The sequence below is a fragment of the Convolutriloba macropyga genome, chromosome 1 (genome assembly GCF_964194025.1).
Source record: "Convolutriloba macropyga chromosome 1, txConMacr16.3, whole genome shotgun sequence".
NCBI lineage: Eukaryota > Metazoa > Xenacoelomorpha > Acoela > Convolutidae > Convolutriloba > Convolutriloba macropyga.
In genome coordinates this window covers 64,592,042-64,736,220 of record NC_134468.1, presented here as the reverse complement: position 1 = coordinate 64,736,220, position 144,179 = coordinate 64,592,042, and the positions used below count along the sequence as shown (strand labels likewise).

General features: G+C 34.8%; 2 protein-coding genes and 1 long non-coding RNA gene across 3 annotated transcripts in view; all 3 read left to right on the top strand.

Moving 5' to 3' along the window:
- LOC142350648 (uncharacterized) overlaps nucleotides 1-24,762 on the top strand; it is a 626,363-nt gene extending 601,601 nt beyond the window's left edge. The window contains exons 4-7 of the mRNA XM_075402562.1: nucleotides 4,747-5,049; nucleotides 14,258-14,342; nucleotides 14,421-14,559; nucleotides 24,399-24,762. Coding sequence (XP_075258677.1) covers nucleotides 4,747-5,049; nucleotides 14,258-14,342; nucleotides 14,421-14,559; nucleotides 24,399-24,600 — 729 coding nt within the window. The 3' untranslated portion in view covers nucleotides 24,601-24,762. The remainder of the gene's footprint in view (nucleotides 1-4,746; nucleotides 5,050-14,257; nucleotides 14,343-14,420; nucleotides 14,560-24,398) is intronic.
- Nucleotides 24,763-37,752: 12,990 nt separating this feature from the next.
- On the top strand, nucleotides 37,753-125,310 carry LOC142345898 (uncharacterized). The gene is made up of 13 exons (XM_075398384.1): nucleotides 37,753-37,816; nucleotides 43,999-44,125; nucleotides 50,179-50,261; nucleotides 50,638-50,687; nucleotides 60,955-61,152; nucleotides 88,747-88,913; nucleotides 89,070-89,168; nucleotides 102,124-102,505; nucleotides 106,871-107,046; nucleotides 107,507-107,650; nucleotides 109,620-109,790; nucleotides 123,934-124,317; nucleotides 125,292-125,310. Exons 1-13 carry the CDS (start codon nucleotides 37,777-37,779, stop codon nucleotides 125,308-125,310), a joined length of 2,040 nt encoding a protein of 679 aa, XP_075254499.1. The 5' UTR covers nucleotides 37,753-37,776.
- Nucleotides 125,311-125,351: 41 nt separating this feature from the next.
- LOC142350618 (uncharacterized) lies at nucleotides 125,352-128,412 on the top strand. The gene is made up of 2 exons (XR_012760887.1): nucleotides 125,352-125,800; nucleotides 127,927-128,412. It is a non-coding gene; the product is annotated as an uncharacterized LOC142350618 (long non-coding RNA).
- Nucleotides 128,413-144,179: the final 15,767 nt, after the last annotated feature.

The window sequence follows — 144,179 nt, the reverse complement described above, 5'->3', positions numbered from 1 at the left end:
ATGGCACATATAGACAACCGTCTTCAGCCGTTTTTTCGTCTAAGTGGCACATTATTTTTGCTTGTAATGTTTTTGTAGAAATGATTTTTATTCGATGCTATATTGAAATGTAAACCTTGGAATATAATAGCACAGCGTTTTGCAGATCCTGAAAACGCGTTTCAGGTTCAAAATTGGTACATTTTTGTTGATTTTTTAATTAATTTTCGGCTTTTTTTCTATTAATTTCTTCATTTTGGATATTTTAGCCGTGTTTTTTTCAAAAATCAGTTAATATGACAACTTCCCGTTGATACTTCATATACACAATGCCTCTTTTTACCTCCATGTAATTTTGTTTTATAAAATTGTACGTATGCTAATCCGATTTTGGTAGTTTTTTCCAATTTTTCTGTTTTTTGTCTATATTTTGGTTTTAATTACTAGAAAGTCTTTTTTGTGCGACATAAGGGGCTTTAATTTCGTTTCAATAAAAATGTCAATAATTTTTTAGTGTTAAATTTTCGAAAACAGTTAGTGTTTTTATGAACGCAGTCTTAAAAATTTTTTGGCCTTTTTTGTGCAAAATGTTTCAATGTTTCGTATGTGTCTGATTTCTGCTTTTTCTTTTTTTGATCTGTTTAGGAGGATGGATCTTTGTCTCGGATGACTCGTTGTCTTTTCTATTGTTTTTTTATATTTGATATCAAAATTTTCCAAACTTTTAAACTTTGATTTGAACTTTCAAAAATCAAGAATTAGTCTTTGTTGCGGTGTTACTTACACTGTGTCCATAATGTTAACATTCTAGCAGGTATCATTCTAGTTCTGTCCTGACACCTACATTTATACTGATTATATTGATTTTTTCAGTTATTAAAAAATTGATTGATTTCTGCTTTGTCTTAGATTTTTGTCATTTCATTGGTTTGCAATTGATTTCATTCAACATAAGGCAGTACTGACAGTTTGCTAAAAACCTTCTCCAGAATTTCCAGTTATAACTTTTTTTTGTATTTTTTCTGGCCTTGGTATTGTTCTTAAACGGTTTATGCCTTTAAATATTACTTGCTTTGCTATGATTATTTTAATTTTTGAATTAGTTTGAAATCATGTTGTCTAGCATATATACAACACGAAAGAAGTGTATTTTGTTTTTGTCTTAACTGCAGTGCTGAAAAATCTAACTGTACTGGTTTTCTGATTCTTAACTTTGAGCATTATTTTTTGAAAAATTTAACTTAGTTTCTAAGTTATTTTTATTATCTGACGTTTACTTTCGCGATCTTTTTGAGATTAGAATCCTGAATTTTGAGGGCAATTGATAGCCCTGTCAGCTTTTCAGCCTATCAGTGTTTTGACTATCCTTATTATTTTGCACTTAACGTTACCAAAAGTTTTCAATAATAAATATTTTTACGGCATTTTGATTCGCTCTGTGACAGTGGTTTAAATTTCACCAATTTTTAGATCAGACCGGGGGGGGGGGGGGGGGGGCTAATGAGTTAATGGTTTAATAAAAAAGGTAATGGCTTCAGCTGCAGTCTGGATTTTTTGTCAAGTTTTTACGCTTCGAGTTGCTTCCGGAATTCTTCCGGCTATTACGACTCGAAGAGTAGTATTGGTTTTCTTAAGGTTTTTTTTTACCGTAAGTACTATTCATTCAGACGCTGTTTTGACCTAAAAGCGAAAGTGAGAAAAATTTCCGTGTGAACTAATTTTTTCTAAGCGAGAGGAGTTTTTTTATCATGCGCTGCGTTTACTGAATGACTTTTTGACTTTGAAAAGTAGTTTTTGACTGAATGGCACATATAGACAACCGTTTTTAGCCGTTTTTTCGTCTAAGTGGCACATTATTTTTGCTTGTAATTTTTTTTTAGAAATGAGTTTTATTCGATGCTATATTGAAATGTAAACCTTGGAATTTAATAGCACAGCGTTTTGCAGATCCTGAAAACGCGTTTCAGGTTCAAAATTGGTACATTTTTGTTGATTTTTTAATTAATTTTCGGCTTTTTTTCTATTAATTTCTTCATTTTGGATATTTTAGCCGTGTTTTTTTCAAAAATCAGTTAATATGACAACTTCCCGTTGATACTTCATATACACAATGCCTCTTTTTACCTCCATGTAATTTTGTTTTATAAAATTGTACGTATGCTAATCCGATTTTGGTAGTTTTTTCCAATTTTTCTGTTTTTTGTCTATATTTTGGTTTTAATTACTAGAAAGTCTTTTTTGTGCGACATAAGGGGCTTTAATTTTGTTTCAATAAAAATGTCAATAATTTTTTAGCGTTAGCTTTTCGAATACAGTTAAAGTGTTTTTATGAACGCAGTCTTAAAAATTTTTTGGCCTTTTTTGTGCAAAATGTTTCAAGGTTTCGTATGTTTGATTTCTGCTATTTCTTTTTTGATCTGTTCAGGAGGATGGATCTTCCCCTCGGATGACTCGTCGTCTTTTCTATGTTTCGAATGCTCAAAAATTGAAATGGTGTTAGTTTTTCTTTTTTTTTATATTTGATATTAAAATTTTCAATACTTTTAAACTTTGATTTGAACTTTCAAAAATCAAGAATTAGTCTCTGTTACGGTGTTCCTTACACTGTGTCCATAATGTTAAAATTCTAGCTTGTATCATTCTAGCTCTGTCCTGGCACCTACATATATACTGGTTATATTGATTTTTTCAGTTATTAAAAAATTGAATGATTTCTGCTTTTTCTTAGATTTTTGTCATTTCATTGGTTTGCAATTGATTTCACTCAACATATGGCAGTACTGAGAGTTTGCTAAAAAGCCTTTTCCAGAATTTCCACTTATTACTTTTTATTGTATTTTCTTCCGGCCTTGGTATTGTTCTTAAACGGTTTTTGGCCTTCAAATATTACTCTGTTGCCTTTCTATGATTTTAATATTTGAAATAGTTTGAAATCATGTTGTCTAGCATATATACAATAAGAAATAAGTATATGTTGTTTTTGTGTTAACTGCAGTGATGAAAAATCTAACTGTAGTAGTTTTCTGATTCTTAACTTTGACCATTATTTTTTGAAAAACTTAACTTAAAGTTATTTTTTTTATCTGCCGTTTACTTTCGCGATGTTTTTGAGATTAGAATCATGAATAATTTGAGGGCAATTGATAGCCCTGTCAGCTTTTTCAGCCTATCAGTGTTTTGACTATCCTAATTATTTTGCGGTTAACGTTACCAAACGTTTTCATTAATAAATATTTTTGCGGCATTTTGTTTCGCTTAGTGGTTTAAGTTTCACCAATTTTTAGATCAGATCCGGGGGGAGCTAATGAGTTAATAGTTTAATAAAAAAGGTAATGGTTTCAGCTGCAATTAGGATTTTTTGTCAAGTTTTTACGCTTCGAGTCGCTTCCAGAATTCTTCCGGCTATGTTTTTATGATCTGTTCACACTTTTTCATTATTTTTGAAGTCAAATTGAAGCTGCGATTTTGGTCACGCCGAAACAGGAAGTTGAGCGAAAAAGGGAGTGGTTTTGCGGTGTGAAATTTTTTCGCTCAAATATTAAAGCAGAACTGAGATAACGGTGTTTGAACAAGAATTCGTTTTCTCGCTAGTGGTATTTTATTCACATGCGGCAACGTCACTTTGATTTTTACTGTTTTTTTGGATAGGATTGTTTTCTAACTGGCCTTCCCAATCTATTTATAGTTCTTTCTACGCCTAATTTTTTGTTTGAACCAAGTTTGGATTTATCGCTAATGGTTTTTTGTACATATGTGGCATTTTCATTATGATTTTCTGTTTTTTCAGTCTGATTTTTTTAAATGGTTTTCCCAATCCACTCATAGTCCGTTTTAGGTCTAGCTTTTTGTTTATTCAATGAAAATTCTTTGAATTGTACGTCAGGATTTGTCCTGTTATGTTTTTTGTTTCGCCGTCTGACGCTCTTTTTCGTTTTACATTTGTTCACACAGCAAAGCTGAATGTCAAATTTTCTGAATGACTTCTCTCACTAACGGCGTTTGCGCGCGTGACGTCATTTCTCATTCTCTCTCTAGCAAAGGTTTTAATATCATATGCGTGATTAGATTTTGATCATACGTGACTTACCTCACTCAATAAAATGACTTTTGCACTTTAAAACTTAAGTTTAATTTGAATTATTTCAAGGTCAAAGGAGCTCATATGTGCAGTAAAGGTCCCTAATAAAAGCCTTTTGCGGAATTAAATTTAATAAGCTTTAAATTATCTCTATTATACGGCACGCAATTCTATTCTTTCGCCGTTCTTCCGACAATATGCCGGCTATGTTTGTTGTACTTTTTGGCCGATTACTCAATCTGTTTCCCAATCGAATGTTTGCCTATCAGCCTACCCCGTCATCCGAGAAAAAACGATCTTCTTAGTGCTTCTTAGTTAATTCAAAAGTATGTTCTTCAGCGCAATAAAAATGGGTCTTCGCAGTAATCGCATATACAGTGAATATTTAATGTTTATTTAAATTTTTCCTCTAACCACAATACTGAAGTATTCACTACTTAATACTACGTTTTTGGTATCAAATGCAATTACTTTCAAATTTTACAAAAAAAACTTGAATCGATTTGCTCTCCAATTTTTTGAGTTTCGTCAAATGATATTATTCATTTCACTTGTGAATTCGATCTTTTACGCTGTTTGAGTAGAAGTGAAATGTAACCAACAATGAGATTCATATTGCCAATTATATTCATTGAGTAACTGGTAGATTGTTGAAATCTTGACAGGATGTGAAATGTTTCTGTTTGCAGAAAATGAAACCCAAGAAGTTGATACGAGTATCTAGCAAATCATATGGAAATTCTTGTGGAAGATGTCTGTTTTCACCTAATGCCAGCAAACATAGCCGGCCGCTTAGTGCGACTCCAAACTCGTGTGGCTTTGGTGGGCGGCACTCAGTGATCGGATTTCCAATTGGTTCACCGCTGCAAACCTGTCAAAATCCGGCAGTCACGTTTAGCTCAGGAAGTTCGCCTATCAATATTACAAGACAGAGGAGTAGCATAGACAGTGCAATCGAGTTGGAGTGCATTCCCTCCTTCACTTATGACAATGTTAGAATCCTTCAAGCTGTTCTGAATCATTCCTATTCTAATGGATTTTCTCTTCTCGGGGCTTTTATTGCCAATATTTTTTGTTCCTGAAATTTAGTTTTGACAATTTTAGTTTCCATTTTTGCTTCGGTTAGTGTCTCGGCCAGACTCGTGATAATTTTCAATTGTTTTAAAGTTAGCCCGACTTTTTTTGTCGAAAAGCAATTAAAGCTTCAAACTCCACGTGGCGCAACGTCTTGAAGTGTCTCTAACAGTTGTCTTCATATGAACATAGCTTACAAGTAACTGCCTAATGATAACTATAGTCTGCAGATTTTGAGTATTTGCAGGATTTAGTTTGTCTGTTTAAATCTAGCACTCATTTTTCGTCGCATTAAGTGAGTCCAATGATTCTAAATTAATAAAGTTTAAGATAAAATTAATAAACATTTAATACTCCATTTCATACAATACTTTCCTTCGGCTAGGCGTGTGTAGAAATGATGCAAAAATGGTGAAAAAATAATTTTGGATATTATTGAATAACTCATTTGTGCGGACGGGCTGCTCGGCAAAAGTAAAAAGCACGTTTTGGAGTGCGAAAATGGTAGACGTGGAAATTAGTTTGTTTTCATGAAAGTGATTTCCTGTAGAGGTCCTTTACTGAAATACAAATTGAATCCTTATTTCAAAACTACTGGTGGCTTTGCGATTATCGAAAGTTCTATTTTGTAATGTTTTTTATCATTTTGAATATTTCTTAAAACAATATTGATTGTGAAAACATAAACTCTGAAATATTTCAAAATAAGTATTGCGGTGTTCATGGTTTTTTACGACTAGAAAAGGAGTATTGGTTTTCTTGAGGTTTTTTAACAGGAAGAACTATTTGTTGAAACGGCATTTTGACTTAAAAGCAAAAGCCAGTAAAATTACCGTGTGAACTGATTTTTTTCTGAGCGAACAGTTTTTTTATCATGCATTTCGTTCATTGAATGAATTGTTAACTTTAAAAAGGGTTTTTGAGAGAATGGCGCATATAGATAAGTTTAAGAGAATGGAGCATATAGACGAGCCGTTTTTTGTCCATTTGGCTCAATTTTTTGCTTGTAATTTGGTTTTCTATAAAAACAATTAATATGTACTTTTTTCATTCATTTTTTGATTTTTGGATCATTGAGCGTATTTTTTGTTAAAATATCAGTGTATATGGCATCGTCCTTTTGCCTATTCATGCATTGAACACATCTTTTTAGCTTCAGGTAGATTTGATTTATAAAATTCCAAACATGCTAATCCGATTTTGGCTTTTTTGTCCAATATTTTTAAGTTTTTTTTTGTTTCATTTTAATTAATACGAAGTTTCTGCACCGTCATGGATTTTAATTTCGTGTTATTAATTGAATTAATTTTTGGCGTTAAGGCTTTGAATTTCAGTTAAAATTTTAGAAGTCTAATTTTAACAATATTAAAATACATATTAACAATAATAAAATACATTATAACAATAGGTACAGAATTTTAACAATATTAAAACACATATTAAAATACATATTAACAATAGTAAAAGTGTAGTTTTAACAATATTATGCACATTTTTGCAAAATTATTTAATCTTTCCAACTTAATGTTCATCAGTAATAATTTAATGTGAATTGATGCTAAATATTTTCTTGATTTTCTATTCATTTTTTACTAGTTTTTTTTCTAACTTCAAAAATTAAACATTTGGAAATTTTTTTAATATGTCGGGATGTCCCTCATTCTAGCAAATAACATTCTAGCATTCTGCTGATCTCTACAGTTTTATTTGATCTGCTTTTTGTTTTTAATAAAATTCAATGATTCAACGTGATTAATTTATGATGAAGTCTCGCAATAGTGCGAATTCTATTTGTCTGTGATGTCCCCAACAAGATAGATTTTTGCTTATTTCGGTCATTTTTCCTGTGATGTCAAAAAGAAAAAGTTCATTTCTTTAGTTCTATTTTATTTTCTTTGAATAATTCAGTTCACTTTGTCTGCCTTTAGCTACCCCAAGGTACCTTTTGGGTCGCAGAGTTCTAAGATTTGATGACCATAATCCTGAATTATTATGTGACCATTTGTGTTGCGTTCAATTTTTGGATCCTATCAATATATGTTGATACTTTGAATTTGGCAATCTTTCAACGTTAACAGACGTTTCTTATGGTACGAAATTTTGCGATATCGAGATTTCAGTTTTTTTCTGTTAAAATCTGATCTTAAAATTTAAACGTGTGCAGCATACTTTTTTTCTGAATGCTGCATCATTCTGATCGCTTCTTTCAATGACTTATGTACTTATAAATATTTTTCGTTATGTTATATTTTAATCAAATCACGTGCAGTAAAAAAATGTTTTAAGACAAAAAATAATGATTTCGGCTGCAGTTCTGGTTGTTTAGTTGTGAAGTTCTGACGCTTCGAGTTGGTTCCAGATTTCTTCTGGGTGTTTTTTGTTCGACCGTCCTTTTTTCGTTTTACATTTGTTTCGCACCGCAAAGCTTAAAAAGTCGAAATTTTCTCAATGACTTCTTCCTCTCACTAACTGCCTTCGCGCACGTTACGTCATTTCTGTCCCGGTCTACTAAATGTTTTTCAGTCATAAGGGTGATTAGATTTTGGTCATTTTGACTTACCTCACTCAATAAAAATGAGTTTTGTACGTTAAAACATAAGTTTTATTTGAAATAAGCTCAAGGTCAAAGGAAATTAATGGGCAATAAAGGAAGCCACCCAATGAAAAAGCTTCCGCTGAGTGAATTTCAATAGGCCTTATTAATCGATAGCTAAATTTTTATTACTTAGTTTTCTTGGGCGGCGTCGATAACTTTTTCAACTGATATATCTTTATCTGTTTATATCTGTATTATACGGCACGCAAATCTATTCCGTTGATATTCTGGTAATCTGCCTGTTTTGTGACATTTTTTCTTAAACTTTCTACTTGAGAATTTAAGAAAAGTTTGAGAATTAAACAATGAGGCTCGGTAATGTGCGTTTGCATTTTGAGTTCTGACCCGTCTCATCCACTTTTTTTGGCATAAATGTCTACCAAATGAGGAACAGATGGAAAGCCCTCAAAAATTCAAGTATTTTTCAAAAAATGTGTATGAACAAAAAGGTCGCCCTCAACGCAATTAACACAGTGGAGTAAAAAAAAATGCCGCATTAGATTGATAAGGTCAGGCATTATTAAGAAAGCAAGTCAAGACGAACAACAAAATCAAACAACAATAACAACAGCATTAATTACATCCAAAACTTAGTCAATTTGAACTTATTCACAAGGTCAAAATAGCGTCGGATAAAATTGAAATTAAACAAAATAACTTGTACTTCATTGGAAAAGATGTGGGACCACTCCATAATTGGTAACAATTAGACAAAATAGAACAAAAAACAGCGAAGTTAAAAAATATTGGCTTTTATATTTAAGAACAATTAATTTCAAAATAATGAAAAATATTATATAGCAATTGAAATAATCCAACATGTATATAATTACAAATGCCTCTATAGACCTGTCTTTATTCAATCTTTTATGTGGTTACGAAAAGAACAACAAATGGAGACAACAAACTAAAATTCAATTGAATATTTCGAGAAAACGCTTTCGGAGCCGTAAAGCCATATTTTGCCTCTAAAGATATGTTCAAATGAGCCTTCCTTGAACGCCAATAATGTGGTATAGGACATCTTATTTATGAGAATAGATAAGTATACAAAAAAGAGTAAATGGCAAAATTAAGTAATACTTGTATTTTTAGAAAATTATCTTGAAAGTCATGAAAGACATTAGCTACAAAATGAAATAATTAAATAGGTTCGTCTATTCGTCCAAAGGAAGCGCTCACGACCTGTAATTTTTCATAATATGTCTTACGTCTACAAAAAGAGCGTCAATTTTAGATAAATTTAAAAAATTATTTTACCTTTTTGCAAAAAACCTGTGTCGAAGCAAACTCATAAACGAATTTTTTCGAAAAACATTAGTTTTGGCACAATTGCAACCCCTCTTGGTGACAATAATGTCATATGTGACCTGTAATTAGCGAGACTAGGTAACAAATAGACAAAAAAGAACAAAAGTGCGAAGTTAAAAAGTGTTTTTTAAACAATTGTTTTCAGGTCATGAAAGCCTTCAGCTATCTACTCAAATCAGAAAATAGGCTCATTTATTCCTTCATAAGAAGTTAATGAGACCTGTCATTATGCAGGAAATTTCATACGACTAAAAGACAAAGTAAAAACGACAGTTAAAGTCAAATGCAAAAAGTTCAATTATATTCTTCGAAAAAGGGGTGTCGAAGCCGTTATAACCATAATCTATGATTTAACCTTTACGTGTTCAATTGGGCCTTTTGTGAACGCCAATATTGTTATTTGTGAATTTTCAATAATTTGACAAAACGAGAGAAAAACGTGAAAAGTGGGCCAAGGCCTAAAAATCAAAAGAAAAATTGTGAAATCTAGTAGTATCAGAGCCGGAAAACCATAACTTAACGCGTGCAAACGAAAAAATATTGAAATTTAATTCAATAGAAAGAAGAGGAAGAAGAAGCATTCTTTCTTTGCTGACACTAAGCTACAAGTTGACCAAATTAAGAGAAAAGTAGTGGCAAAGTTCAATAAGCCATTGTTTATTTGAAAATCAAACATTAAAAGTCAATAGTTCCATAATATTTCGCGTGAAGAAACTAGATACAATAATTTGGAACTGCTTAGAAAGCCCTTTGGACCTTTGAACAGTGAGCTTTGATTTCAATTGTTCTCTTCTTTAATTAACATAAAAAAGATCGAAAAGATTATCGTCATTGAAAAATTGAGTGCCGTGAATTTTTGTATGATGCCAAATAAATTTTTTCAAGCTGACTTTTTGGAGGACTTAGATTTTTGTTACTTCGCAATTCAATTTTATGTCAAGATCTGAACTTAAGGACGATAAAATCTTTTTAGTAACGAATTTCGCAAAATAGTTTGTTTAATTCTTGTTTTCTTTAAAATTTACGAAATATTGCGGCAACTGTGATACTACTATTTTGTTACCAATACTGTTGCATTTTTTGATACAGAGTTTAGGAGGACATCTGAATAGTGAAACTGGCTCAGAATTGGTGTGCTCTTTATCCTAAGTATTATTATATCTCCAACTCTATTTCTCATTTAGGACATCGAGCATATTTAGGACATGGAGCATTGTTCTTCACTCGATCTTGATAGCTGAGAGATCAAGCACGATACCTAGTCAACGATTTTTTAAAATTTTGTATTGACCAAATTTGATTCAGTTAACTGTTTATAATTGCTCTCAATCGAAGTTTGCAGTAATTATATTTGCTACCCGCCACTGCTAACTTACCCCCTCCACCATTAACTCACCCCCCTCCCACCCCACTTCCCAATCCGCGCTCTCCTCATTCCGCACAGACCCCCCCCCCACGCGCGCCCACGCCCCCCCCCCCCCCCCCATGCGCACCACTCCAATTTTTCTCATGGTCACCCCCCCCCCCCCCCCCCTCAATGAAGTGCTTAAGCTAGCCTCCCTTAGCCGCAGCTAGCTACGGAGGAAGCCAACCGCTTGCCAGTTCTTAGTCGGTTATGATTGTTAATAGCCGCCGTCAGCCTCTCAACGGCTATTATTTAGGCGCTCTCCTTTTTTTGAGACTCGAAGAGACTTTATTGTTTTTTTTTTTAAATGTTCAGGGAGTAAATAAATCTGAAAGTAAAACTGAATAAGAGTAAGTAAAACTGAAAAAATTGTTTCAGTGAACAAATTCGTGCTTTTGTTCATGCCTTCTTTTGAAAAAGAGCGAGAAATGGTGGTTTTAAAAATTTTTCGCTAAGTGGGCTAGATTTTTTTGATCACGTGCGTCTTTGTCGGTGCAGATTTTTTCTGTTCAATTTTTTCGGGTAAAGTGGTTTTTCTAAAACACGTTGACAAGTAACTGTTCACTTGGGAGCGTTTGTGGCCATCTCAACTATATATCAGAGTTTTACATGCAATCCTGAGCTATTTTTGTGATTTTGCATTTTTTAGCGGTTTTTGTATTCTTTTTCATGTTTTAGTGTCTGTGGTATCTTTATTCGGTTTCAATTGATTTTTGAAATTGGTGTTGTTGGCCTTTTGCTTTCCCTAATATGAATTTATGTGTGTGTATTTTTAAAAAAATAGGCTGCTTTTGAACAATTTTCTGTTAAATGTGTTTATTGGTTTTTGAAATGTTTTGCCATTCAGATTATTTTTTTCAGTTCAATTTGAGTTCAATTGATAAGTTAAGGTGAAATTTTTAGGCTCTCTAAAAAGTTATTTTAGTCTAAAGTTTTAATTTTTCTGTTGTTTTGATAGAATTGCGAAGGTTTTCGATAACTAAAGGGAGTTTTTTGCTAATTTGAAGAAGATTTTTCAACAAATTCTCCGGTTTTCAGACTATTTTAGCAATTCTAAGCCTATTATTATGTTTTATTGCTTTTACTTATGACCGAAGTTAGGCTTAAGGCTCGGGGGCAGTTTCTATTACAAATTAAAAACAGGTTCTGTGGTACCAAGTAAATTTGCTTTGAATTTTGTCAAAAAAATTGCGAAAAATGTCTCATTGTATTTCAAAAATTTTTCATTTCCTACAGGTTTTTGCTTTATTTCGAAATTAGAGATGTTCTTGTGCTTATTTTGGCTTGTCTGAGTTTGTATGTGCAATGAATTTGTCTCAATTGCTTGAAATATTGTTTTCCTTTTGTATTTGTGCTTGCTCAAAATGAAAACGTTATTGAATTTTCTAATTTTTAAAATTACTTTGTTAAATTTTCTTCTGTTTCAATTAAGATGGTCTTTTAACTTCTTTGTGGATTACTTCCATCAGTACTTAGTTATTCGACAGGCTGAGGTTGTTTTTGGCGAAGATTTCTTCGAGTCTTTTCCGAAATTCTTCCGGCTACATTTTTTTAAATTTCACTTTACCTTTTGCTCTTGTTTTTTTTATAAGTCACGATATTCAGGTTTGATTTCTGACTTACTTCACTCACTGTTTCAACTGGATGGATTTTAAATTCTTTCATGCATTGAATTACGCAATATAGTGAATACGGTCAAAGTCAAAAGAGCAAAATCAAGAGAGACGGGATAAAGCCCGGTCATTAAGTCAGAGAATTAGGTTATCATAGTTATTAGAGTGTTTGATAGCTGTTATCGGTATTAATCTTATTAGCTTTCATTTTAGAAGCTGAATTAAGTATAGTTTTACAATATAACTAAAACTGTACGCCAAATTATAACACTTTTTGAAAGAAAAAAACAGAAAATAAATAGTCAATTTCTCCTTTTTTTCTCTTTCAATCCCGATGCGCGTCAAGGGCGGCTATTTTCCAGCAATCTTCCGGCTGTTTTTGCTTAAGAGTAGGCGACAACGCAGCGATAAAGTTTGCTAGTGAAGTTCTGAAAACATTTGAAGATGGATGGTGTTGTTGATGGACGCCGTAAGATAAGAACAAACAAAATATGTCGAAATCTAAATTTATACCGAGAGAATTTTTGTCTTCTTCTTGCTTTTGTTGATTTCCCGGCTTTTTTTGGCGATTTCCCAACCATTTTTTGTTGATTTGCCTTCTAATTTTGGCTTTTCTGGACCTATTTTTTAAAAAAATGTTGGCTAGGTTTTGCGTTTTGCGGACCTATTTTGGACGATTTTTTAAACCTAATTTCAATGTAATATAGACTTGACAAGACGTGGATTTAGACTTGCAGGTCTTGGTCAATAGTTGGATTTAGACTTGCAGGTCTTGGTCAATATTTGGATTTAGACTTGCAAGTCTTGGTCAATAATTGGATTTAGACTTGCAAGTCTTGGATAAGACTTGATTTTAGACTTGTAAGTTTTGGACAAGACGTGCTCAAGACTGACAAGTGTAAAACGCGACATGGTTATAGTTTGAATCAGTAATGGAATCAGGTCCGGGTGGAACAAAAAGAAAAAGATCCGAGTTTCTTGCTTTTATTAATAACATTCCATTTCTATTGTTGAAATATTTTAAGAATCTTTTGTATCACTGAAGGTATTCCATAAACAAACAAGGCTAGCCTTTTTTGCAAGTAATTGAGTTTATTCCGTCTCCTTTTATTTTGCTCTTTTGACTTTGACAGTATTCACCACATTGCGTAATTCAGTGCGTGAAATTTGAAATCCATTCAGTTGAAACAGTGAGTGAAGTAAGTCATAAATCAAACGTGAATATCATGACTTATGTAAAAACAAAAAACAAGGTCAAAAGGTTAAGTGAATTTAAAAAAATGTAGCCGGAAAAATTTCGGAAAAGACTCGAAGATATCTTCGCCAAAAACAAGCTCAGCCTGTCGAATAACTAAGTACTGATGGAAGTATTCCACAATGACGTTAGAAGACTATCTTAATTGAAACAGAAGAAAATTTAACTAAGTAATTTAAAAAAAAGAAAATTCAACGTTTTCATTTTGAGCTAGTAGAAATACAAAAGGAAAACAATATTTCAAGCAATTGAGACAAATTCATTGCACATACAAACTCAGACAAGGCAAAATAAGCACAAGAACATCTCTAATTTCGGAATAAAGCGAAAACCTGTAGAAAATGAAAAATTCTAACACATTTTCGGCAATTTTTTTGACGAGCTTCAAAGCAAAATTACTTGGTACCACAGAACCTGTTTTTAATTTGTAATAGAAATTGCCACCGAGCCTTAAGCCTAACTTCGGTTATAAGTAAAAGCAATGAAACAAAATAATGGGCTAAGAATTGCTAAAATAGGCTGAAACCGGAGAATTTGTTGAAAAACTTTCAAATTAGCAAAAACTCTTTAGTTATCAAAAACCTTCGCAATTCTATCGAAACAACATAAAAATTAAAACTTTAGACTAAAATAATATTTTAGAGAGCGTAAAAATTTCGCCTTAATTTATCAATTGAACTTAAATTGAACTGAAAAAAAATCTGAATGGCAAAAAGCTTCAAAAACCAATAAAAAAATTAACAAAAAATTGTTCAAAAGTAGCCTATTGTCTTAAAAAATACACACACACAAATTCATAGTTAGAAATTGTATCCGAAAATATCAACAAGAGCATTGTTTCTAAGTTGAACGAATTATTTAAGGCCACAACCGCTTGACACTAAACAGCAATTTGCGAGACATGAATCAGTTATTTTGCAAGCTTAAATACCTTGATTTTTTGCAGAGCTTCAGCCTCATCGATGGAAGAAAATGTCCTGTTGACTTTGATCGATCCTCCGCTGAAGAAAAAACGACAACTTGCAGCACGAGTAAGTTAAAAAAAAGATTAAAAAAGTAGTTCAATTTTTGCACCGGCAGCTGAATTGCGATGTTCATTGTGTGTTTAGTGTCTACTCTGTGGCCTCCGAGTCCCAGGTGTGGTCTGGGAACAACCTCGTCCAACGGCAGGAAGGCGTGTTCGCCCAACTCATTTGCCAGGGAGCCACCGGCAGGCTGCGAACGAGTTCAAGTTATCCATGAAGACAGGTACATTACTAAGTTGGTAAATCTGGACAATGAGTTAACTTCTTTGCCCTTGATTTGAATTTCGCGTGATCTCTGCTCTTGTTCATTCATTTTTAGCAGCGGAGTGCAATTAGCGGCATTTGACTGAGAAAAGAGAAATGAATAACGCACCGAAAGTGGATTTGTTTTCTATTTTGATCATTGTTGTGGTCAAGGTTACCGGAAAATAGTCCGGAGGACAGTAGATCGAAAATCGCAAAATTGAGACGATAGATAGAAAATTAAACTTTTTTAACAGCCGCCGTCAGCCTTTCAACGGCTACTATTTAGGCGCTGTCTTTTAAATGGCCGCCGTCAGCCTCTCAAAAGATAATATTTAGGCGGTCTCCTTTAAGAATTGGATTGTATTGGGGCTCTGTCTTTTTATTACAATCCAAGAATTGGATTGTATTGGTGCTCTGTCTTTTTACAATCCAAGAATTGGTTTGAATTGGTTCTCTGTCTTTATAATTGCTCTCGAACGAAGTTCGTAGCAATTATTGTAAACGTGTTGGTCTTTTTTTGCTTTTTCCCTTCTTCTAGAACATTTTGCTTTTTCGCTTTTCTTCTGGAACGTTCTTTGACTTCTCAAGTAACTTTTTCATGCTTTGGTTCTCCATTTCTGAGTGATCTCTAGTGCGCTCACTCCCAATTAAAGCTTTTTGGTAAAAATAAAATCGATTGCAGCATAGCAACAAGGGCATGATAACCGAGTGGGCAGTGCTTTTGGTGAGGGATCAGGAGGTTTGAATCCCGGCGTGGTTAACAATTTTTGCAGCCATAAAAAAAATTTATCTAGGCTGCAGCCCCTGAATTAAATCGCCTCGCCGGTCCAGTGGGCCCTGTGGTAAACAAGTTCCATTAGAGGCCCAAAGCCGGCTTATTAGTATTCCAAAAGCTCAGTGGTGCAGCTGCTAGTAATGTCTAAATTCCAGGTTGAAAGGTTGACTTTTCGAGCCCCAAAATTGCGCTATTGTTCACGATCTTGTCATTTTTCGTTTTTTTTCCATCAGTTTTGAAACGTTTGTCAACGTTGATAAAGGTCGTTTGCGAGATGTACTTACCTTTCTCGCAATTTTTGAGCTATGTTTTTTGGCGCTGCAAAGATTAACAGACAAAATGGGGGCAGGGAACCTCCTCTGAGCTTTAATAATTTATTTGTGCATATTTTATTTTGGCAATATAAAGATGTTCAAGATTTTATCACAACTTTTAGCAATATTTATGCAGAAACTTTTATTTTTCACGGTTTTTTGAAAATTTTTGTCTCAATTGAGTATTTCTATCCCCAGTGACCAGGGAACCTCCTCTAAAGTTTGATGATATGTTACTATATAATTGATTGGGGCAATGAAATGGTTCTCAAGATTTTAAGATCACGAACTTTGGCAATATTTTGATACAACCTAAAGCGTTGAAAGCTTTGTCGTTTTTTGATTTTCCGAGCCTCGGGCCCAGACACTTTCCTCTATGGTTTGATATTATGTTCCTGCATTGTTTTTGTGGGCAACAGATTGGTTTTCAACATTTTAATATACGAATTATATCATTTTTCCAGTAAACATTGCAGTTTTCATGTTTTTTGAAAATTTCATATAACTCTTGTGGAGGCCCTGCAACTCCTGCAACTTTCTCTGGAGTTAATTTGTAGGTTGCTGCATAACTTATAGTGGAAATGCAATGTTTTCAAAAGTTTAATGACAAATTTACCAATGTTTTCGTAGAACTTGATTTTTTGAAAACTTTTCTAGGGACAAGAGAAACTCTTTTAGCGTTTCATAATGGGTTACCGCAATTTTCTGGTGGCAGTGAATGGTTTTAGCATTTTCAACAATAATTTTTTTCAATTTTCTGGTTAAGCTTGCAATTTTTTCATAGTTTCAAAGTTTTCTTAAAGGTGTTGTTCAATTTTCAGTTCTGCTGGGTTCTTAGTGTTTTAATGCATTGTTGCTAGCGCAATGGAAAGATTTTCCGCATTTTCGATTTTACAGTTCTTCTGAAATTTTTTTGTTCTTTGTTTATGGATTTTTATTAGCCTTTGACTTTTTAAGGCTTGAATTTGGGTTACTGGATAGCCTCTTACAGTGAAGTGCTTCTGAAGAACTTCATATGACAAATTTTAATAACATTCATTGAAATTTTCAATTGTGTTCAAATTTTTAGAAGTTTTTGTCCTTTTCTATGTTTTGTGGTCTTGGAGCAACCTCGTCCAACGGCAGGAAAGCGTGTTTGCCCAACTCATTTGGCAGGGAGTCACTGGATGCAGTTTGCGGCATTTGACTGTGAAAAGAGAAATGAATAACACGCCGAAAGAGATTCATTTTCTATTTTGATCATTGTTGTGGTCGAGGTTACCGGAAAATAGATAAAGGACAGTAGATCTAAAATTGCAAAATTGAGACGATAGAAAGAAAATTAAACTTTATTAGTAGCCGCCTTCAGCCATTCAACAGCTATTATTTAGGCACTGTTTTTATATATAGCCGCCATCAACATCCCAGAGGCTAATTTTTAGGCGGTCTCCTTTGTTACAATCCAAGAATTGGATTGTATTGGGGCTCTGTCTTTTTTTCCCAATTCAAGAACTGGATTGTGTTGGTCGTCTGTCTTTTTACAGTCCAAGAATTGGTTTGAATTGGTTCTCTGTCTTTTTAATTGTTCTCGAACGAAGTTCGTATCAATTATTGTAAACGTGCTGGTCTTTTCTTCTATAACATTCTTTGACTTCTCAAGTAACTTTTGCATGCTTTGGTAATGTCATTTGATCTCTAGTGCTCCCAATACCAATTAAAGCTTTTTTGCAAAATGTAATCGATTGCAGCATAGCAACAAGGGCATGATAACCGACTGGGCAGTGCTTTTGGTGATGATTCGGGAGGTTTTATTCCCGGCGTTGTTAACAATTTTTGCAGCCATCAACAAAAATTTATTTAGTCTACAGTCCCTGAAATAAATTGCCTCGCCGTTTGTTCTAGAGGAATTCTTCCGATATTAGTCGGTTTGTTTTGTAAGATATTTTCATACCTTTTCAATAATTGATCTTTCAAAACGCGATAAACAATTAAGGCCCAGTGGGCAATAAGTTCCATTACAGGCCCAGGGCCGGCTTTAGTAATATTCCAAACGCTCTTACTGGGGTAGTTGCTAAATTCAAGGTTGAGAGGTCCTTTTTTGCGCTCTTTTCACGATCTTTTCATTTTTCGAGGGTCTTTTTGTTTCATCAGTGAATTAACGTTTGTTAACGTTGATAAGGGTCGTTTGCGAGATATACTTACCTTTCTCACACATTTTGATCTATGTTTATCGGCGCTTTGAAGATGAATAGGCAAAATGGGGGTAGGGAAACTCCTCTGGGATTTAATATATTAGTGAATATTTTTTAGTGGCAATATAAAGATTTTCTGGATTTTATCACAACTTTTAGCAATTTTGAAAAACTTTTAGCAATTTTGAAAAACTTGTAATATTTTTTAAGTTTTTTTAAAGCTTTTGTCTGTATTGAGTGTTTCTATCCCCAGTGGCCAGGGAACCTCCTCTAAAGATTGATGATATGTTGCTACATAATTGATTGGGGCAATGGAATGATTCTCAAGATTTCAAGATCACGAACTTTGGCAATTTTTATACAACTTAAAGCGTTGAAAGCTTTGTCGTTCTTTGATTTTCGTAGCCTCCGGCCTAGATACTTTCCTCTATTGTTTGATATTTTGTTACTGCATTACTTTTGGTGCCAACCGATTGGTTTTCAACATTTTAATATAACGAATTTTATCATTTTTCAAGTAAACATTGCAGTTTTCATGTTTTTATAGCTGCGAAGCTGTAAGCTGAGCGTAGCTATATTGCGGAGCTCTTTTTTTGTTTCATCGTCTGACGTTCTTTTTTCGTTTTACATTTGTTCACACAGCAAAGCTGAAAAAGTCAAATTTTCTGAATGACTTCTCTCTCTCACTAACGGCATTTGCGCGCGTGACGTTATTTTTCACTCGCTTTAGCGAAAGTTTTTAGGTTATTTGCGTGGTTCGATTTTGATCATACGTAACTTACCTCACTCAATAAAATGACTTTCACTTTAAAACTTAAGCTTAATTTGAATTTGTTTAAGGTCAAAGGAAATCCTATGTGCAGTAAAGGTGCCTTTAGAAACTTTAGAAACTGCATGTTTTTGTCATAGTTCTCGATTTTGTCTGTCTTTATTGGCCAATGAAGCCCTTTCAAGGCTAATTCGTGGGTAAATGATTATATGAGAAGAATAATATGTGGGTATATGTGAATGCATAATAATTTAGAGAAATGTGGATTGATTTTTATTGTTTCCGATTTTGTAAGTTACTGGGGTTCTCTCATTTTTATTTTTCTTGAACTCAAGTCGAACTTTTTTTTGAAGTTTGGGCTGGCTTTGCGCGCACAATAATAGAATTACAGATTTTGTTTTGAGGGCAATGAAATCAGGAAGATGAAGCCAATGTTAGTATTTTTTACTAATTGTTTCAATTTATTGGTTCAGCTTTCAATTTTTCATAGTTTCAAAGTCTTCATAAATGTTTTGTTCAATTTTCAGTTCTCCTGGGTTTCTTAGTGTTTTACTGCCTTGTTGCTAGGGCAATGGAAAGGTTGTCAGCATTTTATTCGATTTTTTTGCATATCTGAAATTTTTTTGTTCTTAGTTTATCGAGTTTTATTAGCCTTTGACTTTTAAGGCTTGAATTTGGGTTACTGGTTAGCCTCTAACAGTGAAGTGCTTCTGAAGAAAATGGTATGACAAATTTTAATAAAATTTCCTTGAAATTTGCAATTTTCTTCAAATTTTTAGAATTTTTGTCTTTTTCTGTGTTTTTCTATGTTTACGGCCCATGAAACTTGTATAGGTTTTGCAGATGGGTTACTGATCTGATTTCAAAGACCCAGGAACGGTTTAATATTGCGAAATAAGGAACTTAAGTAAAGTTTAGAAACTTTAGAAACTGCATGTTTTTGTCATAGTTCTCGATTTTGTCTGTCTTTATTGGCCAATGAAGCCCTTTCAAGGCTAATTCGTGGGTAAATGATTATATGAGAAGAATAATATGTGGGTATATGTGAATGCATAATAATTTAGAGAAATGTGGATTGATTTTTATTGTTTCCGATTTTGTAAGTTACTGGGGTTCTCTCATTTTTATTTTTCTTGAACTCAAGTCGAACTTTTTTTTGAAGTTTGGGCTGGCTTTGCGCGCACAATAATAGAATTACAGATTTTGTTTTGAGGGCAGTGAAATCAGGAAGATGAAGCCAATGTTAGTATTTTTTACTAATTGTTTCAATTTATTGGTTCAGCTTTCAATTTTTCATAATTTCAAAGTCTTCATAAATGTTTTGTTCAATTTTCAGTTCTCCTGGGTTTCTTAGTGTTTTACTGCCTTGTTGCTAGGGCAATGGAAAGGTTGTCAGCATTTTATTCGATTTTTTTGCATATCTGAAATTTTTTTGTTCTTAGTTTATCGAGTTTTATTAGCCTTTGACTTTTAAGGCTTGAATTTGGGTTACTGGTTAGCCTCTAACAGTGAAGTGCTTCTGAAGAAAATGGTATGACAAATTTTAATAACATTTCCTTGAAATTTGCAATTTTCTTCAAATTTTTAGAATTTGTCTTTTTCTGTGTTTTTCTATGTTTACGGCCCATGAAACTTGTATAGGTTTTGCAGATGGGTTACTGATCTGATTTCAAAGACCCAGGAACGGTTTAATATTGCGAAATAAGGAACTTAAGTAAAGTTTAGAAACTTTAGAAACTGCATGTTTTTGTCATAGTTCTCGATTTTGTCTGTCTTTATTGGCCAATGAAGCCCTTTCAAGGCTAATTCGTGGGTAAATGATTATATGAGAAGAATAATATGTGGGTATATGTGAATGCATAATAATTTAGAGAAATGTGGATTGATTTTTATTGTTTCCGATTTTGTAAGTTACTGGGGTTCTCTCATTTTTATTTTTCTTGAACTCAAGTCGAACTTTTTTTTGAAGTTTGGGCTGGCTTTGCGCGCACAATAATAGAATTACAGATTTTGTTTTGAGGGCAATGAAATCAGGAAGATGAAGCCAATGTTAGTATTTTTTACTAATTGTTTCAATTTATTGGTTCAGCTTTCAATTTTTCATAGTTTCAAAGTCTTCATAAATGTTTTGTTCAATTTTCAGTTCTCCTGGGTTTCTTAGTGTTTTACTGCCTTGTTGCTAGGGCAATGGAAAGGTTGTCAGCATTTTATTCGATTTTTTTGCATATCTGAAATTTTTTTGTTCTTAGTTTATCGAGTTTTATTAGCCTTTGACTTTTAAGGCTTGAATTTGGGTTACTGGTTAGCCTTTAACAGTGAAGTGCTTCTGAAGAAAATAGTATGACAAATTTTAATAACTTTTCCTTGAAATTTGCAATTTTCTTCAAATTTTTAGAATTTTTGTCTTTTTCTGTGTTTTTCTATGTTTACGGCCCATGAAACTTGTATAGGTTTTGCAGATGGGTTACTGATCTGATTCAAAGACCCAGGAACGGTTTAATATTGCGAAATAAGGAACTTAGGTAAAGTATAGAAACTTTAGAAACTGCAAGTTTTTGTCATAGTTCTCGATTTTGTCTGTCTTTATTGGCCAATGAAGCCCTTTCAAGGCTAATTTGTGGATTAATGATTATATGTGGGTATATGTGAATGCATAATAATTTAGAGAAATGTGGATTGATTTTTATGTTTCTGATTTTGTATGTTACTGGGGTTCTCTCATTTTCATTTTTCCTGAACTCAAGTCAAACTTTTTTTCGAAGCTTGGGCTGGCTTTACGCGCACAATAATAGAATTGCAGAATTTGTTTTGAGGGCATTGAAATCAGGAAGATGAAGCCAATCTTAGTATTTTTTACTAATTTCAATTTATTGGCTAAGCTTGCAATTTTTTCATTGTTTCAACAAAGTTTTCATAAATGTTTTGTTCAATTTTCAGTTCTTCTGGGTTTTTAGTGTTTTAATGCATTGTTGCTAGCGCAATGGAAAGATTTTCCGCATTTTCTTTGATTTTAGATCTGAAATTTTTTTATTCTTTGTTTGTGGATTATTAGCCTTTGACTTTTTAAGGCTTGAATTTGGGTTACTGGACAGCCTCTTACAGTGAAGTGCTTCTGAAGAATTTCATATGACAAATTTAATAACATTTTATTGAAATTTTCTATTGTGTTCAAATTTTTAGAAGTTTTTGTCTTTTTCTTTGTTTTTTTTATGTTTACGGCCAATGAATCTTGTATAGGTTTTGCAGATGGGTCACTGGTCAGATTTCGGAGACACAGGAACGGTTTAATATTGCGAAATAAGAAACTTAATTAAAGTTTAGAAAACTTAGAAACTCCAAGTTTGTCATATTTTTTTCTGTCTTCACGCTATAATTAATTTTTTGAGCAATTGATTTTCTTGAATTTTTCTAAAATTATCAGATTTTTTTAGGTTTTCTTCTATCAGAGGCCAGAAAACTTCCTTTAGGCTCTAATAATGGGTTACTGCTTAGTTTTTAGTGCCAATGGAATTGTTTTCAGCGTTTTAATATCACGAAGTTAATCAATTTTTTTCAATAGAAAATATCAATTTTCCTTGGTTTTTAAAAATTTTTGGTTTTTGTCCAGTTTCCTTTGCCTAAGCAGCCATTTAACCTCCTCAAGCGTTTTATAGTATGTTACTGCATGGCTACAGTGAGCAATAGAATTCGTTTGAGCCTTTCAATATAACAAATTGTTGCAATTTTAAAAATTTGGTTTTTAAAATTTACTGCAAGGTATTATCACGTTCCTAGTTAATCAATCGTTTTGAGATATTAAGAGTTTTTGAGGCCTAAAATTGGGTTGCTGGATTTTACTTAGAGACAGTGAAACGTTTCTGAAGAAGTATCAAAATGTGGCATTATTTCATTAAATTTTGCAATTGTTTTCAAATTTTTTGAAATCGTCTCTCATTTTCTAAGTTTATTGATCTTTATGGGCCAACAAATGTTTTTCAGGATTTGCAGTTTGGTTACTGGTCAGATTCAGGTGACGAACAAGTTGGTTTGAACGTTTTTAAATTGCGAAATTGGGAACTTTTTGCAATTTTAATTTTGGATGTTTTTGTCATATTTCTCGATTTTGTCTGTCTTAATTGGCCAATGAAGCCCTTTCCAAGCTAATTAGTGGGTTAATGAGTATATTTGAAGATTAATATGTGGGTAAATGTGAATGCGTAATAATTTAGAGAAATGTGGATTGATTTTTATGGTTTCCGATTTCGTAAGTTACTGGGGTTCTCTGATTTTCATTTTTCCTGAACTCAAGTCAAACTTTTTTCGAAGTTAGGTCTGGCTTTACGCGCACAATAATAGAATTAGAGATTTTGTTTTGAGGGCATTGAAATCAGGAAGATGAAGCCAATCTTAAGTATTTTTACTAATTTCTTTTTGTTTTGCCTGCGTCTGCCTGTTAATGTATGCCTTGTGACAATTTTGATTGAAAAGCATAGTATTGAACACGATAATCCTTTAAGGGTATACATTTTGAATGCCATGATTGTTTTTCTCTATATTTGTGAAACTGTGTTTGTCTTTTTGATTCGTAGGGGCTGTTTGGTCTGCTGGTCAGATAGTGCAGTTTTTAGCTGTTCATTCAATTCTTTCAATTTTATTTCAGATTTTGTCCTGCTATTTTTTTTTTACTTTGCTAGTCTCACTCTTCGCTCATTTTGCTCTAGGTGCTATTAAACAGAAGTTGCTCAGCAAAGCAATTTAAAATGGACCGAATCAGTATCGAAAAGCGAGATAAAAAATGGAATCGGGATAAACACTTGAAAGCCCTAGTTTAGATGCCTACTACTTGAACCTTGCTCTTAACAGTCTTAGTTACCGTCTCTAATGCTTATTTGTATCGCTAATATCCCCTGTATCCTCTTATTATTAGGCAATAGTATATATAACAATAAAATGAAATCAAAATAGTTCTCTTTAAACATGTTTTTTGTACGTCAATTGTTCTTTTTATCCTAATCGGGGCTATGGGAATCAACGGCGGCTATTAGCCGTTAATCGGCGGGGTATGTTTTCCGTGGGGGTTTATTTCTTAGACCTGGAAGAATCACAGTTAGCGTAAAAGTTTTTCTCTTTTATAGGCTATTTCAAGTAGCTGGATCCATTTAAGAGCTTTTGCGGTTAACAAAGTTTGGTCTCAGTTTGGATAGCCGCGAAGCTGTATGCTGGGCGGATCTATATTGCTGCACTCTTGGTTTTTGTTTCTCGTCGGCTGCTCTTTTATTTTACATTTGCACACATTAAACCTAAAAACTGGGAATGGGATATTAGGCAAACACAATTTTTGTACCAATTAGGGGAAATTTTTTGAACCGAAATTTTTGTGGACTTTACGCGAATAACAATTGAAACACTTAGGGGCGGTACTTCAAAAAACACTTGATAGTATGAATGACTATTGTTAGGGACTTCTGGGTATTTTGTTGCATCAATTGGATTTTGGCGTAACTTCAATAAGCGCTTTAATTGGTTTTAGTGAAATTTTTTTTGTCCAGAGAACTAAATTTATAGTGCTCATTCGTATTATTATTGAGCTTATTGTCCTTCGATATAGAAGCTGTACTCGCCATACTGTTTGAATCTAATGAAACTATGGACCATTTTAGACAACTTTTTGACACTTGAATAAAATTAGGTTGTCAATATTTCCCTTTATTTTTTAATGTGTTTCAACCCGACATGATTCTATGGGGTCAACGGCGGCTATCTTTCAGTAATTTTCCTGCCTTTGCTTATGTAATTAAATACATTTAGGGCGTTATCAGACTTCTCGAACACTCCAATGTTCTTTGCTCCTGACAAGAAAGTGGGAATGATTCTGAAACCCAGCTCCAACTCGGCCTTTTGTCCTCTACTGCCAACTCGAGTAGGAGGAGGAGGTCAAAAGAGCAGGCATGGAGGCTCATCAGGGGACTCTTCGCCACAGACTGACGAAGCAGTTGCTACTGAAGGATAGGCAAATGCTGCTCCAGATTGAAAAACGAATAATTTAAACTTAGACACTGGAAATATTATTTAAACAGTGAATCGGCATATTGTTGAACAGAAAGCTTTCGTAAGGAATCAGTGCGGTGCTAGTTAGGGCAGTAGAAGCTTTGTATTGTCATCCTATTCTTTGAATGGCATTTGTTCAGGCAGATTAGTATTCTGTGCTTAATGGCGTATTAGGTCAATTAATGTCTGCGGATGTAATATATGGGGTTGTTCAATATTTCTGGCGTTGTTGGCTTTTCCCATAATTTTTTTGTTCAAAAGATGGTCAACTGCATTTTCATGTTGGTCTATCTTAGCTTGGACGGTAGTACTGCCATAATTTAATTTAGGCTCTCTCGTGCCCAGTATATTTATTCTCAGCTATCTGATCTTTTCTCTTTTTGTTGTTTCCATTGTTTGTCCATGATGATTAGCGCATCTTTTCCGTCAAATTATATCGGTTTAACAAGTTTGTCAATGTTATATCACCATGGCAAATAGTTTGAATGCATTGTAGTACACTACGAAAGCTTTCAAGATTCCAACGTATGCGTGCATGATTTAGCATAGATAGTCGAAGTATTAGTGATTTAATTTCCGCATATTTGATACTGTTTATAGGACCAGAGATGTCACAATCACCCGCACTTTGCTGCTGTCATATAGGTATTTTGGGTTGTGACAAACGATGGCGTCCTACTACGCCCGATGTCAACGTAGTAGAGTTCTCAGACAATTATTTCGCTATAAAATTGCAATTACCAAATAACAATTTGTTACCTTATCGCCAGAGTTTTGTGTGACCATTCATGTATGTAGCTGGCGATAGTTAACTCGGCTAGCACGGCAGAATTTGCTGCACTCTAAGTCGATGTTGACGTACACTTGTTTGTGATCAATTTTTAGCTTATTTTTCAACAGTCATACTTGTGAAAAAACATAGAAAAGGCTTCTACAAACAGCAAAATGCAGACTGCGGGTAATTGTTGGAAAATTCTGTTCACACTTGAGACGTTTAGAGATCAAAAAACACATAATTAATTTTAAGCAGTGCTGAAGTGTATGTTGATGAGGTCTGCATATGAAATGTTAGTCAACGTCTGCGACCTGTTTGTTCTATCATATTCTGATTATGTTGAATAAAAGTGTGTTCCACTCTGGTTTTTTTTATCGAACAGGGCATCGATCTAATGACAAGGCTTTGTTATTTGATAGACTCATTTTTAGCGGCAATGCCTCTTAGAAAAGTCAAAAATTGCCGATGTGGGGAACTGGTAAGTACTAGCCGCGTCAGCAATTCCAGTTGGCTATTATTGCGCTCATATTTTTTATAGCTGCGATGCTGTAAGCTGAGCGTAGCTATATTGCGGTGCTCTTGGTTTTTTTACAATTCAAAGAATTTGAATTGTATTGGGGCGCTGTCTTTTTTTTTAAGATCTGTTCACACATTTTCATGATTTTTGAAGTCAAATTGGAGTAGTGATTTTGGTCACGCCGAAACAGGAAATGGAGCGAAAAAGCGAGTGGTTTTGCGGCGTGAAATTTTTTCGCTCTAATTTTAAAGTAGAGTGAGAATACGGTGTTTGGACAAAAATTCGCTTTATCGGTAGTGGTTTTTTGTTCACATGCGGCAATTTCACTTTGATTTTTACTGTTTTTTCGATTTTTTGGATAGGATTTTTTTCTAAATGGTTTTTCCAATCCATTCATAGTCCGTTCTAGGTCTAGTTTTCTGTTTAGTCAATGAAAATTCTTTGAATTGTACGTCAGGACTTGTCCTGCTATGTTTTTTTGTTTCGTCGTCTGACGCTCTTTTTTCGTTTTACATTTGTTCACACAGCAAAGCTGAAAAAGTCAAATTTTCTGAATGACTTCTTCCTCTCACTAACGGCATTTGCGCGCGTGACGTCATTTCTCACTCGCTTTATCGAAAGTTTTTTGGTTATTTGCATGATTAGATTTTGATCATATGTGACTTACCTCACTCAATAAAATGACTTTTGCAATTTAAAACTTAAGTTTAATTTGAATTTGTTTAAGGTCAAATGAATTCATATGTGCAGTAAAGGTCCCCAATAAGAGGCTTCTGTGGAATGAATTTTAACAAGCTTTTCTAATTTGTCGCTGATTTTAGCCTAGTTTTTTGAGCGGCGCCGATTTTTTTTTCGATTTAGATCTGTATGTTTCTATCTCTATTATATGGCACGCAGGTCTATTCTTTCACAGCTATTCCGGCAATCTGCCGGTAATTTTTTTCCAATTCAAAGAATTTGAATTGTATTTGGGCGCTGTGTTTTTACGACTCGAAGAGGAGTATTGGAGAAGTCCCTTTTTAATCAATTTTATTGGAGTGAGTTTTGAAGCGGGAAATGAAATACCTGAGAAAATTTGTATGGATTTTGTTGCTGAGCAAAATGAAGAGTGCAGCAAAAAGAAAGTGGTTATTATTGGCCTTCTCTTCGATAGCTGGGGCTATTATTGGCCTTCTCTTGGTTTTTCTTTATTTCGTCGTCGCGATTTTTGATACGACCATATGACGTCACAACCACTTAAAATCTTATTTTTGTTCATTCGTTCATGCAATTACAACTGAATTGCGTGCGTGACGTCATTTTTCGCTCTTAGTGGAGCGAGTTTTTTTAATAGACGCACAGCGATAGCTGGGGCTATTATTGGCCTTCTCTTGGTTTTTTTTATTTCGTCGACATGTTTGCTACGACCGTATGACGTCACAACCACTTCAAATCTGCTTTTTAATAGCTCTCAAACGAAGTTTGTAGCAATTATATTAGTCCTGTTATAGTCCTTTTATTATGCGATTTTTCGCTTGACCGATTTTTCGTCTGAGGCTTTTGACTTTTTGTCCTTAAAAACGGGATAAACAGGTAGCGGCCAGCGGGCATCAAGTGCTTCTAGAGCCTTTCAGTTCCGTTTCAGCTCAAACTGCTTTAGAGACTTATACTTATCGTGTGAAGGGTGATTTTTTGAGGTCGAAGACACCCCAACTGTTGACCCCCCCCCCACACTGTTGCCTGACCAACCCTCCCTCCCTCCCGCCCTCTCCGTTAAGTTTTGATAATAGTTGAATGGAAAATGTTCCAGGGCCATGGATTAGTTTTCAACTTTTATTATCGCAAAGTGTTTAAATTTTTAGAATTTTGTATGCAAAATTTTGAAGTTTTTAATTTATTTTGTAGTTTTTATAGGTTTCTCCAGTCTCAAGTGCCACATAACCTCATCTAGTTTTTATTGTAGGTTACTGTATAGCTTCTAGATGTAATGGAGTATTTTTCAGTATTTTGATATCAGCAATTTTAAAAAAAATAATTGCAAGTTTTTTTGAATTTTTTTAATCATTTTTCTTGGGCACCAGCAGTTTCCTGGGGACCTCCTCCAAGGTTTGATGATAAGCTGGAGCATAATTTGTGGAGTTAATGGAATGGTTATCAATATTTTAATGACTCAAGGTTTTGCAATTTTTTCGATAAATTTTGATTTTATTTCCAACTTTTCTGAAAGTTATTACCTTGTTCCAAGTTTAAGGATCTTTATGAGCCAGTGAGTCTTTTTAAAGCTTGAAATAGGGATACTTGATAGTCTCTTGAGACGATGAAATGGTTTTGGAGATATTATTATCTTGAATTATAGCAAGATTTTGTTAAAATTTGCTTTTGTCAAAATTTGTCCTTTTGTTCAAAATAATTTTTGTTCCTTTTCTGAGTTTAACAATCATTACTGGCCAGCGAAGCTTTTCAAGACTTGCAGGTGGGTTACTTGAAGTAACTCAAGAGACAAAAAATAGTTTTGAACATTTTTACTTCGAAATCTGGAAGCTTCTCTTTTAAATTTTGCAATTTTCTGCAAGTTTTTCAGATATCAGTTATTTAAAATATCAGTTTTAGCAGAGTCGAATCAAGCAAAAGCGAGCCTCATTATACTGTGGTTTGCTATTGACGAAGTCAACCGCTCGCCGGTCGTTTGAGAGCAATTCGCCCGACGTTAGTTGGTTATGTTTGTTCATTCGTTCATGCAATTTCATCTGAAGTGCGTGCGTGACGTCATTTTTTGATCTTAGTGGTGCGAGTTTTTTTTGTTCATTCGCTTGATTAAATTTTCGGTCACACTTGACTTAACTCACTTTGAAATTGACTTTTATTTACTTTAATTCAAAGAGATGAGGTCAAATGGGTATGTGTCACTCTAAATGACGGTTATTTGAGATCAGCTAATAGAGGCAGCAATAACTTATGCAAATTTTTAGTCAAAATGTAACAGATCAGCCTTCAATGAAAAGACGAATTTTTTTGGTCTGTCTTTTTTACTGTTTTTTTAGACTGCAGATCACGATGCTATTGCGGCTATTTTCTGGCAGTCTGCCAGCTATGTTGTTCATATTGCTGTTTTTTAGAGAGCGAGAAACTGAGGTATGAAAAAAATTCTGCAAGCGAGCAAAGTTTTTTTGTTCACGTGCGTCATTTTGAAGCAGTTTTTTTTAATTTTTTGTTAAGAGGCTTGGTTATGATTTTATTTTGATATTAGGCTGGTTTTGGTAGCAGTTTAAAGTTTTCTCGAAATGTTTTGTTTTACTACCCGAAACGGGTATTGAATAGACCCCTTCTATTTGAGCAATTTCTAGACAACAATTGGCTACAATTTTGTTGATATGAATCATTTTTTGTTGAGAAATATGACAAAACATGGCAAAAATTGGAACTATTTTTTCTTAATTTTTTTGCTGTTTTTCCTTTTTTCCTGTTTGTAGACAAGTGGATAGTTTTGCCGGCATCTGGATACCCTTTTTGCTGAAAAGAATGTTTGTTTGGATTTATATGCTTTTGTAATATTAAATATGTAACTTTTTCCAGTTTTTTAGTGCAAGTTGTTTTTAAGAGCTTTTTTATCATAATTTCGCCTCAAGTATTTTTTAAAAAATTCACTTGAGTGGTTTTAGTAAGTACTAGTTGTTTTGATTAAGTGATTTTGGCATAGATGGTTATTTCGTGATCTCAATTTATAACAAAATTTGATCAGATTTTTTTTTCATATTTTAACAGATTTGATTTTTGTTTTATTGTTTTGTTTCAGGATAATTATAAATTTGTGGAGACACGTTTTGTCTGCTCAGTAGATGGATGAGTTTTAAACAGATTTCCGCTTCGAGTTGTTTCCGGAATTCTTCCGGAATATCTTTGTTTTAAGATGTGTTCACACATTTTCGATCACTTTGATCTTTCAAAACGGGATAACAGGTAAATTCCAGCGAGCATTAAGTTTCCTTAGAGGCCCAAAGTGGGATTTAGTAGTCTTTCAAGTTCTTAGAGTGGTGCAGCTGCTGGGATGGCCTTAATTTAATGTTTAAAGGTCATATTTAGGAGTTTTTTGGCTCAAATTGGTGCAATTTCTCATGTTTTTGATTTTTTTTCAATTTTTTGTTTGAATAGTCTGAAATTAGTCTGAACTTAGGTTGAAATTTTTAAAAATTGGTGAAAGCCTTTTGCAAGACAAAATTACGTGTTATGGCCATTTTATGAGCTATATGTTATGCTATTACAAACACGCAAAATAATAATTTCTGCAATTTTTTCAAGTTTTTTAAAAGTTTGTCCTTTTTGATTTTTTCCAGCTTCTGGTACCAGGGAGTTTCCTCCAAGGTTTGATAATAGGGTACTGCATAGTTTCTTGTAACATTGGATTGGTTTTCAACTATTTAATGTCTCGAAGTTTAGCTTTTTTTGATAAAATCTGCAATTTTTTTCAAGGTTTCCTAAAGTTTTTGTCAGTTTTTGATATTTGTCCATTCTCAAGTGCCAGAAAACCTATTCCACGGTCTGATAAAAAGTTACTGCATGGTTGGTATTTTCAATTGATTTATTTTCAGGAATTTAACCTTCCGATTTTTAAGAGTGTTGATAAAATTTGCATTTTTTAAGTTTTTAAAACATGGTTTTTTCAGTTTTTCTTGCCTCAGTAGCCAGAAAAACCTCATCCAGGGTTTGATAGTATGTTATTAAATAGTTGCTAGGGGGGCAATTGAATGGTTTTCAAAATTTTCATTGAACGAATTTCTATTTTTTGAAATCTGAAGTTTCTAAAAAATCATTGGCTATCGATCTTTGAGCAAATGATTTTTTTAAGGCTTGGAATTGGGTTATAGTCTCTAGAGACATCTGAAGATATTAATGTTACCACTTTCAGCAACATTTCTTTAAAATTTACAATTAATTTTTTTAAAAAATTTTGTCAATCGAAGTTAATCGATCTTCAAGGGCCAATGAATTTCAGTTCTTGCAGACATAATACTCGACCGATTTTAGAAACAAAATTTGGTTGTTAACATATTTTTGGAGTAGTTTCATTTAAAGGGATCAAATTTTGCCTGAGGGATAGAAGCTTCAAGAGTCTAGCAATGAGTATATTTTTGTTTAGTTTGTTTGATTGTTTTGGTTTCTCAATTTTTTGAGAATTCGTTTGTGTTTTGTCTGGCATCGTTCAATTGATCTGCTCGTCAGGAAAAGTAATTCTAAATTTTTCATTCGACTCTTTGAATTGTTTTCAGGACTTGTCCTGCTATGTTTTTTGCTTCGTCTAACAGATTTTTCTTTCGTCTTACCCTGACGTTTTCAATGACTTCAGTGACTTCTACTGCCTTGCAGTTAAAATATGTATGCGTGACGTCATTTCTGCTTTTAGGTCGATTGCGTGACTTACCTCACTCAAAAAATGACTTCTGAACTCACTTACGGAACTTTATTAACACTTACTAGTTAAAGATCAATATTGTGCATATAAGTAGTGCCAAACTTATATGCCCTAATTGTTGAGTATTAGTCTCGAGATTTGATTTCAAAAATCAATTTTGAGAAAGCTCTTTTAGGGTTTTTCCTTATAGACCTTATATGTATCATAAAAATGACAGTACGTATCTAACCCGAAAAATCTAGTGGTCTACTAAAGGACTTTTGGTCAATCTGCCTATCTTGTTTTTTTTTGTTGTTTCAGTTCTTGGCAGGCCACAATCGTCTGTCGCGGCTAGTTTCCGGCAATCTTCCGGCTATGTTAAATATTATGATATTAAGAAACAGACTATTTGAAGTTAAATTTGTAAATGAACATTTTTTTTAATTGTTGCGAAGGGATAGCGAGGTTGATTGATATCATCGTAGTTTTTCTACAACTCTCAGAAGAATTATAATTATCTAGTTTTAGACTCAAAGAAACGTAATGGTGTTCTTTTCTTACGACTCGAAGAGTGTTGTAGAAGTGTCTTTTTTAAATAAATTTTATTGCAGGTAATTTATAGCAGGAAAAAAAATTGTGATATTGGGGTGGTTTGGCTGCTGAAAGAATTGAAGTGGAGAGGAGAAAAAGATTGGGTTTGTGTTCATACTGTTGTTTTTGAGAAAGATAAATATTAAAGGTGTATAAAAATTTCTGTAAGCGAACAAAATTTTTTGATCATGTGCAGCTTTCATGGCAGTTTTTTTATTTTTGGTTTAATTAGTTTCAATATGGTAATGTCTTAATATTAGGCTGGCTTTGATAGTAATCAGTGGCCTTCTCCTATTTTTTAACAATTCAAAGATATTGAATTGTATTGACGCACTGTCTTTTTTTAAGATCTGTTCACACATTTTCATCATTTTTGATGTCAAATTGGAGTAGTGATTTTGGTCAGGCCGAAACAGGAAGTGGAGCAAAAAAGTGAGTGATTTTCTTGCGTGAAATTTTTTCAAGCCGGTGGTTTTACACTCTAATATTAATGTTGAGTGAGAAAGCGGTGTTTGAACAAAAGTTGGCTTTCTCGCCAGTGGTTCTTTTGTTCCCATGCGGCAATTTCACTTTGATATTTACTGTTTTTTTTTGTTATTTTTGGAGATTTTTTTTACTAAATGGCTGTCTCCAATCCATTCATAGTTCATTCTTCGCCTTTTTTGTTTAAACCAAATTTCAATTTCTCGCTTGGGATTTGTTCACATGTGGCATTTTGGCATTGATTTGCTTTTTTTCTAAATTTTTCCTATCTGATTGGTTTTCCCAATTCACTCACAGTTCTTTCTAGGTGTAGTTTTTTGGTTCGTAAATGCATTTTTTTTCAAGTTGTACATCAGGACTTGTCCTGCTATGTTTTTTAATTCGTCGTGAAGAATTTTATTCGGGAGCATATGGCGTCTCAATGATTTAAGTCTGCTTTTTGTTTGTTCGTTCATGCAATTTCAATTTAATTGCGTGCGTAACGTCATTTTTCATTCTCAGTCAAGCGAATTTTTTTTCATTGGCGTGATTAATTGCTCTTAAACGAACTTTATAGCAATTATTATAAACGTGTTGGTCTTTTATGCAAATTTTTTGATTGACCATTTCGCGTTTTTCTTCCTGAACATTCTTTGACTTCTCAAGTGACTTTTCACGCTTTTGTTCTTCATTTTTGAGCGATCGCTATTGCTCTCACTCCGATATAAAGCTTGTTGCTAATATAAAGTCGGTTGCAACAAAACAGAAACAAGGGACTGGTAGCTGAGTGGTCAGTGCATCTGGTTTTGGATCGGGAGGTCAGGGGTTCGAATCACGGCGGTGTCAAATGTTTTTCCACGTGCTTCTCGAGAGCAATTCTTCCGACATAAGTCTGTTTAACTTTTTGGTCACACCTCACTAACGGCGTCACTCTCAAACATGACTTCATCACTCTGAATTTGACTTTTCGTCTATTTAATGCAAAGAGATAAAGTCATGTCAATGTGTGTCACTCTAATTGAAGGTTATTTGAGGGCAGCTAATAGAAGCAGCAAACATTGTCAATGAAAATTTTATCATCTCAGCATTTCAAAAAGAAGTAACTTCAAATCTAGAGCTATTGCGGCTTTTTCTGGCAGCTATGTAACTTTTTGTTAGTATAAAAAAGTTTTTTTGTTGAGAAATTTGACAAATTTTGTGAGAAAAGTTAACTTTATTTTTTTTTCGTATTGTACTCTTATTTGCTCAAAGGTGCTATTCTTTGGCTTTTTGTGCTCTTTTATTATAACGAATTTCATTACTTTTGAGATAAATTTGTTTTTCAGTATATTTTTTCATGAACTGACCTAATTCTTTTTTTCCTTGTGGTTTCAGTGTCTACTAGTTTTTTGACACATTAGAGACGGATCTTGAAGTCGTTTCCAGAATTTGTTTTTAAATCGGTAATTCTGTTGGACTGTCTTTAAAACAGTGCGTGACAAAGTGTTTAGGTCAAATTGTTAGAGAACAGAAGTGTTTAGTTAGAGAAAGAGAGAAAAGAGTGGTATTATGATCATGTTGTTTTTTCAGAGTTATTTCTGGAATCCTTCCCGCTATGTTTTTTAAAGGTAAGCCATCAATAAACCTGAAGTTCAGGCAGTAAATGAAGTGTGAAAAAGCTGTTTAAGTGAACAATTTCGAAGAGCGGAGAAAAGTGCTTTTTTGATCAACTTTTGTTTTGATGACATGGCGAGGTGTAGAGACGTCTAGGTGTGCAAAATTTCCGCTATGCAAGCAGTGCCTTTTTTTACATATTGCTTTCGATGCTGCTAATTTTTGCCATTTAAGTTTTTATGGTGTGTAATAAGTTAATGTAGACAAAAGTAACAGCTTTCGAGCTGTTTTGATAGTGTTCGCGCCCTTGAGTATCTTGTTTTATTGCTATTATTGAAAGACGAATTGACGCCTGATGTTCTCACTCAGTTTCCATTACGAATAAAACTAAATTTGTTTGATGCAAAACTTTTGTTCTCAATGAATTTTGACAAAAATGAAAAATTTGTTACATTTCGTTCGTCTTCATTTCATATTTTCTTGATGTTTGTGAGCTTACTTCCCCAATTTAGTGCGAGCAGCACAATAATCTTTCTTTCATGAAACAAAAACTTTCCATAGTATGTGACCTGTACTATTTGAAAGATAATATAAATTTTGATAATTTATACGCTAATTGTTTTTTGGCTAGTTTTTTATTTACCGGAAGTTTTTGTTTTTCTGGCTACGATGCGTTGCTACGAATCGTTTGCGGATATCTTGAGGCTATGTTCTTTTAAATCAACTTTATTAGAAAGAATTTTTCAGCAGGAATAGAAAACTGAAAAATTTGGAATATTAGTGTTGAAAAAAAGGAGCAAAAAGAATGATTTTTCAGTTAAAACTTTTTCGAGAAATTGAGTTGTAAAAATTTTTAAGTGAGCAATTTTTTTTTCACGTGCAGCTTCTTAAAGCCGTTCTTTTTAAAACTTTTTGTTGAGGCTTGAAATGATATTGTATTAGTTTTAGGCTGGTTTTGAAACTAAGCATTTCGTTTGTATGTTTACCTGTACTATGTGAAAATAATGAAATTCTAGTTTTTACATTATTTTGTGCCCAATTTTTTATTTGACCGAAGATTTTTTATCTTCTCTGCTACGATGCTTTGTGCAAGCAGGTACTATTTATTCTTAAGGCCCTCTTTTCCGGCCATGACAAAATTGAGTCGGTTCTGGACTTCTTCCGGCTTTTTTTTAAATCAATTTAACATTTGATATTTTTCTGTTCGAAGAAAATTTTGATTTTTGTGTCTTGCCCGTTTGTCCGTTTTCATGTGGTCTTTCTCTTAGTCCCAAAAATATTAATTTTCCTTGGCCTTCTAGTGTGACATATTTGTCAGCAATGACTTTGGTACTTTTTGCTTTGTAGTATTATGGTGCTGTTTAGAGTCCTGCATTCATTTGTTGCTTTATTTGTCCTTTTTCAGGTAACGGAACTGATTGTTGTTATTTCATGAAACCTAAAGTTGTTTTGTGCCGTGGTTAAAGAGTTAAAATATAGTTTTGTTTTTTTTTTGCTTACTTTTAACGCCACTAGTTTAAACAGGATTCTGACTTTGTCAAATTTCTTATTTTGCCCATTTTTCGCATTCCCTTATATTGATTTTCATTAGTTTTATTGCTCACTCATTCTATGCACGCTCAATGGCAAAATTTGGATCCGTTGTCAATCAGTCGTTGAACTTATATTATACATCAAAGGTGTTTTGAATTTTTTTTTCTGGTCTGGTTACTTTTTGAAAGTGACGTTTTTTTTCTCTGTTTTGTAAATACGGCGTCGCATTGAACGAATAGTTAGATTAAAGTATGCGTCAAGTGCTAGTTAGGGTCCAAGTTGATTACGTTTCTTGCCTGGGAGAAAATTTGTCCAATTGTTTTCTGAAGTTGCAAAGGAAATCGGTAATTAAATTGCTCCATTTTGCTGATTTGGCTGTGGTCTAAAACAATCGGAGACAGCTTCGCATCGTATCAGCTCTTCGTGGAATAATAAACGAAAAGAATTTGATCTTCTAATTTTTACTTGAGTATAAATATGGTAAAAATATGTTTACTAGCAAGGTCGATGCTTATTATTAAATATTTTGTTCTCTTATTTTTTCTTACTATTTATCTTAAGAACGAAAACTCAAGGAATCGATTTCTCTGTGACTTCTGATGAAACCAGTTGAAAAAAGCTGCCTTCCTACTAATAATCACTTTTATCATAAAACTGATAATCACTTTTAACGAATTGTTGCAAATACGAAATTGGCTTCAATGAAGAAGTTGCTTCGCTTTACAGCAGAAAAAAAATTGTTTCAGAAATTAATGTGCGGAAAATTTTCTCCGTGATAAAAAGTAATTTCTCAAACAGACACGTTCCTTATTTCAATGATTATCAATTGAAAGTATCTAGAATGTAAACTAAATATAATTCTTCATTTGAATGAATCGTGTCCTAGTATTCAAACATTATTCCTCAACATTCAGATACAAAAGGTGAAGTAGTACCATTCATATCGAAACTTTTCTGTTTAATGAAAAGAACAGTAAATTAGCGGAAGCCGCAATTAATAATTATACTAGGAAGCAGTGCAATTTGGTTGTATTTTCATTTATTTCGAATTTACATGTTCTTAGCATATATCGTGGAATTCTATTACACAATAAGTAGTGAATAAAATGTGCTATTACGTGATTTTTTTTCAAATTTTTTGAAGTGGCTGGATGGAACATTTTATCCACTACTACCATACTCGCAAAGAACGATACCCTTAGTTATGTAATGTTCGCATGCCACAATATTTTAGCTATACGACTTTCATCGAAACGCTTTGACGAGCTTTGGTGCGTTTGTGTACAGTTCATGAAAAACACTTAATTAATAGATAAAAATCAATCTAATTAAAAGAAAAGTTGAAAACGGTTTTGCGCGTGCATTTAAGATTTAATAAACGCGTTGAGGAGTTAATTTTTATTGACGCAATTCTACTGCAGTGAGTGCTCATTTCAATGTGAACTATCATTTTCGGTGGCAAGAACGCTGCGTGTGAATAGAATGCATTGTATTTGTTAGTCATTCTAGATTGACTTCATTTAAGTTGCGAACATCAAACGTTGTTCAGGTCAGACATTCAGTGCGTATCAGCTGGAAAACTGGCCTCGTCTCAAGGTAAGAGGGTAAATACAAATACTCTATATATCTTGTTGCAGTACTGTTAACAACTTTTTTAGTAACTTATCGCAAACTTTGCTTTATTGTTCCATTACGGTTTTATTTACCCTTTATGTTCTAACATTTCACTGAAATGGGTGAATAGTTGTGCAATGCAGTTTTATTTCTTTAGGAATAATTGAAATTTTTTGAACGCAACCTGGAGCAAAAAGTTGTACCACAATAAAACTCATCAAGGATATTCAACGAGATATCGCTTTGCGTTCTGTAGAGATCAACATTTTTTTGGAGCTGATGTTATCCAGTTCACTAAGATCTTATAATTCTTGCCCCGCTTTAAGAAGAGTTTTTTCCCCAAAGGAATAAATGTTTACTGTTATAAGTATACAAGTTCCTGCCTCATTTCATTTCCTGCTTCTTGCAGTTCCTGTCCCATACTTCCTCCAATATCCTTCGAAATCTCCAGTATTTTTGTTTATCTCACAGTGCAAAAATTTAAATTTCTCGAAATTGAATTCTTAGTTAGATTTATAAGAGAATGGTTATGATGCTCATAATATTAGAAGTCTAAAACAAATCAGTAAATATAGACAAAATTACTAGAAAAAAAATGAAATTATGCGACTTTCAAAAAATTGACAACTCGCAATTTCGATTTCCCATGTTTTTTTTCAGATCTCCAGCTTATGTCAAGTATTCTTCAATGTTCTGTTCGATGTCAAAAAAAATTAATTTTCAACAAGGTAAACAGTTTTTTTCTAATTGAAAACATCCAACTGTAAATGTGCCACTTTCTTTTGCGAGGTTGGAAACCAGTTACGTCTTTTACAACAAATAAGCAGAAAGAACTGATTTTAACAGTAGATATATTTCCTTAAATGAACTGTTATAAAGGCTACGATATTTGAATCTTCTTTTTACTTTTGCTTTGTGTATTTTTGTTGGAAAGTTAAGACACTTCTGACTCCCGTAATTAAAGAGCCTCAAAACACGATATAGGAAATGGAAGAACTTCTACTTAAACGTTTAATATCATTACTTACTCTTTGCATCGAAATCATTAACATTTTTGTTTTCTCACCTGATTTGGACCATGCGTGATTGAGGTTGTACTTCATATTTCTTTTCTGGACTCTTAACATTTTTTGAACAATTCCGATTAGATGCTCGCCCTGATAGCTTTTTTGCCGCTTGACTGATTATTAAGCCACTAACCTTGCATTTTTATGCTGTTGTGGCAGCGAATTTTTCTTTTACAGCAAATATTCAAAAAATAACGGAAAATTTCTGGAGAGATATTGCATTAAGAGAACTGTTAAAAAACTTGCGAGATTTGAATCTTCTTTTTACTTTTGCTCTGTGTATTTTGTTGAGAAAAAAAACTTTTCTGCCTCGCGTAATTAAAAAGTATCAAACACAATATAGAAAGAAATGGAAAAACTCCTCTTTTTAAACACACAGTAATATCATTTCTCTCACGATTTCCTCTGCTCTGTTGACGTATACTCAATAAAAATTAACGTCAGCTATCACAACATATGTGATTTACCTCCTCTTGAGCAACTAGTTTCAACAATCAACGAAACGGTGATGAGAATTTAATGAGAATAAATTCAACCTTGTTGCGAACAACTTTAGTTACTTTTTGCATCGAAATCCCTAACATTTTTTTTGTTTTCTCACTTGTTTTTGATCATGCGTGATTGAGATTGTTCTTCATATTTTTTGCGTTTCTTAACATTTTTTTGAACAACGAACATTTAGAAAAAGAACAAGCTATTTACAAGAAATTGCCCTAGAATGGCTGTTGTGCAAAAAGTTTTGTCTCCCATTGCTGTGTTCGTACTAAAAACAACTTTGACAGAATTTATACTTTGAAAATTCTCCTCCTCCATATTGTTCCCTAATGAGCGTTTAACGTTAAAGCAAAGCTCAAATCCAAATTTCCCTACTGTTTGTTTTGCTTTCTTTTGTTTTCTTCTCATCATTGTAAACGTTCATGAAAATTGAAAAAGTGAATCAAATGGTCTTATTTGTCAAAAAAATCTTATCAAAAGTTTCATCTCATTCCTGTGGATATTTTGTCATTCGTTGTGAAAAAAACTTCTCTGCAAATTTAATCATAGCGTTCAGCGAAGCGTAATTGTTAGTGCTGATGGATTAAAAATACAATTAAGAGCAAATAGTGAATAATGTGCATAATTTTAATCTTTTCTGTAACCAAAACTGTTCTTTAATAATTCTTACGGCAATTGGGTTCTCTGTAGCATTACTTTCCGCAATTTTAATTGCTCTTGAACGAAATGATTGTCATTTTTTGCGCAAAATCTTCGTTTGATTGTTTTCTTCCTCCTATCGATATAGCTAACTTTTGAAGCTTGACATTTCCATTTTTCGATTAATTTGATTTGCGTGCATTCAGAAAATAAGTTTCTAAAAGGAAGCAGTTGTGGGCGATATCAGTACATAAACCGTTTGCCGTATAGGGTAATGTCAACGGCTATCTTCCGAATGGTCAGGTATTCGAACCCCTCGACACTCGGAGATCTTTGCACCATGGAAATTGCTCTATCCTATGCCCCTTTAAAAACTTTTAGCCGTGTCTGTCATTCGAAAGTAATTTGTGAAAACTGTCAGTTGATTTAAGTTTATTAGAAAGGCGAGTACTTTGGATTGCTTAAAATGTCTCCAACAAGTGTAGCGTACTATGATGTAAAGTATTGAGTGTTTGCGCTCGCCAGTCGATTGTGTGACAGCAGTACAATTTTTGCTGGTTTTGCATACAAGATACGGGGGCTTCAAAAAGAGCCGAAATTTTTTTTAAAAAAGAGGTCGCTATAAAAGCAAAAAATAAATGATAAATTCAATAAACCAAGTTAATTTAACTCATGAAATGAGGGCAGAAAATTTTCCATCAATTATAGCCCAGCACTTTACAAATGAAATTTCATTAATCACTATCAAAATAAATCTAAAGCAATGAAATACTGATTTATACCGTAGTTATCGCGGTTCAAGTCATGCCTCAGCTGCTCATTGGACTTGATATGGAACTATCACAACCGAACATGAGATGAATTATGCGGACTGCTTCTGCTCTGACTCTTGCTTAACAAATATAGTCCGTGTCTGTACTCCATTCGATTCCAATTAGATGCTCGCCCTGATAAGTTTTTTTACCGCTTGAATGATTGTTAAGCCACCACTCTTGCTTTTTATGGTTGTGGCAGCAAAATTTATTTTACAGCAAATATTCAGAAAATAACGGATAATTACTTGAGAGATAAAGCTTTAGGTGAACTGTTTAAAAATTTGCGAGATTTGAATCTTTTTTTACTTCTGCATTGCGTATTTTGTTGAAAAAAAAACTTTTCTGGCTCGCGTAATTAAAAAGTCTCAGACAAATTATAGAAAGAAATGGAAAAACTTCTACTTAAAAGTTTAATATCACTTCTTTCACGTTTTCCTCTGCTCTGTTGACGGATTTTTGTTAAAAATTAACGTTTGCTATCACAACATTTGTGATTTGCCTCCTCTTGAGCAACTAGTGATGAGAACGAAACGGTGATGAGAATTGAATGGAATAAAATCAACCTTGTTACAAACAAATTGAGTTACTTTTTGCATCGAAAACCTTAACAATTTTATGTATTCTCATCTCTTCTGGACCATGTGTGATTGAGATTTATCTTCATATTTCTTTTCTGATGTCTGAGCACTTTTTGAACAGTGAAGAGATAGCAAAATGATCTTTGCAGAAATTGTTGAACAATGGCTGTGTTTCTACTAAAAACAATTCATAACACTCCGAGATATCGAAAGAGAAAAGATACAATTGCGAAAGAACTTATATTGTGGAACGTTAATTTCTCCATATAGATCGAGCATGAGCGTTTTACATCAATACAATTCTCACATCCAAATTTCCTTGCCTAATGCTTGTTTTGCTTTCTGTTGTGATCCTATCATCATTGTATAGATTCATGAAGTTTGAAAAAGTACAATGCGAACTGTTTAAATTGTCAGCAAAACAATGTTTTTCACGGGCTTTTTCTCATTTCTTTAGATATTTCGTCATTGGTTGTGAAAATGCCCAATTTCTGTATTTGTAATCATAGTGTTCAACGAGGCGCGATCTTTAGTAAGGATAGATTTGAATTAAGTTAACATCAAAAAATGATATAAGTGCATAGCTGTGATATTTTCTTTTAAATTTTTTAGGGCAATTGAGTCTTCTGAGGCGTCATAGTTGCTGCCAATTGCTCTTGATCGAAGCAGTTATCGCAAACATTTGTCGCCTTTTCATGCAAAATGTTCGTTTGATTTAGAAAAATGTCTAAAACAATCTGTGGATTTAGTACACTTTTGGCGCTTGACGTTTCCTTTTTTCGAGATATTGGAATTGCGTGGATTCAGAAATCAAGGCTGCGAAATGAAAACGATTATAGGCGATGGTAGTACCATGTAGCCCCATGTAGCGTACAGAGTAAAATGAAAAGGTTCTCTTCCGCGTGGTTTCGTATTCGAACCTCTCGACAGGTTTTTGTATCATGCATGTTTTTCTATCCTATACCCCTTTAAAAATTGTTTGCCTCACTTGTCGTCCAACCTGTATCGATTGATGTTTATTACATGCAAAAGTTCGTTGGATTGCTTAAAATGTCTCTGTTAACCTCTGCTCTTGTTGACTGAACCACACAATATACTTAAATCATGCGTGCAACTAACACTTTAAAACTGTCGCAGAACAGGAGCAGCCCCCAGTCGGTTGTGCTCTGTTGTCGCATCAATTTTTAGGTTCGACTTCGGTTTTAACGATGTTTGTTTCTTCGACAATACCCCAAAACAGTATACAATAATCTATCGAAGTTAATAGATGTTACAATAGAGCATGTGCGACTGTGGGTTGCGCCAGCTTTGACCCTTCCATTCACATGTAAGATCTGTGTCTTCATTCCATTTTATTTCGGCTTGATGGTCCACCTGGTACGTTTTATACCGTTTTACTGGTTGTTAAGCCACCGTTCTTGCGTTTTGAGTTGTTATGGCGATTAAGATAACTTGCGTAGATCAGCATTGACAAAAATTATATCTATTACTACGCTGAATTTTGATTGGTCTGAGTAGTATTTTTGGACACCAGTATAACTTCACTGTGAAGTATTGGTTAGTGAAGTAATGAAAAGGCACACTCTCGTTGTGTACGAATTGAAGAGTGATGTCAGAGTTTGTTCAGGTAGTCAAAAGTGAAGTGCAGTAACAGGTGAAGGATAAAAGTGACTCTTAACTATATCACTTCTGATGTCTAAACACTTATTCTGTATATGTAAACTGCCTGGCTTAGTCCATTTTAATCAGCATATTCTTGCATATTTCTTATGCTTTTGTCATGGAATCCACGAATTACCAGTTTTATGGAACTGAACGGTTTTTTTTCTAAACGTGCAGTCAAATCAAATCGCAGTTTTACATGGTAAACTGGCTCTTTCTCGGAACTTTTTTTTCAGTTTCCGATTGCCGAGTGATTTGTTTTTTTTTTATTTGAATCTGAAGGATATTGATAGAATTCGAAAAGTGTAAAATACTCTTCAACATGAGGCAGTTTTCTCGTTAAACTGCGATTTGAGCGTTTACTTTTCTCAATGAGTAGGAGCTTCGAATTTTTCCTTAATCAACAAGGAAGAGAAGTTGTGCTTATTCTGAGGACCTTAAATTTGTTATCCAGATTATTATCAGACAGAACACAACAAAAGGAAAGCGACTGTGCTGAAACCCGAACCACTGAAAGAAAGAAATATGAAAAATAAATTTTCGAATGCTTTGGTATTTCACAGATTGGCTGTGATGATAATGGCACTTGTATACATGTATAGAACAGATTTATTTTTCAGCGCCACAATTACGGTACGGCCTGGAGTTTGTTTAAGAAAAAGAGTAATTACTAACTGATTAACATTTCAGATGCTAGCAAATTTTTTTAATCAGTAGCTGACAATGTTACATCTTTACTTGGTAAACCGCCTTTGAGGAAACTGTGATATAGATGCGTTACATGTTGCGTAATGTTTGCTGTTAAAATTTGGTGAAAATTTCTGCGTTGCTGTTATTCTTTATTTGTGCGTATTCAATTACATATCTATAGTAACAGCTAAAAGCAGAAGAGTTCTGTTGCCATTTGCATTAATCAATTATTACAATTTCGTCAATTGTTTATTCCTTTGTAATCATTCCTCATCGGGGCCTGTTCTTCAAACTGTTTATAAGCTGTTGAGACTTCGAGAAATTCTTTTCAGCAACAACTTGAAACAGAATTACTCGATTTGTACGCTTTTACAAACAATGAATGCGGAGGTTTGACGTAACAGTATTTGAACTCATTCAAGAAAACAAGAAAGAATCGAAATAAATAAGGTATCCGGTGTAACGAAACTTGATACTTTGCTAAATTTTGGCAATATTTTGGCATTTTTGATGAGAGATTTCGAAACACCTTGCATTCATGTGACACGGTAAGATTTTTGGCAAATCGACTAAAGAACAAAACTAATTTTTAAAAAGGTCATTTAAAAAATCATGTACTCCAAACTCATTTAAGTAGTTCATTTAAAATAAAAAGCAAAACTATTGTATGTAAACAAGTTTGAAACTAAATTTTTCGATGAAAACTCCGAATGCTGTTTTGTTGCTGTCCGAACAATCTAATTTTAATAGCAAATTTAAGACAACGCAAAAAACGATGCTGGGTTACTTTAATTTTGGTGCTTTTCAACTGCTACTAAGAAGCCACTTTTCAAAAAAAAACTATGCGGAGGCGTACAAAATCTACAAAATTAATAAACCTTAATGGATTTTTTTTTACTAGTTTTCATTCAGAGGGTATTAATATTCGTTTCACCTGTATTCCTTGATTGTGTGGATTGATTAGAGATGAGTTTGGAGGGGAAGAAGGTGGAGAACTACTTTGGAGAGAAGTACGAATTCAACACCCACATCAGAGTCTGTCTCTATGCACACATCGTCAAGACATACGGACTGCCCAAAGCAGACACACTGTAGGAATTATTATATACTTCAGTTTTGATTTACTTCATCAGTACCCGTTCTATAATTGCACTGCCCTAGTCGAGACTGGAAGTTATTCCAGCAAAAGTTTTTTTCACCGTCTAATTTCAAGTGCGATTTCATTACTGGTTCAGAACTATGATCAAATTACTTTTTATTCTTGGCAGTCTAAATCCAAGTCTCAGTTTTCAGAGACACTGAAAAAGTGCATAAAATTAATGCAAAAAAGTGGCAAGTGGCGGCGTTGGTTTTGACTTGGGAGTCAACTTCCAAGTGTTATCCAAGTCCTGACGAAGACTTGCCAGACTTGTAAGACTTGTATTTAGACTTGTTCACTACTTGGAAACAACATAAGACTTGGATTTAGACTTGAACAGTACTGATATAGACTTGGAGTTCGGTCCGGGTCAGCAAAAGTTTTTCAGCTCACAAGTTTCGTGAAAAAACACAATCTCCCAAGATATATCAACAAAAAATCCAAGTCGAAGTGACTTCTTGAACTTGACAACCGTAATCTTATTGAATATCCAAAGGGGACGAAGTTCAATGTATTGCAATATATTTGCTAACTTTTAGCTTAAAAACTGGACATAGACTTAATTAATCTTAAGACTTAACCCCATATTAATTTACTCCGATAATTTCACCATTTTATAATTTCACCAATTTTAATTTCACCCCGATTATTTCACCACTCTATCATTTCACCCCAATTTTAATTCTTAATTGTTCCGACCCCTCTGGAGGGGGGGGGGAGGAACTATATACTCAAATGGGTTTTTTTGTTCAGACAATTTTTGTCGATCGATATATTCATCTTGAAGAGTTAAGACGTATCATTAGAAAGCTCGTCCAGCGTAGAATATGGAATTAAAAAATTTATCTGATTTTCGTTCTTTTTACACGGAGTTATCGAGTTTTAAACATTTTGAGAAAATAGAGTGAATTCCGTTGATTTTATTCACAATTTCCGGAATTTTTCACTAAAATATTGTTAATTGCTCTTGAACGTAGTTCATAGCAATTATTCTAAACGTGTGTGCCTTTTTTATGAAAAGTTTTCGCTTGACGGTTTTGACTTTTCTAGTGACTTTTACGCCCTTGACTTTTTGCGTTTCGCGTTATCTAAGTTTCTCTCTCAATCACAATTTCAAGCAGCTGAACTCAATTGGCGGCAATTCAATACTAAAAGTCAAATGAAAATTGCGCCAAAACTATTGTCATTTTTTACTTTAAATCTTAATAGTGGTATATGTTAACCTCTAATGTGGTTATTTGAAGCCCACTTTAGATTTTCTTAGTCCCATTTAGGCTCCCCCCCCCCCCCCCCCCCCCGACTGAAGCAGGCTGCAATTGATTAGAGCTCCCACTAGTCGTTCAAGAGCAATTCTTCCGACGTTTAGTCGGTTATGTTCAGTTTTGCTAAAACGTATTAAAAATTTTAAAAGTGTTTTGATTTTATTTTTAAAGACAAAAAAATACTGTCGACTGTTTTTATTTAATTTTTTTGTCAAATATTCTGGCTAAATATTTAAAATTTTTCATCAAAAACAGCACGAAATAAGATTAATTAGTCCACTTTGATTAAATTTGCAGAAAGTGCACACCCAAGCACTGCTAACACAACATTTGGAGACGTCAAAACGGGACTATTTTTGTCAATCTCCATTGAGACTGCTCTGTAATTAATACTTGGCCGTTTTTTGCTAACTTTACTTGTTAATTATCAAAAACGCAGCATTTTTTAAATTTTTTAACAAACAAATTATCTATATCTAAAGCATTCGAAAGAAATAGGTGTTCCTAATGGTAGAACAACATTAGCAGGGCTAGTTTTGGACCAATCTTGGACTCTTACAACCCAAAAATAATTCGGATTGTAATCAGTCGGTTTTTTAAAAAATTAAATTAGTAGATCTTTTTTTTATATTAATTAAAGAACAGAACATTTCAAATTGTAAGAGTCCAAGATTGGTCCAAAACTAGCCCTGCTAATGTTGTTCTACCATTAGGAACACCTATTTCTTTCGAATGCTTTAGATATAGATAATTTGTTTGTTAAAATATTTAAAAAATGCTGCGTTTTTGATAATTAACAAGTAAAGTTAGCAAAAAACGGCCAAGTATTAATTACAGAGCAGTCTCAATGAAGATTGACAAAAATAGTCCCGTTTTGACGTCTCCAAATGTTGTGTTAGCAGTGCTTGGGTGTGCACTTTCTGCAAATTTAATCAAAGTGGACTAATTAATCTTATTTCGTGCTGTTTTTGATGAAAAATTTTAAATATTTAGCCAGAATATTTGACAAAAAAATTAAATAAAAACAGTCGACAGTATTTTTTTGTCTTTAAAAATAAAATCAATACACTTTAAAAATTTTTAATACGTTTTAGCAAAACTGAACATAACCGACTAAACGTCGGAAGAATTGCTCTTGAACGACTAGTGGGAGCTCTAATCAATTGCAGCCTGCTTCAGTCGGGGGGGCCTAAATGGGACTAAGAAAATCTAAAGTGGGCTTCAAATAACCACATTAGAGGTTAACATATACCACTATTAAGATTTAAAGTAAAAAATGACAATAGTTTTGGCGCAATTTTGATTTGACTTTTAGTATTGAATTGCCGCCAATTGAGTTCAGCTGCTTGAAATTGTGATTGAGAGAGAAACTTAGATAACGCGAAACGCAAAAAGTTAAGGGCGTAAAAGTCACTAGAAAAGTCAAAACCGTCAAGCGAAAATTTTTCATAAAAAAGGCACACACGTTTAGAATAATTGCTATGAACTACGTTCAAGAGCAATTAACAATATTTTAGTGAAAAATTCCGGAAAATGTGAATAAAATCAGTGCTTTTTCTTTCTAATGATTGGAAATTTAATCTCTACTGTGGCTTTATGCCTTAAATTATAGTTTTCTGGCTTTGACGCTACTAGATTTCCTATTTTTTTTAGGTAATTGCCCATTTTTCACGTTTTCTAGTTTTGTCACATTATTACGTTTTTGATATTCTATATATCTTTGTATTGGCGTTCAAAATCAGGCACAATCGATAATATTAAAATCTTTAAGGATAAAGATTATGGTTTTAATGGCTTCGACACTACCTTCTCGAAGAATTCAATTGCATTTTTTAAATTTGTCTTTAACTGTCGCTTTTGCTTTGTCTTTTTAGTCGAATGAAATTTCGTGTTCAATAACGCAATTTCATTAGATTTTCATGGAAAAATAGATGAGCTGGTTTTCTGATTTTAGTAGATAGCTGATAGTTTTCATGGCTTTGAAAACAATTGTTTTCCAAAATAAAAAAACTGACTTTTTAACTTCGCATTTTTGTTCAATTTATTGTCTGTTTGTTACCTAGTCTCGTTATATACAGGCCAAATATGAAAATAGTGGTGTCAAGGCAAGGTGTAAAAAGGGGATTGATTGGTGTCACATAATCTTATGTTTTTAATGGATGCGTTATGACTTTACTCGCTTCGGCACTGGTTTCTTTACCAAAAAAAAGTAGGATAATTTCTGATTTTTGTCATAATTGACGTTCTTTTTGTAGTCGTGAGACATATTCTGGATAATTGCAGGTCTTAAGGGCTTTTTTGGTAGGATAAACAATTCTATTTAAATATTTCTTCTTATAATTAATGGTTTTCATGACTTTGGAATTTTCCTTTTTCGAAAAAAAATTACTTAAGGTTGCCTTTTTTTCTTTTTTGTCTACTTGTTACCTAATTTTATTAATGATAAGTCTGATAATGCATTATTGGTGTTCAAAAAAGGTGCAATCGAACATATTTTTGGGGGCCAAAGATTGGATTTACGGCTTCCAAAAGCTTATTCTGGCAACTTTTAATCGATTTGTTTAATTGTTGTCTATTTATTCGTTTTTTAACCGCATAAAATTTTCAATACCCACAGTTTTTAAATCTCTTCTATAGAAACATTGGTACTCGTAAACCTATTTTAGTATATTTTTAATGGTTTTCCTTACTTAATTAATTACGAAATTAATTGTTTTTAAAAAAAAATAAGCGAATTTTTCAACTTCACTGTTTTTGTTCTTCATTGTCTATTTGTTATCAAGCCTTATTATGGTTTGGTCCTATAGCTTTTCTGTTGAGTTACAATATATTTTGCTTAGTTTCAGTTTTTTCTGACGCTATTGTGTTTTTGTTATTAAGTTTTGTTTTTTCCAACGGACAAAGTTTTTGATGTAATTAATGTTTGTTGTTGTTGTTCGATTTTGCTGTTTATCTTGACTGGCTTTCTTTAATTATGGCATATCTCATCAATCTGATGCATTATTTTTGACTCCACTGAGTTATTTGCTTTGTAGGCTATCTTTTCGTCCATACACCAATTTTTTTGAAAAATACTTGAATTTTTGGGTTTTTCTTATGCCAAAATTAAGGATGAGCGGGGCCGGAACCTTATGCGCACTCGCACATTACCGAGCCTCCTTGTATACTTGAGTACAAAGTTTGTAGCAATTTAATTAGTGTTCTATTTCATTTGACCCCGATTCATTTAACCCGGCATATCTTTACCCCATATCATTTAACCCCTCTATCATCCCCACGTTAATTGGCAGTTGACACTGCAGGCATGTTTTTCATCATCAAATATATAACATAATCCCATGTTCAGCTGTGATAGTTTTATATCAAGTCCCCCGGGCTGCTGAGGCATGGTCATGGCCCGCTAGGCATGATCAAGCAGAGATTAAAATTGGAATGAAATGATAGAGTGGTTAATAGAGTGGTGAACAAATCGGGATTAAATGGTAGGAGTTTCAAAAATAGGGGTGTGGCTTTTTAATGCGACTTCTTGTTTTTTTTACCGTTTTTTCGTCCAAACTTTAAGACTTTCGATCTACAGAAACCAGATGATCATGTAAAGCCCGGAGGGCATTAAGTGTGTGAGTAGCTCTCTTAGAGCCGCGCTAACCTCTAAGGATGCGATTGACCAAAAGTATTTTGAGGAGACAATTTCATAATGTGAGAGGTTGTTCTTAATCAACTCCCCCAACATCCCGTCCACCCTCCTCCACCTGGCGGTTTGATTATTTGAACCCCCCTCTCGTCAAGAATTCCCAACCCTCCCCTCCAATCGCTTTGTTCCTACGTCCCATCACCTGCCCCCCAACGCCTGACCCACCGAACATCAGCATCCCTAGGCCCCAGCTGGCTCTTACCAAATCCAACTTGTCGGCGGTCATTTGAGAGCAATTCGCGCGATGGAAGTCGGTTATGTTTGATACTACTAATTATTTAAAATAATCATTTGACTATGCGATTCCATGCCTCAGTGACCCGTGGGACCTGATTAAAAATTTTATGTGCGTTTTTGTCGCTCATTATTGCTTAAAAGGTAGACAGCATGTATCATCCTTCATCTTCAGCGATTCTGAAGAACCATCAGTCAAAAGGTGCTTTATCAGTCAAAAGGTGCAAAAGGTAATTAATGATAATTCATGATCCAAATGATAATATGGAAGAAAACAACTGGATAACGCCACATTTCAATCATGGCTAATGAGAAAAAAATCATTACATTTAAGCTACCTAGTTCCATTCAATCAAGTAATTTGTCAATTTAATCCAGCTGCGATAACTGCTTTATCTTAAAAGAGTTGCAAAATTAAGACTTTTTGCAATTTTCCAACTGTGTTTTAAGTCTGCTCCATTGCTGCTTCACTGTGTGCGGAAGTAAAAGAAAAATTTGTTTTCTCCAAACTTATGACTTTTGCAGGAAAGAAGATTTATGACGTTTTCTCGACCCATGAAAATACCAGGCTCGGACCAAAAATTCTTAACCTTTGCTGGAACTCAACTAAGAAGCTCGACTATGTAATTTTGACCAATCTTGACCCCCTCTAATAGACTATTTCGGTCTTTTCATAAGTCTAGTTCTAGTCTAGGGTCTCTGAATTATGAGTTCGCTATGAATATAACTTAGCTATGATACAAGTAGCATTTCCTTCTATGTCTTTGGCGAAGTGTAAAAAAAACCATTAAGTTAAAGTACGTCTGTTCAACTGTTTAGTCGACTGGACAAAGTGCACAACTATGACCTGGTGGCTGGTCTGCACAAGGACTGGAGTCGGAAAAGACTGGGCCAATGCGAGTGTAAGTATCCGCTAAGAACACTACCTCATAATTTAAAGTTATAAAATTACAATTTCTTAGTTGAAAGTGGAAAGAGCTTAAGAAATGAAGCTTTTTTTTCTACAAATTGCGGAAAAACTATTAGTTTTGGAAAAATTTGGATTCGAAAAGTGAAATGAGAAGTTCGATTTTTCATTGGGAAAGTCCATGTCAGTGAAAGGTAACTATTTGAGTCATAAAACATCATTTACAACAGACGCAATTCTAGAATCTCATGAATTTTGTGATGAATGAAGTTCATATTCTATGAGAAGGAAGTTCTATAAGCACAATTTGTGACGACCCGGCATGCCACCGTGTTTGACGAGTAGTTACATAAATCATTGTTGTATTTCAGATAACAAGCTGTTCAATAGGCCAGAACTGAAGAGCTTCTTTCTCAAAGAGGTACGTTTGCCACCTGTTGTCACAAAATTTACCACCAATTGTGTTCCAAAAAATGACGGAAGCCTCTTAAAATTACATAACCAGGGTCGAATTGGTACATTTAAGAGGCGAGTGATTTTACTCTAATTAGTCAACTGCACTTCGTTTTGAAATCTTTTTACATGGGAGAGGGCATTTAAAATTGGATTTAGCTTTGCAGCCTTTGAATAATTTTTACCATATAAGAGAAGTTTCAATGTTTTTCGTATGTACTATGTATATGAAATCCAGGCCATTTGGGGATTAAGGCAATTAAGGGGTAAATGAAAAGATAAGATTAAAGCAATTAAGGCAAATGAAACCGATATTGGTAAGTAATTTCCAATATCATTAAATGAGTCAATTTGAATTTAGCAGAATTACGTTATGCTGTAAAAGGAGGGATAAAAACTGTTTTTGTTGGTATCATGACATATTCTGCGATAGCCTTGAAAAGGAAGTGAGTTCAAGAACACTGAATCACGTTGCGCTGAATAGTGTCTATTGACTGAGACAGGGTTATTTTTGAATAATGGAACCTATCCAGAAGAAAATGGTTTTGAAATTCCGCCTTTAAATTGCAGTGACCCAGAACAGTTAAAAAATTCAGAATGGCCGCTTAAATTTTTTGGAGTTTTAAAACAAATAACCATGAAACGCAAAATTTAAATGATTTTTTTTGGACTAGGGCGGTTTTATTTTTTAATGAATTTCGTTCATTAACAAAAACTTTTCTTGATTCAAAACTCTTGCAGTTATTAAAATTTTAACTGTTTAATGTTTCATATCGGCAAAACTTCTACCAGACTGGTTTGTCTTTTTCCTGAGAAATCTTGAGTTTCTCAGCTGATCTCTTGCTTTCTCGTTTTCAAGCTTAGAAATTGAACTCGATTCGTGGCAATTTGATACTGAAACGTTTCTATTCAAATTATTGTAATGGTCCCGTTATGACACTAAACTCTCGAAATGGAACCCATTATCCGTTTGTTTGAGAGCAATTTTTTGGTTTTAAATGAGTCTGTTATGCTTGTGTGTTTAAACGAAAAATAAAATGCACAAGGGAATTTTTTACCTAAATTTTTGACTTTTTTGCACTTGGCGAAGTAGCACTTGGTTTTTGCACTTGGTGTGTTTAATAGCCGCGAAGCGACTCTTGGTTTTTTTAGTTCGTCGTCAAAATTTTTGTTAGGACCATATGACGTCACAATCACTCCAAATCTGCTTTTTGTTCATTCGTTAATGCAATTCAACTAAATTGCGTGTCACGTCATTTTCACTCTTATTGGAGCGAATATTTACCTCACTCTCAAAAATGACTTCCTCACTCTAAAATTGACTTTTCTTCACTTTTATTCAAAGAGTTAAGGTCAATTGAGTGTGTGTCACTCTAATTGAATGTTATTTGAGAGCAGTGAATAGAAGTAGCATTAGTATAAACAAATTCTTAATAAAAAATATAGCATCTCGGCATTTAATAAAGACAAATTTTTTGGTCTGTTTCTTTTACTATCTATTTGATACTGCAGATCTACAAAGCTATTGCGGCTGTTTTTCGGCAATCTGCCAGCTATGTTTCTTATGAACAATTGTTGCTGTCAGGTTTTATCTACTTTTGGTTTTGGTTTCTCTTCGATATTGATAACTACTTTTTTTCCTTCACACAGATGACTCGCTTAAAAAATTTGTCTGCCTAAGAATTTGTTTTGAACAGCCGCGAAGCGATTTGTGCCTATTAATGTTTTTGCTCTTGTTTTTTAATGCGTTGTCGTCTTCATTTTTGTTATCACCATTTGACCAAGAAGTCAAGAAGCGATTTGTCTGTGACTTCTATCACGCAACAGGTATATTTGCGCGCGTGACGTCGCCTTTTACTGCATTGATTTAGGGTGAGCCGTTTCGCTGTTTTGGGTCATAAGTTTTTGCTCCTATATGAATTAGCTTACTTAGTAAAGATATTATTAATAGCCGCTGTCAGCCTCTCAAACGGCTATTATTTAGGCGCTCTTTTTTAAAATCGCTTTACCTTTTGATCACGTTTTTCGTTTTACATCAGTCGCGATTTTCACATTTGACTTCTGACTGATTTCACTCACTGTTTTAACTGAATGTGTTTTAATTTCTTTCGCGCATTGAATTACGCAATGTAGTGAATATGGTCAATGTTAAAGAGCCAAATCAAAAGAAACAGGATAAACCGATAAAACCCGGTCATTAAGTCATTTTTCAATAGGTTATCAAAGTTAATTAGAGTGATTGATAGCTGATATTAGTATTAAACTTAAAACCCTTCAGTTTAGAAGCTGAAGTAAGCATAGGTTAATAAGTATATGTTAGAGTGTTCTGGAAAGCCTAAGGCAATTAGAGCTCAAAGCCGAGGGCGCTTGCGCCCGAGGCTGAGCTCGAAATGCCGAAGGCTTCCAAGAACTGTAATCTAACTTATTTAGATCCCAATTTTGTTGTTCAAATCTCAAAGATAGAACTCAATTAAAATTTATAGTATTATTGCAATTCTCGTGCAGCGAATCAGTCCAACAATTGAATAATCGTTCAACCCAAATATTTTTTTTCTGAATTCCTTGATATTATTGTAGGACTGAATGAATCGCAGAGATTGAACTCTTCGAGACACCTGTGAAAATTGAGCGAAAAACTGATTAAGTTCAAAGCCTAGTGTGATATGAAAGGTGAAATCTTGAAAAAAAGGGGACGCTTGAAAAAGTATGACATAATGACTTGTTGCTTGATCAACTTTCAAAATTGGTGATCGAGCATAACTTTATTGTTGATTTTCTTTAACAGATTGAGGCCTGGTCTAACTGAAACTGCACTCTGAATTAGAACAATTTTTTTAATTTTAGGAAAAAAAACAATGTCAATTTCATTCTTTATTTTTTTTGTCAATCGCGATGTGCGTCTAGCGCGTCAACGGCGGATATTTTCCGGCAATCTGCCGGCTAGGTTTTACCTATGAAATCTAAGATGGGAATGAAACTATAAATGAACGCCAATAGAGATCTCCCAAGCTTGATAATAAAAGCCTAATTTTGCCTCAAGAGCATTATTGTTTAAAGCTTGATTGAAAAAAGTGTTTTATTTGAAATCGGAATCTGTTTTTAAATACACTTTTTCCGTGGATCTCAACAGTCGAGATCTCCTCTATTTTCCGGTAATCTACCAACTAAGTTTAATTGCTCTCAAACGACATTTGTAGCAACTTTTGAAGTCGTTCTTGTGCATTTGTTGTAACCGTCGTTGTGCATTCTATCGGCCACCGACTTTCCCTGAAAGTTTATCGCTTGGGAAAGGGTTAAGTTGTTGAAAGGGATGAGCTGTTGATGCTAATTCGAAGATCATTGTTCCGACCCCTCTCTGAGGGGGGAGAAACACAAATGGGTTTTTTTGTTCAGTCAATTTTGGCCGATCGATATAATAATCGCAGAGTTGTGATTGGTATCATTAGAAAGCCTGTCCAGCGTAAAATATGGAATTGAAAAAATTGTTTCAATTTTTGCTTTTTACAGGCATTTATAGAGCTCTAAAGTTTGTTAATATTAGACGTAATTCATCTGTTTTTTTCACATTTTTGACCAAATTTTCGTCAATTTTGACCAAATTTCCTTCAATATTGCTAAAATATTTAAAAATAGTTAATTGTAGTGCAACTAATTTTATCTCTAAAGATAGAGGATGGCTGCTGAATTGTTGGATCCGAGTTTCTCTTGGCTAGAATTTTTGCTAAATTTTTTAAAATTCGGACTTTTTTCGTCGTAAAAATGGCTTTTTTAGCCCATATGATCTAAATTTAAGGGAATTACACACCTTTAAATTGCGGTCATATTTTTCCTAATCTCAAAAAAGAGCTAGTTGTACTCCCGCTGGTATTAAGAGTTCTCTGGAATTATATTTTTGCCAATTTTTTGCAAATTTAGAGTCGTTAATTATACAAAATGCACTTTTTATTTTTGACAAACTGAAAAATTGTTTAGAATTGATCTATTTTGCAACCGTTTCATCAATTGAGTGTTTTGTTAGACGCTCAGCAATATCTGGGCTGATCTTGGTCTCATCATGAATCCTTATGATAAAAAAATTTTATATTATAATTTTGCTCTTCAAAACTCAAAGATAGAACTCAATTAAAATTTATAGTATTATTGCAATTCTCGTGCAGCGAATCAGTCCAACAATTGAATAATCGTTCAACCCAAATATTTTTTTTCTGAATTCCTTGATATTATTGTAGGACTGAATGAATCGCAGAGATTGAACTCTTCGAGACACCTGTGAAAATTGAGCGAAAAACTGATTAAGTTCAAAGCCTAGTGTGATATGAAAGGTGAAATCTTGAAAAAAAGGGGACGCTTGAAAAAGTATGACATAATGACTTGTTGCTTGATCAACTTTCAAAATTGGTGATCGAGCATAACTTTATTGTTGATTTTCTTTAACAGATTGAGGCCTGGTCTAACTGAAACTGCACTCTGAATTAGAACAATTTTTTTAATTTTAGGAAAAAAAACAATGTCAATTTCATTCTTTATTTTTTTTGTCAATCGCGATGTGCGTCTAGCGCGTCAACGGCGGATATTTTCCGGCAATCTGCCGGCTAGGTTTTACCTATGAAATCTAAGATGGGAATGAAACTATAAATGAACGCCAATAGAGATCTCCCAAGCTTGATAATAAAAGCCTAATTTTGCCTCAAGAGCATTATTGTTTAAAGCTTGATTGAAAAAAGTGTTTTATTTGAAATCGGAATCTGTTTTTAAATACACTTTTTCCGTGGATCTCAACAGTCGAGATCTCCTCTATTTTCCGGTAATCTACCAACTAAGTTTAATTGCTCTCAAACGACATTTGTAGCAACTTTTGAAGTCGTTCTTGTGCATTTGTTGTAACCGTCGTTGTGCATTCTATCGGCCACCGACTTTCCCTGAAAGTTTATCGCTTGGGAAAGGGTTAAGTTGTTGAAAGGGATGAGCTGTTGATGCTAATTCGAAGATCATTGTTCCGACCCCTCTCTGAGGGGGGAGAAACACAAATGGGTTTTTTTGTTCAGTCAATTTTGGCCGATCGATATAATAATCGCAGAGTTGTGATTGGTATCATTAGAAAGCCTGTCCAGCGTAAAATATGGAATTGAAAAAATTGTTTCAATTTTTGCTTTTTACAGGCATTTATAGAGCTCTAAAGTTTGTTAATATTAGACGTAATTCATCTGTTTTTTTCACATTTTTGACCAAATTTTCGTCAATTTTGACCAAATTTCCTTCAATATTGCTAAAATATTTAAAAATAGTTAATTGTAGTGCAACTAATTTTATCTCTAAAGATAGAGGATGGCTGCTGAATTGTTGGATCCGAGTTTCTCTTGGCTAGAATTTTTGCTAAATTTTTTGAAATTCGGACTTTTTTCGTCGTAAAAATGGCTTTTTTAGCCCATATGATCTAAATTTAAGGGAATTACACACCTTTAAATTGCGGTCATCTTTTTCCTAATCTCAAAAAAGAGCTAGTTGTACTCCCGCTGGTATTAAGAGTTCTCTGGAATTATATTTTTGCCAATTTTTTGCAAATTTAGAGTCGTTAATTATACAAAATGCACTTTTTATTTTTGACAAACTGAAAAATTGTTTAGAATTGATCTATTTTGCAACCGTTTCATCAATTGAGTGTTTTGTTAGACGCTCAGCAATATCTGGGCTGATCTTGGTCTCATCATGAATCCTTATGATAAAAAAATTTTATATTATAATTTTGGTCTTCAAAACTCAAAGATAGAACTCAATTAAAATTTATAGTATTATTGCAATTCTCGTGCAGCGAATCAGTCCAACAATTGAATAATCATTCAACCCAAAAATTTTTTCTGAATTCCTTGATATTATTGTAGGACTGAATGAATCGCAGAGATTGAACTCTTCGAGACACCTGTGAAAATTGAGCGAAAGACTGATTAAGTTCAAAGTCTAGTGTGATATGAAAGGTGAAATCTTGAAAAAAAAGGGGACGCTTGAAAAAGTATGACATAATGACTTGTTGCTTGATCAACTTTCAAAATTGGTGATCGAGCATAACTTTATTGTTGATTTTCTTTAACAGATTGAGGCCTGGTCTAACTGAAACTGCACTCTGAATTAGAACAATTTTTTTAATTTTAGGAAAAAAAAACAATGTCAATTTCATTCTTTATTTTTTTTGTCAATCGCGATGTGCGTCTAGCGCGTCAACGGCGGATATTTTCCGGCAATCTGCCGGCTAGGTTTTACCTATGAAATCTAAGATGGGAATGAAACTATAAATGAACGCCAATAGAGATCTCCCAAGCTTGATAATAAAAGCCTAATTTTGCTTCAAGAGCATTATTGTTTAAAGCTTGATTGAAAAATGTGTTTTATTTGAAATCGGAATCTGTTTTGAAGTACACTTTTTCCATGGATCTCAACAGTTGAGATCTCCTCTATTTTCCGGTAATCTACCAACTAAGTTTAATTGCTCTCAAACGACATTTGTAGCAACTTTTGAAGTCGTTCTTGTGCATTTGTTGTAACCGTCGTTGTGCATTCTATCGGCCAACGACTTTCCTTGAAAGTTTATTGCTTGGGAAAGGGATAAGCTGTTGAAATGGATGAGCTGTTGATGCTAATTCGAAGATCATTGTTCCGACCCAAGATCATTGTTCCGGGGGGAGAAACTACATACACAAATGGGTTTTTTTATTCAGTCAATTTTGGCCGATCGATATAATAATCGCAGAGTTGTGAGTGGTATCATTAGAAAACCTGTCCAGCATAAAATATGGAATTGAAAAAAATTTTTCAAATTTTGCTTTTTACAGGCAGTTATAGAGCTCTAAAGTTTGTTAATATTAGACGTAATTCATCAGTTTTTTTTTCACATTTTTGTTCAAATTTTCGTCAATTTTGACCAAATTTCCTTTAATACTGCTAAAATATTTTTAAACAATTAATTGTAGTGCAATTAATTTTATCTCTAAAGATAGAAGATGGCTGCTGAATTGTTGGATCCGAGTTTTTCTTGGCTAGAATTTATGCTAAATTTTTCCAAATTCAGACTTTTTTCGTCGTAAAAATGGCTCTTTTAGCCCATATGCTCTGAATTTAAGGGAAGTACACACCTTTAAACTGCGTCCATATTCTTTCCAATCTCAAAAAAGAGCTAGTTGTACTCCCGCTGGTATTAAGAGTCCTCTGGAATTATAATTTTGCCAATTTTTTTGCAAATTTAGAGTCGATAATTATACAAAATGCACTTTTTGTTTTTGACAAACTGAAGATATGTATAGAATTGATCTATTTTGCAAACGTTTTTATCAATTGAGTGTTTTGTTAGACGCTCAGCAATATCTGGGCTGATCTTGATCCCACCATGAGTCCTTATGATAAAAAATTTTTATATTATAATTCGGCACGACCTTTTTTTTTTCAAAAAGTTTCCGCTATGTAAATGTTTTTGTAAAATACGGACACATTTTTTAAGTAGGGCTCAATTAATGACAGATACTGTTTGCAAAAAGCGTAACTCAATGAGATTTTATTCTGGTTTTGGAATTAAGCTCACTATTTTTATGGCTCTGATCAATTGTTTTCGTAAAAATTTTATGGACTTCTTGCGTTTTGTTTTTGTTTCTCTTGATGTTTGTAGTTCAATGACTTAGCGTCCCCAATCATAGATCCAGTTATTTTTGATAAGATATTGAAGAGTCTAAACCTTTTTTTCAGTTGTTATCTAATGTCTGTTAAGACTTTGAGTAAAATTTTTTTCGATAATATATCGTTGAATTGTTCAACTTTGCCCCTTTTTCTTCTTATTTCTCTCATTTTCGGGCGCAGTCTCAGTAGAAACAGGCGGAAACGGACTTCCTTTGGTGTATAATTTAATGTCGGTAACGATTTCATATTCAACTAAAGGTTTCTTTAGTTTGGTACTACGCGTTTTCTATTTTTCTTTTATTTTTTATCATAATTGCATGTTTTATGAGTTCATTTTGTTTCCATGTCAAAATGTCACATTATTGACAACTCCAATTAAAGAAACGCATTGCAGCGAAAAAGCACAACGCTGGAAAAAGTCGTATCTGAATATGTAAATTGTTTTTGTTGAATTGCTTTTTACATTTTTTTTATTGACAACTCCAATTAAAGAAAGGAATTGCAAAGAAAATGCACAACGTTGGAAAAAGGCGTATCTGAATACGTTAAATGTTTATGTTGAATTGCTTTTTGGGCTGTGACACTGTTCAAATTTGGGCTGTCGCAAAAGTTTTTGGGTTTTGATTTTGCCTAAGTTTGTCTTTCTTTTCGTTGTTGTACGCCATATACCCGATAACGATAGTTTTTAATTGCTTCCCTAAGACGTATAACATAATCGAGTTAGATGTTTCAATTTATAGCTGTTTGTTTTAACGAATTTCAAATTAAATTAATAAAAAAATTGTTTCATCTGTCTCTTTTTTGCTTTTATTTTCGACACCATGTGACTCAATCTCACTCATTGGGAGTCTCAATTGCTTTTGTTGATTCGAACATTTTTTCCGCGCTTGGCTGTGCTTTGTGACTGATTGCTTCGACCATATAGTTTCATAAAAAACTGTTCGTACTGTTCATTTTTTTGGGTTTCTTTTGTTGGCATGTCTGATTAGTCCTTTTATAAGGAAGACTCGTTGGTATTAAGATGAAGGGAAAATGACAATTTAAAGTTCTTACAGGTAACATCTTATCATTATAGTGCCTAAAACAATGTCATGTTGTAAAATTGTTTAAAGCTTTGGCTTCTTTTTGATTTTGTTTTTTTTTTGTGTGGGCTCGTTACTTTGTCTCATTATTAACCGGTCCAATTGGCCTCCTAATTTGTTGAAATTCGAACCGGAGCTTTTTGTTGTAATCCTAAGTCTCTTGTGACATTTGAAAACATCTGTTTTCTGAAATAATTTTGGTTTTTTGAGCTTTGTTTTTTTTAAATAGCTTTTCGATCGATTTGTAGATCAGTCTCTGTAAACACAGGTCGCAACCCGTTTCCAGTGAGCTACATCTCTTAACGGTTTTAGCTTCAAACATTTGTTTCTCGGCTTTGTTACTATTGTAACCACATGATTTCATAAGTTGTTAGATTTTTATTTATTTGTACATTTCAAAGGAGCTTTGTTTTTTTTTAAAAAAACAATAACAATAACCGTTGGTCCCATTGGCTTTGAATTTTTGCGCCATCGAACATTGCATAATGACATATCTGAATTGCTTCCTATGTAGATTTAAATTGTGCATTTTAGTATTTTAGTGAACATTTTAGTGGTTTCAGTTGATATCTAACGACAATAATAACTAAAATTAAGTAATTTCAAAAATGTAAAAAAAATTTTGAACTTCGCACCTATTTGCTCTTTTTTGTCTACCTGTTACCAGTCGCATTGGGGATAGGTCCCATATCTTTTCTAATAAAGTGCCGGTTAAATTGTTTTGGTTTTTATCTGATGCGATTTTGTTTTTTTTAATGATTTTTTTATTTTAGATTTGGTTGTATTTTATTATAGATTTTATTAGAGTTTTGGTCGTAAATGATGTTTGTTGTTTGATTTTTATTATTGCCCTTTCTAGTAGTCCTATTATCAACAACTTTCATCGGCCCTCTAGCGTGGCATTATCGTATTCATTGGTTGTTTATTGAACCATGTGTATCTTTTTGAAAGTTTTCCATCTCTTCATCATTTGGTAGCCAATTAAGTCAATAATGTGGAAGAGCGGGCTCGGAACATTATGTGCGTACGCACATAACCGAGCCTCCTTGTTTCTCTTATAGTCTTACAAGACTTATCACTGTTGAATCCAGAAGACCTACCACCATCCACCCTTACGCAGCTGGTCCCCCCACTCAGATTGTCTTAATCTCCTACGAAGAACTGATGCCAGTTCATTTGTTTTTAGTCCATTCAACACTTAGATAAAGTTAATGAACTTGTTATTTGTTTATCACTTTGTAGCATAATTCCGTTAATATAAGTTATTCTAAGTGTTGTCAACGTGTCTTTTTTATATCAAATTAAGCCGGTTAGTTCTTCAATCATAAAGATAGGTTAAAAAGAATGTCGCGACAAAATCAGTTGTCCTTATAGTTAATTGAGAGGTTCTGAAATTGGTCTATTTTGATTATGCGTTCGAGTATTCTGCAAATTGAATTGAGCTTCTACCATTCATTGCTTTTATTGTTGATGTCCTGCCTGGTATTATTATAGAACCTCACACTGTTCCACTACTCAGATGATCCTCAAGTGCCTACACTGTCCCAGAAGTGGGGAGGTGGCAGACGAGGACAGCGGATTATAGGGAGAGAGAGGAACAGGAACTACAGGACTGCTCAGGGAAAAGATCAGGAAGAACAGGAGTCTGTGGGGGGTGCATCCGACTCCAACTTATCACAGCACACAGAAGAGGTGAGCTGTTTTAATGAAACTGCATTACCTGATCCATTACAGGACTTGCAACATAAAGACGAATTATAATATAATAAATAAAAAAGCAAGTGATTTAAGTTATTAATAGCCGCCCTCATCTTCTCAGCCGGCTATTATAGCGCTCCTATTTTTTTTACAATTCAAAGAATTTGAATTGTAGTGGGGCGCTGTCTTTTTTTTAAGATCTGTTCACACATTTTCATGATTTGTGAAGTCAAATTGGAGTGGTGATTTTGGTCACGCCGAAACAGGAAGTGGAGCGAAAAAGCGAGTGCTTTTGCGGCGTGAAATTTTTTCGCTCTAAATTTAAAGTAGAGTGAGAAAACGGTGTTTGAACAAAAATTCGCTTTCTCGCTAGTGGTTTTTTGTTCACATGCGGCAATTTCACTTTGATTTTTACTGTTTTTTCGAGTTTTTGAATCGGATTTTTTTCTAAATGGTTTTCCCAGTCCATTCATAGTCCGTTCAAGGTCTAGTTTTCTGTTTAGTCAATGAAAATTCTTTGAATTGTGCGTCAGGACTTGTCCTGCTATGTTTTTTTAATTCAAAGAATTTGAATTGTATTGGGGGCGCTGTTTTTTTTTATCTGTTCACACATTTTCATGATTTTTGAAGTCAAATTGGAGTAGTGATTTTGGTCACGCTGAAACAGGAAGTGGAGCGAAAAAGCGAGTGGTTTTGCGGCGTGAAATTTTTTCGCTCTAATTTTAAAGTAGAGTGAGATAACGGCGTTTGAACAAACTTTCGCTTTCTCGCTTGTGCTTTTTTGTTCACATGCGGCAATTTCACTTTAATTTTTACTGTTTTTTCGATTTTCTTGATTGGATTTTTTTCTAAGTGGTTTTCCAAATCCATTCATAGTCCATTCTAGGTCTATTTTTGTGTTTTAGTCAATGAAAATTCTTTGAATTGTACTTCAGGACATGTCCTGCTATGTTTTTTACAATTCAAAGAATTTGAATTGTATTGGGGCGCTGTCTTTTTTTTTAAGATCTGTTCACACATTTTCATGATTTTTGAAGTCAAATTGGAGTAGTGATTTTGGTCACGCCGAAACAGGAAATGGAGCGAAAAAGCGAGTGGGCTTGCGGCGTGAATTTTTTTCGCTCTAATGTTAAAGTAGAGTGAGAAAACGGCGTTTGAACAAAAATTCGGTTTCTCGGTAGTGGTTTTTTGTTCACATGCGGCAATTTCACTCTGATTTTTACTGTTTTTTCGATTTTTTGGATCGGATTTTTTTTCTAAATGGTTTTCCCAATCTTTTCACAGCTCATTCAAGGCCTAGATTTTTGTTTGAATTAAAATTTTCTTTCTCGCTAGTGGTTTTTTGTTCACATGCGGAATTTTGACATTGATTTTCTGTTTTTTTTCTGGTTTTTTATCTGATTTTTTTTTAAATGGTTTTCTCAGTTCACTCATAGTCCATTCTAGGTCTAGTTTTTCTGTTTAATCAATGAAGATTCTTTGAATTGTACGTCAGGACTTGTCCTGCTATGTTTTTTTACTTCGTCGAACAAAAAAAGGTTTCGCTTTACCTCATTTTGCCGCTTTTTCAACATTTTACGTAATATCTTTTTGACTTCTCTAGGCTAGTTTCTCTCTTCTCGCATTCTGATAAAAGTGATTTTGAACATCAGTTGCTCAGCAAAGCAACTCAAAATGAACAGAGTCAGTATAAAAAAGTGAAGTCAGAAATAGAAACGGGATAAACCCATAAAGCCCAATTTAAGATGCCCGCTATTTGAACGTCGTCCCTATAAATCTTAGCTCCCATCTCTATTTCTTATTGGTATTGACAGTAGCCCCTGTATCCTCTCTCTAAGAAACAGAAGTATGTTCAACTACGATGTGTCATCAAAATAAATCGGACTTAAAAAATGTTTTTGTACAATTTTTTTTTAATATCTTCTATTCTTTCAATCCCAATCATGCTTATTGGAATCCACGGCGGTTATTTTCCGGCAATCTGCCGGGTATGTTTGTAGCTGGGAAGCTGTACTCTGAGCACAGCTGTATTGCGCTGTTCCTATTATTTTTGCAACCATAAGCACTTGAATTGTATTGTTGCGTTGTCGTTTTACGACTCGAAGAGGATTATTGGTGGAGCGTCTTTTTTAGAGTGTATTAAATTAAGAAGTAACGGTCAATTTGGTAGTGAAGATTTAGCTAAATGAAATATTTGTTTCAGTCCGCAGCTGTTGTTTTCTGTGAATTTTACCCTACTTGTTTCAAAAAAGTGTTTCCATGATTTTCAGTTTTTTTTCTGAAAAATTTTGTGTATTTTTGTTGCTTTATTATTTAGCCTCATTAATGACAGGTTGCAACGGTTGCTAATGAGAAATAGTTGAAAAATCTAATTAGTCCTTCGAGTTTAAAGGAGTCGTTTTTATGATTTCCACAACTTCTTTTCAAGGAATAAAAATTGATTTATTCATTAATGCATGTTTTTATTGTTAAATGCTCTATCAAATTTTGTTGTAATTACATTAGTACTGTGGTCGTATCTATGCGATTTTTCGTTAATGCTAGCATCCGTAAGCCGCAAGTTGCTGTTGCCGCTCGCCGCGGTTGTTTGAGAGCAATTCACCCAATGATGTATGTTTTGTATGTTTTCGGATATGTTTCAATGTTTTTATCGCTTAGTCTCAAAATGAACGGTTCTTATTGGCCTTCCGCTGTGGCGTAATTTCGGTCATTTTTTACTTCAAGTTCAGCTAACATTTTCATTGACTGGGATACTTTTGTTTTCTGAATGTTGAGTCATACTTCTTAATTTTAATATCCCCTTTGCGGCCATTAGAATTGCCATTAGAAGGTGTTTTATGACTTATCATTTTAAAAAATATACAGTAGTTGAAGTTTTTGGCATGAAGTTATTAGGTCCTCATGCTTTGACATCACTAATTGTCAAAGATATTCCAATTTTTAGTTCTTTAGTTTTTGCCTCTTTTTGATTTGTTTGTCAGTGATTCCCACAAGGTAGTCGTTCTAAGGAAACGTAGATTCATTTTTGTAAACATATGTTATCTGTCTTATTTCGATGTTGCTTTAAAAATGTTGATCATCAGATTTGGAGTGAAATAAATATATTGGACTACTTTTTAGGACTTGTCCTGCCATGTTTGTTTATTTTTTGTATCTTTCTATCACGTTTTTTTGTTTTTACATAATCCCAACTTTCGCGTTTGGCACTTGAATTACGCCACTTGTTGTTTTAGCTGAATGGAATTTAGAATTCTTTCAAATATATTTAGCAATTTAGTTGTTACGTTCAAGGTGAAAAGGTCAAAATTGAAATAAACAGGATAAAGCGATAATACCTGGTCGTTAAATCTTATTTCATTAGGTTATCAAATTTCAGCAGAACTATTAATAGCTGGTAACAGTTTTAAGCTGAATAGCCCTCAGATTTGAAAATGATTTGTATAACTTTCAGAATCTAACTTAACTTTGCTTCAAATAGAACCCTTAAGACAACTTTGAGTTTTTTTGCAGAGTATTTCCTTCTGCTTTTTGGACGTGTTTAATTTTTTCAGCAATTTAGTTTCAGAATTAAAGTTGTGATTTTAAGCACGCTGTTCTAGTAAAGGAAGCGAAACATTTTTGAGTGGACTTAGAAATTGGTGTTTGATTATACGTTCTGTAACTGAAAGAAATATTTTTTACGTGCTGCAGCTTGACTTATATTTTTTTCTGATTATCTCAACCATGTCCTCAAAAAATCTTTTTAGTTTTGCCCGTTTTGTAGTTTTAGAAACTCTTTTTAGTCTCCATTTTTGACGGATCTCATTTGTTCATCCAGTGGCTTAAAAGAAAAAATGTAATGCAGTTTTTGTAGTTCTTTTTGTTTTGTCACAGTGTCTCATTAATGGCCGTTCTCATCCTTTGCTACGGAAGCAAAAATGAATCTAAGTAATTATTGGAGTCCCTAAATAATATTTTTTTGACTTTGAAGCTATATAACTTCAAAAACCTATAAGTGGTTTTCTGAAATTTGTTGTGTCATTGTTTCGTTGTCATATCACACAATCTGAATTATTATCAATATAAACTATTACCTCCAAAGAGGTTTCAATTAAACGAATAAATTGTTTCAATTTAAGTCTTGAGCTTCATTGTTTTAATTAAAATATTTTAATGTCATCGAGCACAAGTATCATCGGTTGCATAAAACGCTAAATTAGTTATCGTTAACGTCGTCAAGTCGTAGCAGTTGTTATTAAGAACTTGTTTAATGAGACTACCTGTTTTTGAAAACAATTACTGAATTTTCGAGTCAAGCGAGTTTTCTTTTTTTTTGGACTTATAGTTTACTCCCTTATAGTTTCTTTTGGGCTCTGTTTAAAGATTTTGATATGTACTATCATGTTTAATAGCTGCCGTCAGCATCTCAACGGCCATTATTTAGGCGCTCTTCTTTTTACAAATTAAAGAAATTGAATTGTTTTGAAGCACTCTCTTATTTTACGATCTGATCACACATTTGCATGAAATTGGATTAGTGATTTTGCTCAAGCCGAAACAGGAAGTGGAGCAAAAAAATGAGTGGTTTTCTGGCGTGAAATTTTGTTGCTCTATTTTAAAAATAGATTGAAAAACCGGTGTTTGAACAAAAATTCGCTTTCTCGCTAATGATTTTTTGTTCACATACAGTAATTTCACTTTGATTTTTTTTTCTGTTTTTTCGATTTTCGGGATCGGTTTTTTTTAAAATGGTTTTCCCAATCCATTCATTGTTCTATCACTAGTTTTTTGTTTGAACCAAATTTCACTTTCTCGCTAGTGGTTTTTTGCTCAAATGCGGCGTTTTGACCTTGATTATTAGTTTTTTTTTTCAATTTTTTTTATCTGATTTTTTTAAATCGTTTTTCCAATTCACTCATAGTCAATTTTAGGTCTAGTCTATGTTCATTTATTGACAATTTTTTGAATTGTACGTCAGGACTTGTCCTGCTAGGTTTTTTAAATTCGCTTTACCTTTTGATCATGTTTTTTGTTTTACAAAAGTCACGCTTTTCACGTTTGACTTCTGATTTACTTCACTCACTGTTTCAACTGAAGTTGTTTCATTTTCTTTTACGCATTAATTTACGCAATGTAGTGAACAAGGTCGATGACAAAAGATCATAATCAAAAGGGATGTGATAAACTGATAAAGCCCGGTCATTAAATCATAGTGCAATGGGTTATCAAAGTTCATTAGAGTGCTTGCTAGCTGACATTGGTATTAAGCGTATTAGCTTTCAGATTAGAAGCCGAATTAAGTATAGTTTTTGAATCTAACTGAATTTTTCTGCTATTTTCAAGTTTGTTTAAAAAATATTTCTCGTTTCTCCGGCCGCAGGGAGGAATGAGCAACCTCCTCTGGGGTTTGATAATAGGTTACTGCCTAAGTGCTGGGGTTAATTGCGTGGTTTACTACATTTTACTATCACGAATTTTTCCAATTATTTGACAAAATTAGTTTTTTTCTATATTTTCTCTTTTTTTTCAAGTTCCGAGTTCAATGAAGTAGTAATAGAGTGAGTGATAGTCCCCGGGGGGGACATTTATTAAGATTGGTTATAGCGGCCTTTTCCAAGAAATGGGGTCCCCACCCCCTTTTTAGGATTTGCATGTTTTAAGATTAGGTATAGCGGTCTCAATGTATTAAGATTAGGTATAGGTTGCATGTATTAAGATTAGGAATAGAATCTCCATGTATTAAGATTAGGAATAGAATCTGCATGTATTAGGATTAGGAATAGAATCTCCATGTATTAAGATTAGGAATAGGATCTCAATGTATTAAGATTAGGAATAGAATATCCATGTATTAAGATTGTGTATAGCCGCCATGTATTAAGATTAGTCATAGCGGTCGACATGTATTAAGATTAGTTATAGCGGTCGACATGTATTAAGATTAGTTATAGCGGTCGACATGTATTAAGATTAGTTATAGCGGCCAACATGTATTAAGATTAGTTATAGCGGTCGACATGTATTAAGATTAGTTATAGCGGTCGACATGTATTAAGATTAGTTATAGCGGTCGACATGTATTAAGATTAGTTATAGCGGTCGACATGTATTAAGATTAGTTATAGCGGTCGACATGTATTAAGATTAGTTATATTGGTCGACATGTATGAAGATTAGTTATAGCGGTCGACATGTTGTAAGATTATTTATATCCGCTGACATATATTAAGATTAGGGGTATTTTTTGAAAAAGTGTTGAGATTTTTGTACATTTTTACGCCGTTTTCTCAATAATTTCTAAATACTCTCTTCTGATTGGTTAAAAATGACAGCTTTTTTAAAAAAAATTGAATTGAAAAAGTTATAAATAACAGACATAGTATGAATTATGCACATCAAAATACAAAATCACTCGAACATTTACATTAAATTGGTATAAAGTTTAAAGCATAATTATAAAAATTCACAAAGACAAAACAATAAAAAATCACACATTAGAGAAGAATAAAAGTTATTATAAAAGATCTACAATTTGAGGGTTTCGGTATGGATACCGTCAGCTACAACTACTCGCTTGGGATAGAAATAGGATAGCCCTTTCTTTGTCTGTTCATATGTAGCAACACAATGATTTATTGTTCTGAAACCTCTCTTTGTCGAAGTAAGGTTGATAATTTCATCCATCACTCGTCGATATTTTTTTATTGGTCCATCTCCAGTCTCTTCCAGAGTTCTTTTGTTCAGGCCTTTGCTACTGAATTTGTACTTGTCCGACTTAGCATCGTAGCAACAATAGGTTTTACTGCAGAGACAAATCATTTCGGTGCATCTGAATTCTTCCTTGAAAAGACCTGGCTCCCGTTTATCATACTTCTTATGCTTAGAACAACATGTTCTAGGGAAAAAGTTGTGTGAGGCATCTGCTCTGAAGGAATCATCACAGTCCTTTTCTCGCAAAGTCTCCCATTCTTCCTTTTTAGCAGGTCGAATACAATCATACAAGTTCTCGTGCGCTAGGGCTAAATAAAGAGAATCTGTATCCATCTCTAACTCTTCGAATTTATCCACATCGCAAAATCTGTCGAAGAAGTTATAGTAGAGCTCCAACATACGTAATTTAGCGTACTGAAGTATGAAGAATCCAACTATTATAGGTTCTCGATGCTCAATTTTCGATTTTGCAAACTCAACTTCGTAAATTTCTTTTGACACACTGTTCAGACGCTTAAACACTTTCCCATTGATTGCATTGTGCGTCTTCTCATCATTCAGGTACTTGGTCTCTGTGTGTCTACTTCTGTCCATAATTTGATACCCATAAGAGCTGTTACCCAACAATTTCATTGTCTCAGCCACAACGCTAGAGTCAGTATTTTCATCACCCGCTCTTCTAGCATCTACCACTGACTGAACAAAATTGTTGAAGCATTTTTTGGGTGTGTATTGTACAAATCTATCTTTGTACATTTCAGACCAAGCCTGAGATAAAAGTTGAGTAAAGGTGTAATGATTGTCCCGTTTTCCAACTTGAAGCTCGAAATCAACATTCGTTGAGGTTGTTTGAGTAGGTTGTTTTCAATTGCATACTCTCTCATATTTTCTCCAATATCGGCTCGACTGACATTAAAAATCTTAAAAATAGGAGGGAAATTAGAGAATTTGTACTTTAATCCGTCTAGAACTTCGAGATCGCACTGTACATATCCAAATATTTTCCCATCTCTTATTTTCGCTAAAAGAGACTCTTGCTTCATAGGTAGTTTGAAGGGAAAGTTCTTCCTCACGTAATTTCTAACATTTTCCTCTTCTTTAACACGTTCCCACCATTTACACTCCCAGACTTCAACAATATTGTATCCTTTGTTTCTCAAATAATCTCTTCTCAGTTCATCGTGTTCTCTTTTTCTAATTCCTCTCTGCATTTCCTCCTCCGAGAGGCTTGCTTGAGCTTCTTGACATGGGCAGAAATGGAAATAACAACCCATAGCTTCGAATACTGTGTCACAATGAGCACAAAACCCGTCCATGCTAAAACAGTCAATCTTTTTCTGTTTCCCGGTCGTATAATAGGTTTCAATTATGCATTCTGGGCGTTGTGATTGGAGATAGCATGACCATGTTCTCAAATCTTCGAAATTTATTGGTTCGAGCTTTGAATTTTTGAGAATTTGTGTCGAGTTCCCACCGTGTGTAAATTCTTGTTGGCATTTCTTGACACATTGAAAAGGGGTAGAGTTGACTAGCATCAATACCCACGATAGATTTACAAATATTTTCTGAATTCTTGATAAAGGTTTGATCAACTACTGCCTTTCTTGTGAACACAATAGAAGGTCCATCAGTCATGTCCTCGCGTATTTTATCATGTAAATCCTTGTCACTTTCAACAAATGGGAAAAATTTGTGGTTTGTTGACTGGTGAAGACAAATGTTTGCTAAATTGGGAAGTGTACATCCAAGTTTTAACATATCGATTCCTTTGTTGTGATAAAATTCCATCATTTTTTGCATGGCTTCTAGTGTTGGAACATCCTTGTTGTTGTACCACTTGACAAAATCTCTAAATGTAGACATTTGCTCTTCCTCCCAAATCACTTTCAAGTAATTGTAGTTGTCGACTCCAGATGGGGGAACTTTTTTCAGTCTCAATTTTTTCAGAGCTTCTTGTTGAGATAGTCCACTGATCAGCAATTTAGTAAAGTCAGTGAATTCTTTCTCCAAAGGGTTGTGATTCTTCAGCTTACTGAAGAAACATTCATAGGGGGGTAGAAAAGGTGCGTCAAGTTTATTTGGAGAATCGAATCATTCATATGGGAATAAACCTTTAGTCTCGCTTGTCTTGTAAGCTTTGAGGAATGAATCGAGAGATGTAGGTCCTCCAAGGAAATTCAGAATGTCAAGGAACTGCACGTCACGGAACTTGAAGGAAACAGAATGATTTGCGTTTTTGATAACTGTAGGTTGAATATCCCGTTCATGAATGAGATAAGGTAGAAGGTAGGATTTGATGAGATTCAAATCGTACTTTCCACTGTTGAATCCAAATACAGGTAATTTGTTGATATAACGCTCAAGGTGTTGTTGCAAGTCCAAAAGTTGATTTTTCTGCATTTGTAGGAACTGAGTAGACATATCAGCTTCCTCCTCCTCCTCAATACACTCATCTTCGAAATCAAATGCAGGATTTGTGCGACCTTTCCTTTCGTTCAATTTTTCAAAGATGGCTTTAACTCGGCTATTGATTATCTCTTGAATTGATGCAAATTTTGTTTGCATTTCGGTTTTACTCTTGTTAGCTAACTCCTCAAGAGCTTCGACAAAAGAAACAATCAGGTTCTTAGGGTCTTTGTCGCATAGAAACACAGGTTCTTCAATCAAGTTGGAGGAAATGGAGACAGATATTGGCTCATGTTTTCCAATCCAAGTAGTTGTATTTGTATCTTTTAACTCTTCGGTGGGAACGCAGATAGATTCAAAGTCGAAAATAGCCAAGTTTTTGAACAATTTTTGATCATCGTTGTAGGAAATTCCAAATGCATCGAGTTTATCAAACAAAGTTTCTCGCAGAGCATACACACTCTTTGGATAAATATGCTGTACTCTTTGCAGGATTTTACATCACGGTTGAAATTAGTTACGTACTTTATAAATGTATCGCAACTGGGGCAACGGAATCGTTTAAAGAATGTGTTAATATCATCCACGTAGCATATATGGTTGTTGTATCGCAGTAAATTAATGTTCTTTTCGTACATTTCAACACTTCTTCTTGCAAGTTCTCCAACGAATTCTCCTTCTTCTATATCAATATCATATATAAAGATGTTATGCTTTATCGCATTTTCAACAAACACGAGATGATCGATTGATACTCCCCTGAAGTTGATTGCATCATGTCCGGATTCATGAAGAAAAGCACTAAACAAATTTGCTGCATTCGTTTCCAACTCAGATGATCCGTACAAGTGAACAGCTATAGCTCTGAACAGGCAAAGATGATCTTTGTAGGTCTCGCGGTAACCATTCGATACAAGACAATTCACATCTGGTCGTCTAAGTAACTGTTCAGGAAGAACAGCATCGATACATCCCTTTGGAATGTTTTTTAGGAGAGCGCCAAATATTGTTACGTTAGTAGTCAAAGCAAATCGCCACTTTGTATTTTCCCTCTCCTTTGCACACGTCTCCACTAGATCCATTTTCTCTACTCTGTCTTGAAGAGAGACCAAGTCACCTTTTGAACAGAGCAAATGAGATTTTTCTAAAAAAGTGTTGTTCTCATGCGCATAAAAGTATCGATACTCCTCTGTGTCCACATTGCGCAGGATAAAACCAAGAGCCAGATTCTTTTTGGCAACACAATTTAATTTTTCGAAAACTTCTTTTAATTTGTCGTTGATCTCATTGGGATCGAGCTTGGACAACTTGAAGTTAAACACTCGATGTCTCCCATTCTCCATTTCCGTATCATCAAAAAAGTGCTGGCAAGTACTAAGTTCCTGCTGCAATTGCTCGTTGTTCTGGTCTAGCTCCTCTGATTCTAGGACTTCTTTGAGCTTTTCACTCGATTTGGTCCCAACTTTTGTCGAAGATCCATGCTTTCTCCTCTTGTGTTGTTGAAGAGAATAAAAACTTGGGAACTCTTCCAAGCACACAGTACACACAGTACTAAGCTTAACATCTTTTGGGGCATGATGCTTGGCAAGGTGATAATTCAAGTCTTCCTTCTTCTTTGTAAAAAAGTTGGGACATTTGGGGCATGATAAAGTCCCACTATCACAAGACTGTTTGTGTCTGGCCATATGCTTTTTCACAACCGTTTTTTCGCACTTTGTGCATTTCACTGGGAGATTTCTATCGAGAGCAGGCATTGTTATGTTAGTTCGATATGAATTGAGAAAAATTTAGGTAAATTGCGAAGCAACTGAATCTGAAAAAACAGAAAGTATAATGATTTAAAGCTGCTATGTAACTTTGAGGTACTCGATGATGACTCATCCCTTCCATATATGGAAATGACGTCATTTCTGTTTTTAGATTCAGGCGTCATGTCAGAACATTCTAGAAGATTGATATGATTCTAATTGCGACAGTTCTGCATATAATTAACTAGCTTTCAGTTTAAATGTACAAATTCATTCCGTGGCAAAAAATTCGAACTAAACATTTTTTTCTCATTTTCTTCTCACTCTTATTTGTTAAACTTTACTTGAATTTTTCCATACAGATTATTTCCCCAAAGAAATTACAACAAGAAAACTTCTTTAAAAATTCACGATTGTTACAGTATTTTGTATAGATTTAGTCCAAAATTTTGTATCTCAAATATTGATAAAATTTACTGCCTGAGATCAAATTTAGTTTTACTGAAAATAGAAACTAGTGAATGAATGTGCTTCCAACACAACAAAAGAGAGATCAAGAAAAAGTTTCCATCTACTATTGAAGAACAAGTTTACGTTGTACAACTTAATGTTGTTGTAATAGAACCTCCCGCCCAATCAGACTTCAGCTTTAGAAATCTAATTCTCAAGATAAACGATTTCATTTTATGCATTGCTTTTTCTATTTTAATTTTCTTTTATATTAACAGAGTTTTACTTGATACCGTATTCATTTGTGAAAAATGTTGATCAAAAATCACTTACAGCTTTTGGAAAAAATTTACAAAAGAAAGGAAGGAATCGCTGATGTTTACAGAGTAGACGAAATTGATGTTGACTCTTATTTCTTTTACAATTTTTTGGACGTTTTTACTCAAAACAACAGAATTATCCGATTTAGTAAAGAATTTGAATATGCAACCTTTTCTATAAAAAAATTCGAGTTTGATGACCACATAACAAAACAATCTTTCGATTTATCGTCAGAACTACACATCAACAAGTATGAAATGCTCTTCATATTGAATTCTGTCCCAGAGATAATGGAACAGTACAGAAATTTGTCTCAATCTAATTACATCCCAATTCCTGAACCAGTAACAATTACTTCATCTCTGCAGAGTGCGCTGTTCTTTCATTATTACAAGGACTACAATGCAGAGGGGGTAAGACTACGATTTGGAATACGACTCCCCAACATTTATATACAAAAATTTAGTTCCAAATTTGGAACATTTTCCGAGATCGATTTGAGATTTAACGAGATGGAGAGAATTTATCAAAGCTTGACTTTTTTGATCAATTACGTCAACTCATTTCCTCTAACTTATCCATCTTTGGCTGTTAACTAGGATAACACGTGTAAAAAGTACCTTTTTTGGTCACTATTCAGTTTTGAGCTTACGTGTTTCGGATAGTGATGTTAGATTTTCTATGAGTTGATTCCTTCTTTGGTAACTTTACAACTGAGGCATTTCCTTTTCTGGAAAATAACGTCACTTTTTCTGCTAAACTTTACCCTTTTTGGAAACTTTGTTCTCATTGGTTGGAGTTTAGTATAAATAGAGCTGAAAAATTCACCCGGCATCACTTGCTTTCTATTCTCTAAAATCAACATCACCTCTGTCTCAACTACTTTAAACTCTCATCTAATCTCATCTCATTGAGAAATGGAATTTACAGTGCAGAACAACAGCCTTCTCTACTCAGTTTCTGTCACAGAGGAGACTGCTCGGATCAGCATCAGAGACCTATCGAGTGGGTTCTACGAGTCAATTCTAAACCTGCCTATCACAGTGTGGCACATTATTGAGCACCAGCGACAACAGTTTGACACATATCATCAGGGACAGGTTCCAATCACGGAGAATCAGCTTGGAACTCACGCAATGGGCAACGAAGTTGCTGTGATCAGTGGGCATCACTACCCTCACGTTAACGGAACAGATTTTCCCGACAACTACGTTGCTGGAAGCATTCAGTGCAAATTTCCGTGGGAGGAAGGACAGATTCCCAACAACTGGTTCAATACACCCGAGACAAGTCAAGTATCCAGTCCAGAGCAGCAAAGCAGCCTTCTCCAGATAGTGAGCAATGCTGGCAGCAGTCAACAAAGCGAATTGAGTGTCGATACTAGCACCACGTGGTCATTTAATGATCTGGAAAACTTCGATCCAGCTCAATATTATGGTTCGACTGATATGTCGACTACACCGTCAATGACAACCCCCTCCATAGAGGACGGAACAGCTCACAACACCATTGTGCTGACTGATAGGGCTCCGATAACTCCCATCAGTGTTCGACCTACAGAACCGCCAGCAATTGTTGAAAGAGTCCATCCATTTGGCAATGAAATTCAAAACTTGCCAGATCACGTTGTGAGAACTCTTTTTGAATGAACCTGATATTGTAAATTTTTTACTTGAATTACTTGTGGTGTATTTATACTTTTGTTTGAATTCATTTCTTTTTAAGTTGAACTTTTTCTTTACTACAAACACTATGCAGGCTATGTTGAAAAAAACAGCAATTTTTTTGTCAAAATTTTAAGAACAATTTGATAAAAATTCTGTTTCTTAACAAAAACGGTCGTTTAAAAATTGATTTTTAAGAAAAAAACTGAATTACTTTTTCAACTTTTAATAAAAATCTTTGTTTTTAAAATTGATATTTATTGAAACAAAACAAGTTCGAAAGTTGTCATTTTAAAATGTAAAGAAAATTTCTTTTATTTGCGCAAAATCATACCGTAAAATGAAGAAAAATTTTTTGCGTTTTTAAATGACAGTTTTTGAAAAATTTTTCGACATTCAAGAAAACTTTTTCAATTCAAAACTCGATATTTAACAGAAATTGTTGAAAAAATTTTCGATTTTTAAGAGAAAAGGTTGAAAAATTTTTCGATATTTAATAAAAAAAAGTTGTTTGAATTTTTGATTTGTAAGAAAAGTTTTTGAAAAATTGATTTTTAACAATAAGTTAATTTAAATTATAAAGGTAAATACAAATCACAAGCAAGAAATTATATACTTTATTTTCTAATTTCAAGATACAAAAGAGGATTATCAATTATGCCATGTCCATCTAACAAACAATCAACAATCTTTATAAGTTCACTCTCAAACTTTGAATTTCTAAGGGAATGCACCCTATCTAGAAAAGATGATCCAAGGGTTTGAGTACTCGCATTTCTTTGCTCAGCGCGTAGAAGGTGACGCTTGAACTTCTTTCTGCTCAATCGTTTTTTGGAGATACTGGGCACTTTTTCCACGTACTTATTCTCCAAGTTGTGCTCTACCGCTCTGGTTAACTGAGTAAAGACCACTCCTGACTCTTCTATAATGGAACCAAAGAACTGATGTTTAAGTAGTGTGTACAAGCAATCAACTGTTTGATAAACATAAGACAAATTTTCCATTTTCTCTAGTATCTCTTTCGCTGAGGATGAAATGAGAATAATGTGGTAGCGACAAGTCTTTAATGGACAAAAGTTGTCATTATGAGTAGCAACGGAGTATTTTAGTGAGTAGTTAAGGTTTATACTCCTTAACTGATACAGAAATGAATATTGTCTTGTCATTAAAATCTCTGTAAAATTGAGGTAAAACCTGACACATTATTGCTGCCATTTCTATATCGGGATAACACTATAGAACCTATATATGGAAACAAAAATTACGGTAACGTAATTTCTATTTTTAGAGGTAACAATTTCTGTTTCCATAAAAACCCATTTTCGAAATGATACAGTTCAAGAAACAGAAGGCTAAAAAAATTCGTTGTTATACTTGTTCAAAATATTTCAAGCACTATTTTTCTTTAATGCAACACAGACGAGCTAAACACCAGGATCCGTTTGAAATTCTGGTTAAAAAATTTGCGAACCTCAAGATTTCCGAATAGATTACCCTATAAGGAAATAACGTCATTTAGCATACCTTTTATGGGTATACATGACGTCATTACCATAAAAGGAAATTTTAAGTTATTGAGAGGAATTGCGTACAAATACATCATTTATTTTCTCTTTCACTCTAAGCTCAAGTTGTTGAAATGTCTCTCTCTAAAGTATCTCCTTTTCTTTCGAGTGCTCCCTCAATGTACACTCAATCCTCACCAAAACCAGGGACTGATTCGGTTCCTTTTTATATGGACTTTGGTTCCAATTCAAAAAGATTTGGGAGATTTACTATGTCCCAGATTTCAAGAAACGGACAACTTTATACTGAACCAACCTTCCAAGTCTTTAGAAAAGACAATTCTGGGACTTTTGAAAAGTACCAGTAACTGCGAATTGGAGACTATGAGTTTAAGAAATTCTGCTTCCTCAAGGAGGATCTTCTCAATGGAGAACTGGAGATGAGAGAAAACCAACCCCAATTCGACAAAAACATAGGAATGGAACACGTGCTGGAACAGTGTCACAAAGTGAGAGAGATTAGCATTGGACGAAATCGCAGACTCTATGTTACTTTCCTCCAATACATCAAGGACAACCCAGCTTCAACTTATGTACAAATTCGACTTTTTTGTCGAAAGGAGAACAACGAGTTCAAACAAGTGACTTATGTCAGCTACACTCTGGATGAATTCAAGGAGTTGATACAAAATCTGAAGGACTTTTCTAATATTCAACAATGTACATTTCAATAAATGTGTAATTTTATAATGTATTTGTCTTTTCAATTCATACTATTTGAATCATTTTTCTTTTTTTCAAACTGAAAATGAGTTGGAATATTGGTTCCTCCAGAAATATTTTTCTGAGTCTAAGAAATAAATCTAAAGTATTCCACGTTAGACTTCACTACGAACTAAAAAAGCCTTCTTATACAGTTCTTGAAGCTCTAAATTTTCCCAAAATTGATAAACTTGACAGTGAGTCCAATTTTTCAGAACTAAAGTGGGTTATTCATAACGGATTACGACGCACTACTTTAAGATATCAATCTGATAAACACGAAATTTCCATTTCACAACATCGTTGGAACGGAGTTCAATGGAGTTTTTTGACAAAAATTGAACTAAAAAAGGAGGAATACAAAAAATTATTGGAACATCTTCCTGACCTTCTTTCTTATGTAGACTTTCAAAAAGACCAGTATCACTTTAGATAAATAAAGAAAACAATTGATGGATATCGTCACACTTCTAAACATTTTTAATTGTTACAGTAGTATTTTTCCAATGTTTCCCAACAACGAAAAACGAAAAAACTGTTTCCTGGCTGCATGTAAAATTTGGGATCAAAACATTAATTTTGGAGGAAATTGACCAAAACTTCCCCCACGGAGGACTTATTGGATACGGTAATTCAATTCTGGACATTTTCCTAGCAAGATCGAAAGTGTTTCGTTTACATGCAATTTTAACGATTCTGCTGGAGCGGTTGAAGCAACTACAAACCAAGGACCGGGTTATTGATACATGTTACCTCAATTTCCGAGCTCATGTCTCTTGGGTCACATTACTTGTCTGTTCTTTTGTATCTTTATAAAAATTTGTCATCCACGTATTTTCAAAATGCTAGACTGTTGATCATTTTTTGAAAAATCATCCCAGAAGAAAGAATGCCTCTCGTTGTACTAGATATTGAATGCTTAGAAGGAAAAATTATCAAAGAGTTGGGAATCTTTAAGGACGGAATTGTACTTGGATACAGTTTTCTCCCACCTAAAGACTACAAGCCGACTTTTCAAGCAAAATGGAATACAAAAAATATACACGGTATAAATTGGAACCATGGAAAGCTTGATTATTCTGAGTTGGCTTTTATTATACATCAACATTGCTCACCAACAACAGAGTACTTTGCTAAAGGACTTGAAAAATGCAAAATTTTATCACCCTACTTGTGTAAGGATGTGGAAAATCTTGACGATCTTGGTTGTCCGAAGGCTTCCAAACTATTAGAAAACAAGGATGTTGAATGGAATTGCAGCAACTACCCCTATCGACACAAGAAGACTCTTCATTGTGCAGAAAAGAAGGCTTACGTTTATGGGATATGGACTTTAAATTTTTTTGATAATATTTAATGTTTGTATTTAAGATTGTAATTTATCATTTTCATTTGTAATTTTTTCCTCTGAAATTAGTATAAGAGAATGAGTTGGTCAAAAAATATCTACAAATACTGTGTTCCCATACTTTATTATTCTTTCATAGTCTTGCTCCTAACTTTGGTACTTTTTTCAATTTTGATGCTTTTTCTCACTGATTCATCTGAGGGAACAATAATTTGGTTGTGTGTTATGTTTAGTTCACTTATCTTTTTATTAATTTTTGGCATTTTTTCGTTGTTTACGTTTCAATTCAGTTGCACAGTTCCTTTATCCCTAGGGAAGAAGATAGCGTATGAATGAGTGATCACAATGATAAGGGGCTTCAATTGGGTAATTTTGTCTTTGATGACAATAATCAAGAACGTCAATCTTGGAAATGTTTTGGATAGACGTGTAACCGGTCTTTAGTAGTTTTCTTGTCCCAGTTCTTTGTCATACTATTGATTTTAGCTTGTTGTATCGTAAGAATTACATTAGCTGAGACTTGTGAGGAGACAACAGTTTGGATCGCCATTTTGTCGAGTACAGTTGGATATATTTTACCTTCTCCAAAATTATGAACAAAATAATTTCCACGAAGGAACGAGTTTTTTTTCTTTGGTTGGACCAATTGGATCTGGGGAACCCAACTCATCCATGATTGGTTAGTTTTTGGAACTTTTCAACCAGAATTTGACAAAATTTACTATTTTTATCAACACTATCAATCTCTTTACGGACTAATGTCAAAAAATATAAAAAACATTGAGTTCGTTCAAGGTGTTGATTTTGAGTTGATACAAAATTTATCTAATAATGGAACCAAGTATTTACTTATTTTTGATGACTCTTGTGAAGAAATTTCTAGTTCTAAAGAATTTGTAAAAATAGCTACTGCTGGTAGACATAAAGGTTTAAGTACAGTGTACATAAAGCACAATCTCTTTCATCAAAGCCGACTAGGAAGGGTTATTGAACTACAGAACACCCATATTGTTTTATTCAAATCACCCAGAGACGTCTTACAAATAAACACGCTCAGTCAACAGTTGGGATTGGGATCTCAACTAAAAGACTGGTATACCACAGCAACTTCAGTTCCCTATGGTCATTTACTTATTGACTTGACTCCAAAAACAGTAGACTCTCTGAGATACTGTACTAACAGTGGTTCAACACCATCTTTATTTTTCCTACCTCAAAGCAAGCAACAGATTACATTTTTGAACGATGAGCACACAACATCTCTCTACTCTGATCGCGTTCCAGAAATATTCCCAGAGCTTCAAAATAACTTTTCTCAAAAATTGTCCCAATGACTTTATCCAGTTTCTAAACGAGTGCATAGTAAACCTTCTAAGAGGAGAGCTAAGAGAAATTCAAAAACAAGAAGTTTTAAAGTTCAGAGAAGAAATTCATCTTCTTATTTTAAAAAGAACAAGCCTCAGTAAAAGAAGACAGATTCTGAGTTCCAAAAAAGGCATCAGTTTTATATCAATTTTAACTCCGTCAATCATTAATCGTCTCTCTTGAAATGGATCAGTTTGTTTTGATTCCTCAACAACTTTATGATAAAAAATCAGGTTATCACCTCAAAGATTGGACAAATATAACGAAAAACAGGATTCGGTTCCAAAAAATTTGGAAACTGTTTATAGAAAAGTTAACGCTAAAACAGTCTTCTAGCAACGAATCACTTATCAATGAAATTTTAAATTCACCTCGCATTAAACTATACCTATCTGACTCCATTTTGTTAGACGGAAGAGATACAAACGTTGCATTTGTCGATTTTGTATACGCTCTGAAGAAGAAAAACGTTGAATGTCCCGATATTTATTACAGGATTCTTGACGCAATCGGCATAAATCAACATAAAATTTTAAACAAAGATGCCAAAAGCAAAGAACGAGGAAGCTGGATCCCTTTCCAAATCTGAAAAAGCCAAGCTACAGAGGTTGTACAGGGAAGGAAAAGCCGCATATGGTTCAGTTCAAAACCTTCAGAAAGCCAGTGGGTTGTCAAAGAAGAAGGTTACTGATTTTTTATACAGAAAGAATTCTTACACTAAATTTAGACGATCAATTCGACATTTCAAACGATTACCTGCTTTTGCAAAACGTATCAATGAGAATTGGTGCCTTGATTTGGCTTTTATGGATAAATTGTCTGAATTTAATAACGGTGTGAAATACTTATTGATATGTGTTGACGTCTTTTCTCGCCTGGTCCGTGTTCAATCAATGAAGTCAAAATATGCCTCTGATGCTGTAGCTGCCTTCAAAAAAAAGTTAAGGAAGAACACTAAACCTGATAGAGTTTGGGTTGATCAAATTACTGAGTTCGGGGGAGAATTCAAAAATTTTTGCAAGAGTAGAGACATCAAAATCTACTCTACAAGAAGTGAAACAAAGACTGCTGTAGCAGAAAGAGCAATTAGATCTTTAAAAAACATTATTTATCGCTACATGGAGGAAAACGGCGATAAATACGTTCACAAAATGGATAGTTTTGTTAACACTATGAATACAAGAGTTAACAGATCTATAGGTAAATCCCCCAAAAACGTTAAAAATTCAGATTTTTTGTCAATTTTTTACAAAAACCCTATTATTGAGTACAAAAAACCACGCTTTAAAATTGGAGACAAAGTTCGAATCTCCAAGTACGATATCCCATTTAGAAAAGGTTACAAGTCTCAATTCACAAGTGAAATTTTTGAAATTGTTAAAATTGCGACTTTAAAACCACCAACCTATAACCTTCATGGAGAACAAGGTGATGAAATTCTAGGCAAATTTTATGAACAAGAGCTTGCAAAGTGTATCATTTAGATATGAATTCTTTTATTGTAGAGTTGGTTTCGAATGCTTCCTTTGATTGTTATCCAAATAATACATTAAGTTCTTTTACAAACTTTCTTCCGGAACACATTAATCTCGAAGGAGAATGGGAGGTTGCAATTACAGAACTATCTTATCCTTTCTTGTACCAAAACATCACGGAAGGGAAATTTTTCTATCTAGATGAAGCAACACCGAATACAAAACCATCAGACTATTACACACTTGATCCAGGTCTATATCCTTCGATCTCTGATATTGTAAACGAAATGAACAAAAAAGTTCAGGAACGAGAAAAGTATGAAAAAACACCAATCAGATTACACGTTAACAAAATTACACAGCGAATTTCTTTGAGTCTTCCCAATGAGAATTCTTTACTTGTTATTTTTAGTGCTGATCTTTATCATGTCTTTGGATGTGAAGAAGCTGTTTATGGGATGGGTGTTTTCATGAGTGGTGCTGGTCCACATTTTCCAAAGTTCCCTTATGACATTGTACGACTACATACATTGATGATATATAGTGATATTGTTGAATACAACATTGTGGGTGATACAAAAGCTGCTCTTTTACGATGCATTCCTTTTATATCAAAGGTTAAGAATGGAGACATGATCTCTACTGGCAAATACATGAATTATCAAAATTTTCCAAACCTACAGTTTAAAAAAATTCTGAAAAATTCATTCCACAGCATAGAATTAGAGCTCCGAGACTCTTATGGTGAAAAAGTACCTTTCAGCTCTGTTGGAGTAACTAGAGCAGTAGTAATGTTTAGAAAAACTTCTGAAAATCATTTTTAGAATTATGACTGTAAAAAATGGTTGCTGATAAGGATTTACCGTATTTTCGCGGATATGCCAGACGAAGGGGTAGGGGATTTGGAGCTTTAGCGCAAACAATTGGGAGGACAGCAATTCCGTTTTTGAGACGATATGTTGTCCCAGCAGCAAAAAGAGTGGGAGCTGATTTAATTGAAACGGCTGCTCCTGAAATTGGAAATGTTTTGACTGGGAAGAAAAAACTCAAATCTGTCGCTGCTGATGTTGGAAAGAAAACTTTACGTAAACAGCTAGGTGCAGGAAAAACAAGAAAACGTCGCATTATTCGTAGATCACCTCCAAAAATCAGTCGACGTCGTCGAACGAGAAAAGATGTATTTGCTAATCTAAAATGAATTCTAGATCAACAAACGACTCCAATTTTCGATATGGACACTTTACAAACTCTTGCATGGAGATTTTTGACAAAATTCCTTTTTTGGAACCAATTGAGTCTTCTCATGTTCAAGAAGTTTATCCTAGTACTTCACTGGATGAAAGCAGCATTGAATTTAAATTTGAAACAGATAGAAGCATTTATCTTGATATGAGAGATATCCACCTTCAAATCAAAGTTGGACTACAAAAGGAAAGATTATTTGATGACTTTATGAAAAAAGATGAGCATGGAAAACCAGATATGGGTATGTCTTTCACAGTTGACGATTTACATTATCTAACTCATGTCAACAATATTTTACACTCACTCTTCTCCAACTGTGAAGTGTATCTGAACAATCAACAAGTGTACAACTCAAATGGTCTCTATGGACACAAGGCTTTAATTTCCAATGAATTTAATGCTTCAACGAGAAATAATGAAGGCATTTTGGCTTGTCATGGATACGAATTTGAAAAAGAACCTAGTGATTATGACAAGAGCCCGTTCATAGACCGAGAGGAAGAACTTCTGCTGAAAAATGGAAGCACTTAGTACGGTAAATTAGCTATTGACCTGTTTCAATGTGAAAAGTTACTGCTTCACTGGATGAAAGCAGCATTGAATTTGAATTTGAAACAGATAGAAGCATTGAATTTTTACATGATTTCCTACAATCCTCACGTTTCCCTTAAGGTTCTTGACTGTTCCTTATTTACACGACGCGTGGTTGTTAACGAAGTGTATCACCAGACTATCAAATACCAATTAACTCATCAACCTGCTTGTTACAACTTTATGGAAACCATTGCACGTACATTTATTATTCCCTCAGGACAGAACCAGTTTATTCAGGAAAATGTTTTTAACAATGCTCCAATCAGAAGAGTAGCTATTGCGATGAACACCAATTCGGCATTCACAGGACATATTCAAGAAAATCCTTTCCATTATCAGAAATTTGGTTTGCGAGAACTTAGAATTGTTCGCGGAGGTAGAGCTATTGTATCGCTTGATACAACTAATGACTGTAGAGCATACGTAACAACAATGAAAGCAATGAATTTTAACGAGGAAATTCCTACGTTACCGAATCATCAGTTTCAGAATCACTACATACTTGTATTCGATCTCACTTCACTTCAAGATGCTGGCGAAAATGTTCATTATCCTGAACTCAGTGGTGAAAGTATTCGATTGGAAATGTTTTTTGATTGTTCACTAAGAAACGTAACAGAAATCATTGTTCTGGGAGAAAGGATGTCCACTGTCAAAATTGATCAGTTTGGGACTGTTGCTAAAAATGTCTAATAATTTTTCATCATTTTTTCAATTTTATGTACTTTGTTGGAACATTTGTAGGCTTAACCTCTCTATCTAGCTATTGTTCTCTACATCAATTGTTAATTAACTAATGGATGTGAACTGGGGTAGACTAACTTCAAATATATATATTTATATTCCTTTGCCAATTTTCCTTGGACTTTTTAAAATTATTGTTTTGTTTCATCCCAGCACCCAGAAGGAAACGGTTGACAAAATCACAAAATCCAAAGATTGTTGCTTCTCTCAACAGAACGAAAGTTTTCAACTTGATTGCTCTGTCAGGAATCCTTGTACAAACGGAGCTTGTGAGATAAAGAAAAGAAAACTTATTTGTCATGGATAACACCTCACTTCGTGACATTATCGAACGTATTCCAGAGCTTAAATTCCGGTATATTGGATCCTTTCCAGCAGATTTTGTCCCAAATTTGCCCAAATTTACTTTTGCAATCATCAACACTTCCCCAAGCAGTGAAGCTGGTGAACATTGGATAATGATTGGTCGCCTCAATAGGAACTTTTACTATGCGGATTCTCTAGCACGATCAATCACACATTACAAATTTTTGAATAAAAAGTATCGGAAAATGATACACAGACCACTCCAGAAAATGGAAAACTTGTGTGGGTTCTACACTATTTATGCTGCTTTTCATCTATTTAAATTTTTACAAACAAACTTGAACAATGTTCATGATGTGCATGTACTAAATTTTATTAGTAATTATATGTAAATTTGATTACTGGGGTATACACTAAGCTGGTGCCCAATAAAGTCGACATTAGTTTTTAACAATTGTACCTTTTACTCAGTTAGCTACGCAAGTTTTTCCTTTTTGTCGACTTTATTAACCCACTCAGCTAAATGTACCTCGGTTTTCACTTATTTTATTAGCAATTTATACCAATTTAATGCAAATGTTCGAGTGATTTTGTATTTTGATGTGCATAATTTATACTATGTCTGTTATTTATAACTTTTTCAATTCAATTTTTCTAAAAAAAGCTGTCATTTTTAACCAATCAGAAGAGAGTATTTAGAAATTATTGAAAAAACGGTCGAACGAGAAAAGATGTATTTGCTAATCTAAAATGAATTCTAGATCAACAAACGATTCCAATTTTCGATATGGACACTTTACAAACTCTTGCATGGAGATTTTTGACAAAATTCCTTTTTTGGAAAAATTGAGTCTTCTCATGTTCAAGAAGTTTATCCTAGTACTTCACTGGATGAAAGCAGCATTGAATTTGAATTTGAAACAGATAGAAGCATTTATCTTGATATGAGAGATATCCACCTTCAAATCAAAGTTGGACTACAAAAGGGAAGATTATTTGATGACTTTATGAAAAAAGATGAGCATGGAAAACCAGATATGGGTATGTCTTTCACAGATGACGATTTACATTATCTAACTCATGTCAACAATATTTTACACTCACTCTTCTCCAACTGTGAAGTGTATCTGAACAATCAACAAGTGTACAACTCAAATGGTCTCTATGGACACAAGGCTTTAATTTCCAATGAATTTAATGCTTCAACGAGAAATAATGAAGGCATTTTGGCTTGTCATGGATACGAATTTGAAAAAGAACCTAGTGATTATGACAAGAGCCCGTTCATAGACCGAGAGGAAGAACTTCTGCTGAAAAATGGAAGCACTTAGTACGGTAAATTAGCTATTGACCTGTTTCAATGTGAAAAGTTACTGCTTCACTGGATGAAAGCAGCATTGAATTTGAATTTGAAACAGATAGAAGCATTGAATTTTTACATGATTTCCTACAATCCTCACGTTTCCCTTAAGGTTCTTGACTGTTCCTTATTTACACGACGCGTGGTTGTTAACGAAGTGTATCACCAGACTATCAAATACCAATTAACTCATCAACCTGCTTGTTACAACTTTATGGAAACCATTGCACGTACATTTATTATTCCCTCAGGACAGAACCAGTTTATTCAGGAAAATGTTTTTAACAATGCTCCAATCAGAAGAGTAGCTATTGCGATGAACACCAATTCGGCATTCACAGGACATATTCAAGAAAATCCTTTCCATTATCAGAAATTTGGTTTGCGAGAACTTAGAATTGTTCGCGGAGGTAGAGCTATTGTATCGCTTGATACAACTAATGACTGTAGAGCATACGTAACAACAATGAAAGCAATGAATTTTAACGAGGAAATTCCTACGTTACCGAATCATCAGTTTCAGAATCACTACATACTTGTATTCGATCTCACTTCACTTCAAGATGCTGGCGAAAATGTTCATTATCCTGAACTCAGTGGTGAAAGTATTCGATTGGAAATGTTTTTTGATTGTTCACTAAGAAACGTAACAGAAATCATTGTTCTGGGAGAAAGGATGTCCACTGTCAAAATTGATCAGTTTGGGACTGTTGCTAAAAATGTCTAATAATTTTTCATCATTTTTTCAATTTTATGTACTTTGTTGGAACATTTGTAGGCTTAACCTCTCTATCTAGCTATTGTTCTCTACATCAATTGTTAATTAACTAATGGATGTGAACTGGGGTAGACTAACTTCAAATATATATATTTATATTCCTTTGCCAATTTTCCTTGGACTTTTAAAAATTATTGTTTTGTTTCATCCCAGCACCCAGAAGGAAACGGTTGACAAAATCACAAAATCCAAAGATTGTTGCTTCTCTCAACAGAACGAAAGTTTTCAACTTGATTGCTCTGTCAGGAATCCTTGTACAAACGGAGCTTGTGAGATAAAGAAAAGAAAACTTATTTGTCATGGATAACACCTCACTTCGTGACATTATCGAACGTATTCCAGAGCTTAAATTCCGGTATATTGGATCCTTTCCAGCAGATTTTGTCCCAAATTTGCCCAAATTTACTTTTGCAATCATCAACACTTCCCCAAGCAGTGAAGCTGGTGAACATTGGATAATGATTGGTCGCCTCAATAGGAACTTTTACTATGCGGATTCTCTAGCACGATCAATCACACATTACAAATTTTTGAATAAAAAGTATCGGAAAATGATACACAGACCACTCCAGAAAATGGAAAACTTGTGTGGGTTCTACACTATTTATGCTGCTTTTCATCTATTTAAATTTTTACAAACAAACTTGAACAATGTTCATGATGTGCATGTACTAAATTTTATTAGTAATTATATATAAATTTGATTACTGGGGTATACACTAAGCTGGTGCCCAATAAAGTCGACATTAGTTTTTAACAATTGTACCTTTTACTCAGTTAGCTACGCAAGTTTTTCCTTTTTGTCGACTTTATTAACCCACTCGGCTAAATGTACCTCGGTTTTCACTTATTTTATTAGCAATTTATACCAATTTAATGTAAATGTTCGAGTGATTTTGTATTTTGATGTGCATAATTTATACTATGTCTGTTATTTATAACTTTTTCAATTCAATTTTTCTAAAAAAAGCTGTCATTTTTAACCAATCAGAAGAGAGTTTTTAGAAATTATTGAAAAAACGGCGTAAAAATGTACAAAAATCTCAACAATTTTTCAAAAAAATACCCCTAATTATAATATATGTCAGCGGATATAAATAATCTTAAAACATGTCGACAGCTATAACTAATCTTAATACATGTCGACCGCTATAACTAATCTTAATACATGTCGACCGCTATAACTAATCTTAATACATGTCGACCGCTATAACTAATCTTAATACATGTCGACCGCTATAACTAATCTTAATACATGTTGGCCGCCATAACCTATCTTAATACATGTCGACCGCTATAACTAATCTTAATAAATGTCGACCGCTATAACTAATCTTAATACATGTCGACCGCTATAACTAATCTTAATACATGTCGACCGCTATAACTAATCTTAATACATGTCGACCGCTATAACTATTCTTAATACATGTTGGCCGCTATGACTAATCTTAATACATGGCGGCTATACACAATCTTAATACATGGATATTCTATTCCTAATATTAATACATTGAGATTCTCTTCCTAATCTTAATACATGGAGATTCTATTCCTAATCTTAATACATGCAGATTCTATTCCTAATCTTAATACATGGAGATTCTATTCCTAATCTTAATACATGCAACCTATACCTAATCTTAATACATTGAGACCGCTATACCTAATCTTAAAACATGCAAATCCTAAAAAGGGGGTGGGGACCCCATTTCTTGGAAAAAGCCGCTATAACCAATCTTAATACATGGGGTCCCCACCACCCCCCCCCCCCCCCCGGGGACTATCACTCACTCTATTATGACTCAATGATTTCTATGGGCAAATAAAGCTTGTTTTGCGCTTGAAATTGGGTTACTGGATAGTTTTGTGAGACAATGCAATCGTTTTCAAGATTTTAATGTCTTACATTTTAGCTATTTCAAGGTTTGTGCATAGGTTAATGGTTATATTTAAATGGATCACATATGGTCTTCAGGGTGAAAAACTTCAAAATTTGACTATATTTTTTTTCAGTTATTTTAGTTTCTCAACTTTTGAGACTGTTTGTCTTCCTGGCTGGCATTGTTCAATTGATCTGCTGGTCAGATACAGTAGTTCTAAGGTTTTCGTTCAATTCGTTGGATTGTATTTCAAGACTTATCCTGCTATGCTTTTTCGTTTGATTTTTGCTTACACAACGAAGCTCAAACTTTTAAATCCTCTGAATGACTCCCTCCCCTCGCTAACGGACTATCTCTACTCACTGACGCTATTTCTGTTTTTCTTTTCTAGCAAAAGATATTGGGTCATTTGCGTGAATAGAATTCGATTGTATTTGACTCACTCAACGCTGATGTTTAGCAAAGGTCTCTAATAAAAATGCTTGAACAATCTATATCAATTTGCCGTAAAGTTTTAACATAATTTTTTAAGCAGCGTCGATAACTTTTGCAACTCATTTTTGTACTTTTTCAATCAGTATTCTTCGGCAAGCGAGTCTATTTCGCAGCTAGTGCAGCAATCTGCCCGCTATATTTTTTGTACTGAGATCAAGTTCGAATTAAACTCAAAATAGACTGCTGCATATTTGGTTCTGGAACTGGCTATTAACAATTTCTTAACGTTACTGTTGAGATTCAAGAACTAAATCCGCATGTCTGGCATGTAATCGCAGTTACACGACGGTCATACACGGGTTTGCTCATATGGTTGCATAGATGCGTTACAGTTACAGCACGATCGAGTCGATAACGTGTGCATACTTTTGTATATGGTAGTCGGTTTGGTATCTCACATACCATGAGAAAAAGAATACTTGGAGTTCGTAAATTTCATCTGTTTGTAGGTTGGGAGCTATGATGAGTCTAATTGGTTCGACTTCTATGCATCACGCAATGACTCAAACATGCCGCGGAGACCACCAAAGGGCAAACGGTATCAACAACAACATGAGCAGCAGTACAATTACGACCAACACTACCAGTATGCAAGTACGGGTCTGCCGCATCACAGGTAACACAACTCACAAACTGCTCACGACTCCTTCTACGGATAAACTGGTTTTATAGATGATATAACCAAAGAAAGTTCGTAGCTCCTTACTACGGAATGACAATAGGTGTACAGTCGACATTGGTAGTGGCGTTGATTTTGAAATGGTTGATTTAGGAGACGCAAGTCCAACGCTGGCATCCGAGACCTCAGCAGTGAATCAGAACAGGCTTCTTCAATTTGTGAACACATGAACAAATGCAACCTCAAATCAAGGTAAAGAAACAAAAAAATGTGTGCAGTAGTGAAGCAGAAGCTCATGAAAACTGTATTCTGGATGTTTACGTTTTAAAAAGAAGGCAAGAATTTGTGGATTTGTTTTTCTTTCACGTGAAAGCATATCCCAATCATATCTCTCATTTATTACCGCATACATTACTTTTCTAAATTTTCATTTCACATCTAAGAAAAAGCATAATAGTTTGCGATGCACAGATGTTTATGCTCTTCGGCCTAAGTCTTGCATACCCAGACAAATTTTCAATAATATTTGTATTTCTGAAAGTCGAAACCATGGTTGCAAATCAAGCTCTATTTATACATCATGATTCGCGCCATTAGCACACAAGTTATGGCTAAAAACGGGAAATCCCTTACTATAAATAATATTGAAAGTGAATGTCAACCACTTCTGACTTCTTCAATAAAATCAGCATATATAAACAGCTTCAATGGAAATAGGTTGGGGAATGGAAATCAGGAAATGAAAGAATTTTGGAGGACGAAAATGTATGTGGGGGAGAAAAATGAGGGTTTGGGGGGGGAATTATAAAGGAACTTGGTTTCTTTACATTCCGGCAACAAAAGCAAGAATTTGAAATGAAAATGTAAAAGCAATAAATTAAAGCAAAAAGTTTTCATTCTGACATTTAATTTTTGTGTGTTTGTATGTGTGAGTGTGTGTGTTTCGATGAACTTGTTTCGTTGACCCTCCGGCGCACTTGACAATTGTGGGTACACGCGGCTTAGGGTTACTGCTGGTCTTTGTACCATTCATGTAGCCGTCTGGATGTCGAAGCTCCTGGCTATTCCGTCTGAGCCTCTGTGTGCTTTCACAACCTTCTCAAGAGGCCAGATGCCTCTGGGTGTGAAGTCCTTGAGCACCCACACAAAGTCACCTTCATCCAGCTCCTCATTTTATTTTTGTCACTTCACTCTCTTGTTGAGCTCAGGATCATATTCCTTCAGCAACCTGCTCCAGCAGTGATCAAGTAGTGTCTGCGTCAACTTGAAGTCCTTAGTGGAGAACCGCTGGTTGTTGTTCACTAGAGGTTTCAAACACATGTGGGGTCTGCGATGTAGAAGTGATTAGGCGTATGTGGACCCTCATCTGAGATGCTGCAGCCCACATCAGTTAATCGCTTGGAGTACAAAATTGCCTCGACCTCTGTCACAACTGTCTGGAAAATTGAGAGTGTTAGTTTCCGACTGTCAAGCACTATTAGTAGACACTTTTTCGCGGTCTTTATCAGCCTCTCCCAGACTACTCCGAAATGTGGTGCTAATGTAGGGTTGAAAGTCCACTGAAAGTTCTGTTGAGCCAATTGCAGTCTGATATACTCGTTTTCTGTCTTGAAGTTTCTCTGGAACTTTAAATTAATTGCTTGGTTGGCTCCAAGGAAGTTTTTGCCATTGTCACTCACAATGAGGTCAGGGTATCCACGTCGTGATACAAATCTGTGGATGGTCATGAGAAGACAATAGTTTGAGAGTGAGGCCATAGCATACTTCTAGGTGGACAGCTCTGAGGACCAGGCATGTGAACAAGCAGACGGAGTGCATCTGAGTGCCCTCTCTCTTGTCCTCAAAGTAGAAAGGTCCAAACATGTCCATTCCTGTGTTGATGAAAGGATACTGCTTGTTTACATCTGAAAATCTGAATTCAGACAGATTGGCCATCTTCGGTCTCACATTGTCTGCCCTCCATTGTCTTCAAATGAAACACTATTTCATCAGACTCCGAAGCACTTTTCTCAATCCAATCATCAGGAGAGTCTGTTGCAGGGGAGCCTTCACATGTTCCACGCCCTGATTGCCACAATCATGGCGCGCCTTTTCAATGAACAGTATTGCAATTCTGCTCCTGCTATGGAGAACGAGGGGATGTTTTGCAGTGTAGGTTAGAGGTGCCTTGTTGAGTCTTCCTCCTACCCTCAAGAGTCCGTCGTCATCTGGAAAGGGAGTGAAGGGCATCAGCTTGTCTCCTTTATCAAGATTGTTTCTCTTCAACAGTGAAGAAATTGTTCCTGAGAATAAATCGTTTTTGGACATTTTGATGAGATAGTTCCTGGCCCCGTTGTCATCTGATGAAAAATTTTCAGTGTTGGAGGTCCCAGGTGATTCGTTTTGTCTTCTAGTCGGGGCGTTTGCCTTGAAGCGTCTTATTGCTTGGAACACCATTCTAGTAGAGTTGAGTAGTCGACTCCATGTTGAAAATTTTTCAACCACAATGACCGGCGTCCTAAGTTGTGTCGCTTGTGTAGCGCATATGTGTGGATCACTGTCCTCGGCAAAATTCCAGGTTTCTTTGTGCTCAGAAAGTCCGGTGGTTGAAGCCGCAGCTTTGGTATGCCTGATGGGGTGAGGCCTCTTGTTCCATGGTCAGCGGGATCCATCTTTCAGGAGATGTGTCTCTAGTTGTCCGGGTGGGAATTCTCGTGAATTTTGGTCAATCTGTTGGCGATGTACATCTTCTGTCTGTGCTTGGATTGGATCCATCCATGTGTTGCGGTGCTGTCTGTCCAAAAGTGTTTTGAACTTATGGTCGTTGTCATCTTGCTCTCACAGGAACCGGCTAGCTCTGCTCCAAGTGTTGCTGCTTCCAATTCCAGTTTTGGAATGCTCAGCTGCTTGATCGGTACCACTTTTGTTCTGCTGATCACATATCGTGATGTGCAGGATTCATCGGCTGTGGTTGTCCTCGCATAGACTATGACAGAAATTGCACTCATTGTGGCATCAGTGGACGTGTGAAGTTGGTGGGTTCCATTGTTGCTGGGAATCAAGCATCTACGAATTTGTTTTGAAGTCATGATTTCGAACTCATCCATCCACTCCTGAAGTTTCTGTTGGTAGCATTCTGACACAAGTTGATCCCAGTTTCTTCCCTCTTTAACGATTTTTTAGAGAATGCATCTAATTCTGATGGCAAAGGGTGAAATCAGTCCAACTGGACCAAACAGAGAAGCTGCCATTGAAAGCACTTTTCTTTGTGTGATCTGTTGTCCTGTGTAGGGAAGCTTCGGTTTTGCAAACATCCACTTGTCAGTTTTGGAGTCCCACGTCTGACCAAGGATTCTTTGGGCTTTCATTTCCGCCTTGTCTTCTTCCAGTAGGTTTTCTAATGTGGCTGGTCTGTTGCTCAGGAATTTGTTAGATTGGATCCTGCTGTATGCAAAACAGTTTTGATGTCATCTGCACTTCTTTGGGCCTCCTCTTCAGAAGCGTAGGTCTGCATGAAATCATCCATGTAGAACTGCTGCATGATTAATGTGTGGGCCTCTGGATGTTCCTGTTTGTGGTCATTTACACACTTCTGCAGAACAAATATCGCACAAGAAGGTGAGAATGTGGCTCCAAAAATGAGTTGATTGTATTTGAAGATCTTTTCATTGCCATCCTCTGTCCACAGAAAACGGAGATAGTCCTGGTCTTGTCGTTAGATCAAATCTGCATGAACTTTGCCTCGATGTCTGCTGTTATTGCCGCTGACTTCTGTCGGAAGCGGCGAAGAAGGCCATGCTGGTTGCAGAGTAGATCAGGCCCTGTCAGCAATGCATCATTGAGCGAGACTCCCTTAAATATGGAAGCCGCGTTTGTGATTATGCAAATTTTGTCTGGTTTTTGTTTGTTGATCACTGGTTGATGAGGAAGGTACCAGACAGAGTTGTGATGTAGTTATTTTCAAAATCTTTTTCGTTTATTTCCGCGGTCTCTCAAGTTTGTGTCCCTCTCCAACCTCTGCTGCAGGGCGTGCCACTGAACTCTGGCCATTAAATAGTTATTAGGGAGTGTGATGTCTTTTTTCTATGGAAATCCAGTCTGGTATCTGTCACCAATGTGTTTTATGGTATCATTGAGGATGGACACAGCTTCTTTGTCATCTGAAGACTGTCCTTTTGAAGAACACTGATTGAAGTTCACTCCTTCAATTATCCCGAACAGCTGCAGAAGATATTCATCCGGGTCGTCTTGTCGTTACTTGATATGATTGAAAGGTGCTATGCTTGCGCTGTTTGATTGTCCGACCCTCTTCTGTGTGTACCTCTGAGGAATGGGCCCTTTCAGTGTCCAGCCAAGTAGAGTGTTGACTCCGTATGGGGTAGCAGTGGGTTCTATTGTGAACTGTCTGGGAACCGTTGTGAATGCATCTGCTACTATCAGTATTCCGATCCGGTTGTCCCTGATTGTTGGAAATCTTATGTTCTGGAGGTGAGCATGGTCTCTGCAGATCTCATTCAACATTTCCATTTAAACTCTTGGCATCCGCAACTCCTCCTTTGCTGTTGTGTACACAGGGATTCTGAACAAATTCTGTACAAAGCTTCTATGCCAATTATGACATCTGCTATTGGGTGTGTTATTTGGGTGTTCTCACTGCCACTGTCCAGCATAGCATATGTTTCAATGCAAAGATCTGTGTTGCAGAGTGTTGCTGGTTTGGCCTGCAACTGTACCTGCGGTCTGATCAAAGAAATTTCCTGTTGGTTGCTTTAAGTGTAGTTTTGTTGCGGAGTAGTTGCCTGCTGCTGGGCCACAACCCGCTGATTGTTACCATGCTGTCTGTTGTTGATGTTGTTCTGCGTGTGCATCAGCCGAGGGTGAAAACCATTTATGTTCCTCCATTGCAGTTAGATCCACCTCGTCTGTCCATGTTTCCATTCTGTTGGTTGTAGTTTGAACCCGTCTGCTTCCTTTTGGTTTTCATTATTAAAGTTACGTCCATTGTTTGACTGGCTTTGGTTCGTTTGGTTTCTGAAGGTATTGTTTTGAGATATTTGATTCCAGTTCCCACTTGGTTGTGCAATTTGTTGCTGTTGCCTTGCATCTGTCCTATGGAGTGTTGAGTGATGGGAGCCATTGCATGTGTCTGCAAGGCACCTTTTTTTTCGTTTGGCAGAGACCCTTTCCATGAGCTCTTACACAGTTAGGGCACAGATTGAATCTCCTCACACAACCTTGTCGGTCATACACTGACTTTTCCAAGTATTCGGGACATCGACTAAAGATGTGGTTTTGTGAGCAGAGTTGACATGACACATCTGGTGGCGCCCTTCTAGAAGAATTTTTTACTCTGGTTCTCTGGTTCCGTTGTGGGAAGTTGGGTAAGGTTAGGTTGCCGCAATGCTTGGCTTTTTGTGTGTTGATTCCATCTGATTATCATGGTAGCGTTCAGTTTGTCTCTGGACAGCTGAAGACTTGAGATCAGCTTCTAAGTTGTGGAGCCGGAAGATTTGTACAAGTCTCCTCAAGAAAGATGAGAAGCTCAAAAAAATTTTGCTTCGTCTGATCTGGGTTTCGGCCAGTTCTCTAATTGATCGAGGTATGCAGCGACAATGTGCTGTGGTTTGCCAAGCTTTCTGGTCAGTTCAGCGATGGCTTCATGGTTGTAGTCCCTATTGTAGGAGTATTCACTTATGGAATCTTTTGCTTTATGCGTTATGGAGTTTTGGAGGTAGGTCAATTTTTGAGCATCTGACAGGCCACTGTTGTTTTGAATGGTTGCTTTGAAGGAACTGAACCACTAGTGCCATTTCAAAGGATCACCTGTGAACTTATCAATTGATATCTTAGGCAAACTCATTGTGTTCTGTAACACCAGTGCTTGGTGTTGCATCCAGTCTGGTGTTGAGTCCAGTCGGAAAGCCATCATATAGGTTGTTGTTATAGGCGTTGTTATTGTGTTCATCAGGTCCGGTACAATTGTTCAGTGTGTTTTGATTTTGTGGTGTGTACCTATGGCTCATGGTCCGACCGGCTTGGCTATTGAAGTGAAAAGAAACTTGTTGTTGCATATGACCTGCTCTATCCTCACACTCATGTCGGTTCTGTCCTCGAACATGTTTCTCTTCTCTGGATCGACTTGAATTTTGCCAGCCCCCATCTGTTCTCAGTGACCCTGTGAAAAATTCCCTGTTTCGTCCTCTCTCTTCAATGCTCAGAATGGGTTGAGAATTATCAGGGTCTTCTGAGTTGGACGAGTCATCGTTGTTAGTTCCCTGATTCTTGCGGCTTGCAAACTGGTGTTTCATTGCTCTATTGCGTAAAGGGTACTGTTTTCTCAATAGATTAGGGGAAGGCGCTGCTGATGTGTTAAAAGCAGATTCAGTGTCACTTGCTTCCGTTCTGTGTGCTTTTGCTCTCTGTTTGCATCTCAGCATAGTTATGTTTCTTTCGGCAGATTCATTATCAGGTGTTGTCAACTCTTCACTTGTTAGTTTTAGCATCATGAGTTCACTGCAAAGTCTGTCTAACTGCTCTTTCTGAGACCTCAAGAGTTCCAAAGTTTTACGTAGTATGTTAAGACCTTCGTTACTTTTGCGTTGTTCTTCGAAGAGGTCTTTTACTGCGTTCCACTCTATCACTTTCAGTGAAGTTATTGCTTGAGGCTGTTCTTTGCTGTTGATGAAGCTTTGGACTTGTTTGCCATGTTGGTTGTGTTAGACTTTACTTACTCTACAAAGTTTATACTGCGCTGTTACTGCACTATGTTTCCTTGTAACAGCCCTATTCTAGATAGGTTAAACATATTATTTCAATGAGGCTGTTGCTTATTATGTTTAGCTAATGTTTTTGCTTAATGTTTATTTGCTATGGTTATGCTTGTTGCTATCACTTATCAGTGATGTTTGATACAGATGTGAGGCTTCACAAATCAGAAGTTGTATAGAGTTAAATGTTTTCACTAATCAGTGAAAATCTTACAAACTTAGATAATTGTGATGTTTGTTGGCTGACTATTTGTTTTTCGAGCGCGACTGAAAGAACCCTAACCTGTGGTGGCTAACTTTTGACTATTGTGTGTGTCTACTGACACTGGTGGGGGGATAACTTCACGTTTCTATAAACCTTACTATAGCAAGGGTATACCAGGCTTTGCAACTAATCCTAAGCAATGTGTGTGTGATAAAACTTTCACCTAGAGGAGGACCTACTCCTTTCAAACTTATGCGGAATTGAACAATACTATTTTGATCCAACTATAACTAGACGCCTATTAAAATCCAGCCTTCGAAATGAGACATTCAAATCTGGAAGTAAGGCCAGCCCATCTGTCGTGACTAGGCATCCCACGCAAGCAACCTTCTCAGGAGAACTTCCATCTCAGTCTCACATCTAGAGACAGATTAAAAATCAGTTGGATCTTTTGTGATTGCGATGTTTTTGATTTAAAATTCTGAAAGTAACAAAATCAGAGCTTAAGACGTGCTAAAGTGTCAAATGTCTAACTTCCCCCTATAAAAAATCAAAAACTCCACAGTCTGAGTCGAGCAAGTTTCAATGGTCTTTTTTACCTAAGGATACGCCAGAAATGTTTTTGCTCTTCGGCCTAAGTCTTGCATACCAAGACAACTTTTCAATAATAATTGTATTTCTGAAAGATGCAACCATGGTTGCAAATCAAGCTCTATTTATACATTATTCGCGCCATTGGCACACAAATTATGATTAAAAGCGGGAAATCCCTTACTATAAATAATATTGAAAGTGAATGTCAAACACTTCTGACTTCTTCAATAAAATCAACATATATAAATAGCTTCAATGGCAAGGTTGGGGGAATAGAAATCGGAAAATGAAAGGGTTTTGGAGGACGAAAATGTATGTGGGGGAGGAAACTGAGGGATTGGGGGAAAAATTATGAAGGAACTTGGTTCCTTTACAACAGAAAACAGTTTAAAGTTAAGCTAGGAAGAAATCGTCTCGTTTGTTGTCGGGAGCATGGACAAAGATAGAAGCTTTTTTTCAGAGAAAAGGGTTGACGCTGCTAATGCCCAGTTTCAAAATTTCGAAAATCAGAAAAAAATAGAAAGGCTGTTTTGCAACGCATATGCTCATAACAACATACAATACAGGTTGTTGCTGGTTGCTCTCGAGCGAATTTTGAAGCAATTATTGTAAATGTCGGTTTATGTTTAATAGTCGCCGTCAGCCTCTCAAGGGCTGTTATTTAGGTGCTCTCCTTTTTACAATTCAAAGAATTTGAATTGCGTTGGGGCGCTGTCTTTTTTTTAAGATCTGTACACATATTTTATCAATTTAGAAGTCAAATTGGAGTAGTGATTTTGGTCACCCCGAAACAGGAAGTGGGGCATAAAAACGAGAGCTTTTGGGGCGTGACATTTTTTCACTCTAATTTTGAAGTAGATTGAGAAAACGGTGTTTGAACAGAAAATTGCTTGGTTTTTTTTGTTCACATACAGCAATTTCACATTGAATTTTACTGTTTTTTCGATTTTTGGGGATTGATTTTATTCTAAATGGGTTTCCCAATCTATTCATTGTTCATGCTAGGCCTAGTTTTTTTAACCAAATTTTTCTTTCTCGCTAGTGGTTTTTGTTCAAATGTGGCATTTTGATATTTATTTTCTGTTTTTTTTTGTTTTTTGATCTGATTGTTTTAGAATTGGTTTTCCCAATTCACTCATAGTCCGTTCTAGGTCCCGATTTTTGTTAAGTCAATGAAAATTTCTTGAATTGTACGTCAGGACTTGTACTGCTATGTTTTTTTTTAATTCGCTTTACCTTTCGATCACGTTTTTTTGTATTAAATAAGTCACGACTTTCACGTTTGTCTTTTGACTTACCTCACTCAATGAATTACGCAAGATAGTGAAAACAGTCAAGGTCCAAAAGTGAAAAATCAAAAGGGACGGGATAAACCGATGAAGCCAGGTCATTAAGTCATTGAGAATTAGGTTAGCAAAGTTCTTTAGAGTGTTTACTAGCTGACATTGGTATTAAATTTATTAATTTTGAGTTTAGAAGCTGAATTAAGCATAATTTTAGAAGCCGACTGAAACTGCACGCCGAATTAGAACACTTTTTGACACTAAAAAATAGAAAAATTTTGGTTAAATTTATCTCTGCTTTTTTGTTTCAATCCCGATTTTTAGTGCGATGTTTAGTGAATGGGAGTACAGAAAAATAATTAGTGAATGGGAGTACAGAGAAATAAAATCGCTCTAAATGGTTGAAGCGGATACCTAGTTTTTTGTTTCAGCATGATCGAAATTTTTTGAAGCGGCAAGCCAATAGATAACCAGCTTAGCCGTTTTTTCCTCATTTTAGTCGATTTTTTATTGGAATTTGTTTTTATTCAATTTTTTTGATCGCTGCTTAATCAAAATGTAATCCTGTGGAACTTAAGTTACAGTGTTTATGAGAGCCTAATAATGCAGTTCAAGCGCAAAATCGGCTAATATATCTCAATTTTATAATTATTTTTTTAGTTTTTCCAACTATTTCAGTATTTCTGGATTTTGAGTAAAGTTTTTTGTAATCAACATAAACGGAAACGTCATGAATTGAAAACGTGTTTTTGAGCTGAGGTGTTTTTTTTTAATTTTTTTGACATATACAATTCGAATTTTTAACAAAAAAGGCCTTTTCTGTTTTGTCAGGTACTTAATATTGCGTTTACTTTAATATATAAATATTGGTACTTCAATGCACTTGAAATTGGGACTTCAAGGCACTTAAAAATTGAAATTCAAAAAAATTGTTTCATAATTGAAATTTTAACAATATTTTGACATTCTCTGCAAAATGGTTCTTTGATTCTATTCTTCAAATGCTAATTTCAATGTCTTTTTTGACAGGAGGACGATCTTGTAATTTTATTAAAGTTCAATGCTAAAAACATTGGTACTTAATTTTTCTAATTATGGTATTGGTACTTAACATTGGTACTTAATGTTTGTTGCTAATTATTTACAATTTGTCCTTGACGTTCATGTACTGGCAAATGACGCTCTTATGTTTCTAGCAACTTTCTATGCTGATTTTCTATAAGCGAGAAGGAGTTTTCGTTCGTATGCATTTTTTTGAGCAGTTTCTTGGTGTTGAAGTTTGAATAACCTTTAGTATTGGTATTATTGTAGCTGTAATTGCGTTTCGAAAATTTTTGGTATAAATAATTAAAATTTAAACAAATTTTAGGGCAATTACTTTCTTTTTGAATATTTTTTCGTCATTTTTATCAATTTTTGTATTTTTCAGTTTCATTCAAACTTCTGGGATTGCATTTTCAATTACCATTTCGCGATTGTTTTGATGTTATCAAGCAAAAGTTATCGGAAAAATTAGGAAAAATTACAACATATTAACCGTTTTTATCCATGTTTTGCAGTGCTTCTCTTATTTTCCAAAACAAGAGAAAATTAAGTAGCTTATTGCAGCTTGGCTATTTTTCGGACAATCATTGAATTATAACAAGAGCACAAAGAAGATTTTTAAATTTATATGTGTTGTTTTTATTTGAGGAATTACTCAAAAGTTTTGGTTTTCTTTTTTTGTTTGCTCTTAGCAGGTTTGTTGAAATGTTTTTTTTTTGGTTTCATTTTAATTCTATTTGTCTTTGGTTGTTCTAGAACATTTTTTATTCCAATGTCTGGTTTGTGGTGGAAACGACTATCCGAGTCCTTTCTTGAATTCTTCTGGGTACTTTTTTTGCATGATAGGTCCAGAAGTTTTTCCTTATTTTGGAATTCAAATTGAAGTGATGATTTTGGTCACCCCGAAACAGAAAGATGAGCAAAAAACGTGCTTTGCGACGTGAAATTTTTTCATTTCAATTTTGAATTAGAGGTACAAAGTTTGATTAAAAATTCGCCCTTCGCTAGTGGTTTTTTGTTCACATGCTGCAATTTGGCTTTGATTTTTCAGTTTTCTTACAGCATAATTTTCTAAACAATTTTACCGATCCATTCATTTTTTGGATCTTTTCCGTTTGTGCCCCTCCAGCTTAGTGGGCGCATATTATTTGCACCCCCCAAGACGCACGTGTAATATTTTACATAATGATTTTCTATGTAATGGCACGTGTTCTGTAACTGGGGGGCGCATAACGTACTGGGGGGCAAAAATCCCATTGTTTCATTCTAGATCTCTCTTTGAATAATTTAGGAAAATTCTTTCAATTTTAGATCAGGACTTGTTCTGCTATATTTTTAAATTCGTTTTGCCTTTTCCGTCTTACCTAAGTCACCACTTTTGCTTTTGACTTATGATTTACCTCACTCTTTGTTTCAACTAAACGGAGTTTCAAACTAATTCAGCAAATTAACGCAATTACGTTTAGGGCCGAAAAGCGAAATCAATAGAAATGGCTTCGTAAATTTTTCTTGTGGTTAAGACTATCAAAGGTCTCTAGAGTTTACAGCTAATTAGTATTAATATTACGATTATAGTCCTCCAATTTAGAAGCTGAATTCACCATATTTAGTGAATCTAATGAAAATCCGGGAGAAGTTAGAACACTTTTGATAACATGCATTACCACCTGAAGTTCCATCAGATGCCAAATAATATATCTGCAGCAGAAAACTAGAATCTGTTCAACCTAGATGCATATCTTCATATTTTGTTTCAATGTTGTTTTGCTTTATTATTGCAGCAATATTCTTGCTGCTACAAGAGCGGTAACCAGAAACCATAGAAATCCTACATGGTTTGCTTGCTGTTACAATGATTGTTGCACCCCCTCTGATAGCCAAGTTGGCGACAGTTAAGCAAGAAATTGTTGTCAGATGTCGCATAGAAAAGGAGAGCTTTCGAAAAAGATTTTCACTACAATTTCAAGGCAGTCGGTTCATTGTTTAAATTTCTGGACTTACTTCGTTGCAAAAACGTGATAATAATCTCAGGGGTGCAAATCCTTAATATTGAAATTTTTTGGCATCATATACTTCATCTAATTAATAAAATTATAGCGAAAGAAGAACAACATTTTTGATTATAATATTGAAGAAAGTATTTTGTATTTTGAATGTTTCCGCTCAATTGTTCTTTGACATTTATAAATACTTTGACATTTATAAATACCATCTCAGCAACCCGGGTCGAGGTTTAGACAAAAAATAATGTAAGATTAGCGGTGAATAGCGGTGAAAAAAAAACTTTGTTCGCCGCAAAGCGCCCGCATCTTTTAGCGTTGAATGCGCTGAATGCGGTGAATTTTTGTAAGAATTGCGTTGAATTTTGCGGTGAAAATTTTTTTTTTCACCGCATTCACCGGAATTCTTACAAAAAAGAAACTTCCGTACAAGGGTTCGAACCTCTACATCATGCGTGTCACCAACTTTGTAATCCACTGCGCCATCTGTGACTTACTTAAATGGTATTTCATGTGAATATAAAATAAGCGTTGAAATTAGCGCGGTGAATATTTGTAAGATTTGCGATTTTAGCGGTGAAAATTTTTTTTCACCGCATTCTGCTGGTAGCGGTGAAAAAGTTTTTCTCACCGCATCCTGCTTGTAGCGGTAAAAAGTTTTCTTTCACCGCTTAAGCGCTGAAAAAATATTTTTCACCGCTTAAAAGTTTTTTTTCACCGCATTCATCGCATTGAACGCAAATCTTACACTTTTACTCAAATTCACCGCTAATCTTACATCTTTTAGCATTTTTTAGCGGTGACACCTTGACCCGGGAACTGCCTAAATATAACATTATAATGCAGTATGTGGAAGCGAAACGTAAAAACATGACTGTCTAATTTAAGTACCTAACGTGAAAGGACAACAAATGTTTCATAAGTTTTCCCGAATTTCGAACCTCAATAATTTGTCGATAAAAAACAAATGGCCAATGTCTGTTCAACGAGCATTTCAGTTTCTTAAGTGCTTTTTGGTTGATACTACATTTAAATCTCCCCGCAAATTAGCAAAGTATACTGATGGGCCGAAATTGGTTTCACAAAAAAAAGTCGGGATGACATGAAGTTTTTTTATTTTAGATAATGATATATATTCTTAACTGAACATTGCCTCTTTATCATTTGATTTTATTCATGTGTATTAGAGGAAATTAAGAATTTTTTTTCATAGCCCTAATGGAGCTGTATATACGCCATAGAAAAGCTAACATGTTCAACCTCTAAACGGTAATCGATTATTGCGTCCAGTTCTAAGTGACTAATTCATCAGAATAACGTAACCTGTACTCTTAGATCACGCGAAACCCTCAACTACAACACAGATACCTCAGGTGACTGGAAATCGAAGAAAGTGAAATCTCGAGTACAACCTGGATCCAAAAGTCCCCACAGTCGCCACCATAAACAGGAAACAACTGACTCAGGATTGGTCTCTTCATGCGACCCTGAAGTGAGAAAACGAGTGGGTGAATGGAGACGGCGGAATCTAGAGAAGACGTATTACGATAATAATGATGATTATGATAGAAAAGGGCGCGATTACTGTGGGGAAAGAGGAGACCCGCAAGATAGCTCTGATAGTGATGGGTACGCGAGTGACTACTCTGTATACAAGAATGATGGCCTGTCCAAGACTGATCCGACACACGTGCCTAGAGAAGGCAGCTACTTCGAGGTTGAGATAATTTCTTTCCCAAGTTATAGAATTTGGTATACAAACATCCTAGATCTGGACTTAAGGAAGATATTGGTAACGAAATTTTGGTGTTAGGATCTCTTAAGATAATGGTTTTCTGTTAGTAAAATTAGTCTTATAAGTGATTTCTTCTTTAATAGCCGCAAAGCGATAGCTGAGGCTATTATTGGCCTTCTCTTGGTTTTTTTAGGAAGAGTATTGGTTTTGTTAAGGTTTTTTTTTTACCGGAAGTACTATTCGTTCAGACGGCGTTTTGACATAAAAGCGAAAGGTTGTAAAATTTTTGTAAAAATGAACTAACTTTTTATGAGCGAGAGAAGTTATTTGATCCTTCGCTTCGATCAGTTAATGACTTTTCGACTTTGAAAAAAGTTTTTTTGTCAGAATCGCGCATATAGATAACCATTTTTAGCCGTTTTTCCGTTCAATTGGCCCAGTTTTTTTGCTTATAAATTAGTTTTTTTTATAGAAATAATTTTAAATACAAGCTGTATTAAAATGTGAACCTCTGAAATTGATACCGAAGTGTTTTTCAGATTCTAATAATGCGCTTTAAATTTTAAATGAGCACATAGTTTCCGATTTTTTAAAATTCATTTTCGCTTTTTCAAATAAATTTCTTCATTTTTGAATTTTAAAGCAGTTTTTTGTTTATCGATTTTCAAAAATTACAGCATATGGCAATTTTCTTTCGATTTTTCATGCATTAAATGCCCCTTTATAATGTGAATTATTTTTGGTTTCAATAGCCGCACAGCGATAACTGGGGCTACTTTTGGCCCTCTCTTGCTTTCTTTTATTTCGTCGTCAAGATTTTGTTACGACCATATGAAGTCACAACTACTTCAAATATGATTTTTGTTCATTCGTTCATGCAATTTCAACTGAAATGCGTGAGTGACATCATTTTTCGCGAGTTTTTTGTTTATTTGTGTGATTGAAATTTTGGCTACACGTGACTTAACTCATTCTCAAAAATGACTTCCTCACTTTGAAAATGACTTCTTTTTACTTTAATTCAAAGAGATAAGGTCAAGTGAATGTGCGTCACTCTGAACGAAACTTTTGTGAGATTAACTAATAGAAGCAGCAACTACTTGTACAGATTCGTAATCAAAAAATAACATCTCAGCTTCCAATGAAAATACTAATTTTTTGGTCTGTCTTTTTTACTGTTTTTGAAAGACTGCAGATATACAAAACTGTTGCGGCTATTTTCCGGCAATCTGCCAGCTATGTTTTTGAACTGTGCACTCGCATGCTCGGTTTTGGCAGTTTTTTGTCAAATTTTTCTCCACTGTCAGCTATCCTAATTATCTTTTACTAATAATTGAAAGATTTTGTGGCGTTCAGTATTTGAAAATCTGCAAAAAAGTTTTCATAAATGCAACTTCGAATTTTTTTTTACAATTTTATTGCTAAAAATTTTATCGTTTCCAAATGTTTAACTATGTTTCTAAATGTTTAATATATGCAGGAGGATAGCTATAAAATTTTGCGCTAAATAAGGATATGTAATTGTTCTTCTACTTCATTTTTTACGTTCTTACTTCTACTTCAATTCTTAACTTTCAAAACTGAAGCACTAGTATTTGTTTTTCTCAAGTCTTTGTCTGTGTTTTTGATTTTGTCCTGAATCTTCACATTCTTGCAAGTATCGGTCTGTCATTTTCTTGAGACTTATTGATCTGATCAGCTGTGTTTTTATCAGTTGTTAAAAAATGATTTTATCCTTTTTCTTCGATTTTTGTTTGCAATTGAATTCATTTGACAGTGCAGCACTAAAAAATTGCATGAAATGTCGTTAAGACATTTTGACTGATAAATACTTTTTATGAAAAATATTGAGTTCTCAGTTTGATTTCAGACAATTTCTTTACCTTGAATTATATTCTTTTTTTTCTCTTTTTGTTGATAAATTTGAAGGTTTTTCAACTTTTTGCTGATTTTGTCATTTTGCAATTTTTGGCCCATTTTATGGTATATTGAGTCCATTGGAAATTGAATCCAAAACGCACGCCTGTAGGTTTTTGTACTATAAGGTCGCTACTGATTCAAGATTCTTTTGCTACAGAGTTGTCTCTTTCTATGCATTTTTTTTAAAAAAAGAGAAATTTTACTCAATTTTTGCTCAGTTTTCTTTTTCTCCAAAAGTAGAATGTTTGTGAATTAATCAAGGCTTGGCTGATTATTTATGATTGGATAACTTGTTTTCATTGCATGAAACGTCGGGAAACATCATGAAACTTGTATACAGGGAAAAATACACTGAATTTTCCTAATTTCTCTTGTTAATATTTCTGGCAAAAATTTTTTGTTCTTTGACTTAAGACTGTCGTTTTCTCTGCATTGCCGCCTTCGTAATAAAGATAATAGCTATTTGAAATGCCAGTTTTTTCGAGGATATGACTTCGAGTTGTTTCCGGAATTCTTCCGGTTATGTTTGTCATTTCGTCGTCAAGATTTTGTTACGACCATATGACGTCACAATCATTTTAAATCTTTTTTTGTTCACTCGTTCATGCAATTTCAACTGAATTGCGTTTGTGATGTCATTTTTCAATTTTAGTGGAGCGAGTTTTTTGTTCATTTGAGTGATTAAATTGTTGGTCACACGTGACTTACCTCACTCTCAAAAATGAATTCCTCCCGTTGAAATTGACTTTTATTTACTTCAATTCAAAGAGATAAGGTCAAATGAGTGCTCGTCACTCTAATTGAAGGTTTTTTAAGAGCAGCTAATAGTAACAGAAATAATTTGTACAGAATCCTAATCAAAATTTAACATTTCAATCCTTAATGAGAGGAATAAGGTTTATTTTTTGGTGTCTTATTTACTTTTTTTTGAGACTACAAGTCTATGAAGCTGTTGTGGCTATTTTCTGGCAACCTGCCAGCTTTTTTTCTGATCCCCTACTATTCATACAAGTGTCATTTCTATCCCCTCCCCCCAGCTTAGTAAACATATAACTTTTACGTTCCAGGCGCATGTGCTAATTTTTGAAATGGTAAAGTGCTATATAACATTATATAATTTTATGTGGGGGTAAGCACAAAAAATTGAGGGGACAGAATATATCTCAAGAATTAAATATGATCTCTTGTTATTCCTACAAGGACCGTACGAAGAATTTGTGTATGTGTCAGCACATTTTATAAGTTCGTGTACATCCTGATGCTTTCTCAAATATCCTGTCCAAATTGAAAATTTAGTTTCCATTCACTGTTTTTCCCCTCACTGTATAAATTTTTTGTAGATTCTACTTTTAACAAAATGGAACTATCGTGACGAAGTTTCAAGTTCTATTAAGTTTTTGAATACAGCTGGCAGAAGTAAGAATAATGAGAAAAACCGATCTCGCATCTAATATGACTTGTCTCCTCGGATAATTATAACAAACCAAAATGTCAAACAGTTTCAAAGTGTCTTTCGTGTCTTTTGCGTTTTTAAAGGCAATAAAGTTTTTGATTAAGAAGTGAATTATAATTGAGGTATTTGATTTTCGCTAAACAATTCCCCCAATTTTCAATAATTTATACCCATTTTGTCTAGCAAAACGTTACCAATCACCGAGAAAACAACTTGGTACATACAAAGTTACTGCTTTTAATTAAAAAATTTCATTGGTAAGAGTAATTGTTGCGCCTGCTCAAGAATCTCAGTGAAACCCAATCTTGACAGCATGGCTCGCGAATTTTACGCCGGACTGAATATTTACTCCGATTCCAATTTGCTAATAATCTCACTGAAGCTATTAGTCGCTCAATCTTTTAAAAGGGCTGTAGCTTTAGTTGATTGAAAAAAAAAGAGAAAATTTTTAATGATAAACTATGATCAATCTCGTATCGAAGTTCGTAAGTCTTCAGTCAATGATAGTAATGTCGCTAACTCCCTGTTAGAGCTCAACTAATTTTTAAAATCTACCAATTTTGCGAACTAGCAAAACGTTAACACGAAAAACTTAGTTTGATTAAGAATCAAAATATATATTTAAAATGAGAGCCAACGGCATTTTGAAAAAATTCACTTTTGCACCATATAAGTGTCAATAGCCACACTTGTGGATATGATGCACTTCTGTTTGTTGGGTTCATGTATGGCTTAGAAGTTACTCTAACCACGTGCTAAAACCTTTGGTCGCTTACGGTTTTCCTTCTAAAATAGGAGGGGACAAATTGTCAGTCTCAACTTTTATTTTTTTTTCATTTTTGTGTTTTTTTGAGCGTTCACAAACTTCAAGTTTCAATTTAATCTTTAATTCTGTTGATCTGATGGCTAATGCTTCTGTTCAATAGTGACGCCAACAATCATCAAGGCGTGTTAAATACATTAGCTGCTTTTAGCATGACGACAGGAGCTTCAGACGGTACAAGTACAGAATGAAGTACCGCAGTCGTAGTCCAAAAGTGTATCACAAGGAACAACACTCGGCAAATGTGCCAGATTCACACCGATATCCCAGCCGAAGAATGACCCCCTCCACCCACCACCCACCCACTTCTGGACACTACAGAAGGGGGTCAGTACCAATATGATTTTGTTTAACCCTATATTTCAGATTCTATGTCTTTGGACAAAGGAGTAAGGTTTTTCTTTGAGTTCGTATTTGGTGGACGGGCATGTAATATTAGAAGAATGTGAAATGTCAATTGTTAAATCATGGGCAAAGAAAACCAGTTCAATTTCTCTGAACGGGGTTTTTCTAGATTGTATAAAGACGAGGAATCTTTGCCTAAATATACGTCACTAATGTCGAAGAATATATTTCCAGAATCGGAAAAATAGAAAATATAATTTTATATCTATTTCTGGATTGTTAATGAGGCCCGAAAACAACTGAGAGAAAGAGAGGAGAAAATGGTGTTTTATAACGTCCAGAACCTTTTGCTTTTGAAGTCAAACCCTTAAACGAATAGACCAACTAATTAAGTTCTTTAACAGATTGATTATTATTTTTGTCGAAATGCTTTCTATCTCAGATATCCGTACTACCCCCCTGACGAGAGAATTGCCCACTACAAAGAGACATTGAACAGGAACTACAAGCCTCACCCTCCCAACCCACAGAGCACTATCATGCGCAAGAAGATTCCCAAAAGGTACCAGAAAGGATACGACAACAAGTAAGATCTCCATTACACGCTATCACTTTCGTACAAATTTCTTGTCAATCATAAAAGGTGCAGAGAAGATTTCTTATTTGTATTGTAACACAAGCATTTCACATCAAAATTGTGATATTTTTAAAATTTACATGTTTGCCCCGAGGGATACAGACGAGGTTTTTAAGTAGAATTATTGTCAGAAATTATTGTTTTCTATTCTTCAATGGAGCATTTCATTTTTAATTTTAATTTGACATTGCTCTTAGTAGTTTTTGCTTCCAATTTTTCTTGATGCTTTGTCAGAACTGGCTCATTTTTGCCCCCTTTAGCGTTTAATAATTCTCATGATTCATCATAGCCAATGAAAGAATTAAATAGCAGTCTCTTATTTTTTCACTCGCTTCGTTTTCGGAATTGTTTCCTCAAAGGAAATCCATCAATGCCATATCTGCTAAATGTTTAGAACAAAAATGAAAAGCAGAGGAAAATTGCTTTTCTGTTCAAGCCCGAAGAGCGAGCAAAATAGTTGTTGGAAAATCTCGTCAAGCTAGCAGACTCTTTGTTCACGTGCGCCATTTTCGAAGCCTAGTTTAAACGGCCGTTAGCGTCTCAAACGCTATTAATTAGGCGCTCTCATTTTTTTTTACAAAACAAAGAATATGGATTGCATTGGTGCTCTTTTTTGCAATATGTGTTTACACATTCTCCATGACTTTCAGCTTCAAATTTTGACTATGTGAATTTTTGACGTATTTTTGTCATTTTTCGAGTTTTTATTTGATCAGTCTTGAATTGAGGTTTGTCAAAGCAGATAATGGGTTTTTGGAAGACATAATTTTTTTAAAGAAGACATAATTGAACTGCGTGCGTGGACTCTTATTGGAGAGAGTTATTTGTTCATTCGCGTGATGAAGTTTTTGGTTACACGTGAATTACCTCAATCTCAAAATTTACTTCCTCACTCTAAAATTGATTGACTTTACTCTAATTCCAACAGATACGGTCAAGTGAGTGTGTACCATTCTAATTAAAGCCTATTTGAGAGCAGTTATTAGAAGCAGCACTAAATTTAACAGATTCTTAATCAAAATGTAACATCTGAGCATTTATCAGAAAGGTTTTTTTGCTATGTTTCTTTTACTATCATTTTCAGACTGCAGATCTACGAAGTTTTTGTGGCTATTTTCTGGCCATTTTTCAGCTATGTTTACATATGTTCTAAACCATTCTTCTGCCTGACTTTTTCATTGAATTTTTCTTGCTTGATTTCTTGCTTTTTTGCGTGAACTAAATTGCGTTCATTAAGAAGTTATGCCTTTTCCTAAAACATAATTAATTGTAAGTGGAAACAAGGACCCGGTAGGCGAGAGCTAATGCTTTTGATTCGTCTGCGTGCTATGTTTTAAGTTCCGTCCTACCTGCGATCATCTTTTGTTTTACATAAGTCACAACTTTCACTCACTGATTCAACTAAATGGAATTTTATTTTTTTAACTCATCGAATTACGAGGTTTGATGAATACCGTTGGGGTCAAAAAGCGAAATCAATGGAAAAGGGATAAACCGATAAAGCCCGAGCACTAAGATTTGAATTCTGAAGACTCTGCATTAAGTTATCAGAGTTCTTTAGCTATCAGAGTACATTTCTAACTGCTAATAATAAGCTTATTGTCTTGACTTCAGAGTTCCTTCAAATAAAGTTTGAAAGATACTGAATGCGGCCGAGGGCAAAAAGAAAAGAAATATTATCAACCGCTAAAGGCCGTTCATTAGGTAATAATGCGCTGTGTTAGAAAATCATCAGAACGATTTATAGCTGGCATTAGTATTATGTTTAATAGCCCTCAGTTGAGAAGAGGAATAAAAGTATAATTTTGTAATCTAACTTAAGGTGGTCAACGGTGGCTGGTTTGATGCGTTTTTTTCAGCTCTAACATTTGTGTTTGAATGCGTGTAAATTTGAATGAAAAGTGCTTTGTTTTTGCAGTGAGATTTGGAAGCACGACAAGTTCCAGGGCTATGAATCTATCAGCTCAGATAGCTTGGGAGAGTCATCGGAGGGGGAGAGCGGGGCTTATGAGGGAGAAAACAGACGGGGTGGAAGGTGGAGGATGCGCAGGAGGCGGAGAGAGCCCTACCCTGAAAAACGCTTCGACAGGTGACCAATCTCAGTTATATGGTACCAGTTAGATTGAATATATCAAATTGTATTATCAATAGCCGCCGTCAGCCTCTCAACGGCTAATTGTCTGCATGATGATCAGAACGCTATTATTTGTTGTGCATGATGATCAAAATTGTTGTGCATGATGATCAAAACGCTATTATATGTTGTGCATGATGATCAAAACGCTATTATTTGTTGTTCATGATGATCAAAATATTATTATGGACACTTTCGGATCAGTAGTGTGATGGGAAAGCCACAAGCAAGTACCCCACTTTGTGTAAGAACGTATTTTGGGAGTAAGACTTTTCTAAAAAGAGATTTTTCACTAAAAGTTGCTTAAGATTTAAAGTCCTGACATTTCATTTAACTTTTTCTCTTAATTTTACGCTTCAAAAGTTCTTTTAAACCCCTATCTTCTTAGCTTTCACAGTTTAGGTTGATCTCTCCTTTACAGTAGAGCCCTTAGACTTCTTAATAAAGTTTACTTCTGAGGTTTCCAAAACCTTCAGTGTTAATTAAAAAACATTTCATTTGTCAAAATCTACTTTTCATGCGTCTTCATGATTTAAATTTTTTTCTCCTATGGGGAGAACACTTTCCCTACGTCGATTACGCCAACTACCAGCTAAAACCGAAATATGTATTCTTCGATCATCCAAAAAGGCTTGTCAAAAGAAACATCCGCAAACACCTTCCATATCATTCAAACTATCCCTTCATTGAAGAAGTCAAATATTTCAAACACAGAATCTCTGAACAACGCCTCTTTTCAGTGTGCAAAATCCATTCTAAACGATTTTCCGTAAGAAGCACGAAATCAAAAAGCAATCAGCAAAATATTCGCACACATAAGAGACAAAAGAATTCATTCGCTGACTAATTTTAGCCCTTCAGCTATCAAAATTCAATACCATTCAATTAGATCCAGAGGCCTTAACTCACTAGGCCAACCGGTTTTCCTTTGGGCAAACATCTCAACACAGAAAAATCCTTCTATCCTAAAAGACACAATATTAAATTCAGTAATCTCCCTTATGTTTGCTCAGACACTGAAGCCTTGAAATTAATAGATCTTCCAGAGGGAATAGAACACAGCCCGGAATTATTGGGATGAAAGACAACATAAGAGGTGATCTCATTTCCTTTGATAATGCAACACTGAGTGTAACAGTGGTCACATGGAAATCGGATGACTGAGTTCAAAGAATCTACTAGCTTAGAGATCAATTTCCATGCTCCCTCACATAATTGCAGTTACTGTCAAGAAAACATACTTCTACATTGCGGCACTATAAAGATTGGTGATAATTACAGCAAAACGAGCTACAAAGAATAAAAAACATATAAAACATAAGCAAAAAAACAAAGATTAATTGTGCTGAAAAGCAGAAATCAACAAAACTTGATAAAGTTCACGAACATGAAACGATCAGTGATCTTTCCTCCTGCAACTTGACCATAGATTAAGATTAAGTGGAAGAATCTTTTGACGAAGAAATTTGAAGTGGCACAACAGAAAACGCAAAAGTCGCCGAACAAGAAACAGAAAACGCTAACGAAACCTCAACCACCACACAAAACTCCGAATATAATGAAACCGTCTATGTCAATACAGAGAACTTTCAACCAGTAGAGCTTCATAATAGTGCTTTTCTCAAACAGTACATACCAGGCGTCAAAAAGCCGCTCAGTGAAACCCAGAAACAACAAAACGCGCAAATTGCAAAACACTTCTTAAACGATCAGTTGATTAAAAAGAAAAACCAGATCGAAGAAAAAAATGACTGTGCGCAAAATTTTCTGTTTGATCTCATGTGACATTAAGAGTCCAAAAAATTTTGTGTATCCAAGAATCCAATATTCTAGATCTATCTTGCTCAAACGAAACAGTTCCTGAGCAGTACACATTATGCTATCATCTAGTGCCTGCAATAAACTGCAGTGAAGTTTTGGTTACAGTTTGGAGTGAGGAACTAAACTCTGAAGATCAAATAATGCAATCACGAGATCATAGTGGAATTACTTTTACGCTTCTCAACCTAACGGTATTCAATGTATATCTGAATACAAGCGACTATACTGAAAAAATGAAGCAGATGAGCAAAAGTCTCTCGAGACTCGACACTGAACAATCCATAGTCTTAACAGGAGAATCTAAAGCTTTCAGTCATGATCCAAGAAACACATCAAGTGCTCTTAGAGGAAAAGACGGTAGAGTAAAGCGATTTGCAGAGCTCCAAGGGGTTACAGAGAAATTTTTTTTACAGCCATAGAACTAGACGTACTTTATTTCCCGCACTATGACAAAAGAATATCGTCTTTTTCACGAATAGACTTTTTTACAAACCAAAATCAATTCACCAAATTGAAATTACATCCGAGTAATTTCTCAGATCACATGTTGTTAGAGCTAAGTAACAAAATCAAAGGGAGAGATTGAAGCCAAAGCTTTTGCAAATTGAGTGCTGTTTTCTTGCAAAACAAAGAGTACATCAAACAAAAATAGAAGCACTTGGAACTAATTGTTTGACACATGAGAGTTATGGAGAGTTGAAGTTCTACATACGTGATGTCTGCACGCCTAGCTATTAAAAAATTGAAAATCTTCTCATGCTGTGAAATGAAAAACATCTTGGCCGAAGAAAGAAGACTGAAAGAACAAATTCAAAATCAAGAATCCGATGAAATTATTTTGAAACGATATTACGAAACAGTCTCCAAAACAAATGAGAATGACAACAACATAGAAAAAGTTCAGTATAACCCATTCAAGAAACTGACTCAATTAGGCCATCTTGGAAATGCGAAAGATTTGAAAACCTGGATAAAGCATGAAAACGTAACACAAAAAAATTTTTTCGCTGACGGTTGGTGCAAATGTGACAACAAACCAGGATGAAATCATCAAATGTTTTGAAAACTATTTTACACAGCTCTACAAAAGCAAGAAAAAAGCTTCCTTTCAGATATTTGTTGATCATTTGAAGCAACCGACGATGTAATTGAAATCAACATAGATGAAGTATTAAAAGAAATTAACTGAATCAATGCAGAGAACTCACGGGGATCGGATGGAATAACTACGAACTTTTACAAGATGTTTAAACTAGAATTATATCATTGCTACGAAGAGTTTTCAATAATATTTTTTGAACGGAAAAGGTTCCCGAAAGCCAACAAATTGCAATCTTAAAACTTGCGCCTAATAATGTTAATCCGAGAACTGTTGATGAATTTGGACCTATAAGCTTGCTTAACACTGACCTAAAAAATCCTATCAAAGATTTTGTCTGCTAGAATCATAAAAGATCTCGAAAACAAAGTAGGTCGTCATCAGCATGCTTATCTGAGCAAAAAAAAACAAATACATGTAGCTTTAAACAAAGTGCAAAAAGCCCACAACCAAAGCAACTCAATAACAGCAAATGCCTTGTGAATCTGGATTTTTAAAAAACTTTCTTCAGAGTAGACAAAGATTACATCTTCGCTCTTCTCGACGAAATTGGTCTTGAGCAGTACACAAAATGTTCAAAAAGAACTGTTTATAAAGAAACAAAAGCAATTATTGAGATCAATGGATACCTTTTCAAAAAGATTGTGCTGCAACGTGGTGTTAGGCAATGATTTCCCTTTTCGGCTTCACTTTTTATACTTGCTGTTGAGCCCTTACTCTGCTGTATAGACAATTCAACACAAATCAAAGAATTGACCAGCTCAAAAACAGTAGCTTTTGAAGATGATATTATTTGTTCAAAACGTATATCATCGATTGAAGTATTTTTGATACCGTCAAAGATTTTTGCGAGCACACTCTAAGCACCTTGTCTGGAAATTAATGTCGAAAAGGTTGAGATCCTGTCAACAAGAGACATAGCTTTCGTTAAAACTAAGCATAACAAAAACTATTGTCCTTATATTCTATACTGATGAACCAGAAACTTACTTGATCTCATTAAAACACAATTGGCCAAATATTCACGCATCATTTTTCCATCGAAAACTTTGAAAGCCAAGAAACAAATCATTGAAAGCTTTAATGTTCAAAGATTCATCAACAGTCTACAACAAACTGGTGACAAAAAGGATATTAGAAGTGAAGTTCTTCACCATTCGGTTGCAATGGGCGGTGTCTCTTCCACACATCACCTCAAAAATTATCTCAGCAAAACTCATAGATGAAATTAACTCATCAGACGAAAACGACATTACCTTTTCAAAGGACTTGTCTGTTTTGTCTAAATCTCTGAATCTCAGAGTCTCCCAAACTGAGAATGGTATATTTCTGTTAATTTTGATTTTCTGTTTTTTATTTTTGAGCTTTTTTTTCTGAAATGATTTTCCCAAATCACTCAAATTTATGCGATTTTCCGCTTAATTTTTTGCTCTATTTGAGTTTTTGTCCTTAAAACGGGATAAACAAGCAGTTCCCAGCGGGTATTATTTTCGTTAGAGGCCCTTAGCCGCGTTTAGTAGTCCTTCAAGTGATTAATGTGGTGAAGCTACTGATAAGGCCGTAGTTTTATGTTCAAGGGTCATTTCTAGAAGTTTATGAGCCCAAAACGAATCAAATTTTTGTGTTTTTTTTCTCATTTTCCAAATTTATTGTGAGAGAAGTCTAAAATCGATGCTGGTTAAAGTTGATAAAGGTCTTTTGCAGGACATAAGTTTTTTATTACCATTTTAAGAGCCACATGTTTTAGTACTCCAAACAAAAACACGGAAAATCTTATAAATTTTTTTGAAATTAACTCATCAGACGATCACGACATCACCTTTTCAAAGGACTTATCTATTTTGTTTAAATCTTTAAAGCTCAGAGTCTCCCAAGCTGAGAATGGTATATTTCTATTTAAAAACAATATTAAAACTACACTGATACTTAAAAATCCCTTGAGAACAAGCGAGATGTACACTGATACTTAAAAACTACACTGATACTTAAAAATCCCTTGAGAACAATCCCTTTCTCAATCAAGTTTTAGCGAGGACCGTTATAACGATTGCGAAAAAATATCTAGATCAAGAAGTTGGACGAAAAAGTGAATAGTTGGCGCGACGTCATTGTAAATAAGAAGGTTGAAACTCTTATGTTACGGCAAGGTTTCTAAATAGATCCTGGCAAGTAGCCCCTGAACAGACAATGAAATAATTGATGTTTGTATTCAATTTTTAATAATTCACAGGCAATCTGCTGTAATTGTTAACTTCTTTGTAAATACTAACTGTAAATAATAGCATCTGAATTTATTATTTAAAAACCGCTCAGCGTCAATTAATTATCCGCTCTCCATTTTTTACAGTTCAAAGAATTTCAATCTTACTATAGCGCTGTTTTTTTAAGATCTGTTCACACATTTTCATGACTTTTGAAGCCAATTTGGAGTAATGATTTTGGTCAAGCCGAAACAGGAAGGGGATCGAAAAAACGAGTAGTTTTTGCGGCGTGAATTTTTTTATCTCTAATTTAAAAGGAGAGTGAAAAACGGTGTTTTAAAAAAAATCGCGTTCTCGCTAACGGTCCTTTTTCTTTCAAATGCGCCATTCTAATTTTGGTTTTCTGTTCTTTTGTTTTTGAGTTGGTTTTTTCTGCAATGGTTTTCCCAAATTAATCAATTTTTAAGCGATTTTTTGCTTGATCGATTTTTCGTCTGACCTATTTGACTTTTTGTCCTTAAAAGGTGATAAACAGGTAGCGCCCAGTGGGTATTAGTTTCATTAGAGGCCCATAGACGCGTTTAGTAATCCTTTAAGTGCTTAATGTGGTAAGGCTACTTATAAGTCCGTAGTTTAATGTTCAAGGGTCATTTTCAGGTGTTTTCGAACCCAAAATAAATCAATTTTGTGTGTTTTTTTGTCATTTTTCAAATTTATTGTCAGACCAATCTAAAATTGATGCTGGTTAAAGTTGATAAAGGTCTTCTGCAACGCATAAGTTTTTTATGACCATTTTATGAGACACATGTTTTATTACTCCAAACAGACACACGGAAATTCATATTAATTTTTTTTGAATTTAACTCATCAGACGATAACGACATCACCTTTTCAAAGGACTTATCTGTTTTGTTTAAATCTTTAAAGCTCAGAGTCTCCCAAGCTGAGAATGGTATATTTCTATTTAAAAACAATGTTTAAACTACACTGAGACTTCAAAATCCCTTGAGAACCAATGAGATTTACTGGTATATAATACCACAAGTTTCTCAATCAAGTTTTATCGAGGACCCTTATATCGAATGCGAAAAATTATCTGGAGCAAGAAGTTAAGCGGAAAGGTGAGTAGTTGGCGCGATGTCTTTGTAAATATAAAAGTTGAAAGTCTTAGTTTACGGCAAGGTTTCTAAATGGATCTTGCCGAGTAGCCCCTGAACAAACAATGAAATATTTTAAATTTGTATTGAATATGTATTGCTTCACAGGAAAACCGCTGAATTATTAACTTCTTTGTAAATACTAACTGTAAATAATAGCATCTAGATTTATTATTTAAAAACCGCTCAGCGTCAATTAATTATCCGCTCTCCATTTTTTACAGTTCAGAGAATTTCAATCTTACTATAGCGCTGTTTTTTTAAGATATTTTCACATATTTTCATGAATTTTGAAGCCAAATTGAAGTAATGATTTTGTTCAAGCCGAAACAGGAAGGGGATCGGTAAAACGAGTGGTTTTGCGGCGTGAAATTTTTTGTCTCTGATTAAAAAGGAGAGTGAAAAAACAGTGTTTAAACAAGAACTCGCTTTCTCACTAGTGCTCTTTGTTAAGATGCGCCATTCTAATTTTGATTTTCTGTTTTTTATTTTTGAGCTTTTTTTTCTGAAATGGTTTTCCCAAATCACTCAAATTTATGCGATTTTCCGCTTAATTTTTTGCTCTATTTGAATTTTTGTCCTTAAAACGGGATAAACAAGCAGTTCCCAGCGGGTATTATTTTCGTTAGAGGTCCTTAGCCGCGTTTAGTAGTCCTTCAAGTGATTAATGTGGTGAAGCTACTGATAAGGCCGTAGTTTTATGTTCAAGGGTCATTTCTAGAAGGTTTTGAGCCCAAAACGAATCAAATTTTTGTGTTTTTTTTCTCATTTTCCGAATTTATTGTTAGAGAAGTCTAAAATCGATGCTGGTTAAAGTTGATAAAGGTCTTTTGCAGGACATAAATTTTAAGAGCCACATGTTTTATTACTCCAAACAGAAACACGGAATTTCATATTAATTTTTTTTTTGAAATTAACTCATCAGACGATCACGACATCACCTTTTCAAAGGACTTATCTATTTTGTTTAAATCTTTAAAGCTCAGAGTCTCCCAAGCTGAGAATGGTATATTTCTATTTAAAAACAATGTTTAAACTACACTGAGACTTCAAAATCCCTTGAGAACCAATGAGATTTACTGGTATATAATACCACAAGTTTCTCAATCAAGTTTTATCGAGGACCGTTATATCGAATGCGAAAAATTATCTGGAGCAAGAAGTTAAGCGGAAAGGTGAGTAGTTGGCGCGATGTCTTTGTAAATATAAAAGTTGAAAGTCTTAGTTTACGGCAAGGTTTCTAAATGGATCTTGCCGAGTAGCCCCTGAACAAACAATGAAATATTTTAAATTTGTATTCAATTTGTAATGCTACACAGGCAATCTGCTGTAATTGTTAACTTCTTTGTAAATACTAACTGTAAATAATAGCATCTGAATTTATTATTTAAAAACTGCTCAGCGGCAATTATTTATTTGCGCTCCTTTTTTTAAAGTTCAAAGAGTTTCAATCGTACTGGAGCTCTGTTTTTTTAAGATATGTTCACATATTCATGACTTTTGAAGCCAATTTGGAGTAATGATTTTGGTCAAGCCGAAACAGGAAGGGGATCGAAAAAACGAGTAGTTTTTGCGGCGTGATTTTTTTTGTCTCTAATTGAAAAGGAGAGTGAAAAAAACAGTGTTTAAATAAAAACTCGCTTTCTCACTAGTGCTCTTTTGTTAAAATGCGCCATTCTAATTTTGATTGTCTGTTTTTTATTTTTGAGCTATTTTTTTCTGAAATGGTTTTCCCAAATCGCTCAACTTTATGCAATTTTTCGCTTGATCAATTTTTTGTTTGATCTATTTGACTTTTTGTCCTTAAAAGGGGATAAACAAGTAGTGCCCAGCGGGTATTATTTTCGTTAGAGGCCCCTAGCCGCGTTTAGTAGTCCTTCAAGTGCTTAATGTGGTGAAGCTACTGATGAGGCCGTAGTTTTATGTTCAAGGGTCATTTCTAGAAGGTTTTGAGCCCAAAACGAATCAAATTTTTGTGTTTTTTTTTCTCATTTTCCAAATTTATTGTGAGAGAAGTCTAAAATCGATGCTGGTTAAAGTTGATAAAGGTCTTTTGCAGGACATAAGTTTTTTATGACCATTTTAAGAGCCACATGTTTTAGTACTCCAAACAAAAACACGGAAAATCTTATAAATTTTTTTTGAACTAATTCATCAGACGAGAACGACATTACATTTTCAAAGGACTTATCTGTTTTGTTTTAATCTTTAAAGCTCAGAGTCTTCCAAACTGAGAATGGTATACTTCTGTTTAAAGACAATATTAAAACTACCCTGAGACTTAAAAATCCCTTGAGAACAAGCGAGATTTACTGGTATATAATTGCACAAGTTTCTCAATCAAGTTTTATCGAGGACCGCCATAACGAATGCGAAAAATTATCTGGAGCGAGAAGTTGGGCGAAATGGTGAATAGTTGGCGCGACGTCTTTGTGAATATGAAAGTTGAAACTCTTATTTTACGGCAAGGTTTCTAAACGGATCTTGCCAAGTAGCCCCTGAACAATCAATGAAATATTTGATTTTTGTATTCAATTTGTAATGCTACACAGGCAATCTGCTGTAATTGTTAACTTCTTTGTAAATACTAACTGTAAATAATAGCATCTGAATTTATTATTTAAAAACCGCTCAGCGGCAATTATTTATTTGCTCTCCTTTTTTTAAAGTTCAAAGAGTTTCAATCGTACTGGAGCGCTGTTTTTTTTAGATCTTTTCACACATTTTCATAACTTTTGAAGACAAATTGGAGTAATGATTCTGGTCAAGCCGAAACAGGAAGGGGATCGAAAAAACGAGCGGTTTTGCGGCGTGAAATTTTTTGTCTCTAATTTAAAAGGAGATTGAAAAAACGGTGATTAAACAAAAACTCGCTTTCTCGCTAGTGCTCTTTTGTTCAAATGTGCCATTCTAATTTTAATTTTCTGTTTTTTAATTTTGAGCTGATTTTTTCTGAAATGGTTCTCCCAAATCGCTCAATTTTATGCAATTTTTCGCTTGATCAATTTTTTGTTTGATCTATTTGACTTTTTGTCCTTAAAAGGGGATAAACAAGTAGTGCCCAGCGGGTATTATTTTCATTAGAGGCCCTTAGCCGCGTTTAGTAATCCTTCAAGTGCTTAATTTGGTGAAGCTACTTATAAGGCCGTAGTTTATTGTTCAAGGGTCATTTTTAGGTGTTTTCGAACCCACAATAATTCAAATTTGTGTTTTTTTGTCATTTTTCAAATCTATTGTCAGACCAACCTAAATTCGATGCTGGTTAAAGTTGATAAAAATCTTTTGCAGGACATAAGTTTTTTATGACCATTTTATGAGACACATGTTTTATTACTCCGAACAGAAACACGGAAATTCATATTAATTTTTTTGAAATTAACTCATCAGACGATCACGACATCACCTTTTCAAAGGACTTATCTATTTTGTTTAAATCTTTAAAGCTCAGAGTCTCCCAAGCTGAGAATGGTATATTTCTATTTAAAAACAATATTAAAACTACACTGATACTTAAAAATCCCTTGAGAGCAAGCGAGATGCAATGTTATATAATTGCACAAGTTTCTCAATCAAGTTTGAGCGAGGACCGTTATAACAATTGCAAAAAATATCTAGAGCAAGAAGTTGGACGAAAAAGTGAATATTTGGCGCGACGTCTTTTTAAATATAAAAGTTGAAACTCTTATGTTACGGCAAGGTTTCTAAATACATCCTGTCAAGTAGCCCCTGAACAAACAATGAAATATTTGAAATTTGTATTCAATTTTTAGTGCTTCACAGGCAATCTGCTGTAATTGTTAACTTCTTTGTAAATACTAACTGTAAATAATAGCATATGAATTTATTATTTAAAAACCGCTCAGCGGTAATTATTTGTTCGCTCTCCTTTTTTTTACAGATCAAAGAATTTCAATCATAGTGGAGCGCTGTTTTTTAAGATCTGTTCACACATTTTCATGACTCTGGAAGCCAATTCGGAGTAATGATTTTGGTCAAGCCGAAACAGGAATGGGATCGAAAAAACGAGTAGTTTTAGCGGCGTTAATGTTTATCTCTAATTTAAAAGGAGAGTGAAAAACGGTGTTTTAAACAAAAAATCGCGTTCTCGCTAGCGGTCCTTTGTTCAAATGCGCCATTCTAATTTTGGTTTTCCATTTTTTGTTTTTGAGTTGGTTTTTTCTGCAATGGCTTTCCCAAATCAATCATTTTTTGTGATTTTTTGCTTGATCGATTTTTCGTCTGACCTATTTGACTTTTCGTCCTTAAAACGGGATAAACAAGTAGTGCGCAGCGGGTATTATTTTCATTAGAGGCTCTTAGCCGCGTTTAGTAATCCTTCAAGTGCTTAATGTGGTGAAGCTACTGATAAGGCAAGGGTCAAGGATATGTTCAAGGGTCATTTTTAGAAGTTTTCGGCCCAAAATATTTCAATTTTTCCCCTTTTGACATTTATTGTCATTGTTCATGTTTTCCAGCCCGAGGGGCCACCGAAATTCCTTTAAGGTTTAATAATAGGTTACTGGAAATTTTTTTGTGGCCATGGAATAGTTGTCAACTTTTAAACATCACAATTTTGAGCAATTTTGAGCCATGGAGTAGTTTTCAGCTTTTTAATATCACAACTTTTATGATAAAACTTTCAATTTTTTCAATTTGTCTGTCTTTTTTAGGTTTCTCCAGTCTCAAGAGCCAAGAAATCTCCACTAGAGTTTTATTATAGGTTACTGCATAGTTTGTAGATGTAATGAAATGTTTTTCCGGATTTTAACATAATGAATTTAAGCAATTTTAAAAAAATAATTGCAATTATTTCAAGTTTTCTGAAAACTTTTGATTTCGATTTTTTTGTTACGGCACCAAGGGCCCAAGGACCTCCTTCAAGATGTGATAATAAGCTGCTGCATAGTTTTAGAGTTATTGAATGTTTATCAGTATTTTTTTATCCCGATTGATAACAATTTTTTGATAAATTTTTAATGTTTTTTTTTAAATTTTTTTCTTAAATTTTTAAAATTAAGGCATAAATCAGAGATACTGGATAGTCTTTTGAGACAGAAAAACTTCTGAAGAAATGTATATTACCAATTTTTGCGAAATGTTGTTCTCAATGAGTTTCAATTGTTTTGAATAGTTTTGTCCTTTTCCGGGTTTAACGATCAAAACTGGCCAGCGACATTTCTTAAGTCTTTTGGTTGGGTTACATGACAGAGCTCCAGAGACAAAAAATGTTTTTCAACATTTTTTTCACTGAGCAATTGGTAAACTTTTAAAAAAGTTTTGCACTCCATTTTTTTTTCTCAATGATTTCATTACTAAAGAGGCTAGAAAACTGGAAGTTGCAGGATGGAGTCTCATCATTGAAATTGTTCTTAGCTCTCTCCCTGAGTTAGTAGAAATGTATAAACATTTTTTTAATCATAAACGACTGAACTACCACTTCTAAGGAAATTATTGTTAACTGCTCTCAAAAGAAATGTGTAGCAATTGTTTTAGTCCTGTGCGAGTTTTCGCTTGACCGATTTTTTGTCTGAACCATTTGATTTTTCTTCCCCAGCAATGGGATAAAGAGGTAGCGCCCAGTGGGTTTTAAGTTCTCTTGGAGCTTTTCAGCCTACTGGTCTCCAATTAAACGATCCACAGAACGTGTTTTGGAGAATTATTTTTTTGGTGTGAAGGGCTGTTCTTAAAAACTGATCCCCCGACGACCCATCCCTCCCCCACCCCCACATCAGCCCCCCCCCATTCTCACCCCTGCACATCTTTAGGGCCGTTAGGACCCCGTGTAGCCAAAGATCCGCCTTCAACCGTTGCCGCCCTCACTGTTGCCCCATCCCCCGTGCAACCCCCACCGCTGCGTTCACCTTACACCCCTACAAATAAGCCTAAGCTAGGCTCACTAAACTGTGGCTAGCTACTGACAAAGCCAACCGCCCGCCGGTCGTTTGAGAGCAATTCGCCCGACTTTAGCGGGATATGTTTCTTGTATTTCGTTTTACAATTCGAGCAGGTTTTTAGTTTTTCTTAAGTCACGATTTTCACTTTTGACTTCTGTCTTACTTCACTCACTGTTTCAACTAAATGGATTTTAAATTCCTTCACGCATTTAATTACGCTATGTAGGGAATACGTTCAAGGTCAAAAGAGCAAAATCAAAAAAGTAAAAGAAACAGGATACGCATATAAAGCCCGATCATTAAGTCGTTGTGCATTAGATTATCAAAGTTCATTAAAGCGATTGCTAGTTGTCATTAGTATTATGCATGAAAGCTTTCAGTTTAGAAGCTAAAAATTTTTTTAGACTCTAACTGAACATTCAGATTTTGTGCATCAAAAAGTGACACTTAGGAAAATTCGGTCATTTTCTCTTTTTTTGCTTTTACTGTTTCAATCCAAATGGCGTCAACGACAATTTACCGACTATTTTTTAATGTTAGGGAAATAGTCAATAAACTTGATTTTTTTAATGGTTGATAAACCGCACAAAATTAACGTTCATTCAAAAGTTTGGTTTAAGCAAACACACAATCAAAAACAAACAAACCAACAAACAAGCAAACAAAAAAGCAAACAAATAAAAAAACGAACGAAACATTCAAATAAACCTACAAACAATCAAACAAGCAAGTAAAAAATGAAATAAACAAATAACCACACACAAACGCCCTCACACACAAACACACAAACACGAACACACTCAGTAATCCACACACATACCCATGCACACGCACACACACACACACAAAAACGCAAACATGCCAATATAGCACATTGAGACACACACACACACACACACACACACACACAGTCAAACACACACACAGTCAAACACACACACACACACAAACTGACAAACACAAGCGCGCACACACCACATTTACACACACAAACAGACACAACCGCGCAAACACATACACGCACACTCACAAACACTCCAACACATACACACAATAAACACTTGCACGTACTCATACACACACACGACACACAAACACACACACGACACACAAACGAACAAGCACACGCACACAAACACTAACGCATACAAACAAACTCAAAAACACGCCCAGACACACACGCAAACTCACAAACACTCCCACACACACACACACACAAACACACACACAAACACTTGCACACACTCAAGCACACACACACGACACACAAACAAACACACTCAAAAAACACTCCCTCCCACATGCACACACATCCCCACACACAAACACACACACACAGTTATCCACACACATACACATGCACACGCACACACACAAAAACGCAAAGACGCCCATATGGCACATTGGCACACACACACACACACACAAACTGACAAACACAAGCGCGCACACACCACATTTACACACACAAACAGACACACACACACACACTACCCGGGTCGAGAAAAAAATGCAAAAATATGTAAGATAAGCGGTGAAAAGTTAGTTTTTTCGTACATAATTTTGCGGTGAAGTGCGGTGAATGCGGTGAAATTATGTAAGTTCGCCGCTAGACTAAGCGGTGATCTTACAAAAATTCACCACAATTCACCGCTAAAATATGTAATTTCTCCGCCCTTACAAGGGTCCGAACCTCTCACCTCCTGCATGTCATCCACTTCTTCTTCCACTGCGCCATCTCTCACTAAATTCTATTATTTTTTGTTTGAATATAAATCGAATTCACTCTACTTTCTGCAAAACATGTGCGGTGAATTTTTGTAAGATTTGCAATTTTTAGCGGTGAAATTGCATATTTTAGCGGTGAAATGTGGTGAATTTTTGTAAGTTCACCGCTTACTGTAGGTATGAAGTGTAAACATGTAGGTATGAACATGGACGCTACCCAAAGAGTCATCACGACCACAATTACAACCACCGCCACTATCATCCCTACCAAAGTTACTCTTCGCGGTACCCTTCGCGATACAACTACTACCCCTATTATTACCACTATCACAATCCACATCACCCTTTTCATATTTCACCACCTCCATTCCCTCCCCTACCCGGCAACCCTAGAGGAGGAAACTACCCCAGATACCCCCGGCCTGGTCCACCCGGTGTGAGGGATAATGCCGAGTATGGGACTAGAGGTGGAGATGGTGGAAGGGGAGGCCGAGCCTGGATCCAACAGAACCACCACATATCGCATAAGGTCTTCCAGTACAGGTACAGATGGCAGGACCTCAGACAGAAACTGAGTAGACGGCGAATGCGCACACACCACATTTACACACACAAACAGACACACACACACACACTACCCGGGTCGAGAAAAAAATGCAAAAATATGTAAGATAAGCGGTGAAAAGTTAGTTTTTTCGTACATAATTTTGCGGTGAAGTGCGGTGAATGCGGTGAAAATATGTAAGTTCACCGCTAGACTAAGCGGTGATCTTACAAAAATTCACCACAATTCACCGCTAAAATATGTAATTTCTCCGCCCTTACAAGGGTCCGAACCTCTCACCTCCTGCATGTCATCCACTTCTTCTTCCACTGCGCCATCTCTCACTAAATTCTATTATTTTTTGTTTGAATATAAATCGAATTCACTCTACTTTCTGCAAAACATGTGCGGTGAATTTTTGTAAGATTTGCAATTTTTAGCGGTGAAATTGCATATTTTAGCGGTGAAATGTGGTGAATTTTTGTAAGTTCACCGCTTACTCTAGTGGTGAAATTACATAAATTCACCGCTTAGAAAAAGGGTCAAAAAGATGTAAGATTAAGGGGTAGTTTTAGTGGGAAGGCAAATCTAACAATTCCTCCCACACTCACCATTAATTTCACCGCATTCTTTGCTGACCTCAAACATCTTTAACAATTTTTTTCTAAGCGGTGAATTTATGTAAGTTCACCACTAAGTTGAGCGGTGAATTTAGGTAATTTCACCGCATTCACCGCTTATCTTACATAATTTGGACACTTTTTTTCGAAGCGGTGAATTTATGTAATTTCACCGCCCGCTAAATTCAGCGGTTAAATTATGTAATTTCAGCGCTACCAGCCGATAAAGTTTTTTTCACCGCATTCACCGCCTGATTTATGTAATTTCACCGCATTAACCGCTTATCTTACATAATTTTGCGTTGAATGGCGGTGACACCTCGACCCGGGTACGAATATTCCATCGCCGGCATGTGAAAATCGCATTAAGTAAAGTAAATAAACCCCAGCAGTTGTCAAAAATATGTATGAACATTCAAGACTTCATGCTGCCGAGTATGCAATTGGTTTCCGTATATGGATACAATGTAAATTGAATGAGTTATAGAAGTGTAAACATGTAGGTATGAACATGGACGCTACCCAAAGAGTCATCACGACCACAATTACAACCACCGCCACTATCATCCCTACCAAAGTTACTCTTCGCGGTACCCTTCGCGATACAACTACTACCCCTATTATTACCACTATCACAATCCACATCACCCTTTTCATATTTCACCACCTCCATTCCCTCCCCTACCCGGCAACCCTAGAGGAGGAAACTACCCCAGATACCCCCGGCCTGGTCCACCCGGTGTGAGGGATAATGCCGAGTATGGGACTAGAGGTGGAGATGGTGGAAGGGGAGGCCGAGCCTGGATCCAACAGAACCACCACATATCGCATAAGGTCTTCCAGTACAGGTACAGATGGCAGGACCTCAGACAGAAACTGAGTAGACGGCGAATGAAACCAGGTGAGGATCTACTACCAATAATAGTTAGTACAGAACCCTAAATTTGGGCAAATTTTTAGCTGTTTTGCCTGAGGGGTTTCAAAAAAATGCGGACTTTACTTACAAAATTTTGGAAGTAGAGTTCACATTAGGCAAAAGTGGACTTCACGTACAATTTTCTGTGGGTTTTTCTTGCGGTAAATGATGCAATTGATTTCGAAAGATCGTGAAGTCCACTCGCTCCGACGTCTATAAGTGTTAGAAACTGAGCGGTAGAAACTAAAAGGAACGTTGGTGGCTTGAAAAGTTAGTTTAACCTTTAAAAAAAATGTAACCACTAATTTTGATTTTTAACATTGTACTAATTTTGTATATGGCATTTTAAACTTGTAATATTTAACCACTGGGTTATATTTTCAATTTACTTGTTTTTTTAAAAAAAAAAGAAACAATTGAAGGCCCATTCTTTTTTGGTTAATCGTTTTTCTTTTTATTAGATAAACCTAGCAATGAAACAATAACCATAACCTTTTCCATTGTACCGCGAGCTGATTAAAAATTATTTACCGCGAGCTGGTGCCTCGAGTTCCAATTTCGTAAATATTGTCAAGGTTTCCCATGCCTAAGCAAGGTGTATCAAGTTCAGTTTCAATGGACGCCAATACGGAGCATTTAAAGGTTGAGAGACACCCAGTGAGCTCTAATCTCCAGCTTCTAAAGTGATCCGATGCTAAGTACTCGTGTCTTTTGTCAGAGTCTCAAAATAATGTTCTGTGTGTGATAGATCGCTTGAGCTAGATTAGAATGAGTTTAATAATTCAAACATGATAGACTATTTGTTGTCTTAATCAGTTTTCTAGTCATCATTTACAACGCTGAGCCTCACTCATAAACAGGTCACCTATATCAAAATATTAATGAAGGGACTTGTCCCTCATACGAGAGCTCCAATTTTTGTCCATTCACGATTTGCTGTAACCTTTTGGTTGTTTCTATGACTACAAAGCTTTAATCTGAGCGTAGTTATATTGCCGTGATCTTTGTTTTTTACGACTCGAAAATGAGTATTGGTTCTCCATTGGTCTTTTTAATAGCCGCCCTCGTCTTTTCAGCCGGCTATTATAGCGGGCCTATTTTTACGACGAGTATTGGTTGAGCGTCTTTCTTGATCATTAATTTTGTTGGAGTATATTTGAAACATGAAATGAAACGCGTGAAAACTAAGTGTTCAGGTCAAATTGCTGAGAGAAGAGAGCGGTTTTCTGTTCACTTCTGTTATTTGAGAGAGAGCGAGAAAAGTATAGTCTGTCCTATAAAGTTGAAATGACCAAAAACGCCAAAACATGCAATTGATCATGCAAATGAGCAATATAGACAGTGTTTTTGAAATGTTCGCTGATTGCAACTTTATGGGACACGCTATAGAGGTTTAAAACTTTCGCTTTTTGAAAGCAGTTTTTAGTTTTAACTCCAACTTTTTCAGTACAAGTTGTTTCTTTCAATTCTCTAAACTGGAATTTGTGCGTTTGGAAACATTTTTGACGATATGAAGGAATTTTACACTTTTGGTGTTGAATTTCAGCTGTTTTTTCGGCTTCTTCTTTTGGTTGTTTTTATAGCTACGAATCTGTAAGCTGTGCATATAGCTTTATTGCGATGATTTTTTTTCACGCTGTAAAGCTCAAAAGAGCGGTTTTTATCAAACGTTTTTACCGCTCTTTAGCTGTTTTTATTGTCGTGTCGTCATTTGTTACGCTCATTAACGAATATATTTTGTGCTGAATTGTGATTATTTTTTATTATAAAATACTTACCGCACTCTCTAAATTACATTTTAATGTCATTTCAGATTACTCTAAAGTAATTCATGGTCAATAAAGGAAAACTGCTTAATAAGGGCGGGTACAATCAAGGTTTTGGGAGGAAATAAAATGAGAAATTTAAATTTAAAAAATTTGGGGCTTTCATAATAACAACGATAACCCCAATTCAGTCCAAAGCGTGTTTCTATCTAAAGTTTCACTTTCCATATTTTTTGTTAGTCGCTGATTTATAATACGCGCTTGAGAGATTGGGCTTTCGGCTATTTTTTCTAGCAATCGGTCGGCTCTATTTTTCAAACTCCAAACCTGTGATTTCTTCTTCAGGTGGCTATCATTAAACACGAAGAACAGACGAAGTGCAGTTGCTACGTTGATCTGAGATAACGGCCAGAGAGATGTCTTCTAATTGGAAACATAATTGTAAAAAGATAATTCTCGACGAGTGATCGTCTCTTAATTCACAAATAAATTCTTCTTTATTTTCACCCATATCAAAAATCTCACTTAACATTATCAATTATCTGTTCAAATTTTATTTAACCAGTGGCCAGTATTTTGAAGTTTATGGTCACGATTGTATTCTGGAAGTAATTTAATTCTTTTCTTTTATTAAAAATTATTTTATTGTCTCTTTAAATAATTGATTCCTTGCCGCCGCCTCCTTTTCCTCTACCGTGAACATAATTTGTTTTCATCACATTTTGTGAACTAACGAAGTGATAAGTGATATTGTATTGATAATAGTGAAAAAACTTATATCTGAAGTGAATACTTATTAAATTCGAGAAATAAATTTTTAGCTAATTGAAATGCTCAAAATTGTGGACAATGGTTACGTTATCCACAAGGACTTAACGAAATTGTTTTCCGCCACATTTTTCAACCGTTAATGCATAGTATTTATATCGTGGATAACACTGACGTCAAATGAGAATGCGATAAATTGTCACTGTTGCCAATTGAAGACCGAAACATTCTCAAAATTAGCAAATGCAGTTTTTGTGTAATTTTAGCTGAAAGAGTGTAACTCATGTTGGGGTCCAGACCAAAATGACTTCTGATCAGACCGTCAAAAACAAAAGCAACCTCTGATCAGACCGACCCACACTGAATTGTTCTCTGGTTAGACTATTGTGCACTCGAAGCTCAATGCGCGCTTAAAGTGCGCTTGAAAACCTCCTCTGATCAGACTATTTTGCGCTCGAATGTCACCCCCTGATCAGATCAGTGTGCGCTCGAATCCGCCTCTGATCAGACTGAAAAGCGCTCGAAATTGCCTACGAGCAAATTAAAGTGCGCTCGAAATCGCCTCTAATCAGACTAAAGTGCACTCGAGTTTACCTCTTAATAGACTGAAGTGCGTTCAAAATAGTCTGATCAGAGAATGATTTTCAAAATCAACAAATCTCTCAATATCGTAATATACTTGTATCATGAAAAGTGATGTTTTCAATCATATATTCAACTAAGGGAAAGCCAATTTTAAAATTATTGCCAATTAAAAGAAAACCGATGTGCCAAAAAAATTTGAGCATTACATTAATTCATGTTTTTAAGTGAATAGCTGAACTTAGATAGCTTTGCATAAAAGCATCTTGATCTACAGTTACTCAAAATCTTTTCATGGGGGGACCAGCAGTTGGTATCAACTGGTGCACTTGGTTCTGATCAACACCATTAGACTCTCAATGGGGTTCTGATCACAATGCTGCTGTATTCTTGACTCTCTTCAGAGTAGCAGAGACATAATGTCAGTAAAAAAACTTGAAAAATAGTTCGCTTGACTTGGCCTCTGATCAGACTAGTGTGCGCTCCAATCGGCCTCTGATCAGATTAGTGTTCGCTTGAAACTTGATCTGATCAGACGAGTGTGCGCTTGACACTGCCTCTGATCAGACAAGCTGCAGACTATTTTCCAGAAAAAAAGTTAGCTCAAAGCATTTTCCAGACCATTTAATTCGAGCTGACCGAGAACTCAACTCGTTCTGGCCATCTCCACCCTGGAACACTTGATGTCGTGAAAACGCCTAAATAACTTCACCAGATTCAACTTATCGTAAATAACAATTATCACACAAAAAGTATAAGGAATTGGCAATAGACGTTACCAGCTGCTCCAACCAAAGAGTCAATTCGATCGAGATGTTTGATAAGTACTTTCTACACTTTCAGAAGAACTGTTGCGTTCATTAACATAACTTTTGTCCAAATTTCAAAACATTGATTTTTCTTTTCAGAATCGAGACAAAACCTTTTCAAATTAAGAGCGTCAACTTAGATGTAACTCTATTTTACTCAAACGTTTCCATATAGTGATGTTATCAATGTTTATTAATAGCCGCACAGCGATAGCTGGGGCTATTATTGGCCTTCTCTTGGTTTTTTTTACAATTCAAAGAATTTGAATTGTATTGGGGCGCTGTCTTTTTTTTAAGATCTGTTCACACATTTTCATGATTTTTGAAGTCAAATTGGAGTAGTGATTTTGGTCACGCCGAAACAGGAAGTGGAGCGAAAAAGCGAGTGGTTTTGCGGCGTGAAATTTTTTCGCTCCAAAATTTAAAGTAGAGTGAGAAAACGGTGTTTGAACAAAAATTCGCTTTCTCGCTAGTGGTTTTTTGTTCACATGCGGCAATTTCACTTTGATTTTTACTGTTTTTTCAATTTTTTGGATCGGATTTGTTTCTAAATGGTTTTTTCAATCCATTCATAGTCCTTTCTAGGTGTAGTTTTCTGTTTAGTCAATGAAAATTCTTTGAATTGTACGTCAGGACTTGTCCTGCTATGTTTTTTATTTCGTCGTCATGATTTTTGTTACGACCATATGACGTCACAGCCATCTTTTGTTCATTCGTTCATGCAATTGCAACTGAATTGCATGTGTGACGTCATTTTTCGCTCTTAGTGGAGCGAGTTTTTTTGTTCATGCGGGTGATTAAATTTTTGGTCACACTTGACTTACCTCACTCTCAAAAATGACTTCCTCACTTTGAAATTGACTTTTTTATTTACTTTAATTCAAAGAGATAAGGTCAAATGGGTGTGTGTCACTCTAAATGAAGGTTAATATAGAGCAGCTAATAGAGGCAGCAAAAACTTATACAGATTTTTAATCAAAATAGAACATATCAGCCTTCAATGAAAAGAGGATTTTTTTGGTCTGTCTTTTTTACTGTTTTTTTTAGACTGCAGATCTACAAAGCTATTGCGGCTATTTTCTGGCAATCTGCCAGCTATGTTACTAATTGTGTACTTATGGCTGGCGAGGTAATCGAACCTCGTCAAATTGATGCTCTATATGATCAAATTGCTCACCAATGTTGCAGTCCATTACTTTGAAAAGCATCAGCCAAAGTTATTACGATTTAATGCACAATTAACAGGTTTGTGAGGCCTTATAAAACGTCAAAAAAAACCTACTTTACTTGAAAAAGAAATGCGCTCGACTAATTTTAAACAACGATAACCCCAATTCAGTCCAAAGCGTGTTTCTATCTAAAGTTTCACTTTCCATATTTTTTGTTAGTCGCTGATATATAATACGCGCTTGAGAGATTGGGCTTTCAGCTATATTTTCTAGCAATCGTTCGGCTCTATTTTTCAAACTCCAAACCTATGATTTCTTCTTCAGGTGGCTATCATTGAACACGAAGAACAGACGAAGTGCAGTTGCTACGTTGATCTGAGATAATGGCCAGAGAGATGTCTTCTAATTGGAAACATAATTGTAAAAAGATAATTCTCGACGAGTGATCGTCTCTTAATTCACAAATAACTTCTTCTTTATTTTCACCCATATCAAAAATCTCACTTAACATTATCAATTATCGGTTCAAATTTTATTTAACCAGTGGCCAGTATTTTGAAGTTTATGGTCACGATTGTATTCTGGAAGTAATTTAATTCTTTTTTTTTATTAAAAATTATTTTATTGTCTCTTTAAATAATTGATTCCTTGCCGCCGCCTCCTTTTCCTCTACCGTGAACATAATTTGTTTTCATCACATTTTGTGAACTAACGAAGTGATAAGTGATATTGTATTGATAATAGTGAAAAAACTTATATCTGAAGTGAATACTTATTAAATTCGAGAAATAAATTTTAGCTAATTGAAATGCTCAAAACTGTGGACAATGGTTACGTTATCCACAAGGACTTAACGAAATAAATTGTTTTCCGCCACATTTTTCAACCGTTAATGCATAGTATTTTTATCGTGGATAACACTGACGTCAAATGAGAATGCGATAAATTATCACCGTTGCCAATTGAAGACCGAAACATTCTCAAAATTAGCAAATGCAGTTTTTGCGTAATTTTAGCTGAAAGAGTGTAACTCATGTTGGGGTCCAGACCGAAAAGAATTCTGATCAGACCGTCAAAAACAATGCGCGCTTAAGGTGCGCTTGAAAAACCTCCTCTGATCAGACTATTTTGCGCTCGAATGTCACCCCCTGATCAGATCAGTGTGCGCTCGAATCCGCCTCTGATCAGACTGAAAAGCGCTCGAAATTGCCTACGAGCAAATTAAAGTGCGCTCGAAATCGCCTCTAATCAGACTAAAGTGCACTCGAGTTTACCTCTTAATAGACTGAAGTGCGTTCAAAATAGTCTGATCAGAGAATGATTTTCAAAATCAACGAATCTCTCAATATCGTAATATACTTGTATCATGAAAAGTGATGTTTTCAATCATATATTCAACTAAGGGAAAGCCAATTTTAAAATTATTGCCAATTAAAAGAAAACCGATGTGCCAAAAAAATTTGAGCATTACATTAATTCATGTTTTTAAGTGAATAGCTGAACTTAGATAGCTTTGCATAAAAGCATCTTGATCTACAGTTACTCAAAATGTTTTCATGGGGGGACCGGCAGTTGGTATCAACTGGTGCACTTGGTTCTGATCAACACCATTAGACTCTCAATGGGGTTCTGATCACAATGCTGCTGTATTCTTGACTCTCTTCAGAGTAGCAGAGACATTATGTCAGTAAAAAAAACTTGAAAAATAATTCGCTCGACTTGGCCTCTGATCAGACTAGTGTGCGCTCCAATCGGCCTCTGATCAGATTAGTGTTCGCTTGAAACTGTTTCTGATCAGACGAGTGTGAGCTTGACACTGCCTCTCATCAGACAAGCTGCAGACTATTTTCCAGAAGAAAAGTTAGCTCAAAGCATTTTCCAGACCATTTAATTCGAGCTCACCGAGAACTCAACTCGTTCTGGCCATCTCCACCCTGGAACACTTGATGTCGTGAAAACGCCTAAATAAATTCACCAGATTCAACTTATCGTAAATAACAATTATCACACAAAAAGTATAAGGAATTGGCAATAGACGTGTCCAGCTGCTCCAACCAAAGAGTCAATTCGATCGAGATTTTTGATAAGTACTTTCTACACTTTCAGAAGAACTGTTGCGTTCATTAACATAACTTTTGTCCAAATTTCAAAACATAGATTTTTCTTTTCAGAATCGAGACAAAACCTTTTCAAATTAAGAGCGTCAACTTAGATGTAACTCTATTTTACTCAAACGTTTCCATATAGTGATGTTATCAATGTTTATTAATAGCCGCATAGCGATAGCTGGGGCTATTATTGGCCTTCTCTTGGTTTTTTTACAATTCAAAGAATTTGAATTGTATTGGGGCGCTGTCTTTTTTTTAAGGTCTGTTCACACATTTTCATGATTTTTGAAGTCAAATTGGAGTAGTGATTTTGGTCACGCCGAAACAGGAAGTTGAGCGAAAAAGCGAGTGGTTTTGCGGCGTGAAATTTTTTCGCTCCAAAATTTAAAGTAGAGTGAGAAAACGGTGTTTGAACAAAAATTCGCTTTCTCGCTAGTGGTTTTTTGTTCACATGCGGCAATTTCACTTTGATTTTTACTGTTTTTTCGATTTTTTGGATCGGATTTTTTTTCTAAATGGTTTTTCCAATCCATTCATAGTCCTTTCTAGGTCTAGTTTTCTGCTTAGTCAATGAAAATTCTTTGAATTGTACGTCAGGACTTGTCCTGCTATGTTTTTTATTTCGTCGTCATGATTTTTGTTACGACCATATGACGTCACAGCCATCTTTTGTTCATTCGTTCATGCAATTGCAACTGAATTGCATGTGTGACGTCATTTTTCGCTCTTAGTGGAGCGAGTTTTTTTGTTCATGCGTGTGATTAAATTTTTGGTCACACTTGACTTACCTCACTCTCAAAAATGACTTCCTCACTTTGAAATTGACTTTTTTATTTACTTTAATTCAAAGAGATAAGGTCAAATGGGTGTGTGTCACTCTAAATGAAGGTTAATATAGAGCAGCTAATAGAGGCAGCAAAAACTTATACAGATTTTTAATCAAAATAGAACATATCAGCCTTCAATGAAAAGAGGATTTTTTTGGTCTGTCTTTTTTACTGTTTTTTTAGACTGCAGATCTACGAAGCTATTGCGGCTATTTTCTGGCAATCTGCCAGCTATGTTACTAATTGTGTACTTATGGCTGGCGAGGTAATCGAACCTCGTCAAATTGATGCTCTATATGATCAAATTGCTCACCAATGTTGCAGTCCATTACTTTGAAAAGCATCAGCCAAAGTTATTACGATTTAATGCACAATTAACAGGTTTGTGAGGCCTTATAAAACGTCAAAAAAACTTACTTTACTTGAAAAAGAAATGCGCTCGACTAATTTTAAAATTGGTGTACGGAGCCAGTCAAGTAAATTAATATTTGCCATAAAGTCGTAATTTGGACGATAAGCTTTGTTTTAAATTCCAGGCAACAAGCAAACTGGCAAAAAGTTTAGCTGACCTTGGAGAGAAAAGCATGCCGAAGTGTTAACGTTTACTGAACCAAAATGGATCCGTTTTGAGTGATCTTAATTGTTCTTTCTTTCACAATTTTAATCACCTGAACTCAATTGGCGACGGTTTATTTTTAACATTTAAATGAAACTTGCGCTTAAAACGTTTTGGTTTTAATTGCTATCAAACAAAGTTTGTAGCAATTATATTAGTCATGTCTGTCTTTTTATGCAATTTTTCGCGTGACAAATTTTGTCCTCATAAAACGGGATGAACAGATAGCGCCCAGCGATCATTAAGTTCTCCTAGAGCCTTTCGGCTCACCAGTCTCCAAGTATGCGGTTCACAGAAACTGTTTTGGAGACTTACTTACATTCATGGTGTGAAGGGCGGTTCTTAGAGGTTGAAACCCCACCCCAACCAACCCCCCCCCCCCACCCCCACCCACCCACCCACCCACACACACACACACACACACACACACACACACACACACATCAGCCCCCTCTCAATACCCCCAACCACAATATCCCCACCCCTGCACATCTTTCAGGCCGTAAAAGCCCCGTACAGCCAAAGACCCCCCTCCCAACGTCCCCGCTCACTGTTTCAACCCCCCCCCCCCCCCTCATCAGCCCCCCCCCTTTCCGCCCCCGCCGCTGCGCTCATATCATGCCCCTTCCTTTAAACTAAAGCTAGCCTCACTAAACCGTGGCTTGCTGCTGACCAAGCCAACCGTAAGCCGGTCGTTTGAGAGCAATTCGCCCGACGTTAGTCGGTCATGTTTTATATTTTAATCCTTACAGTTCTCTATAACTTCGCAGTCTCTAGTGACGTCTATAAATGCTCTTTAACTTCATAACTCTCTAACTCATAACCTCTAAGGACGTCATTTAAAGCTTTTTACGAAACCTTTTTCTGAAATCGTTCAAAATTGATCTGCAATCTTTTTGATGGGTTCATTGCTAAGGCATTTAAAAAACGAAAATAAATTTAAATTCAGAAAACGGATTATAAGACTATCAATATCCTTCAAAATATACTAAGTAAATATCCATCACCTTTTACCATTAACATTGTGAGTTATAAATTTTCTTTGGAGGGTCATTTCTTGTTTTCTCTAACCCAAACTTTTTAAGTGCATAATAAATTAGCACCGAACGTCAGTAGCTCTTTTCATAAGACTTAAGTTTTGTAAATCTGATCAATCTATATAATCTCATCCTAGGCCGACTAACTAGCCAAAGTTGTTTAAAAATTCCCGTGAATTATGCCAAAATTTTAAAAATTTGGGTTCAAAATACTTGATGCTGAAGAAATAAAAAAGCAAATGGCGGAAGAAATAAAATTAACATGGCGTTGAATTATTTAATGCTAAAAGTATCCGCTTTAAAAAAAACGGTGTCAGCCAAATTTAAGCAAGCAGACAAAGAAAATCGTTTGTTCGGATTTATTCGCATACAAACTGACAGTCTTCACTCCAATCTTGTAAATGGTCGTAGCATCGTTGATGTTGATTTTAATTCCAATCACACCACAGGTTGCAATTTCCCTCTATGGTTTTGAATTCGGAAGACTGGAGCTCTATGAGACTATGGGTGTTGCTAAACGCAATGGAAGACAAGACGGCTGCTGACCGAGCTGAAATATATATTTTTCATCGAATTACAATCTTTGAAAAATGATCCACAACTCAAATGAAATTTTTGTTGAGGTCTCAAAACCAAACAAACTTTTAATTAGACCCAAATGACCTCTGATCCGACAAGTTTCAGACAATTGTTTAGACACAGGGGTGGCCCTTGCCCAGAACTTATTCCAGACTTATACTCCTGACAATTTTCCAGAGCTGTGTCAAAACTTGACTCCAACCACGTGTTAACCATTTCTCGTTAAACTTTTGTGCAAAAAAAGTTTCCCTGATCAAGCGGTTGATATTGAAATTAAACTTCAAAGTCAGCTCGTCTGTTTGTAACGCAATATATTATCAAAATTTGCATCAACTTGACATCATTTCATGGTGGAAAAGATCATTTAAATTCAGACCCAGTTTATTTTCCAGAACTGTTTCAACTCCCAACACATCATGTGTTTGCAACAGAGATACGACCCGAGTAATTTAGCTATAAACTACACTATGATACCAAAAAGCTACGTACAACTGAAAAAAGCATTTCAAACATCAAATAACACAAAATTTTGAGTTCAAATTTTATCTGAAATAGCGCGTCACTACACCATTAGATGTTAACGTCTAGCAGACAGTTTGTATAGTATTCATACAGGCTTCTAACAACATCGGCTTCAAATTCCGTCCAAAATTCTGCCGACCTCTTTTTCAAACTTTCCTAATATCCTATCTGTTTTCATAATCCCGGCGTCAAATTTGACTATAAATTTTCTATTTGATTCAAATCTAGACAGTATACCAATCATTCCAGTTCTTTTCAATCATTTTGGAAAAAAATTCCAATTATTTTTGGTTTATGCATGGGAGCATTATCGTTTAAAAATTAAAAAGTTTTTCCGTTTAAAAATTGTCACCATTGTTTAAAGACAAAATGAAGTATAAACATTCCTTTCGTAAATAATCGAAACATGCAAATAGCAAATAACAAACAGCGTCGCGCTTGACTCCCAACAAGCAATTCATGTGTATCTAATCGTTCTGTACCCCCACAGCATGTGTCATACATGAGTCATCATTAATCATTGCAGTAAATTTGATTTCGATGTAATATTTAGTTCATTTTATTTTATTCCTTAAAAAAGGTTGCTAGACTTATCTCAGATGTCATTTCCATTCTTTCAATTTGTTTACTACCCGCGTTGCTGCAATAATTGTCTGTTCAGCTGATAAATTGACAATTGACTCTGTGAATCAGAGAACCTTGATAATCTTTTTGTATCTCGTGTTCAAATGTTTATTTAAACTTAATCTCGCTCTGCTTTTTCACCAAAGAAAAATCTATTGAGAGTAAATTCAATTCTGTTGCAAGTCTCGGCTCACGATGCTCATTAGCAGAATTAAGGTTGTGATTTTTCATCACGAAGTAAATTGCAAACATATTCACCCATGACATGGTGCAGTCAGAAAACAAAATAAAACCCTTCTGGGAATAGATTCTTTCTAAGACAAATCTATTCCAGGTCTTTTTCTCCGTTGGGAAAAATGGAGAGCTCAATTCAAGCCTGCTCTGTTAGTCAAGTGCAATATCATCCGAGATACATTACCTGGCCAAAACAAGAAGATGTTTGATTGTCATTCGAAACTTTTTACGAGGAGACAATCCCTGTATCTTCAGCGCATTCAGTACAAGGCCCCAATGCCAAAAAATGCAATAGAAGAACTGTTAGCAAAACAAATGTCAATGTTTAGTCGAATTAGGAACTCTGTGGTGACGGATCCTTGGGCACTCGCGGACCAAAAGTCTGTCTCACTACTTTACTCGAGTATTGGGATAGAAGGAAGGACGCAATTCCAACTGCAAGAATTCGCATACACTGGTGGACAGCCCAATCACATTGGAGTTTTAGAATCTACTAAAAGAAGCCTTCATCCGAACACGAAGTATCACTTTTCTGACATCTTTCTCTAATAACAAAACAACTGAAGAGGTTGATCATTTTTATGGATAAACTAAAGAGGTAGCTTAGCTGAAGATTATGATTTTGAGAAAAAAGAGGAAACGCTCATCAAACACGTGTTCATAACCAACTGATTGACCTGACATTCAAAAGGAATCCTTCGCAGAAAACCACGGAACCACAAAAAGCACTAGAACTGGCATTCAATATGGACTGAAGAATGAAAGCCAACATCGCATCGAATTCAAGCGCAAAACAAAACCCTAGCTTTGGCAAGCTTAAAGACTACAAATTTTAATCAAACTCCCTCAAAAGAGTCACTATCAAAAAATTTCATTCACAAATCAGCCTTGTGTACTGAAGCTTCACACTGCTATAACTGTGTTTTAGGGTGTTCATCTGATAAACGTTTTTCAAACCAAACTGCCACAATTTATAGAAAAAAATGGAACCTAAATCAATACTTGCTGGATATTTTGGCATGCATATATAAAAAGCAGGCAAAAACAAAAAAAAATATTGAAAATTTGCGTCAGCTTCATAATCTCAATGTCTTTAAAACTATTTTTGCAATTCGACTAATTTGTATGAGAGGGCAGCACCAATCATTGTTTTTGACATAGTTAGGAAAAATTCAAAATGACAAAATTCCCAAAACTTTAAAAATGTAAAACTTATTGCAAATGTGTCTACATCGTCGAAAATTATGTCATTAAAATTAGATCATCCTCGCTAAAATTTGAGGAATAATTAACTCACAGGCCATCAGATAATTGTTTTCACATGTAGGATACAAACAGAGGGAAAACAACGAAAAAAAATATAAAAATCTTTATTAGTTTGCCGGAATTTAAATAAAGTTGAAGTTTTTGTGCCAATTTCAACCAAACTAATTTTATTCAACCAAAATTTGCCCAATAATACAAAAAAGCTTGGAGAAAATTCCACTGGCCATTCGAATTGTTAAAAAAATGGAAAAAGGTTTACAAAAATTACAAAACTTGAAAAAATGGCAAAGTTGAGTAAAAAATTAATGAGTTTCCTCTTAATAACATCATCAAAACTATTTCATTGACTCTCAATTTTAATCAAAACAATTCTGAGGTCCTTACGATTTCTTGATGGGTTTTATGTTTTCTTAAGATGTGCTGGCTGTAAAGATTCATGATTTCCGAAAATGGTGAAAAAGTGTCACGAAAATGTCAAATGTTGTTAGAAATTTGCTTAAATTGTTATTTTCTTATTGGCTTTAAAACCATTTTCTTGTCATTTAAAACTATCCAGTATCCCAACTTCAAGCCGTATGAACAATCAATTGGCTCTTCAAGATTGAAAATGATGTAATGACTCCTAAAGAGGTAATGAAGTTTGCATTACCAAAACATTTAAATCGATAAATAGTTTTGAATACATTTCTGGATTGCACAAGACCAATTCACTTAATGAGCTTAAACTAATGTCAATTGCAAAAATAGTTAAAGTAGAAAACAACCGACCAAAAAACAAAGACATCACAATTTTGTGGTCAAAAACTCTAACAATTGACTTTTTCACCTTGGATATAGACGTTTCCAGCAACTTAGAGACTACCAAATCTAACTGATGGCGTCTTTTCTAATGCAACTTAATGCCCGGCGAGCTTTACAGGATCTCGAAAAGCATAACAGGATAAGTCCTCAATTACAATCCAAAGAATTGAATGACAAACTTGAAAACTCTTCAATTGTCTAACAGATGAGTTGGATAACAAAAGCCAAACAAAAAAGTTTTACCATAATTTGAGATTTATCAAACAGAATTTGAATTGTAAACACTCTGGTTGCTAAGGTAACGAGAACCCCTAATTAATAAAAAAATATTCAAGAAAACAATAAAACACAAAATACCAATTCACAGATATCTTTCCGGACACAAACAACAATCAAAAGCTCAAACTTAATCATGAGCCAAACAGAGGAAATAAACTCATTCAAACCTATACAAAAAGGCAAAATTACAAAAAAAAAGTTGCTATTGTCTTATAAAATACTTTCAAAATAGGTACATAAAAGCTATTAAAATAATAAAGCTGACATCTTCTCATTGCCACAGATTTGAGATTGAAAAAAAATTTATTTCCCCTCATCAAAAAACAAAAACAACTTGAAAAATATTTAAAATTTTTTGTAAAAGAATCTGAAAAAACTGAAAAGAATCTGAAAATCAGCAAACTTTTTAAAAAACTCAAATTTGTAATATTGACATTATCAAAAACATATCAGGTTAATCATAAAGTTATTCACCAAGCCAAATTTCACCCTGAAAATTGTCTTGGTCACTAAATGTTAATAAAACCTGGAAAAAAGCTAAAATTCTAATTTTTTTTTTCAAAATAGGAAAAATCAGCAAAAAAGTTGCACAATTTGTTAATCTCCAGATCGTTAAAATTCAGTTCCGAGTTAGAAAAATTAAACCATTGGCCATTTTCCAGCCTTAAAAATGTTTCCTCGGCATACATCACAATAATTTCAAAAACTTGAAACTTGAAACTACTTGGTCTCTAGAGCTGAAGTTGGTACGAACCAGAAAGAAATTATGCCTGGCATGAGAGCTATATAAGCTATGATCGACTTTTGAAATGATCAAAATAACATAGAGAGGTTACAGAAAATTGACAGAGCAATACAAAAAATTGCTGCATGCACTGCTCAAAAACAGCAAAACTGACTTTTTCTCGTTGAATTTAGACGTTCCCAGCAATGTCAGTACCTTAAGCACCCTTAGGACTTCTAAATCTAGCTGAGGGCTCCTAGTGGAATTTAATGCACGCCGAGGGTTTTCTGTATCCCGTTTCAAAATCTCAAAGTCATTGAAAAAGATTAGAAAACATCTTACAAAAAAATATTGACTCCGGAAACCACTCGGCAAAAAAATCTTAACATATACAGTAAAACTTTACTTACACCCCAGCCAACCACTAACTGATGGAACCACTAACTTCTTTATATCATTGAAATTGAAACAGCAAACGGATGAAACAAACGTTTAGGGAAAAAGCAAATTATGAACATATTTTCTGGCAAACTTTATTGGAAAAGATTTTTTAGAATTTTTTGCGAAAAGCATTGTATATAATAGATTGTTTGATTTAGTTGTGTTCAACAAACGCTAGGGAAATATAACCAACTATTCCCAAAAAAGGGGAAACCAACTATTTTTATAAAATTAGAGCAATTTTCACGATCCATATTTTAAGATGGTGTTGCAAGAGTATTTGGTCAACTTTGAGAGCAAAGGAAACTGAGGGCAAATAAGATTGGAAATATTTGTCACTGTTATCAGCCATGCCTTATTTTGAGCAAACGCTAATCTTAACGACAACATTTTGTCATTTTGTGTTAATGCTCGACGTCATTGTTGTCTTCTTCCGCGCTTTGTCCACAGTATTTAATTTCCATGATCTATTAACAGCTTTTCAGTTAGACATAAATGAAAGAGAGCCTAAATGATTATTAATTACAGACAAGGACGCTCAGTAATGTGCGTTCGCACATAAAGTTCCGACCCTGCTCATCCGCATTTTTGACATAAAAGTCTACCAAATGAGGAACAGAAAGATAACCCCAAAAACTTTTCAGTATTTGAAAAAAATGTGTATGAGCAAAAAGATCGCCTCCAACGCAGATAACTCAGTGGAGTAAAAAATGCCGCATTAGATTGATGAGATCAGCCAATTTTAAGAAAGCAAGTCAAGACGAACAACAAAAACAACAAACATTAATTACATCCAAAACTTTATGTCCATTTAAAAAAAACTTATTAGCAAGGTCAAAAAAGCGTCAGATGAAACTGAAACCGAACAGAACAACTTTTATTTCAATAGAAAAAATATCGGACCACTCCATAATAACTCGGCAACAATTAGAAAAAAAAAGAACAAAATTAAAGCAAAGTTAAAAAAAATTGGCTAAAATTTTTAAATACAATTAATTTAAAAATAATGAAAACCATTAGATAGCAACAGAAAGCATCCAACATGCTTATGATCATATGTGCCTTATGTGTCATATGTGTCTTAAGAGGGCATTAAGACCTATCGTCATTCAATTTTTTATGCGTTACAAAAAGAACAGCAAATAGAGACAACAAACAAAAATTCAATTAAAACTTGTGAGAAAACACTGTCGAAGCCCTAAAAGCAAAATTTGTCCCTCAATATATGTTCAATTGAGCTTTTTTTGAACGCCAATAATGTGGCATAGGACATCTTAATAATGAGAACAGATAAGCAGAGAAAAAAGGGCAAATTTAATGAATAATTTTGTATTTTTCGAACACAATTAATTTCAAAGTCATGAAAGCCATTAGCTACAAAATTAAATAATAAATTGGTTCGTTTGTTCTTCCAAAGAAAGCGGTTGAGACCTGTCCTTACTCAGATTATGTCTTACGTTTACAAAAAGAGAGTCAAATTTAGACAATAATCAAAAATTAATTTACTTTTTTGCGAAAAACCGGTGTCGAAACCAGTAAGTTCATAAAGACAACTTTCAAAGTATTAGAATTCGTACACTTGCACTTTTTCTTGACAATAATAATGTCATATGTAACCTGTAGTAAACTAGACGAGGTAAAAAAAAGACATAAATTAACAAAAGTTTAGAATTGTTTTTTTATATGTTTGAAAACAATTTTTTTTCAAAGCCATGAAGACCACAAGATATATAATCAAACAGAATATAAGCTGATCTGTTCCTCCATAAAAAGCCAATGAGACCTGTACAAATACAGGAAATTTCGGAAAGGAAAAATAAAAACGACAGTTAAAGACAAATGTAAAAAACTCCATTAAATTCTTCGAGAGAGGTGCCGAAGCCGTTAAAAACTTAATCTCTGTCATTTATGTGCCTTTTTTGAATGCCATTTATGTAATATGTGAACTATATTAATCAAGTGAAGATGTGGCAAAACGAGAAAAAACGTGAAAAATGGGCCAATGCCTAAAAATGAAAAATTGAAATCTAGTAGAATCAAAGCCGGAAAACCATAACTTAACGCGCTATAAAGAATATATTTTAATTAAGTAGAAAAAAGAGGAAGAAGAAGCGTTCCTTATTCGCTGACACTAAGCTATAAGTTGACTAATTTAAGAAATAAATAGTGGCAAATTTCAATTAGCCATTATTTATTTAAAATCAAACATTTTTAAATGTCAAAACGAAAAAAATCTCTCGAGTAAAGGAGCTAGATAAATTAATTTAGAACTGCTTATGAAACCCATTGGACCTATCAACATATGAGCTTTAATTTTATTTGTTATTTCTTCTAAAAGATCAAAATTCTTTTCAAAAAGACCCGACTGAGCGTAACAGTTGCAAAATTTGGCCAGAACTAGCCTTGCTATTGCTGTTCGTCTATTACGAGGACTCAATTGTTTCAAATAACATTTTTTTAGATAGTTTTCTAGTTAAAAGATCAAAAATAGTAAAATCAGTAGATCAAAAATTTGATAATCAATTGTAAAATTAGCAAAAAAACGGCAAACGTTTAATTCCAGTCTACTCTCAATGGATTTTGAAGTAGAAATAGCTCCCTTTGTAGTTTACAAAGATTTTTTATTTGGGTTTTGGGTGTGTACTTCCTTTAATCAAAGCGGACTAAAGAAGCCTAATTCGGGCAATTTTTGATGAAAAAGTCAATTTCGGGCTATTGAGTTTTGATATATTTAACCAAACTTTTAGCCAAAAAAATTAAATCAAAATAGTCAACAATACTTTCTTGTCATTAAAAATAAAATCATCAGCATTATTTTAAACAATTTTTGCTTATTTTAGCTCAACTGACGAAATTATAGGCAAAATTCCCAAAAATGTGTATAAAAATAACGCAAATCGGTATAATATGCACACATTTTTAAACCACGGTACCCCGCTCTAGAAAAAGAAATTCTAAAAATCTATATAATTCCATATTCTACTCTTGGCGGGCTTAATGGTACCACTCACAACTCTCTGCGATGAATATATCGATCGGTCAAAATTGTCTGATCAAAAAAACTAAAGGGGGGACGGAACAAAAAATCCAGCACAAAAATTATTATAAACGAGAAAGATGACAAAAAATTTTCTATACTTTTTATCTCGAGTAATTACTAACGAAATTCGAGCGCGGAAATTTTAGGCCAGCGGAAGCATTTTGCAAGCAAC

What these genes read in the sequence shown, in the direction of transcription:
- LOC142345898 (XM_075398384.1), top strand. Translation starts at nt 37,777, where the DNA reads ATGTTCTGTTCGATGTCAAAAAAAATTAATTTTCAACAAG. An exon ending in AAAAATTAATTTTCAACAAG is followed by an intron (nt 37,817 to 43,998) that starts GTAAACAGTTTT and finishes TGGATTGATTAG; the next exon opens with AGATGAGTTTGGAGGGGAAG. An exon ending in TCTGGACACTACAGAAGGGG is followed by an intron (nt 107,047 to 107,506) that starts GTCAGTACCAAT and finishes TTTCTATCTCAG; the next exon opens with ATATCCGTACTACCCCCCTG.